The sequence below is a fragment of the Pantherophis guttatus genome, chromosome 17 (assembly GCF_059756535.1).
Source record: "Pantherophis guttatus breed Tessera chromosome 17, ASM5975653v1, whole genome shotgun sequence".
NCBI lineage: Eukaryota > Metazoa > Chordata > Lepidosauria > Squamata > Colubridae > Pantherophis > Pantherophis guttatus.
This window is the reverse complement of record NC_142079.1, coordinates 3377663-3515805: the sequence shown is the minus strand read 5'-3', so window position 1 is coordinate 3515805 and position 138143 is coordinate 3377663. Positions and strand designations below refer to the sequence as shown.

Sequence of the window (138143 nt, the reverse complement as noted above, 5' to 3'; positions counted from 1 at the left end):
CCAATTAAATTTTGCTAATTTGCTAAGGTGGCCCTGGGTGGGTTGGCATGAACCAAGCTTAGCACTTTGGACAAAGACGGCAACTAGGATCATCCGCAGAACCTGGTCAGCCGTTTGTATAAAGATGAACCATGAGAAACAAAAGAGGTTCTCCACCTCATTAGCTTTCCTTCCAAGATCATTAAAAAGGCCCCTCAGCTCTTCTCCATCATGCTCATTTGCTGCACTTCTGATTGCCCCGAGGGAAGGGGGGGGCAACCTTTCCATCACCAAAGTATTTGGAGCTCCTGCAAATTGCAAGGGAAGGGAAGAAGGGAAGGGAAGGGAAGGGAAGAAGGGAAGAAGGGAGGGGAAGGGAAGAAGGGAAGGGAAGAAGAAAAGGGAAGAAGGGAGGGGAAGGGATGGGAAGGGAAGGGAAGAAGGGAAGAAGGGAAGAAGGAAAGAAGGGAAGGGAAGAAGAGAAGGGAAGAAGGGAAGGGAAGAGGGGAAGGGAAGGGAAGAAGGAAAGAAGGGAGGGGAAGGGAAGGGAGGAAAGAAGGGAAGGGAAGAAGAGAAGGGAAGAAGGGAAGGGAAGAGGGGAAGGGAAGGGAAGAAGGAAAGAAGGGAGAGGAAGGGAAGGGGAGAAGGGAGGGGAAGGGAAGGGAAGGGAAGGGAAGGAAGGAAGAGAAGGAAGGGAAGAAGGGAAGGGAAGAAGGAAGGGGAAGAAGGGAGGGGAAGGGAAGGGAGGAAGAGAAGGGAAGAAGGGAAGGGAAGAAAAGAAGGAAAGAATGGAGGGGAAGGGAAGGGAAGGGAGGAAGGGAAGAGAAGGGAAGGGAAGGAAAGAAGGAAAGAATGGAGGGGAAGGGAAGGAAAGGGAGGAAGGGAAGAGAAGGGAAGGGAAGGAAAGAAGGAAAGAATGGAGGGGAAGGGAAGGAAAGGGAGGAAGAGAAGGAAAGGAAAGGAAAGGAAGGAGGAAGGACCCTCCTTTGTCTAGAAATGATTACTGGCTACTCATAGAGAGGAGAGCAGGGGATACAAGGGCCATCTTTCTGAACCTGGATGGACTAAAAGTTCAACCGGAATGGAAGAACCGAGAGACCCATCAGGCAGAAGACCAACTGGTTTAACTCAGGACATTGACTCAGTTGCCTATGAGTCACCGTTGTTTTATGAATTCAGCCTCGAGACCCAGCAGGGGGAAAAGTCAAAGATGTTGATCGTTTAAATCAGGGACTGTATGGATCCCCATGATAGAATTCTCTTGGCGTTTGTTTTCTTCCAATATTTTTTTCTTTTTTTAAACCTTCTATCAATCTCCTCTTTGAATAACTCCTCTTCCTCTTCCTCTTCCTCCTCCTCCTCCTCCTCCTCCTCCTCCTCCTCCTCCTCCTCCTTCTTCCTCCTCTCCTTTGTCCTTTGGTGTCATTTCTTTTAGACTACAGAGCGAAGTTTTCATCCGCATCGACTGTGTTTGAAAGGCTGTGTGTGTGTTTAGCGAAGATAGGAGATAAAAGTGCTTTGACTAAACAAAAGGAGGATAGATTTTTGCCAATGCTGCAAAATTTATCTCTGCGCCCCCATTAAGAGAGATAAGTAGAAAAATAGGGACCACCTTTGATGGGGAGGTAACAGCGTTCTGTGCGCCTTTGGTGTTGAGTCATGGCAGCCACATGATTACAGAGACATCTTCGGACAGCGCTGGCTCTTCGGCTTTGAAATGGAGATGAGCATTGCCCCCTAGAGTTGGGAACGAGTAGCACATATGTGCAAGGGGAATCTTTACCTTTACCTTTTTATTGTATTGTATTGTGTTGTGTTGTGTTGTGTTGTGTTGTGTTGTGTTGTATTGTATTGTATTGTATTTGTATTTGTATTTGTATTTGTATTGTATTGTATTGTATTTGTATTGTATTTGTATTGTATTGTATTGTATTGTATTTGTATTGTATTGTATTGTATTTGTATTGTATTGTATTGTATTTGTATTGTATTGTATTTGTATTGTATTTGTATTTGTATTGTATTGTATTGTATTTGTATTGTATTGTATTATATTGTATTGTATTTGTATTGTATTGTAATGTATTGTATTTGTATTTGTATTTGTATTGTATTGTATTTGTATTTGTATTTGTATTGTATTTGTATTGTATTTGTATTGTATTGTATTGTATTGTATTTGTATTGTATTGTATTGTATTGTATTTGTATTTGTATTGTATTGTATTTGTATTTGTATTTGTATTGTATTGTATTTGTATTTGTATTTGTATTTGTATTTGTATTTGTATTTGTATTGTATTTGTATTGTATTGTATTGTATTGTATTTGTATTTGTATTGTATTGTATTACTGGAAGAGGAAAAATGTGATCTTTGGTGAAATCTTCAATGCAAGTAGTCCTCAATTTACAAACCCAATCAGGACCAGAATTTCCAATGCTAAACAAGGCAGTTACATTTAAATAAGCAAACAATATTTAAAAAGGGGGGAAATGGGAAATGAAACCCCACCATTCTGCAAATTGCCAAGTCCAAGGATTGGGAACACTTTTCCAGAATCCAGTTTGGGACCGAAAAGAGAAATTCCATTATTTAACTTAGCCGGAGGCCTCTAATCATGCAAAGTGCATAACCCTTTTCTAGACCACTCTACTGTATTATGGCATTCTGTTCCATTATCTTAATAGATTTCTTAATTAGATTTATCATAAAGCCCAAAGACCTGGATAGCTTTTAAATGACTGTTATAACTTTTAGTCATTCCCCGTTCTTCCGCCAGTCACTTTTTCCTGTGATTTTTTTAGCTTTAATTCACCTTCCTTCCTTCCTTCCTTCCTTCCTTCCTTCCTTCCTTCCTTCCTTCCTTCCTTCCTTCCTTCCTTTCTCTCTTTCCTTTCTTCCTTCTTTCTTTCTTTCTTTCTTTCTTTCTTTCTTTCTTTCTTTCTTTCTTTCATATTTTTAATTTTTAAATTGCCTTTTCTGGTAAAATCATTTAATTTTCTATTTCCACCGCAGACCCCCTCCCCTCCCCAGGACTTCAACCCCTCCCAGATTTTATGAATGCATATTTAGGCTAAAGCTGCACTTTTTTCTTCTTCTTTTTTTGCTTTTTTCCTATGTTTTTCTCTTTTAAAAAAAAAGGCATCTCGGTTCTCCATATAGTCTTCCTATTTTGCAAGGGCATTTTGGCGTTATCATTAATTTAATCTTCCTCGCCCGGCTTATTAATGAGCTCACTATTTCTCTTAGATATTCCTTCCCCTCTGACAGTAATGCAAAAGCTCCGTTAATTCTCCCAGCGGCTTTCTTTCCTTTAATTATTTTCCTCCGGGGTGGAAAATATGCATTTTATTTCATAGTCTTGCTATTATCTCCTTGTTGTATCGCCTGCACCGGGCTCTGGGTTCCTACGGACCAGGGCCGTTTTTACCATTAAGCAAAATCTTAGCGGTATTTGCCAAGGGTGAGATGTGTTGAGTTCTAGTCTCTCTTAGGCATGAAAGCTAGCTGGGTGACTTTGGGTCAATCACCAGGAGGCTGTGAGTTCTAGTCTCTCCTTAGGCATGAAAGCCAGCTGGATTTCTTTGGGTCAATCACCAGGAGTCTGTGAGTTCTAGTCTCTCCTTAGGCATGAAAGCCAGCTGGGTGACTTTGGGTCAATCACCAGGAGTCTGTGAGTTCTAGTCTCTCCTTAGGCATGAAAGCCAGCTGGATTTCTTTGGGTCAATCACCAGGAGACTGTGAGTTCTAGTCTCTCCTTAGGCATGAAAGCCAGCTGGGTGACTTTGGGTCAATCACCAGGAGTCTGTGAGTTCTAGTCTCTCCTTAGGCATGAAAGCTAGCTGGGTGACTTTGGGTCAATCACCAGGAGTCTGTGAGTTCTAGTCTCTCCTTAGGCATGAAAGCCAGCTGGATTTCTTTGGGTCAATCACCAGGAGACTGTGAGTTCTAATCCCGCCGTAGGCCTAAACGCCAGCTGGGAGATTTAGAGTGAATCACCAGGATTGATTGACTGACTGGTTGATTGATGATGTGCTATCCTCAAGTTATTTTTGACTCCTAGCAACCACGTAGACAGATCTCAGAAATTGCAACGAAACCAGTAAAAACAAAAATAAGGTAAGACAGGTTCTCCAGCTTAAGTAGCGGAGTAGTAGAAGACCTGGACTAGAAGACTCCAAATCTGTTATTCTATGTTCTAGGCTCTTGGTCAGCCGCTAGAACAAATCCAGAGACTTTGGGGGGAAAAAAAACCACGGCCTCCTCTGACCTCTCTAAGCCCTTTGCGTTGTAAGAAAGATCGTGAAAAAAGGACATTTCTATGCGCAGCTTGTCCCATGCCGCTTCCTGGCTTGGCAAGCAGAGTTTCTTTGATCGATGGCGTATTTGTTCCAGAGCTTTTGCCACTGAGATGGAAGAGGGGAAGGCGTGGCTGGCAGCCTTTGCTTCTCCTGTTTGGATCACCAAAACGGGCATCTATTTGTCATCATCCCCGGCTGAGCGAGAAAGCAAAGGATAAAAGTCGCAAGAAGATGGGAAAACGGAAGCGCATTTTTTTGGGACCACGTAACACGCAAAAATGGTCTGGATGATGGACCACAGCAGTACCTAAAGACAGCAGAAGAGAGGAGAAAGAATGGCAGAGGATAAATTTTATTTATTTATTTATTTATTTGATTTGATTTGATTTGATTTGATTTTTATACCGCCCTTCTCCAGCAGGACTCAGGGCGGTGAACAGCCAAGATAAAACAGAACATACAAAATTTTAAAAAAACAGTTTAAAAGGTAATTAAATAATTTCGCGCCACAATTTAAAGCAACCCAATTAAAACCAATTTCAAATTAAAACCGAACGGATTCGGTTTTCACCCCGCCCACCCCGCCCTGCCCCGTACTTCCCAGGAGTCCCCACGTGGCCCGTTTTGGATGCAGGGTGCACACGGAGGTGCGGGGAGGGTGAAAAATGGACCTACTGGAAGTTTGGGAAGAACGGAAACGGGCCTGTTTCTGGCTTCCAGAGGGCCTCTGGAGCCTGGGGAGGCTGTTTTTTGCCCTCCCGGAGGCTCAAAAAAAGCCTCCAGAACCCGGGGAGGGCAAAAGCGTCCCCCCTCGCTGTGATGCAGGAGGCTGATTAGGCCACACCCACCATGGCCACGCCCACCCAGCAACCGGGCAGAGCACCCCTTGCTAAAATTTTTGAAGCCCAGCCCTGATCAATTCCCCTATTTCCAAACCAGCATTTCAGTCAATCCCGTTGCCAGCCTGACCTGGATGTGAGCTTTTGTGCTGAGAACGAAGCTTCTTAATTTACAGTTATAAATGGCAGTTTCTGAAAAGATGACACATTTCCTGCCTTCTCCCTCCTTATAATTTTTCGGCACATGCAACACGGCTCCATTTGTACGGGGCTGTCATTTCCTCCCGATCTCCCTATATTTCACGAGAGATAAATTCATTTTTATGGCTGACCCATAAATCTTGCGAGCGGCTGTCGGGGGGGGGGAAGAGGGCAGGGAAAGGGCACCAGGCCATTTGTCACTTTTCACAAAGGATAAAATGAATGCAAAAATTTGGGGTGCGATACTCCTGGCGTTGTATAGGGGAGGGAGAGGGAAGGGGAAATGCTTGCATTGAATCATCAAATCTTCCGTAAACCTGTCAAGAGAGGGCAAATTAGCAATTTTGGGAACCTGGGTCGTTTAAAATGAAATAGTTTGGGATTTTTTTAACAACTGGCTTTTGCAGAATCCTGTTCTGGTTCCCCATTGAATAACAGAATGAGTTGAAAGGGACCTGGGAGGACTTCTAGTCCAGCCCCCTGCTTAAACAGGAGACCCAATACTGTTTCGGATAATGGTTGTCCAGGTTCTTTTTAAAAGCCTGCAGTGTTGGAAGTGTCAAGTCGCAAAGCATCCCTGGTCTGCTCTCGAGTTTCCATAGGCAAGGGGGATGGGAAAACCGGCGAAGCAGCACGGCAGCCAAAAACAAAAGCACATTCCAGACATATCTCTCTCAAGGCTGTCTCCCAGGGTTACCCACAGCGGCCGGAGGAGAGTGATCTTTACAACCCGTGAAATTGCTCCGTTGGTGAATGTGACTGATGACATACCCTGGGGTGAGGGCGGGAAACAGGGTCATGCCCGGGTCGTAAATTACGTGGGGTCAGAGTTGGCTTCACTTGGAACATGCCGACATGAAGCTCCTAATAAATAACTGGATTTCTTTTGAAGCTTGGCTCGAGGCTCATATATTTAATTAGGGCATCCTTCGACACCCTGACAGCAAGACTGTGTGAGACTTGACAACAGCAGCAACAACAACAATACCGATCCGGTAGCGATGGCGGAGGGTGGTTCGGAGAACTGGTAGCAAAAATCCCTGCCCCCCCCCCCACCACCATGCCCAGAGGATCATCAGAGCCTCTGATGATCACGCAGCTCAGCTGGGATCGTCAGAGCCTTTTAAAAGCATTTTTTCTACAACCACTTCAGCCTACAGAACCGGTAGTAACAAATTTTACATTTCACCACTGTTTCCATCCATTGCTTCTCGTCCTGCCTTCAGGTGCTTTGGAGAATCGGCTGGCCTCCTCTTTTACTGGGTCGAGGAAAATCCTTTCTCCACCCTTCTTCCGTTCAGCCCCTCCAATTGTGTGTGGGGAACAATGTGCAGGGAAGAACAAAGGGGGAAAGTGCAGGAAGGGGTTAGATGAGAAAAAAGGGATCCGTTAGAGCCCTGACAGAAGAAGAGGAGGCCGGCAGATGGAAGCTTTGTCAGAAGTCTTTAAAAAGCGGGAAGGAAGACATCAAGGCCGGGGCGAGCGTGAGAGGAAATGAAATTCCGCCCCTCAACAATGGACGAGGATGAATAGCAAGCACAGATGTGGAAGGGAAAAAGATGGATCGTCAGCTTTCGTGGGAACAGAAGTGACACGACGCTAAAGGTCTTTGGCAGTTCTGCTAGTTCGGATGGGACAGGAGAAAATCGGGGACGTTCGCTTCAGCCGATTTCAAATAGCCGAATTTGGCCAACATTTTTTAGGGGGGGGGAAGTTTGGTGAGGTTGGACAGCAGCTGCCCCGATGTTCTAAATGGAAACTTCAAGCAATATTCGTAGCTCAAGGTTAAACTGTGGAATCCTAGGGCCTAGGCGCTCGGTGAGCTTGGTGGTTTTCTTGCAGACGTTTCATGACCTGACTAAGTCATGACATCAGTATAAGGGAGGGTGGGATTCACTAGTTGGGTAAGGGAATATCTGCAAGAAAAAAAGCCAAGCTCGGGAAGCACCACAAGAACTCCACTTATAGAAGACTCAATCGGTTGATTAAAAAAATGCCAAATCCATTCTAAACATCTGACTTACTACAGAATGGACCCTAATAAGACAAAAAACATCTGGATAGAGGACGTGTCTCAGTAGCTGGAGACAGCAGAACAGAAGAGAAAGAACTGGAGAATACAAAAAAAAAAAAAAACACCCTGCAAATAGAAATAGAACCACTGGGGCAAAAGAAAGCAAAGTTAGCCCCAATAGTGACAGGCCCCCTTGGGTGAAAGCCCAAAAACATCTGGAGCACCATTTGAGCACCATCGGCGTTGACAAAATCCCCATCGGTCAATGGCGGAAGGCAGCTCTACTTGCAACGGCTTACATCCTGCGACGAGATCTTTAACAAACGCCAACCAATAACAACACCTGCCTATCTCGGGAAGGGCTCGACGGCCGGACAAATCCAGCCGAAACATTTGGCTGGCTGCGCAACCAACCGTATTATGATCACGTTGACGCCGTACTTAAAAAAAAAACCAAAAAAAAAAAAAGAGGCAGAGAAAAATCTTTTACGCGAGCAGAAATACAGCCTTGAACTTGCAAATGTGATGGAAGCTGCGTTATCAGTTCGGCATCTTTGCAATTGGGGGACTTAAACTGCCAATTGCGCCTCAATTTAGTCTCCCTTTTAAAACTGTACTGAACAATAGCCCACCTGTCAGAGCTCTTACATCCATTTTTTTCCCGGGCTGCAAAATAGCTAATAGAAAAAAGCTTAAGGTTGCTGGAAAAGCAGGTAGGTGAGTCATAGTTTTGCTTCCATCAGGGACATGTTCACCAGTCTCTCCGTTGCTTTTATTCTCTGATGATTCCCCCCCCCCTGCAAATAAAATGGAATAAAATGAAAGTTTGCAGCTTGCAGTTCAGCACAGACCTCCAGAAACGAAAATCGTACAACAATAGCAATAGCACTTAGATTTATCTACCGCTTCATAGTGCTTTTACAGCCCTCTCTAAGTGGTTTACAGAGTCAGCCTCTTGCCCCCAACAATCTGGATCCCCATTTTACCCACCTCGGCAGGATGGAAGGCTGAGTCAACCTTGAGCCGGTGGGAATCGAACTGCCGGCAGTGGGCAGAGTTTCCTGCAACGCTGCTTTCTAACTACTGCACAGGAAGGAAGGAAGGAAGGAAGGAAGGAAGGAAGGAAGGAAGGAAGGAAGGAAGGAAGGACAATAGCACTTAGACTTATATACCACTTTCACAGTGCTTTCCAGCCCTCTCTAAGCGGTTTACAGAGTCAGCCTCTTGCCCCCCAACAATCTGGGTCCTCATTTTACCCACCTCGGAAGGACGGAAGGCTGAGTCAACCTTGAGCCTGGTGAGAATCGAACTGCCGAACTGCAGCTAGGAGTCAGCTGAAGTAGCCTGCAGTACTGCACTCTAACCACTGAGCCACCTCGGCTCATATGGGTTGTGCTTTCAAGAATAGTTCCTGGGTGCTGGTAAATGCCAGGATAAACATTGGTGTATTATCCAATGTTTGTAGCATGTGGCATGTCAACTTTGTCACGCGTGTCATAGGTTCACCATCAACATCAAGAGCCTTGCCACGCGTGTCATAGGTTCAACATCATTGTCATCATCAAAAGCCGTGGTGGCACAGTAGTTAGAATGCACCTTTGCAGGCAAACTCTACCCACTGCCAGGAGTTCGATCCTGACTGGTTCCAGGTTGACTCAGCCTTCCCTTCTTCCGAGCTCGGTAAAATGAGGACCCAGATTGTTGGGGGGCAAGAGGCTGACTCTGTAAACCGCTTAGAGAGGGCTGGAAAGCACTGTGAAGCGGTATATAAGTGCTATTGCTATCACTATCTAATTAGTCAGTAAGCCAGCAATCTTTTTCGTGCTGTGGATAAGAATCAATAATTTGGGGTGACCACAAAGGGGTGATTAAAATGCCACAATGACAGCCACAATGGTCCACTTGAAGCTTCATCCTCTTGACTTTTCTAATCGCATCCTGGGGATCCCAGTTCTTCTCAATCTTACCGACTTTAAAATGCGTGGGCTTCAACTCCCAGGATTTCCCAGCCAGCAGAAGGGTGGAGTTAAGCAAGTCATCAGCCTAGAGTCATTATGTTGTCATAAACGGTTCTAAGTCCAACCCCTTTTGGAATCTTTGACCCTTCTCTGGCACCAGTTTAATGTTGAACTTTAGTTGACTAGAGTCTTGTGTACGAGCAATAAATCTTCCGGACTGCAATTTAATGGATGGTCCTGATTTTTCACGCCTGACATCCAGCATGGCTGTCTGGGGACTTCTGGGAGTTGAAGTCCTCTTGTTTTAAAGTGGCTAAGATTGAGAAACTCTCTTCTGGACAATCTTCTCAACTCATCACGCTGGTAGAAAAGAATCAACTTGATGTCCACCTTCAGATGGGCTGTAGGAACATAATTAGCAGCGTTGCCAGTCCTTATTAAAAAGTGAAAGATCATTTGTGATTACATTCCTTTACCGTTACTCACCGGAGTAATTCCTGGTTGCATTAACTCACTAGGTAGGAAGAATCCCAGGAAATAAACAAGCCTCCAGTTCCACCACAGCCTCACCAATTAATAGACTCCCCTGCCAATTAATCAACAAAAGCACTCTTTTATTGCGGTAGATTAATCGGCTGATTAATGGGATATTTAAACTTGCAGTGCCCTATGAAAAGATAAGCTGGCCGATTTTGGAAATGATGCTTGCGAAGAGAGAGAAAATGAAACATGGCAAAAAGCCTCAGGAAGCGCAGCATGAAATGCAATGGGAGTTTCTTCTGAATTTGTTTATTTATTTATTAGTTAGTTAGTTTGATTGATTGATTTCTATAACTGCCCATCTCAGCAAATGACTCTGGGTGACTCACAATTCAAAATTTAGTAGGCTGAAAGTCACATCGTCCCGCAAAGCCAAGACATGATATTAAATTTGGGGATCCACCAAAGGTGACTGAGTGAGCAGATTATTATTTATCTCCGTGGTCATGTGGCCGGCATGACTCAACGCCAAAGGCCCACGGAATGCTGTTCCCTTCCCACCAAAGGTGGTCCCTATTTTTCTACTTGCATTTTTTACCTGCTTTCGAACTGCTAGGTTGGCAGAAGCTGGGACAAGTCACGGGAGCTCACCCCGTTATGCGGCACCAGGGATTCGAACCGCTGAACTGCTGACCTTTCGATCGACAAGCTCAGTGTCTTAGCCACTGAGCCACTGTGTCCCTCTAATTTCCCCTTTTATACGACTAATTTGTCCATTCTTTTGGTCAGTAAAATTATTTGTTTCTTTAGCTCTTTTGCAGAACGCTGAAAGACAGAAATTTTTTTGTGCAATTTGTTTGGGTCAATTTTTACGCAAGGATAATTAAAGGATGGTAATTGATTTTGTCCAACTTTGGCACTGGTACCTAGACTGTTTTTTTTTTGGTGAATTTCATGCAAAAAGGACTCTTCCAAATTTCTGGTGCATCTCAGCTTGGCAGTTTGCGACGAGACTGATTAAATATCAGGGTGGAGAACTTCCATTTTAATTTCCTGCAATGGCCTGATGTAACATTCCTCTGCAGAATTGTGAAAAAATTAAAATTAAATTAAATTAAAATTACATCTTGGGACACGAGCGAGACATAATAGTGTCAGGCAGGAGGAAAACTGGAATAGAAGAACGTATCTTTTTGCGCTTTCTAATCAAGAGAAAAAAAAATCGGTTGAGTTGCCAGCCACTAGATAGAAAAGGGGGGAAAAAAAAAAGAGAGAGAGAGAAAGCAAGGAATCAAGAATACGAACCAAATCTCCAAGCATAGGCTGGGTGATTCTCCACCCCACAAATTTTTACTGAATGGCAGCGATGTGATTGCTAAGAATTATGGGCAAAGTTTTCTATCACTTAAGGCAGGAAATATACCAAAACTGTCATGCCAGCAGAATGGAATGATTATCCTGGAATTGAAGCACAGGGTTTCTGAATTGATCCAATTGCCTGCGTTGATGTGACCACCATCAACATGTGTGTTTGTGTGTCTGCGTGTCTGTGTGTTAACATGTAGTCTGGATATCCAGGATCAGTGGTGAAATGCTATCAGTTCGGGCAAACCGGTAGTTTAAAAAAAGCTACTGTTTCCTCCGAACCAGTATTTCCAACAATCAGCTGTGCTAGAAAGCAATTCTGCTTTCTTGTGAATCTAAATCGCGTGGCACAGCTGTCCCCCGCCCCCTCGCTGTTCTACTTACCTTCCCAAGCCTCCTTTTTTCCACGTGAAGCACGCATTTGGCACATACTGCACATGTGTGCATGCGCAGTGCACATCTGGCAAAAACCGCACATGCGCGGCCAGAGAACTGGTGGCAAACCGGTTCAGATTTCACCACTGCGCAAGATAGAAGGGCTGCATTCCAGAGGGCAAAGAGGCAACGAAGCTTAGATAATTTGGATGGGAGGAGGAGAATTAAGACGGGTTCCTCCCTACAACTTCCCAGAATTACATCTGTAGTTATGCAAAGTTAATTTGGCAAGATTCTGTCTGTAGGCGAGCAACAATAAAGGAAGCTACGTTTAAGTAACTTCACTTCAGGAGTGGTATTCAGCTGGTTCAGACCGGTTTGGGCAAATTGGATGTTAATTTTAATCTGGTTCACCGAACCGGTTGTTCCCTGCCCACCCCGCCCCTCTCCTCCCAGGAGTCTCCATGTAGCCCATTTTGGATGCCAGGTAAGTGCAGGGTGCACGCGGAAGCTCTGGGAGGACAAAAAACAGGCCTCTGGAGGGCCTCCAGAGGGCCTCCGGTAGCAGGGGGAAGCCGTTTTCACCTTCCTGGAGGCTCCAGGAAAGCCTCCGGAGCCTGGGGAGGGCAAAAAACGGACCTACAGGAAGTACCGGAAGTCCGGAAATGGGCCCATCTCCGGCCTCCGGAGGGCGTGCAAAGCGAACCGGTTGTTACAACCAGTGAATCCCACCACTGCTTCACTTGTGGTTCTTAGTTCTTGGTGTCTGATAGGGGAGATGTTTTTTAAAAAAAGTGAAGATCCGGTTACAAACATATGTTTTTTAAAAAGGGGTGGGGCTTCCCACTCTTTTAAAGTGGGAAGTTGCCACATAATTATTATATACACAAACATAGGGAAACATACAATCCCATACCTGTACAGGTAGTTCTTATGCCCAAAATTGAGCCCAAAATGTCTGTTTTTAAGTGAGACATTTGTGAAGTGAGTTTTGCCGCATTTTATGATCCATATTTTTTTCTATCTATCTATCTATCTATCTATCTATCTATCTATCTGTCTGTCTGTCTGTCTGTCTGTCTGTCTGTCTGTCTCTCTCTCTCTCTCTCTCTCTCTCTCTCTCTCTCTCTCTCTCTCTTTATCATCTATATCTATATTTATCATCATCTGTCTGTCTGTCTTACATCATCTTATCTACCTTATATCTTATATCATTCATCTATCTTCCTATCTATCTTCCTATCTATATCTATCTATCTATCTATCTATCTATCTATCTATCTATCTATCTATCTATCTATCTTCCTATCTATCTTCCTATCTCTATCTATCTATCTATCTATCTATCTATCTGTCTGTCTGTCTGTCTGTCTGTCTGTCTGTCTCTCTCTCTCTCTCTCTCTCTCTCTCTCTCTCTCTCTCTTTATCATCTATATCTATATTTATCATCATCTGTCTGTCTGTCTTACATCATCTTATCTACCTTATATCTTATATCATTCATCTATCTTCCTATCTATCTTCCTATCTATATCTATCTATCTATCTATCTATCTATCTATCTATCTATCTATCTATCTATCTTCCTATCTATCTTCCTATCTCTATCTATCTATCTATCTATCTATCTATCTATCTATCTATCTATCTATCTATCTATCTATCTTTCTACCTATCTATCTATCTATCTATCTATCTATCTATCTATCTATCTATCTATCTTTCTACCTATCTATCTATCTATCTCTATCTATCTATCTATCTATCTATCTCTATCTATCTATCTATCTATCTATCTATCTATCTATCTATCCATCCATCCATCCATCCATCCATCCATCCATCCATCTATCTACCGTGTTCCCCCCAAAATAAGACCCTGTCTTATATTTTTTTGAACCCTGAAATAAGCACTTGGCCTTATTGCCATGCGCTCAAAAGCTCAACTGGGCTTATTATCAGGGGATGTCTTATTTTGGGGAAAACAGGGTATCTCTCTCTCTCTCTATCTATCTATCTATCTATTTATCTATCTATCTATCTATCTATCTATCTATCTATCTATCTATCATCTATCTATCTATCTATCTATCTATCTATCTATCAATCTATCATATCTATCATCTTATCTATCTATCTTATCTATCCACCCACCCATCCATCCACCCATCCCTCACATTCGATAATCCATCGAAATGCCGTTCAATGTATTTTTATTGCCTTGCTACTTTTTCATCTTTTATTGCCTTTTAAACGCATCGAAATGCATCTTGCACATCTTCTAGAAATGCTTAGCACCAAATGTAACGTTTAAATATTTTAAGGGAAAGCAATACATAAACACACAGTAACATCCCAGGTCACCTCTTGCCAACTTTTCCTGCCATAAACTCGTTCCTTTATCCGGCGATCTCGATTCACCCCGCTCAACACCATCCGACGAGAGTTGGTTTTAGAGTTTGCTAAGTGAATTAAATGGACTCACAGTCCCGTTTTGTTGGTCCCCAAGGAAACGGCCTAGATCAAGAACAGCAGTCATTTGATTCATGGGGAAAAAAGCCGCAGCTAGTCCTCAACGTACGACCGCAATTGAAACCCAAAATTTATGTTGCTAAACGAGACATTTTACAACCTTTCTTGCTAAAATTGTGAAGCGGATATTTTTATATTTTATATTTATATTTTATTTGATTTCTATGCCGCCCTACTCCCGAAGGACTCAGGGCGGTGCACAGCCAAACAATAAAACACATACATACAAAATTTAAAAGTAGAATAAAATCAAATTAAATAATTTAAACGGATCACTGCCGTTGCTACCTTAGTAACACGATTGTTAAGTGAACCTGGCTTCCCCGTTGAATTTGCTCGTCGGAAAGACCCCGAGTTGCTGCAACCGTCATAAATAGGAGTCAGAGTTGTGACCATGGGGATGTTGCAACTCAGAGTTGAGACCATGGGGTCGTAAGTGTGAAACATGATTATTAGTCACTTCTATCAGTGCCATTGTAACTTGAATGGTCACTAAACAAACTGTCGTAACTCGAGAGCTACCTGTACTCTTATCCTGTATATATTTTTTTAGATTGAGGAAAATGAGCATTTTATTGGTCCTTCCCAGTTATTCTCCACTTGTAAACTCTTCTGTTCTACGTTCATAAATCTACAACAGGAATGGACAAAGGTCTGCCTTCACTCTTTTTAGGTTATTTTTCACTTTATTTTTATTTATTTATTTTTGGCCTCTAAGTAACAGCGACATTTAATCACATTTCCAAAATGGCTGGCAACAAGGAATTCAATAAACTTCCCATTATTGTCGTTTGAAATGAATCGGTTCCTGGAGGATTTGGAAAAAGAAGCATTTCTGCTGTTCAAAGCGAGTTTATTGACTCTAAGACGATTATTATTGGCTTCTAACGATGTTTCGGAGTCGCGTTTCTCAATTTCAGCAGCTTTAAGACGGGTGGACTTCAACTCCCAGAATTCCCCAGCCCCCATGGGGAATTCTGGTAGTTGAAGTTCGCCCATCTTAAAGTAGTTCAGGTCAGGGGATGGACTTCAACAATTTTAACAAGGGGTTCACTCTACTGGGTGGGCGTGGCCATGGTGGGCGTGGCCTAGTCAGCCTCCTGCACCACAGTGGGAGGGGGGTTGCCCTCCCCGGGCTCCAGAGGCTTTCCCCGAGCCTCCAGGAGAACGGAGAACATTTGGCATCTCGCCTTGTGCTTTCTTTCAGAAAATCATCTTGCATTCTCTCCTTCAGACACGCGGAGACACTTCCTGCCTCCCTTTGGCTGGGCTGACATGTACAGAACTGGCCGTCCTTTTTTTCCAGATGTCTTTTCTGCATAATGGAAGGGACGTGATCCATCGGAGAGAAGTGACTGTGCCAGGGATGGGGTGAGGGGGAAAATACCCAGCCGTTGGCAAATACTTTGCAACATTTTGTCCCTTCTAAGGTGGGTTTGGACCACGACTGTCCACCTTCTTCAGCGAAGCAGCTTGGGAATACAGGAGCTCGGCTGTGGCAAATTTAAGATCTGTGGAGTTGAAGTCCACAGCAGGGGTGAAATGCTACTGGTTTGGACCAGTTTTAACCAGGAAGTAACCTGATTTTTACCCTCTGATCATGCGCAGAAGGCTTTGCATATGTGCAGAGGGTCCAAAATAAAGGGTAATGCGTGTGCACGAGCGGAGCGAATGCAAGTGTGCGGAGCGTGCACTTCCGAACCGGTAGGGAAGGTAATTAGATTTCACCCCTGGTCCACAGATCTTAAAAGTTGCCAACGTTGAAAAAGGTGCTGTAAGGAATATAGCCGGTTCCTCTTTTCGAAGAAGATTTGTCTCTCAATCCAGACATTTTTCAGGAAGGTACAGAGCAGTTAATCCATAAATCAATTCAAGTGTTTCTTTATCTCTCTCTCTTTTTTTATGGCCAGCAAAGCATTGATTGGAAGAACAAAGAAGCAGGCGATAAAAAGGAAAAAAAGAATAGAAATAAAAACAGCTTCAAAATCAGATGGGAATAAAAGCTGTACGGGAGAGTTCTTGATTTAGGATTGATTGCTTAATGACCGTTGGACTCACGATGACCCATGGGTAAAGAATTTTGGTGTCTAAGCGGGGGGGGATTCTAAAGGGGTCGCATCTGATGGTATGACCATTTTGCCACAGTCATTAAGTGAATCACCGCAGTTCTTAAATGAACCATGGGATGTGAAGTGATGATGTAACTGTAGGCAAGGGTGTCCAACCTTGGCAACTTTAAGACTTGTGGACTTCAACTCCCAGCATTCCCCAGCCTCCAAATCTTGAAGGTGCTAAGGTTAGAATTGCCTATATCAGAGAGAGAGAGAGAGAGAGAGAGAGAGAGAGAGAGAGAGAGAGAGAGAGAGAGAGAGAGAGAGAGAGAGAGAGAGAGAGAGAGAGAAATTAAAATACTGGAAGTCCATTCGTTTTGATCTGTGTTTTTTTGACGATATGACTTTTATTGGTTTTATTTGCTTCATCCGTCTATTCATTCATCCATCTATTCGCCTTCCTTCTTTCCTTATTCCATTCCATTCCATTCCATTCAACTCCTATTCTATTCTATTCTATTCTATTCTATTCTATTCTATTCTATTCTATTCTATTCTATTCTATTCTATTCTATTCTATTCTATTCTACTCTACTCTACTCTACTCTACTCTACTCTACTCTATTCTCCTTCCTTCTTTCCTTATTCCATTCCATTCCATTCTACTCCACTCTAATTCTACTCTACTCTAGTCTACTCTAGTCTACTCTAGTCTACTCTAGTCTACTCTATTCTGTTCTACCTCTACTCTACTCTACTCTATTCTCCTTCCTTCTTTCCTTATTCCATTCCATTCCATTCTACTCCACTCTAATTCTACTCTACTCTACTCTACTCTAGTCTACTCTAGTCTACTCTAGTCTACTCTATTCTGTTCTACCTCTACTCTACTCTACTCTATTCTCCTTCCTTCTTTCCTTATTCCATTCTATTCCATTCCATTCTATCCCACTCTAATTCTATTCTATTCTATTCTATTCTATTCTATTCTATTCTATTCTATTCTATTCTATTCTATTCTACTCTACTCTACTCTACTCTACTCTACTCTACTCTACTCTACTCTATCTATTCTCCTTCCTTCTTTCCTTATTCTATTCTATTCCATTCCATCCCATTCCATTCTATTCTATTCTATGCAGACGCTCTGAGCATCCAAATGTCACTGTATTCTGAAATGGCCTTCTGTATCAGGGGTCTCCAAACTTCCAGTTCTATTCCAATTGACTGATTTCTTTGCCCCTTTGCTGCTGTTCTCATGCTTGGCTAATCTCAAAAGCTAAGCAGGGTCAGCCCTGGCTGGTATTTGGATAGAGAGATCTCCTTCCTGGATATCCCCGGGCTGTTGATTAAACTGGAAAGTTGAACAAACTCCCTGCAAAAAAAAAAGAAAAAGAAAAAGAAATGGGTTTTTTTTTTTTGCAAAGCTGCCAAGAAAACCGCAGGAAAAAAAATAAGAGTTCTTGGAGATGAAACATGAAATAAAGACTCCTTTATCATTTCTTATATAGCCTCGAGGTGGAAGACTGGTGAGAAAAGAAAAGGGGAAAAAACTGCCTTCAGGTAGAATTACAGCCTTATTCTCCGGCTGACAGCTCTTTCCCAGAGATATTTTCAGAAGTATTTAATAGCAGCTTGGTCTGCGTGGCCTAAGAGAAGCTGGATTTCTTGCAACCAAATACCAGGTTCATTTATTTTATTTTTATTTCTTTATTTTATTCGTCAAGCATGTATAAGATAACAGATGTAAGTTAATACAGGAAATAGGGACGAATAAATGGGGACATTAGGACAGGGACGGTAGGCACGCTGGTGCGCTTATGCACACCCCTTACAGACCTCTTAGGAATGGGGTGAGGTCAACAGTAGACAGTCTAAGGTTAAAGTTTTGGGGGTTTAAGGATGTAACCACAGAGTCAGGTAGGGCATTCCAGGCGTTGACCACTCTGTTTTCTGAAGTCGTATTTTCTGCCTGCCTTAAATCTGAAATCATATTTTTCACACGTCGGGAGAATTCAAGCACCAAGATTCAGCTTACGTAATACCATTTGATCGTATGGTTAGATAAACCATGATTTATGGCTTAGCATTATAACTGTGCATTAGAACACTTGGGCTTGTTCCGCTAACCCAGAGAGATGATGTTTGAAATAACCCTAAAGACGGTCGGTCGATGAGTTACCCAAGAGCAAATCATCCTAAGAATTTCAAGTTGTAGCAAGAAAGAGGATCCCGGATCTGCGCACTTTCCGTCGCGCGCTCAAGACTCTCTTATTTCATCAAGCTGGCCTGGCCTAAATCTTCTCCCCTTTTAAATGTAAATTTTAATTTGTTTTTAAATGATTGGGTATTTTAAATTTGTTTCAGCCAAATTATTTAATTCGTTTTTATTCTATTTTAAATTTTTTTGTATTTATGTGTTTTATTCTGTGGCTGTTCACCGCCCTGAGTCCTTCGGGAGTAGGGCGGTATAGAAATCCAATAAAATAAATAAATAAATAAATAAAATTTGGTGGTGAACTGAACCTTGGCCATGGGTGATAAACCCTGGTTTAATCATGATTAAGCAAACCACAGCTTAATTGCTGCATAGACTCTTGGTTAAGAGATAGCTTTAAGTAGATGCAGCTACAATGGATAATTCTATTAAAGGTGCCCTGTTCTCCTTTACAACAGAAGACCTTAGATAGGATTTGCTCTTATTATCTGGTTATTTTACTGATGGCGTGAACATTAACTCTTCCCCAACATCTGATTCGTTGGGGGTTGAAAGGGACTTTGGAGATCTTCTAGTCCAACCCCGCCCCGACCCCTAACAGGAAACCCTGTACCATCCAATATCTATCCAATATCTTCTTGAGCATCTCCAGTGATGGAGCACCCACGACTTCTAGTGGCAATCTGTTCCCCTGACCAATTGTCCTTAATGTCAGGAACTTTCGTCCTCCTAGGTTGGATCTTTTCAATAAGCTTCAATTCATCCCTTCTTGTCCTGCCCTCAGATGCGTTGGCCAACAGGTTGAACCCTCCCCCCCTCCCGTCGTCTCTGTGACAGCCCCTCAAAGGCAGGGGTGAAATCCAACATTTTCCCCTACCGGTTCAGTGGGCGTGGCTTGGTGAGCATGGCAGGGGAAGGATACTGCAAAATCTCCATTCCCGCCCCACTCTGGGGTCAGCCAGAGGTGGTATTTGCCGGTTCTCCGAACTACTCAAAATTTCCGCTACCGGTTCTCCAGAACCTGTTAGAACAGAGTTTCTCAACCTTGGAAGCTTGAAGATGGGTGGACTTCAATTCCCAGAATCCCCCAGCCTGGGGGATTCTGGGAATTGAAGTCCACCCATCTTCAAGCTTCCAAGGTTGAGAAACACTGTGTTAGAACCTGCTGAATTTCACCCCAGCCCTCTTAATCATCACGGTTGCTCTACTCTACACTCTTTCTAGGGTCTCTCCTCATCTTTAACAAAGATTAACAAAGTTGGAAGGGGTCTTGTAGGTCATCTAGTCCACCCCCCCTTGTCCGTATCTTGCTTGTATATCTTAGTGACCACAACTGGATGCCTTTATTCCAGGTGTGGTCTCACTAGAGCCGGTATAGAGCGGCTCCATCTCTTCCCCTGATCAGGGGGCTGGGATAGGAGATTGAGGGGAGGAGGGGGAAAGGGGGAGGAGAAGGGGTGTGTCCTCCCCTATAAAAGCAGAGCCTTTCCAAGTCCTAGAAGAAACGGAAGTGGGGTTGAGTCGCTGCAGCTGTTTGGTAAGTGGGAAAGGAGTGGAGGAGATCTCCGGTAAGCAGACAAAATAGTGAGCAGGCTGGATGAAATGAGTTTGGCCTTTTCATTCCCCGTTTTAACAGAGGTGGAAGGGACCTTGGAGGTCTTCTAGTCCAACCTCCTGCTACACCATTTCAGCAAAGCAGCTGTCCGATCTCTTCTTAAAACTCTCCAGCGTTGGAGCAACCCACCAACTTCTTTCCACCGATGAATTGTTCTCACTTTTGGGGAAATTCGTCCTTAGTTCTAGGTTGCTTCTCTCCTTGGTTAGTTTCCATCCGTTGCTTCTTGTCCTGCCTTCAGGTGCTTTGGAGAATAGCTTGACTCCCTCCTCTTTGGGGCGGCCCCTGAGATATTGGAACCCTGCTATCCTGCGCTCTTCTTTTCACGAAGAAATCCAATTCCTGCAACCGTTCTCCGTACATTTTTGGCTTTAAACCCTCCACACCTCCAAGTCCTCTTTATCTCTCTTCTCCGCCTCTTTCCAGAATCTCACCGTATTTTGCACCATATGCTTGGGCCAGGTTAAGGAAAACTCTGCCAGGAGGGGCATTTGCCCAAATGCCAAGCAGGCAAGGGTTTCCTTCTTTATTTTAGTCATTGGGGATGTATTTTTGCTTTGGCTCCAAAGACTGGGCAGGTTCTGTGCAGCGGTGGTAGCATTCTGACCTCCAGTTTTATTTATTTATTTGTTTGTTTATTGGTTCGATTTATATGCCGCCCTTCTCCGGAGACTCAGGGCGGCTTACAATGCGTTAAGCAATAGCCTTCATACTTTTTGTATATACCTGCTTAGTAGGGCTTTCGGCCCCCTTAAGCAGTGTTATTTATTTATTTATTTATTTATTTATTTATTTATTTATTTATTTATTTATTTATTTATTTGATTTATGTGCCTCCCTTCTCTGGAGACTCAGGGCGGCTTACAATGCATTAAGCAATAGCCTTCATACTTTTTGTATATACCTGCTTAGTAGGGCTTTTGGGGCCCCCCTAAGCAGTGTTTGTTTATTTATTTATTTATTTATTTATTTATTTATTTATTTATTTATTTATTTACTTACTTACTTACTTACTTACTTACTTACTTACTTACTTACTTACTTACTTACTTACTTAGTGGTTCGATTTATATATGCCGCCCTTCTCCGGAGACTCAGGGCCGCTTACAATGCGTTAAGCAATAGCCTTCATACTTTTGTATATACCTGCTTAGTAGGGCTTTTGCACCCCACCCCCCCAGCGGTGTTCTTTTTTTATATATATATGAAGTCAGCTTATTGCCCCCACAATCTGGGTCCTCATTTTACCTACCTCGGAAGGATGGAAGGCTGAGTCAACCTTGAGCCTGGTGAGATTTGAACTTGCAGTAATTGGTGCTACTTAACAGCACTTTAGTCTGCTGCGCCACCATTGCCTGCCATTGCCAGCTAGCCTAGTTGGACGGAGAAATGGGGAGGACCGAGCGACCCAAACTTGCCAAGGAAACGTGCATGAAGTTAGATGGGCTTGGGGATGGGGGTCCCTAACTCCGTGGGGGGGGAGAGGATGGAGAAGTCGCAGTGCATATAAAAATGTAGGATTTTTTTTAATTGAATGGGAATGGGAATTTTGACTTTATTAGAGCCTCCTGCTGCTGCCCTTCCCTGATTTTAAGCTTTAAGTGTTCGTTTTGGGAGGGGGCTGACTGAGTGAATGGTGGCATAAATTCCATTTAACTTAGTTTATGATTCAACTCGATCAGTTAGGTACAATTAACAAGTTACCTGGCTATGAATTAGAAATAGAAATAGAATCTCAGAGTTGGAAGGGACCTTGGAGGTCTTCTAGTCCAACCCCCTGCTTAGGCAGGAAACCCTTACACCCCTTGAGATACAATTTCATTTCATTTATTAAACTTCTATACCGCCCTTCTCCCGAAGGACTCAGGGCGGTGTACAGCCATTTTAAAACAAACATATCCTCACAAAATTTAAAAACAATTTAAAATAAATATATAAATTTGGCCCTTATGTTAAAAGCTACAAACACACAACAATTGACTTTGTATAAAATATACAAAAGAATGAAGGCTATTGCTTAACGCATTGTAAGCCGCCCTGAGTCTCCGGAGAAGGGCGGCATATAAATCAAATTAAAAAAAAATTAAGGCAGTGATGGGATTCAGCCAGTTCGGGAGAACCGGTTGTTAACCTTCTGAGCAGTTTGGTGAACTGGTTGTTGGAAGAAATCATTAGGGCAGAGAACCGGTTGTTAAATTATTTGAATCCCGCCACTGAATTAAGGTATCATCATTTTGGCTTTTGTTGCTAAGTCTAGGATTCTTTGTGGGTCAGCTATTTTCCTTCTACTTGCTACACAAGACCTGGTTCTAACCACGGTTTTGTTCTAACCATGGTTTGTTCCGTGGCTTTAAAACCTGGCTTGTTGCAAAGCCAAACAAAAAAAGGCTGCTTTGGCTTTGCTTTAACATGGTTTGTTGAAGCCAGGTGTTACTTCTAAACTATTTTTTTCTGTGGGTGTTGTGGGAATCTTGCTAGCCGTAGAATATATTGGAATATATCTCCAACTTCCAAGACACATTGGCTTAGCAATATTATGTGAACTCTAACCTGGTTTCTTTATTGTACATAGTATGTTATGTCAAACATTGTTTGTTTGTTTTTTTGGGTCTGTGAATTTAGGGAAAAGCGTGATGTAGAACCTCAACTAATTTTATTAGGAATTTGATTGGTATAGTTTCCCCTCTTCCCCTCAAGTCGCGCTATCATGGCTAATTAAAAACTCTAAATAACCATTGAAACCGGGTGTGAGCTGCATAACTGGTTCCCCATAAGGACCAGAAACTTGCTTTAAATTTATTTAATCAATTTTAGTCCACTGCAGCCAATCCCATCTGGATGGTTTACAATTGCTTTTTTGTTCGTTTTTGGCAATATCGTGCCTGCAGTACTGCTCAGAAATTAAATTTGTCTCCAAAAATTTGTGTTTGAACAAAAGCAAACTGCGGACAAATAAATAAATGATGGCAATTCAATCTCTGAAATAGATTTTTTTTTCCCCCTCCATAAGGGTTTCTTAAAATCTAGCAAGGTAGAGTTAATTCATAAGAGCTGAGATTCAGAATTCCTGCGGTGGCCGCTTCTGTTGCATCAGAGTCTATTAACTGAGAATGCTGGCCTGTGACTTTTGGAGTGACAACGGTTGGCTAAAGGTGAGGAGTCCAGAGTTCATGGCACGCTTGCCAGCAGGAAGGGGGAAAAAAAGCTCACAACATCTTGGACGTTGCTGTGTAACACAATCAAGTTGTCCCTTGTGACATCCGTGATCTTAAATATCAATTGCTGGGTTTGTGTCGGTGTTTTGCAAACGGAGCCTGCAACAGCTACAAAAAAAAATAGAGCATTTTGTGTAAGACTTTCTTCACGGGAAGGTGGAGAGGTGGAAGGCTATGCACAGAAAACTAACTCTTAGGTGGCGGGGAAAAAAATATTTGGTCTAGTGGTTAAGACTCCAGGCCCGAAAGTAGAAGACCGTGAGTTCTAGTCTCAGCTTAGCTATGAAAGCCAGTTGGGTGATTTTAGGTCAATCACCAGGAGATGGTGAGTTCTAGTACAGTACCACCTTAGGCAGGAAAGCCAGCTAGGTGACTTTGAGCCAATCACTAGGAGATGGTGAGTTCTAGACTCCCTTACCATGAAAGCAAGCTGGCTGACTTTGGGCCAATCACCAGGAGATGGTGAGTTCTAGTTTTCCTTAGCCATGAAAGCCAACCAGCTGACTTTAGGTCAATAGGTCAATCACCAGGAGATGGTGAGTTCTATCTCTCTTAGCATGAAAGCCAGCTAGGTGACTCTGAGCCAATCACTAGGAGATGGTGAGTTCTAGTCTCCCCTTAGCCATGAAAGCCAGTTGGGTGACTTTGGACCAATCATCAAGAGATGGTGAGTTCTAGTCTCCCTTAGCCATGAAAGCCAGTTGGGTAACTTTGAGCCAATCACCAGGAGATGGTGAGTTCTAGTTTCTCTTAGCCATGAAAACCAGCTGGGTGACTTTGGACCAATCATCAAGAGATGGTGAGTTCTAGTCTCCCTTAGCCATGAAAGCCAGTTGGGTGACTTTGGACCAATCATCAAGAGATGGTGAGTTCTAGTCTCCCTTAGCCATGAAAGCCAGTTGGGTAACTTTGAGCCAATCACCAGGAGATGGTGAGTTCTAGTTTCTCTTAGCCATGAAAACCAGCTGGGTGACTTTGGGCCAATCATCAAGAGATGGTGAGTTCTAGTCTCCCCTTAGCCATGAAAGCCAGTTGGGTGACTTTGGACCAATCATCAAGAGATGGTGAGTTCTAGTCTCCCTTAGCATGAAAGCCAACTGGGTGACTTTGGACCAATCATCAAGAGATGGTGAGTTCTAGTCTCCCTTAGCATGAAAGCCAACTGGGTGACTTTGGGCCAATCACTAGGAGATGGTGAGTTCTAGTCTCCCCTTAGCCATGAAAGCCAGTTGGGTAACTTTGAGCCAATCACCAGGAGATGGTGAGTTCTAGTCTCCCCTTAGCCATGAAAGCCAGTTGGGTGACTTTGGACCAATCATCAAGAGATGGTGAGTTCTAGTCTCCCTTAGCATGAAAGCCAACTGGGTGACTTTGGGCCAATCACTAGGAGATGGTGAGTTCTAGTCTCCCCTTAGCCATGAAAGCCAGTTGGGTAACTTTGAGCCAATCACCAGGAGATGGTGAGTTCTAGTTTCTCTTAGCCATGAAAACCAGCTGGGTGACTTTGGGCACAATCACCAGGAGATGATGAGTTCTAGTCTCCCCTTAGCCATGAAAGCCAGTTGGGTGACTTTGGGCCAATCACTAGGAGATGGTGAGTTCTAGTTTCTCTTAGCCATGAAAGCCAGTTGGGTGACTTTGGGCACAATCACCAGGAGATGATGAGTTCTAGTCTCCCCTTAGCCATGAAAGCCAGTTGGGTGACTTTGAGCCAATCACCAGGAGATGGTGAGTTCTAGTCTCCCCTTAGCCATGAAAGCCAGCTGGGTGACTTTGAGCCAATCACCAGGAGATGGTGAGTTCTAGTTTCTCTTAGCCATGAAAGCCAGTTGGGTGACTTTGGGCACAATCACCAGGAGATGATGAGTTCTAGTCTCCCCTTAGCCATGAAAGCCAGTTGGGTGACTTTGAGCCAATCACCAGGAGATGGTGAGTTCTAGTTTCTCTTAGCCATGAAAGCCAGTTGGGTGACTTTGGGCACAATCACCAGGAGATGATGAGTTCTAGTCTCCCCTTAGCCATGAAAGCCAGTTGGGTGACTTTGGGCCAATCACCAGGAGATGGTGAGTTCTAGTCTCCCTTAGCCATGAAAGCCAGCTGGGTGACCTAGAGTCCGTCATTTTTAGCCCAACGCTCCTGGCATCCAAACTTTTGGGACAGTCTGAAATCCGGGAATGTTTCTGCCTTGGGCAGTGGTGTCAGCAAATTCTCCTTTGTCCCAATTTCTCAAGAGCCTCTGAGCGTCTGCAGACCTCATCCCGCCTGACGCAACAGCCTGGCAGGGTTGGCACATTGCCTAACCCTTGTGGTTACTGGCTCTCCCTCCCTTCCCTGTCCAAAGGGCGGCCTGAGGACCGGAGCTCCTATAAAACCCGGAGACACGTCAGCTGAGCAGGGAGAGAAATCAAGATTAGCCGATCGGCTGGAAAGGCGAGTCTGGAGTTTCTCTTACAAGGGGGAGGAGGGAAAAGTTTGAGGCCGGGTGTGGGGGAGGAAAGAGGGGTGTGCGGAGAAAGGAAGGGGCTCCTTCAGGCTGGTGGGCAGGTTAAACTCAGCTTGGATTGAAGACAAGGATTAGGGGAGACACCAGAGCTCTGTCTTCGGCGGTTCAAATCCCTAGTATGAGTCTCCTGCGTGAGCAGGGGGTTGGACTAGATGACCTCCAAGGTCCCTTCCGTTATTATTATTCTCATATTTGAGGGGCTCTCACAGAGAAGAGGGGGGTGGGTCTCTTATTCTCCAAAGAGCCTGAGGGCAAAACAAGAAGCCATGGATGGAAGCTTCCTGCCTTCTCTGAGGAGAAATTTCCTGACCCTGAGTACAATTAACCAGTGGAACTGCTCGCCTCCAGATTTTTAAGAAGAGATTGGATAGCCACTTGTCTGGAATGGTATAGGGTTTCCTGCCTGAGCAGGGGGCTGGATTAGAAGACCTCTAGGGTCCCTTCCAACTCTATTATTCTGTTAAAGGTAAAGGTAAAGGTTCCCCTCGCACATATGTGTTAGTCGTTCCCGACTCTACATGGTGGTGCTCATCTCCGTTTCAAAGCCGAAGAGCCAGCAGCTCACCCCTGGGTGCAGGGAAGTATTTGAAAAACTCAAAAAGAAGGAAGAAAGAGAAAGAAAGAAGAAAGAAAGAAAGAAAGAAAGAAAGAAAGAAAGAAAGAAAGAAAGAAAGAAAGAGAAGGAAGGAAGGAAGGAAGGAAGGAAGGAAGGAAGGAAGGAAGGAAGAAGGAAGAAAGGAAGAAAGAAAGGAAGAAAGGAAGCACAAACAGAAGAAAAGAAAGAAAAATAAAAGCGTAAAATCAATCATATCCAGGCCTTCTCTTTTATCTAGCTGCCCCATCCATCAAGATGTCACAATCTTAAAAAAAAAAAGAAAGAAATTTAAGAAAATGGACACGCCTTAACCCCGTTTTCTCTTCCCTTAGAGCCTGGATCATATTCTCTTTGCAGCCTGATGGATTACGCAAAGAAATCTTTGGGTCTTCTCAGCCCCCGATCGCTTTCCAAGTAAGTATCGGTAGATAAGCAGCGATGGTTCCTTCAAAAATTTGTTTTGAAGGGGGCGTTTTTATCCTTCCCCTCCCTCAAATGACGTTTCCCCCTCTTCCAGATGTGTGTCGGCCAGTGCTTCGGTAACCCAGCAGCTGCTGGCTGGCCCTGCTCCCCGTCCGAGGCCGTATCGAGTGAACAACTGTGAGCGTACGCTGCGAAAAGGAATCATGGCTGAGAATTTGAACGACCTGCTTGAGAAAGTAAGTGGGGTGGGGAGGGGCGGACTGGCCAATTTTGGGCACAGTGGGCTTCCCACCGCAGTATAGAATAGAATATAGAATTTTTTATTGGCCAAGTGTGATTGGACACACAAGGAATTTGTCTTTGGTGCATTCGCTCTCAGTGTACATAAAAATACATTCGTCAAGAATCGTAAGGTACAACACTCAATGATAGTCATAGGTTACAAATAAGCTATCAGGAAACAATATCAATATAAATCGTAAGGATACCAGCAACAAGGTTACAGTCATGCAGTCCTAAGTGGGAGGAGATGGGTGGTGGGAACGACGAGAAGATTAATATCTATTTATTTATTTATTAGTTCAATTTATATGCCGCCTTTCTCCGAAGACTCAGGGCGGCTTACAATGCATTTAAAAAACCATTATAAAAACATTTAAAAATTAAAACATGAACACTTTTTAAAATGTTTTTAATTGTCTGTTACTGTTTTTAATCATGGGGCCAAATTTATATATATCTTTTTAATTGTATTTTAATGTTTGTAGTTTATGTTTTTACTTGGCTGTTCACCGCCCTGAGTCCTCAGGGAGAAGGGCGGTATACAAATTTAAAAATAAATAAATAAATAAAACCCATTCACAGTAGTTATGCAGTAGTAGTGCAGACTTAGTGAATAGTTTGACAGTGTTGAGGGAATTATTTGTTTAGCAGAGTGATGGCGTTCGGGGAAAAAACTGTCCTTGTGTCTAGTTGTTCTGGTGTGCGGTGCTCTATAGCGTCGTTTTGAGGGTAGGAGTTGAAACAGTTGATGTCCGGGATGTGAGGGGTCTGTTACTAAATATTAAAAAGTTAAAAGTCTTTCCGAATGGATAGAAGAGAATATTCGTAGCTCAGGGTTGTGAATTGTGGAGTCCTTGGTTCTCTCTGGGCTTGCTGGTTTTTCTTGGAGACGTTTCATGACCTCACTAGGTAGTATCATCAGTGCTAGAAGGAAGTGGGGTTTGCAGAGTGGAGGAGGAGGACTGTGGGGTGCTTGGTTCTCTCTGAGCTTGCTGGGTTTTTTTGGAGACGTTTCATGATCCAACTACGTAGCATCATCAGTGCTAGAAGGGAGTGGGGTTTGCAAAGTGGAGGGGGAGGATGAGAAGGAGAAGCACTGGGGGATCCTTGGTGGTTTTCTTGCAGATGTTTCATGACCCAACTAGGTAACAATATCTGTGCTAGGAGGTGGGAGGAGGAGGGAGGGACGGACTGTGGAATCCTTGGTGCTCTCTGAACTTGGTGGCTTTCTTGTAGACGTTTCATCACCCAACTAGGGAACATCATCAGTGTTAAATATTTCAGAATGCCGTCTCAGTGGTTTTTTTTTTTAAATGGAGACCAATGGGCACTGGGTGAAGTCCTAAGCAATCTTCTCATCACCTCATCCAAAGCAAAACTCTTAGTGTCAAAGCTTCCTTTCTAAGCCAGCTTGGTCAAGAGATGCTCCCTTGTTAACAAACCCTGATTCCTAGGTTGTCTGGAACGCCAAGGTATCCGATCTTTATTTATTACGCAGGTACGAACTGCTCTGGACTTAGTGGGACCCATCACCCTTGTCTTGGATGAAGACGGCACCAGCGTAGAATCGGAGGAATTTTTCCAAATCCTGGAGGAGGGAACGGTATTGCTGGCCTTGACTGAAGGACAGGTGTGGCGTCCAGCCAAGGTGAGCCAGATTTAAGACTTAAACCAGGAAGATTTGATCATCTTCATTTCAGGGACATGCTATCGTCTGGTTAGGTTAGAAGCACGGGCATCTGCATGGAAGGAAGTTCAAAGGAACTTTGATTAAGTTGGAAGCACTTGTCTGTTGGGTTTAACCATGGTTTCTTGAATAAACCACCATTGGTTTGGCTTCTTCCCAAGAATGGTCATTCACATCTAGGTTGGAAGCCCTCAGATGTTGAGTTTAACCATGGCTTCTTGAATAAGCCACCATTGGTTCGGCTTCCTCCCAGGGGTAATCATCCACAGCTAAGTTGGAGTTTAACCATGGCTTCTTGAATAAGCCACCACTGGCTTGACTTCTTCCCAAGATTGGTCATCCACATCTAGGTTGGCAAGCCCTCCGCTGTTGGGTTTAACCATGGCTTCTTGAATAAGCCACTATTGGTTTGGATTCCTTCCAGGGATAGTCATCCACAGCTAAGTTGGAGTTTAACCATGGCTTCTTGAATAAGCCACCACTGGCTTGGCTTCTTCCCAAGAATGGTCATCCATATCTAGGTTGGAAGCCCTCCGCTGTTGGGTTTAACCATGGCTTCTTGAATAAGCCACCATTGGCAAGGTAGAGAAGGACAGCCCCGAGATGGAAGTGGCTCAACTGTCAGTTGGAATGGGTGTTTCCAAAAATCAGAAGGTTTATTTTTTTTAATTTAAGTTATTGATTTGGTTACCGTATATGACCGCCCAACTCATATGCGCGGCAAACGGTTCTGTCTGTTTTGCACACATCGCAAATGAGTTTGAGTAACTAGGTTGTGTGAACGTAGCCAAGGATGCCATTGTTAGGTCGCTCAGGCGAAGGGTGGGCCATCCAGAATTCTGAAAAACGGAAAACTCTTCTTCTCCCGATCGGTTTTATGGAAATGAAACCTTTGAAAGTTGATTTTAAATGCGGGAGCCTTTTATTATTCTGCTTGTAGAGCTCCCTGTGATCAGGGAGTTTAAATAAGTGTCATCACGATAAATGCAATTCCCCGCAAACCGTATTAGAGAAAGGAAATGGAACACGTAGCGCTGAAATTGATAACTCTCAGGGTTAGGTTTGAAAGACTCTTCGGTGAAGAGAAAGGGGGCGAAAAACAGATTTTTCTCTCTTGGCTATAAATGTCGCGAAGTCACGAATTGATTGCTCTTTAATCATGAGGACTAGAATCCTGAAGAGCGGAAACCGACAGCAACATACAACCTTGACTGGCTGTGCAAAGCTGGGATGCAGCAGAGGCTCTGTGTTTGATAGTGATCGTTACAGAAGACAGAATAACAAGAGTTTGGAAGGGACCTTGGAGGTCATCTAATCCAGCCCCCTTCTCAAGCAGGAGACCTTAAACCAGGAGTCAGCAACCTGTGGCTCTGGAGCCGCATGTCGCTCTTTCACCCCTGTGCTGCGGCTCCCTGTCACTCAAAATATGCGTCACAACCGCCAATGTGCGATACCCGCCGGCACGCGATTTATTGAGCTTTTCGACCCCCGGTAGGCCAGCCATGGATAAATCCAATTCAGAATAAATAAATTTAATTCAACTCCATATGCTAGTTTTGTGGCCCACTCAAGAAATCGTCAGGCACGGGACGGGTTTTGTGGCTCCCGGTGTTTTCTTTTCTGTGGGAAACGGGTCCAAATGGCTCTTTGAGTGTTTAAGGTTGCAGACCCCCACCATATACTATTTCAATCATGTGGCTGTCCAGTTTCTTCTTAAAAATCTCCAGTGATGGAGCACCCACAACTTCTGGTGGCCAGCTGTTCCACTGGTTGATTGTCCTCACTGTTAGGAAGTTTCTCCTTCATTCCAGGTTGCTCCTCTCCTTGATTAGCTTCCACCCGTTACTTCTTGTTCTACTCTCTGGTGTTTTGGAGAATAGCTTGACTTCCTCTTCTTTGGGGCTGCCCCTCAAATATTAGAAGACCGCTATCACATGTTCCCCCCTCCCCGATCCTTCTTTTGTTCGACTCTCATTAAAGCGTCTTTTCCCCATTTTTTTTTTTGTCCCCAGAAAGCCGGCTACCAGCTCTCGCTGTCCCACAAGCCTCGACGTCGGATTGACGTGGCCTGCATCACTTTCGACCTCTACAAGACCAACCCCCAGGATTTCCTTGGCTCTTTGAACATCAAAGCTACTCTCTACGGAACCTACAGCATGTCCTACGATATGCAATGCTATGGCGCGAAGAGGATGATGAAGTAAGTTTCTTCGTCTCCCTAGCTTGGCCCTTCCCATCATAAATTTGCCATTAAGAATCCTTTGGGGATTCGCCCACCATTGGCTCACGGGCATACCACATGTTTATGATTATTTATTGTTCTATTCTTTTAATGTGTACTAGTTTATAATGTTGGTCAGCCGCCTGGAGTCTCTGATGAGATGAGTGGCGCATTAAAGAACCAAACAAACAAACAAACAAACAATGTTATTTTTGTGTGGTCAGTCGAGACTTCGAACAGTCTCTGCCCCCCTTCCAGCAGGTGGCACCAGGTTAGCAGTGCCCATCTCATTGCAAAAGCTTATTTTTCCCATGCGGCCCATCGTCACTCTGTGTGTTGTGACCTAGGCTTCCGGAGTCATTAAAACACACGAGTAGTCCCCAAAACCTCTTTTATTGCAACAGCTGTGAATTACGTTCATTCACAGCTGAGTCCCAATTAGTTGCAAAAAGTCGTTCGGGATAATCACCAACCTTTATCTCCCTTGACACGCTGCCAAAGACCTACTTGGCAAAGCCACACGGAGTCCAGAATCAAACAGAGATGCCGGCTGGGAACAGAAGTAACAACGTTGCTTTCCTGCAAAGGGCCCACATGCCTTTGCTTCTCTTTTAAGCCTTATGGGAGGGGCCAATCATCTCCAGGCCTTACTCCTGAGTCGTCCCTTTTGTTTTAACTGTTCTTGCCTTCTGGCAGAGAACCCCTTGCTAAAAATTTTTGAAGCCCACCTCTGGTTCAAAGAGAACCTTATTGTCAACTGTCTAGATTCATGATGGCGAACCTATGGCATGGATGCCACAGGTGGCACCCGGAGCCATATTGGTGGGCACACGAGTGTTGCCCTAGCTCAGCTCCAGCGCGCATGCACGCATCGGCCAACTGATTTTCAGGCCTTCCGGTCCCACCGGAAGTCAGGAAACTGGCTGTTTCCGGCATCCGGAAGGCCTCCGGAGGGATAGGGAAGGCTGTTTTTGCCCTCCCCAGGCTCCTAGAAAGCCTCTGGAACCTGGGGAGGGGGAAAACGGGCCTACTCTACCCACCGTGCCATCATGTGCCAAAAGCAGGGAGAAGTGTGTGTGGGGGTCACGTGCACATGTGTGGGAGGGCGGGGCGCATTGAATTATGGATGTGGGCACCCGCACCCACGACCCTCCATGTTCCCCCCACTTCTGGCACGCGACGGCAAAAGGATTAGCCATCACTGGTCTCGATGGCCTTCTTTGCTCCCTGACCATCTCTCTCTTCCCCCAATTTCTCCCGTTTTCCTCAGGGAAGCTCTCCGCTGGACCCTTTTCACCATGCAAGCGACAGGTCACGTCCTGTTGGGCACTTCCTGTTACATGCAGCATTTGCTGGACGCTCCGGAAGAACCGAAGGAAGAAACGTTGCCATCGTTGTTGCCTCCTTCTATCGCTCTCCCTTCCTCTCTCACCCGGAGAATGTTGCAGTGAATTTGGGATGCGCGTGTCTCCAAGGGACAGAGATATTTTCTGCACCCACCCCCTCTCGCTGCTACGGACTCCGAACGCCGGGAGGGTTGACCTCCTACACGTAAGGCACCCACATGAGATCCCGTAGAGAGGGACGGGCACCCATCTGCACTTGCTGGAGTTAAAAAACAAAACAAAAACACAGCCATCCTCAAGACATTTTGACGTTGTAATAGGATTCTAGGCACTTCACCGTTTCTTCTAAGTTGTAACGTGCTTTCTTATTCTTCTTGTCCAGCTCTGCAGCCAGAATTGATGCCGCAAAAGGCCAAGGTTTCACCTTTCCTTATTTATATATATATATATATGTATGTATGTATGTGTGCGTATGTATGTATTTTTCCAACACGCACAGGTAAACGCACAGCCGGCGTGACGCCACGTTGACTTGTTATTATGACACTGTAAATATGTGAATTAAAAAAAAAAGACACGTTTTCTTAAACCGTGAGATGGGTTCTTTCCAGAGGATGGGCTTCAGATACTGTATGTCGCAAAACACAGCAATTCTCGCGCGCGCGCCATCCACCCACGCGTGCAACATCAAACAACACAGCAAATTGCTTGCGTGCGGCACAGTGATGGGTTTCCAAAAATTTTTATTGCCGGTTCTGTGGGTGTGGCTTGGTGGGCGTGGCTTGGTGGGGGCGTCCATCCATCCATCCATCCATCTATCTGTCCTAGGATTAGTTTAATGCAAAACTGCAGATAATATAGATCGGTGGGATTTGAAAGCTCAGCAGAGGCCAGGATTATCCTCTTTTGGAGAACTGTATCTGGCATTTTCTCGCTGGCTGGAGGGATGCGACATAAGCACTTTTACGGCAGGCTAAATTCTCTGCTGGATGTGTCACTTTTTTTTGCTTAATGAGTTAATAATTCTCTGCCTTGCTTCATTTAAAGAAGATTAACATATTTTTCTTGTAGGCTAAGGTTCCTTGGTCCCCCTTCTTATTTTATTTTATTTTATTTTATTTTATTTTATTTTATTTTATTTTATTTTATTTTATTTTATTTTATTTTATTTTATTTTATTTTATTTTATTTTATTTTATTTTATTTTATTTTATTATTTTATTTTATTTTATTTTTTGCAAAAGAAGTTAAGGGTGTGGAATATCATTAACGAGAGAGATCCCAACCTAGGAGAAATTGCCTGACAGTGAGGACAAATGAACCTAATCCAACCAAACATGAGGACTAGAAACTTGAAAAGGCAACTAGTGTGGCCTTCCTGTGCAACATCCCCACTAAAATTCGCTACACGGCAAATCTGCAACCCTTTTTTTAAAAAAATGTTCTTTTGCAATAGAATCTACTTGTAGACCTCTGACACTCTTGCAATATTAAAAACCCGGGGCCATTACGAGATAGTTGAAGGTTCTCCGGGGGCTACTTAAAGGAGCTTAAATGGCCCGAGCCATATGAAAACCAGGGAAGTTTAATAAGGCCGTTTTCATGCCCAAGTCCTGCGGCTTCAGGAATTCAGGAAGCATCTGAATTTGTGGTGTTTTTTTTAAAGGTGTGTGTCTGTTTAGAATGGAATGGAATGGTCTACCCACTTATTTTTGGAATGTTCCGGTCTACCTATTTGTTTTTGGAGCGCACTGGTCTACCACTACACTGCCTTTTACCTACTGATCCGCCGTAGGGCGTCCCTTTGAAGCGCCACGGCAAGAGTTTAAACAGTTTTTTGCCGCTCTGCAACCACCGAGAGCATCGGAAACCGTTTTCAGGCAGCTTGGCCTCAATTGCCAATCTATCACCACCGAGCGGTTTACAAGGAGCGGATCGGTTCTAGCCGATCAGTTGGGAGGCTTCTTGGCTTCTCAATTTAAAGCGACGGTGTCTTGGGTTTTTTCCCCCCTCTTCTTTGTCAAGTGAGCCCTGATTTTTTTCCTTCTAGCCGATCAGCTGGGACTCGGGAGGCAGCGAATAGATTGGGGACGGGGCCAGGCAGAGGTGGTGTTTATCGGTTCTCCGAACTACTCAAAATTTCCACTACCGGTTCGCAAGAACCAGGGAGAACCGGTAACAACCTACCACTGCTCCCAACTGTGTTATTCTGTATTCTGTACCTTTCCTGCCCTGAGTGCAGCAACTGAGTTTGGTAGCAAAAAATACGATGGCTATATAAATGAGGTAGAAAGCCCTGGAGATGGAATTAAAGGGAAGATTCAGAAGTCTTGGAAAGTCTGCTGCTTGAGCTGGAGGTGGGATGAGGGCTGGACTAGAAGACCTCCAAGGTTCCTTCCAACCCTGTATTCTGTAAGTGGTTTTCCTGCTGCTGAGTGTGTTATACAAGCCAAGCGTACCGGCAGAATGAAAAAGAAAGCAGAAAAAAGCCCAAATAATTGTCGGTTGATTTTTAAAGGCAGAAAAGATCGGAGGCTTTGGCTGAAACCTTAAACTAAATTTTGGGTTGCTTAAGAGAGTTAACAGGTTCACGCTATCATCCCTGATACATTGGTTTATTTAATCATCTATCATAAATAAACGATGGCTTGTGGGTGGACGTCGCCTCAGGGAATAACCGGAGTAGCTCAAATGCATTTGAACTAGAGAGATTGAGATCTATCTGGAAAGATTCCACTGCTTCTTTCTCCAAATACTGTGGAGTGTTAAATAAATATTGTGCTCTGCCATCCATCATTTCCGACTGAGCATTATCGACTCAGATATTCATCGATCGATATAAAATATGTATGCAGGATTGTTCGGTTCGAAATATATCTTCTTGGAGAGCTTGCAAAAAAAAATAAATAAATAGGAAAGCATGAAATAATAACAAGAACGCCATATCCAAATTAACACTACAGACAAATGGAAATGCATTTGCTACGTCAAATACTTCCTGTTTTTTAATATAAATATTGGCGAAAGAGCAATCCCTCGAATGTGTTCAAACTTTAAAACATTGATTAAAAGGGATTCTTTTAAAATATGTATTTTACTGAGTAGATAAATATGTTTCTCTTTTCTTACTTATATTATGTCTCTCTTACTATTTGGTGCAATGTTCTTTTTCTGTATGTTGTAGCATTGGCTTCACTTAACGCAATTTCTTTCTAGATTTGCTTCTACAAAAGCATAGTTTTGAATTGCTCAGCAGTGACTGGACAATTGGACATACGTAGTACAGAACTTTAAAACCGATTAAACAAGCGATGACTATAAAAGTCAATTCAAAAAGCGAATTAACGTTCGAATCCCATCCCAGAACCATGTGCCACTCAGTCAAGATCAAGTTATATAATCACCTGGCCATAGCAGAATCATGAAGTCCTGGTCCCAGATTTTGATAATAATTTTTAAAAAAACTCTTGTGGTTGTGTTGTTTGTTGAGACCTTCTGCACAGGACCTGGCATTGGTTCTTGTGGAAAACTGGCTGCCTGTTCTGCCCCAGCTACGGACCCCAAAGAACGCAGCACACACACAAAGTCTGTACAAACCTTAGTTTACTAAAATAACTCAGTCTTTTTCAAACAAAGGCTGTTAATAAACTTTCTTAACAGCCTACAAGAAACCAAAGAATAAATAATCGTAATCTTACTATGGTTGGCAGAAAGCCCAGAAGCAATTTGCAGAGAACTAAGATCCGGACGCGAAGGAGAGTGAACGAAGTTGTTCCCTGCAAAGTGCTTCAGTCGGCGTTCCTCCTTAAATAGGCTAAGGGAGTGGCCAATTAGCCCCAAGCCTTAGTCTCGAGGAGACCTTCTCCTGAGGAGCCACTCCTGCCTTTTGGCAGCTCTGCACGCCCGTGCATCTGGAAGAGGCTTCTCCTCTTCTTCCTCTTCACTTATGGGAGCTTCTGGAGCTTCTGAAGGCTCTGGCTGAATCCCTGCCTCTGGCACCACATCTTCTCCAGCCTCCTCACTGTCCGACTCGAGTGCCAACTGTACAGGCGGCTGGCGCAGCACCACACCAGCCTCCTCGCTGTCAGAATCAGCTACTAGCTGCACAGGCCGCTGACGGGCCACAACACTGCCCTTGGGATCTCTCTGCTGTTGTTATTAAGGAGGTCCCGACAGCCTGTAAGAGATTTGAGTCTTATCTTGTTTGGTCCGTCTGCTTGGTTTTTTTGTTTTTTTTATGTTATGCTTTTAAATCTGTTTGCTTGAGCTAATCATAAAGCTGAAAATCCTTTTATTCCCCGGAGGGTTCATTGTCTCTGGATCCAAAGGAACCAATGGCTGAGATGCGCTGACTCTCACGGTAAAACATCCCTCGCAGGAATGGATGCGTAAAACAACTCCTTTCCCCCCCACATCAAACGGAATGACCGAGCAAGTATCTTTTTCTAACCTCCAAATATATCTCCGTAACCCGCTGACGGCAATGTCAGCCCAATGCCAGGGACGTCCCTGCAAAGAAGCGCTTTCATCCCTTAACCCCCCCCTCCCCCCCCAAAAAATGCATAACCTGCAAAATAATAATTGGTTGTGGATTTTTAGCCTGGTTGTATGATCGGGTGCTAAACGAATGAGATGCGAATCGAAGGATCGTTGGCTGATTTCCCCCCTATATATCATTCAAGGATAGTTAAAACCAGGAAGTAATGACACCCGGGAGGGTGGGTGGAGCTTTGCTCCGCCATCGCTACCAGATCGCCGAACCACCGACCAAAATCGCTACCGGATCAGGCGATCCGGTCTGATCCGGGAGCATTTCACCCCTGGTTTTCATGCTAGGCTCTATCCAGTGGTGGTATTCCGATTTGGACCGAACCGGCTGAATACCATAGCCTCAGCGCTATGCTGTCCTATTTGGCTACGTTTTCGGGCGCATGTGCAAAAGGCGCACGTGAACCGGCGGTAAAAATATGTGAAACCTACCTCTGGCTCGATCCATAAAGCTTCTCTTCAGCTCATTTTCCCTGACATGACTCATCAAGCTCCATCCGAAAGAAACATGATCGGAGAGGAGCACAGACGTCGTCCCTGCTCATCCATCTCAGCTAGGAGAAACAGACACATTTTAAAGGCAATTAATACCACTTCTGCAAAATTGTCAACTTTGACTATCCAGAAAAAATGAGGAAAGCCCGAGAAGTATTAGGATGCTTTTCCACCTCGGTCTTTCTGTCCCCACCCCCCCTCTTTTTTTTTAACAGCAGGAAGAAGCTGGTATGGAGAATACAGAAAAGGCAGAAGGGAAAGGAAAGGAGGCCGGGAGAAATTACACGGAGCTGTTTAACTCTGTACACAACTCTGTGCGTGCCTTATTTAACCGTTGGTCGAATCTGGAGCTCCTTCTCCTGTCTGCCAAGGTCATTCCGCAATTGATTATAAGATATCGCATATGAGCTGCAAGAATCTAAATGGCCACTAGAGAGCAGCAATGATATCTGAGGGGAGGGGAAGAAACCTTACCTCTTTGTTGCCATCTAGTGATCAACCGCCCCAAAGGCGGTTTTTTAAAAGGCAAGTGGACTTTCTTGTTTTTTCTTGAAGACGTTTCGCTTTTCATCCCAAGAAGCTTCTTCAGTTCTGACTGAACGGTGGAGAATGGAAGGGTTTCAGCAGGTTCAGTGACTCTCAGAAAGAGTACTAATGACCAGAGGACTGCAAGGAATATAAATCCTTCCATTCTCCGGTCAGAACTGAAGAAGCTTCTCAGGTGAGAAGTGAAGCATCTTCAAGGAAAGAAAGGAAGAAAGACATTCCAGTTGCCTTTTGAAAAAGCACCTTTGGGACAATCATGACGTGAAGATTTTTCACAGACATCTAACAATCATCTGGAGTTTTGTCAATATCTACTCGACCGTGCCGTTCTTCATGACGGCTTTTACTTATTTAACAAATAGAATAGAAGAATAAACACAAAAAGAAAACGCAAAAAGAAGAAAAAAAAAGAGAAAGCAATGCAGCTAGAAGTGGAACTGTATATTGTATAATTAAATGTGATTAATAAATAATTATTGTTTTATGATTTGATACGGCTTCTATTGCTTTGCTTTGCTGTTTTTTAACACTGCTTCTTAATTGTTTCTGAGCAACCCAGAATCTTTGGTACAGATGGGCAGTTATATAAGTTCAATTAATAATTGATTAATATATACTCAATGAACGCATAATTGCTAAAATGTATACACTCTTGTTGAAACTTGAAACCGGGGAAGAACAAGTGAAAAAAGATACGATAAAAGATGGACTAAGAACTACGGTTACAACATATGGCTGGGACAGTGGTCGAACACGTGAAGGGATCGAAATCCCCACCAGATTATAATTTTAAAATAACGTTTATAAATTGATGTATTGCTGGTAAATGACTCCAGAAATGACGCTAAATGACTCTAGGTCGTATGAAAGTACTTCAAATTTATGTTGGAAATGTGGACAATGTGAAGGGTCATTTTATCGTGCCTGGTGGAATTGCAAAAACAGGGCAGAAAATTTGGGGTTGCAATACATAAAATGCAAATAATTTTAAAGATTCATATTTGACCTAAAGGCAGAACTTGTTTCACTGAGACCAATGGACAGAAAATGTTAAAAAAGGGGTTTCTACTTGGGTACGTCTAGTCCAAGGGTCTGCAACCTTAAATACTCAAAGAGCCATTTGGACCCATTTCCCACAGAAAAGGAAACACCGGGAGCCACAAAACCTGGGTGGGCGTGGCCAACTCAATGTCACTCACTTCCACCAGTCACATGACTCCCGCCCCTAGCCACGCCTACTCAGCTGGTCATTAGGGCAGAGAACCAGTTGGTAAAAAACACCGGGAACCACAAAATCCTTTTGACATCTCTCTCCCTCCTCCCTTCCTCCCCTCTCCCTCTCTCTCTGTATCTCTCTATGTCTCTCTCTCCCCACCTCTCTCTGTATCTCTCTCCCTCTGCCCTGCTTACTACCAAGAGGTAGCATGTAAGAATATGGTTTCTGTTTTTATTCGCTGCAGGGCAGTGGTGGGTTCCTCCCGGTTCAGTCCGGTTCGGCCGAGCCGGTAGCGGTGATGATATGACGTCACCGAACCGGTTCTCCCCCACCCCCCGCCCTCCCACATTATTCTTACCTTTTATTTGGTCCCACCCCCAATCTATTGCTGTCTCCTGAGTCCCAGCTGATGACTAGAGGGAAAAAAACTGTTTAAACTCTTGCCGCGGGGCTTCAAAGGGCCGCCCTACAGCTGATCAGTGTTAAAAGCAAACAAATGAGTCGGGTCGTAAGTGCGAGGACTGGTTGTAAGTGCGAGGACCTTCCAGAAATGACTCTGACCAGCTAGCCACGCCTACCTAGTCACATGACCTCCAAGCCACACCCACAAAATAAGCCACGCCCACAGAACTGGTAGTAAAAACATTTAGAACCCATCCCTGCTGCGGGGCCATTGGAACAGCTGGCTCCAGCCAACGGATGGACAGCAATAATCTTGAACATAATATGGAGAAAGGTCTTCTTATTGTCTAGTCAAAAAACACATTTTTCTCCATAGGAAAGAGCCTTTATTAGCTATTAACCAAGGTTACTGGCCTTCAAATGAAACCATCTGCTGCTCTGGCCCCATCGCCTTCCTCGGCTTTCGGTAGAAAGGAAGAGCTTTCGAAGACACATTTGGCAGTTTCAGATCTGTCCTTTCCATTTTTCAAAGGCGACAACCACAACACGACACTCAGCCTCCCTTCAGCTCCTAGTGACGGCTGGAAGCTCATTTATCAAACTTCACCCGCCATTATCCGCAAGAAATGGAGCGATCCGTCTTCGGGCTCGCCAGATTAGAAGAAGACCGCCGTCTTCTGATCGGCAGCCGCCTGGAACCGAACTAATAAGGTGGGATGAAAGAGAAAAGGGCCTGTGTGTAAATTTTAAAGAACTGGTTGAACGCCGGGAGCTAGAAGCTAGAAATCTCTTATTTTCGGTCTTGCCTCATTATGAGAACTTAGAAAACGGCGTAGAATCATAGAGTTGGGATCAGGGGTGAAATCCAGCAGGTTCCGGAGAACCGGTAGCGGAACTTTCGAGCCGTTCAGAGAACCGGCAAATGCCATCTCTGGCTGGCACCAAAGTGGGGTGGGAATGGAGATTTTGCAATATCCTTCCCCCAGGAGTGGGGAGGGAATGGGGATTTTGCAGTATCCTTCCCCTGCCACGCCCACCAAGCCACACCCACCAAGCCACACCACGCCCACCAAACCACACCCACAGAACCGGTAGTAAAAAAAAAATTGGATTTCACCACTGCTCCACAGAAAGTCTTACAACTTTCTTTTGGCCACCTTTGTTAAATGAATCACTGCAGTTGATAAAATTAGCAACACGGTGGTTAAGGGAACGTGGCTTCCTCGTTTGACTTTGCTTGTCAGAAGGTCGCAAAAGGGCACTGCAACCGTCATTAATGTGAGACAGTTGCCAAAATTCAGCTGTCTGAATTTTGATCGTGTGATGAGGGGGATGCTGCAATGGTCATAAGCGTGAAAAATGGTCGTAAGTCATTTTTTTCAGTGCCGTTGTAACTTTGAACGTTACTAAGTGAACAGTTGTAAGTTGAAGACTAATTAGGTAATTAACTCACTCACTCTAGAGCTAAGGGGAAATTTCTGACAGCAAGAACAATTAAGCCGTGGGACGGCTTGCCATCAGAAGTTATGGATGCTCTATCACTGGAGGCTTTTAAGAAGAGATTAGACAATCCTTTGTCTGAAATGATAAGACAGTCTCCTGCCTGAGTAGTGGGGTTTGACTAGAAGACCTCCAAGGTCCCTAGAATCAAGCCTGTGATATCTATTTCCCAGGCTGTCTTTTTCTCAAAAAAAAAAAGCAGCTTTCAGTTTGTGACCCCAATTCTTCCAGGCTGTTCTCTTTAGAGAGACTTCTGAAGCCTCTCTAAAAAAAAAAAAAAAAAACATCTGAACTTTTCTTTTTCTTTGATGAGCCTGTAAAGTTTCACGCGGAAGCTTTTTCTCCTTGGCGAGGACTTCCAACTCTGGGAGCCCTGCAGAATTTTATCTCGTGACCTCCATTGTTCAAAGACTTTCCTTCTGCCGTCACTCAAGGGCGAGGAGAAATCGATAGGCAACAATATCCAAAAGGAAACACGTTGGCACAAGGTTTGCGACACGCGACACGATGCGCCTTGAATTTTGTTTTTGTTTTTTTCCGCAAGGAGGGAGAGGGGGCTGCAGATTTTTACGCCCTGCATTAAATCGGTTCCTCTCATCAAGGGGTGGAAAGCAAAAGCGTCAAAAATTTTAGCAAGGGGTTCTCTGCCCGGTTGCTGGGTGGGCGTGGCTATGGTGGGTGTGGCCTAGTCGGCCTCCTGCACCACGATGGGGGGTGGGCTTTTGGCCCTCCCCGGGCTCCAGAGGCTTTCCTCGAGCCTCCAGGAGGACGAAAACGGCCTCCCCAGGCTCTGGAGGCCCTCTGGAGGCTGGAAACGAGAGGAGAGGAGAGGAGAGGAGAGGAGAGGAGAGGAGAGGAGAGGAGAGGAGAGGAGAGGACAGTGGAGTGGAGGAAGGAAACGAAGGGAAGGGGAAGGGATGGGGAAGGAAAGAAAAGGAAAAGAAAGGGAAGGAAAGGAAAGGAAAGGAAAAGAAAAGAAAAGAAGAAGGGAAGGGAAGGGAAGGGAAGGGAAGGGAAGGGAAGGAAAGGAAAGGAAAGGAAAGGAAAGGAAAGGAAAGGAAAGGAAAGGAAAGGAAAGGAAAAGAAAAGAAGAAGGGAAGGGAAGGGAAGGAAAAGAAAGGAAAGGAAAGGAAAGGAAAGGAAAGGAAAGGAAAGGAAAGGAAAGGAAAGGAAAGGAAAGGAAAGGAAAGGAAAGGAAAGGAAAGGAAAGGAAAGGATTCTTGACTATCTAAATTCTGCATGTTTTTCATTCTTTCCGTCCATTGGCTGATGAGTTTATGGAGACAGAATAGCGTATTAAGGTTTGCAAAGATGATGGTCATTTTTGAACAGATGGTCTAATAATGCCTTGACTATAAAGGCATGTCTATGAATGTCACCGGATTCACCCAGAACGCAATTAACCAAGTTAACGGAGCATACTAAATGCTAAACCCTGTTTAGCAAAACACACATCACCCAGAAACGGAACTAACCATTATTTTGGATCTGCATCGTATGGCAGATGTATATAAACGCATCCCCATCAGCACACAACCCAATCAGAAAAATGAAAATCAGAAAAATGAAAATACTTTTCACCTTTTCCAAGGTGAAAAGTATGCAACTTTACCTGTTGTTAAGCCAGCCTCTCCTGGCTAAGGATGATTGGATTTGGAGTCCAAGCATATAGAGAGCAGCAGGATACCAAATAACAAGAGTAACAAAATTGGATGGGACCTTGGAGGTCCTCTAGTCCAACCCCCTCCTGCTCAAGCAGGAGAACCTATATCATATATTTATACACAGGGAGAAAGAGAGAGAGAGAGAGAGAGAGAGATAGGGAGAGAGACATATACACATATACATATTATATGTATTATAAATCACCTTCTTTTAACAACCCCATAATCCAGTGGGGAAATCCAAATTTTTTTACTACCGGTTCTGTGGGCGTGGCTTGGTGGGCGTGGCTTGGTGGGCATAGCAGGGAAGGATACTGCAAAATCCCCATTCCCACCCCACTCTGGGGCCAGCCAGAGGTGGTATTTGCCGGTTCTCCGAACTACTCAAAATTTCCACTACCGGTTCTCCGTTCTCCAGAACCTGTCAGAACCTGCTGGATTTCACCCCTGCCATAATCCCTTGCTGGGTGGAGTCTGGGCAACTGAATGGAGTGTTTACTGGCCAGATGCCCTTCCTGTCACCAGTGCGGAGTTTTGTTCAGCAGAGATATTCTCATTGTGCCCAGAGAGAGAAATATCTGCCTCTACCTAGGATCGAACTGGCAGCTTCCCGATTAGGAGGCTCCACCTCTAGGCCACCGCACCACTCATATTATATGTATTTGATATATTCATATTTTACAATACAGGTAGTCCTCAATTTACAACAGTTTAGTTAGAGCCTGTTCAAAGTTACCACGGCACTAAAAAAAAGTGACTTATAACCATTTTTCACACATACGACTGTTACAGCATCACAGGAGGAAAAATTGATCACACAAAAAGAAAAAAACAGACAGTCCAGTTGCCTCCTGAAGGAAGAAAACCTCAGAGGCTCTTCAGACAAACACAGCCATTATACCAGAATCTGGTTATAATAATAATAATAATTAATAATAATAATAATAATAATAATAATAATAATAATAATAATAATAATAATAATAATAATAATTATAATATAATATAATATAATATAATATAATATAATATAATATAATATAATATAATATAATATAATATAATATAATATAATATAATATAATATAATATAATATAATATAATAATATAACCAGAATCTCTGCAGGGTTGTTTTTTTTTTTTGGTTTTTTTTAAATTTGATTTATATGCCGCCCTTCTCCGGAGACTCAGGGCGGCTTACAATGCGTTAAGCAATAGCCTTCATCCTTTTATATATTTATACAAAGTCAGCTTATTGCCCCCACAAACTGGGTCCTCAATTTACCCACCTTAGAAAGGATGGAAGGCTGAGTCAACCTTGAGCCTTGGCGAGATTCGAACCTGCAGTAATTGCAGGCAGCTGGTCTTAATAACAGGGTGCTTTAGACCACTGTACTACCAAGGTGTCATCTTGTCTCCTTTTCATATTCAACCTAGAAAAATGTTTGTTTTCGCTTTACCCAGAATTCAAACGCTCTTCGTGAAGGGCTCGGCTTAATCCGAGGGTGTAAATTGCTGAGTAAATGAACAGCGCAGTCTCAATTAGGATTAATGTCATTAACAGGCAGAGCTCTAAAGATCCTGTCGGGCTCCTTTGTCACGGCGGACGCGGTCCGTGCAAACGATTGAATAACATATGTGCATGTTTAGCTTCGAAACCCGGTTGCTGGATCTCGGGAACTCAGAAGCAGACTTCAAACATCAGGGAGAAGATGTTCCCAGGGTTTCTCAACTCGCAGGATTCGTTTTTTTTCCCCCGCCATGGATATGTGTACATTTGAACTAGACTGTGATGTTTCTCTGTGTAATGTACTTGTGTGTACGAAAGTTGCCAACTTTCGGTGGGCCCAAAAATCAGATGGCCGGCGTGTGCATGAGCACCGGAGCTGAGCTCGCATGCCCACTGATATGGCTATGCGTTCCACTTGTGGGACTGGAAGTTGGCAAACGGGCTTCTTCTGGCCTCCGGCGGGGGGGGGAGGCCATTTTTGCCCTACCCAGACTCCTAGAGAGGCTCTGGAGGCTGGGGACAGCAAAAAATGGGCCTTCCAGTCCCATCGGAAGTTGGCATATGGGCCGTTTCTGGCCTCCGGGAGGGTGGGGAAGGCTGTTTTCGCCCTCCCCAGACTCCTAGAAAGGGTCTGGAGCCAGGTGAGAGAGAAAAACAGGCCTATGGGCCATTGCGTGCCAGGAGCGTGGGGGCAGGGCACATAGAATTATGGGTGTGGGCATGCACGTGACACACACACACACCCCGCATCCCCAGCACGCGATTGGCAAAAAGGTTAGCCATCATTGCACTAGACCAAACGGCCGTGTGCCACCGCAAAACCTGTGCTATTTTGTTCGCAGGATCCTTCTCTCTTCTCTGGCTGCTTATACATGAAATTAGGTCAGGCTATTCTTCTTCTTTGAATCTTTTTTCTTCTCAGAAACCCACAGACATCGCTCTCGCCTCTCCCCGTTGTTCCCCAGCATCCAAAAGAAAATAAAATAACATCCCCCCCACACACACACACAAGTGAATTTTTGGCTTTGGTTTGCTTGCGTTCAAAATCTTCAATCTCTCCGGCAAAGGAGGGGAAGTCCAGCTGTTCACTTTGGATGAATTGAATTCCCCAGGTGAGCAGATTGTGCATCCGAGATCCCTCTCTCTTTCCCCACCCCCCAAAAAAACAAACCCTAAGTGGAATGGTAAGAGGAGTCAGAAAAGACAGCCGACACACAAGAAGGTAAACACCAGTTATCGGCGGCGCATTCGTTCAATGACCCACATGGAAATCGGGAGTCTGGGATTTGCGTGGTACAGCAGCGCAAACAAGACCGGGAGCTGCTAGTGTTTTTCTGTGTCCGAGGCTTTCATGGCTCATTAAAGTGCAAATATTAGAAGAACCATTTACGACATTTTTGCTGGCTCATGAAAATCTTGCCATCTCCTGCCTTGCCCTGAAGCTTGGAAGGATGAGACAGGAGAAGGGGGGAAAAAATGGAGGAATGGAAGAGGCATTGTGCATTTTCTGGGAAGAAGAATGTCAAGAGTATATTCATTAACTGGAATAGGACATGGTAACAAAGTCAGTCAATTGAGGGCTATTTGGGAGCTGAGAAAGACAGGAGCCAGGGCGTGTCTTAGTCTGCAGCTTCTGAGTCTGTGCAGAGAAAAATGAAACTAGTCTCTCTGTACTGTGTGTGTGTGAACTTGTCTGCTGATCTGAACTGAAACTGTTCTCTGCTGTTGGTATTGTATGTACTGTATATATATATATTGGTATATATGTTTTCGTAGATTTTCACAGGTTGAGGTATGCAAGTTTTGGTGTATTTGGGTCTTTTCCCGTGTAAGATTGAGAGCATCTTGGCGACGTTTTAATGAGGTCCCACTCGTCATCTTCAGGCTGGTGTTTTCAGCTTCGTGCTCTTTTCCTCGCACAAGCACGAAGCCGAAGACACCAGCCTGAAGATGACGAGTGGGACCTCATTAAAACGTCGCCAAGATGCTCTCAATTTTACATGGGAAAAGATCTGAATACACCAAAACTTGCATTGGTATGTATGTGTCTGTGTGTAGAAGCAGACATCCTGCAAGCTCCGGAACTTAAAATTTTTTTAAATTTTAAAATAATTAAAATTTTATTTTACTAAGCTTTCGTCAGCCATCTGTTGACATCATCAGAGTATTAAACTACCATTAACCTCAATGACAGAAATTTAGGGCTCAACTGTGGTCGTACGTCGAGGACTACCTGTAACTTGGAAAATTATATATTTCTCATACAAACATCTCCACGGCAGTATTTTTTTTTTTTTAAATGCTATTCCGAAACCTCCCATGGCTGCCACTGAAGCCTTTTGATAAGAGGCGGGTGGGCGGATGAATGGATGGAGACAAAGAGAGCCGGAGGACACAGGACAGAAAGTAAGGCGGTGTTTGAACTCAGCGGGAGTTTCGAAGAGCCAATGATGAGGACATTACATGATCCGGGTTTAAACGGGGTCACATTGATGTGGCTAAACCTGTCCCTATCATCATCCTTTTCAGCCATCGTTCCTTTCTGCTTCCTCCGTTTATGTGATGCTTTTTCCCCACTGAATAAAAGGCATAAATTTGGTCGATGAATTCCATCAAAATGGGGAAGAGATTTAAAAGGGCAGTAGGAAGAGCAGCCGTGTCAGGGAAGTGGGCCAGGGTGCAATTGAAACAAGACACTGGACCAATCAATCCATCTTCAGAACTGCCAATCTCTTAGATCGGGGTGCCCATCCTTGGCAACGATAAGATCTGTGGACCTCAACTCCCAGAATTCCCCAGCCAGCACAGCTGAGAGTTTGAAACCCAAAAGTCTTATAGTTGCCAAGGATGGACAACCCTGCCTTCGATTATTACAGGTAGTTCTCAACTTACGACCACAATTGTGGCCAAGCATGACACTTGCTAAGTGAGTTTTATGTGACCCCATTTTTATGGCCTTTCTTGCCACTGCAGCATGTTTCATGCGCAATGTGCGTGCACACTCAAAAAGGCAGAAAGAGAGACACAGGAAGAGACCACAAACCATTTTTTTTTCCCCTTAAAAAGAAAAAGATAACCGCCGGGCAGCTTGAAAAATAGCGGAGACTTTAATAAAAAGAGAGAATGTCTCGCAGAAGTATTATACAAACATTACATTTCAAAACGACCGAAGTTCAAAGGGCTGAGAAGCCGAAGAGAAATGGATCGTATGCAAAGATCCTCCCTGTAGTTAGAATGGCATGTATAACCCCGCCTGATAAGATAGATATACTGTATATATATATATATATATATATTTTCAGGCAGTATGAAGCCATTACAGTATTGTGCTCAGTTTACTTTTGAAAAAGCAGGATTTCCAACCGTCGACGTTGAATAGAAAAAAAAATGTATAAAAGACATGCTATCAAAATGTTTTAAAATCCCAGAGGGCAGGAAGACGGCCTCTGAGGGATGGGATTCACTTTAGGGCAGGCGGGCAGGGTGTCCGACTTTTGAAGATCTGTGGATCTTCAAATTCTGGGAATTCAACTCCCAGAATTCCCCAGCCAGCTATGTTGGGAGTTGAAGTCTACCAGTCTTTAAAAGTTGCCAACGTTGGACGTCCCTACATTAGGACTTTAAAACTCCATCCGCCCATTTAAAATTCCCTCGATCCTCATTTACCAATCTCCCGAAATTAAAACGACAGGCCTTAAAATGTGATTCTTTTGGGGAGGGAGGATACGCCAAGCCTGAATTCCCCAACCCAGGGATGAAATTTGACCAGCTCGGACCAGTTCAGGCGAACTGGTAGGGGACAATTTGAATCGGTTCGCCGAACCAGTAAAAACCACTCATGGTTGGCCCCGCTCATGCCCACCTGGTCACCGCTCACTCCTTCCAGTGGCTCGCTCACCCCTTTCAGCCGCTCAACCAGCCCACCCAGTCAGGCCCTATAGGGTGAGATTGTTCTCGCTCCATTCACAGTGGAGGCGCTGCTCCTTTTATGGTCCCCCCAGGCTCCCTCCCTCCCGGGGACTACCTTAAAGGGACAGGCTGCAGCAGCTCCGCTGTGAATGGAGCGAGAGAAGTTCGGCTTCCCTCTGCCACAGCATTCACTATGAGCCCTTCTCGTGCTCATAGACACATTTTTTTCCTACCGGATTCTGTGGGCATTGGTTGGTGGGGGGCGGTCGTGTGACTGAGTGGCCGTAAGTGACATCAAGTTGGCCATGCCCACTCAGTCACAGGACCCACCATCACCAAGCCATGCCCACAGAACCGGTAGGGGGAAAAAATTGCATGTCACCACTGCCCCAACCAATCTCCTGTGCTTGGATTCCAGGATCAAGGAAAACCCCTTCGAAGTCCACTGGAATCCCGCTGAAACTGAGAATCTTTGCAAGCCCTTAAATTCTGCTTTGTGGAAGCAGAGACTTTCCAGGAGAGCTCGCAAACTCCAAACATGTTGTGGGCGGTCAAGAAAGGAACTTTGCTCTGTGCCTCAAACAGAAAAGCCGTATTCTCAGACCCGGAGGAAGAGGTGCCGAGAGAAGGAATTAAAAAAATACGGAATCCGGCCTCCTGCAGGAGGAGCATCATCCGAGTCACAACCCATACAAAACACGGAGCGAAAAAGAGAGAAAAAGGAGGAAGAAAGCTAAAATTATTGACTCTAAAGAGATTATAAAGATCTACAAGGATTCACGCTGAAACTTTTCCAGCAACTGAAGGCCTCGAGTCGCCGCACCCGTCGAGGGAAGCCGCTCTTGCGACTCTTGGCTCGGAAGAAGCAATGCAACTCGGTTTATGGCTGCACCTCCCAATGAAAAAGGCTGTCCCAGGAGCAACGTCTTCTCCTAGAGTTCTTCGAAGAAGGCCACCCGGGACTTGGTGCTCTGTAAGGTGAGCTGAGAAGACAAAAAAGAAAACGTGGTTAGTTAGGAGCCGAAGGTGGCTTGCCTCGGCATCTTTGCCCAAGGACGGCTTCCATTGTGGCTCATTCGGGCTCTCGAGAACGAGAAGAGAAAGTCCAGCTGAAAAGTTCACTCGTAAACTGTGGTTTATGGAGAAATGTGTCCTCAGCCAAAAACAGGCCGTGGATAGAACGTAAGAGGGGTCCTTGGTGCTCTCTGAGCTTGGTTGTTTTCTTCCAGATGTTTCATGACCCAGCTAGGTAACATCATCAGTGCTAGGAGGACTGTGGGGGTCTCTGAGCTTGGTTGTTTTCTTGCAGAAATTTCATGACCCAAACTAGGTAGCCTCATCAGCGCTAGAAGAGAATGGGGTTCAAGGAAAGGAGGAGAAGGAAAGGGAAGGAGGAGGAGGAGGAGATGGTGAGTTCTAGTCCCGCCTTAGACATGAAAGACAGCTGGGGGACTTTGAGCCAATCACCAGGAGACTGTGAATTCTAGTTCTATCGGTACTATAGGCCTGAAAGCTGGCTGGGTGACTTTGGGCCACTCACCAGGAGACTGGGAGTTCTAGTCTCTCCTTAGGCATGAAAGCCAACTGGGTGACTTTGGGCCAATCACCAGGAGATGGCGAATTCTAGTCCTGCCTTAGGCATGAAAACTGGCTGGGTGACTTTGAGCCAGTCGTTCTCTCTCAGCCCAACTCCTCCTCACAGGGTTGTCGTGGTGGGGAAAATAGGAGGAAGGAGACTTATGTAGGTTTCCCGCCTCGAAGTACTCATACAGTAAAGCAAGAAAGGTGGGATAAAAATCAAATCCATAAATAAATAGGTGTCCCTGTCAAGAATGAAGAGCAAGCGGAGAGACCCCTTCCCCAGCATAGACCCAGTGGGGTGTTTCTTTAAAACAAGGCCTCGTTCTCCCACCATACATACATACACACACCCCTCAAAGCTCAAGGGATAGATGGCTGCGCCCCCCCTCAAGCTCACCGAGCGCATTCCAGCCTCTGCAAAGCTATTTGAGATCCTCCAGCCAGCCAGATAACAGCCCACTCAAACCCCCCCCACCCACCCTCCAGTTTTCTTTCTCCTTTTCTGTTGGCCGGGCTCCCCCACCTCCTCTCCCTGTCTAAAAAGACAATGAATCATCCCTGGATGGACAATTCGCTGAAATATTTATGGTTACCGAACCCTGGAGGGACAGGATTGAACGCCAGAGCTCCGAGCTGCAAAAGCTCACCGGGGAGCCAAACCAGACAACTCATTTTCATTCGGTCATCCTTGTGTGGACGGACACACACAGTCCTTGACAGGAGAGGAAAAAGGAAGAGGGGCTTTTGACTGGCCCCTTGAAAAATGAACCGCTGCCAATACTAAGCGGGGGTCTATTTTTCTTGGGAGTTGCATAATACAATGGTCCATAAACTACCCAACCGCTTTGAGGACAGGAGAGGCTAAGCTACCCCCCAAAACAATAAAAAGTCAAAAAGCAATCAAACTGCAAATACAGCTCCTTGGTCTTTTACTGATTAAGGAGCCGCCGGAGGCGAAAACCTGCAAAGAACGTTTGCAGGAAATGAAAAGAAAGACCAGACATGATAGCAGTGTAACATTGTATTGCTAACTAGGGCATACAAAACCTTTGCCAGACCAATTCTCGAATACAGCTTGTCTGCCTGGAATCCACACTGTATATCAGACATTAATACGTTTAACCGGGTACCTCTGGATTAGCACGAGAAGAGTAATTCACTCCTCTATTCACAATAGAATCCCTTATGCCACCAGGCTTGAAATTTTTGGCCTTGGACAATCCGAAACTACGCGCCTGCGGTCTGATCTACGCATAAAGGTAAAGATTCCCCTCGCGCATATGTGCTACTCGTTCCCGACTCTAGGGGACGGTGCTCAACTCCGTTTCAAAGCCGAAGAGCCAGCGCTGTCCGAAGACGTCTCCGTGGTCATGTGGCCGGCATGACTCAACACCAAAGGCGCACGGAACCCTGTTCCCTTCCCAACCAAAGGTGGCCCCTATTTTTTCTGCTTGCATTTTTTAACGTGCTTTCGAACTGCTAGGTTGTCAGAAGCTGGGACACGTAACGGGAGCTCACCCCGTTATGCGGCACTAGGGATTCGAACAGCTGAACTGCCAACCTTTCGATCGACAAGCTCAGCCTCTTAGCCACTGAGCCTCCATGTCCCTTTGATCTAAGCACAGTACACAAAATTGTCTGCTACAACGTCCTACCTGTCAACGACTTCTTCAGCTTCAACCTCAACAATACAGAGGCAAACAATTGAAACAAACTCAAGGTAAACCGCTCGATTGCAGGAAATACGACTTCAGCAACAGAGCGGTCAACGCCTGGAATGCTCTACCCAACTCCATTGTTACATCCTCAAATCCCCACAGCTTCAACCTTAAACTGTCTACCGTGGACCTCATCCCATTCCTAAGAGGTCCGTAAAGGGGGCGTGCATAAGCGCACCAGCGTGCCTTCCGTTCCTGTCCTACTGTCCCCATTTACTGGTACTCATTTCCTATGTTCACGTCCATGTTTCTACTTATACCTGTTTTCTTGTACATGTTTAGCAAACTAAATAAAATGAAATTAAAAAATAGAACTAAGGAGAAATTTCCTGACAGGGAGAATAATTAATAAGTGGAACAACTTGGGTTCCAGAAGTTGTGGATGCTCCAACACTGTTCATCCCTTCTGTCTGCCGCGAGAAAATTCCTACGCTGATCCAAACCCTGCCAGAGAAGCCGAATTCTCCCGTCTCTATAAATTATGGATATAATTATAAATAAATTTGCATGATTTCTCCGGCTTTGCATAATTCAGCCTTGCTTTTAATTTTATCCCAGCAGTTTGTTAAAAAGCAATAAGGTTCCGCAGCGCCAAGGCCCATAAAGCATGTGGCTTTTGCTAGGTGTGAAGTGAGGAAATTACCCAAAACACAGAATATGCCTGTGTCTCCCACCATCACCAATTGGGGAAAAAAAAAAATCTGTTGTGAAGATTTCGGCACACACAACCTGCGCTATGCTATAAATGTGACTTTAGATAAGGGAAAGAAAGAAAGAAAGAAAGAAAGAAAGAAAGAAAGAAAGAAAGAAAGAAAGAAAGAAAGAAAGAAAGAAAGAAAGAAAGAAAGAAAGAAAGAAAGAAAGAAAGAAAGAAAGAAAGAAAGAAAGAAAGAAAGAAAGAAAGAAAGAGAGAGGGAAGGAAGAGAGAGGGAAGGAAGAGAGAGGGAAGGAAGGAAGAAAAAAAGAAAGAAAGAAAGAAAGAAAGAGACAGAGAGAGAGGGAAAGAAGGAAGGAAGGAAGGAAGGAAGGAAGGAAGGAAGGAAGGAAGAAAGAAAGAAAGAAAGAAAGAAAGAAAGAAAGAAAGAAAGAAAGAAAGAAAGAAAGAAAGAAAGAAGGATTGAGAGTGGTTGGCAGTATTCCAGATTTTCCCACAAATTGGAGAAAAGCTTCCCCATATCTTATGATGAATGATTGTAACCAGTGGTGGGTTGCTACCATTTCGCCCCGGATTGGGCAAACTGATGGTGGTGGGAGGCTCCGCCCACCCACCCGGATGCTTCTGCCCACGAGCAAACCGGTAGCTACAGGTTTTGAAACCTGCTCGATTGTAACTATGAATTATGGTCTATGATCTAGCTATCACTTTGTCGTTTGTATGTACAACGGAGAGTTTATGCCCCGGAGACAAATTCCTTGGGTGTCCAATCACACACTTAGTGGCCAATAAAAGGGAAAGAAAGAAAGAAAGAAAGAAAGAAAGAAAGAAAGAAAGAAAGAAAGAAAGAAAGAAAGAAAGAAAGAAAGAAAGAAAGAAAGAAAGAAAGAAAGAAAGAAAGAGACAGAGAGAGAGGGAAAGAAGGAAGGAAGGAAGGAAGGAAGGAAGGAAGGAAGGAAGGAAGGAAGGAAGGAAGGAAGGAAGAAAGAAAGAAAGAAAGAAAGAAAGAAGGAAGGAAGGAAGGAAGGAAGGAAGGAAGGAAGGAAGGAAGGAAGGAAGGAAGAAAGAAAGAAAGAAAGAAAGAAAGAAAGAAAGAAAGAAAGAAAGAAAGAGTTAGGGAGAGAGGGGAGAAGGGAGGAGAGGAGAGGAGAGAAGAAAGAGAGAGAGGAGATAAAGAGTGATGAGAGAGAGAGAGAGAGAACAAGGGAGAAACAGAAACAGAAAGACAGAGGAAGAGAGAGAGGAGATAAAGAGTGATGAGAGGGAGAGACAAAGAGAAAGAGAGACAAAGAGAAAGAGAGAGATGAGAGAGGGAAGAGAAAAAGAAGAAAGAGAAAGAGAGGAGAGAAAGAGATGAAAGAAAGAGAGAAGTGAGAAAGAGAGAAACAGCAAGAGAGAATAAGGGGGGAGAGAGAGAGTAGAGAGAAAGAAGAAAGAGAGAGAGAGGAGATAGAGAGAGACAGAGAGAGACAGAGACAGAGAGAAGGCAGATGGTGATAATTAAACAGTCAGACCACAAAGGAGATCTGGAGGCGAGGAAGACAGACAAGGAAGGATCCTCCTTCTGCCAGATGTTCTGCATTCTTCCCATGAACTAGAAGATGGTTATTAGATATTTTTTTTTCCCCCTTCACTACCTGCAAACTCCATTGCAGCCAAATCAGTTTTGCAGCTGCTAACTCAATAACTAGAAGCGAGGAACTTCTGCCGCCTTCGCAAACTCTTGTAGAATTGAAATGCGACCTGCTAAATGGATTTTTTTTTTCCCCTGTTCCTTTCCCAATAAGGCTGGCGCTGGGTTTAAAAACAGGAGGAGGAAAAGCCCGGATTCTGGGGTTGGAATCCCTGCAGCTGTTTGGCAGCCAGAAATTCCCAAGGGGGTCTTGAACCGCAAAACGGAGTGAAGGGAAGGATGTGCCCGTTGAGGGTGTGTGTTGCGCTTGTGTGTCTGGATTTGGGAGGAGGAAAATGCTTTTGCCGGACAATCAGTAAAAGTGGACTGCACAGCTACTTCTCTGGGATGGTATAGAGCAGAGGTCCCCAACCTTTCGGACCTCAGGGACCACTAAATTCATAATTTTAAATCCCGCGGACCATGGTTAATTGTTCCTGGCAGAATGGCTCGCCTTCCGAAGCTGTGGGTGCTTCTCAGCCTAGACAACCCTCAAGAGTTTGTGGGGGGCAATAAGCTGACTTTGTATAAAATATACAAAAGTATGAAGGCTATTGCTTAACGCATTGTAAACCGCCCTGAGTCTCCGGAGAAGGGCAGCATATAAAAATAAAATAAATAAATTTAAAAAAAATTAAAAAAAAGAGGTGCATGCTGCAATCATGTTTAGGGGGTACCCCGAAATCAGAGGCCAGGAAAAAGGTTCGTGTGCAAAAAAACAACCCCCAAACCCCAGATGAGATTGAAGCCAGAACAATCAGCCTGCTCGGAAAGTTCAGCCGGTTGAAATTAGTGCAGCCGGCAGGGTAGCCGACGAGAGAAATCATTTTTAAGAAGAGATACCTGCGATGAACCCACAGAGCTCATAAAAAGGGATTAGCATGTTAACCACATCATTAAACATGAAGGATTTTCAAAGGAGCCTCCCAAGGCAGAGATGAAAATTCAAAGGACACAATGACACAAGCTGGTCTGTCTTGTGTCTTGCAGGGCTGACGTTTTGGGGTCCAGCGATCTTCAGGACCAGCGGACCGAGAGGGATTCTGCCGTGGGCCTCAAAAAAAAATCCCACAGAGGGAAACCCTTGGAGGGGAGATTAAGCATCAGATCTGATTCTATTTCCCCTTGGCATTTCCCTGGAGGGAGGAAAACAGGATATTGGTGAGATGAGTAAATATATGAGCAGTTTTGAGTCTCACCAGGCTCAAGGTTGACTCAGCCTTCCGTCCTTCCTTCCGAGGTGGGTAAGATGAGGACCCAGATTGTTGGGGGCAGGAGGCTGACTCTGTAAACCGCTTAGAGAGGAGCTGTAAAGTCTAAGGGCTATTGCTATTGCTCCTTCCTTCCTTCCTTCCTTCCTTCCTTCCTTCCTTCCTTTCCTTCCTTCCTTTCCTTCCTTCCTTTCCTTCCTTCCTCCTTCTCTTCCTTCCTCCCCCCCTCCCTATGGTTAAAAGTCAGTATTGCAGACTAACCCTGCCGACTGTCAGGAGTTCAATCCTAACCGGCTCAAGGTTTACTCAGTCTTCCATCCTTCCGAGGTGGGTAAAATGAGGACCCAGATTGTTGGGGGCAAGAGGCTGACTCTGTAAACCGCTTAGAGAGGGCTGTAAAAGCACTGTGAAGCGGCATATAAGTCTAAATGCTATTGCCCTTCCTTCCTTCCTTCCTTCCTTCCCTTCCCTTCCCTTCCCTTCCCTTCCCTTCCCTTCCCTTCCTTCCTTCCCTTCCCTTCCCTTCCCTTCCTTTCCTCCCTGTGTTTAAAAGTCAGTATTGCAGACTTACTCTGCTGACTGTCAGGAGTTCGATCCTGACCGGCTCAAGGTTGACTCAGCCTTCCATCCTTCCGAGGTTGGTAAAATGAGGACCCAGATTGTTGGGGGCAAGAGGCTGACTCTGTAAACCGCTTAGAGAGGACTGGAAAGCACTGTGAAGCGGTCTATAAACTACCTATTGCTATTGCTCTTCCTTTTCTCCTTCCTTCCTTCCTCCTTTCTCATGCTCGTTCCTTCTCATTTTCTTTCTCTTTCCTTCCTTGTTAAACTGCAGTATTGCAGGCTAATTCTGCCCAGTTGCCAGGAGTTCGATCCTAACCGGCTCAATAAATAAATTTCAATAAATCAAATAAATTTCAGGCTCCATTGCGTTAAGTCAAGGGTTACCTGTCCAGATAGAAATCCATCTCACAAAGCCCTATTAACTTCCTTAATCCCTTGCCTGGAAAACGGCAACATTTTAAAGGTTTTACCGAACGCCAGAGACATCAGGGTCAGTCAAATCAGTGTAAGATTGAGAGAGGGGTTTAAAGGGGCCTGCGCTGGAAAAATTCGTAAAACCTTCAAAGCATGACGGTTAAAAACTCCTTCCACTCCAAATACAGTTTTTCAGAGTTTAGATGCGATTCTCTAGGCTCAATGATCTCCCTGGGTTAATTGTTACCTGAGCTGATAGTTAGAAGAGAACTGAAAATGTGAAAATCAAGTCTCGCTGTTTGTTTTTCTGGATCTGGTTTTTTTCCAAACAAGATTAGCATGACAAGTGGGGTGCATTTTCCCCCCCCCTCTTCTATCTCAAAGAACAGAGAGGCTTCAGGCCATCTACAATTTCCACTATTTAATCGTGTAGCTCGGAGGTTACAGCTAAAGGTCCGTGCAGATTTCCATAAAGTACTCCAAACTCATTACCGATGCTGATTTTAGTGTCAAGAGAGAGAGAGAGAGAGAAGAAAATCTTTTACGGCTAATACAATAGGTTCTCTCCCCCCCCCCCGATGGAGAACTTCCGCGGCTTCCACTGAGATGCATATTGAATTTTGTTTTTAAAAAATGGGGTCCTTGGGTCCTGGTAGCTTAATCAGTGCAACGCAGAGCAGAAATTAATATCTAGGAGAAGGGAGGGGGTGGGGGAAGGGATTTGATGCGGTTTTGAGGACGCTGGAATCTAAACCAGCTTTATATGGGTTGCCGAAACCGAAACAAAAGGGTCTCTAAACAAAGCAAAATATTAAAATTAACGCAGGGAAGTTAACTTCTGCAGCCTTTCATCTTTATGAAAGTTTTGCAGAAGCACGGGGTGTGTATGTGTGTGTGTGAGAGAGAAAGAGAGAGAGAGAGAGAGAGAGAGAGAGAGAGAGAAAGAGGAATCGGAAGGAAGGAAGGAAGGAAGGAGGGAGGGAGGGAGGGAGGGAGGGAGGGAGGGAGGAAGGAAGGAAGGAGGAAGGAAGGAGGAAGGAAGGAAGGAAGGAAGAAAAAAGAAAGAAGGAAGAAAGAAAGAAAGAAAGAAAGAGAAAGGAAGGATTCGAACCACCGAATTGCCAGTCTTTCTGATAGACAAGCTCAGCGTTTTAGCCACTGAGCCACCTAGCCAGGAGGGAGGGAGGGAGGGAGGAAGGGAGGGAGGGAGAAAAAAGAAAGAAGGAAGAAGGAAAGAAAGAAAGAGAAAGGAAGGAGGAAGGAAGGAAGGAAGGAAGGAGGAAGGAAGGAAGAAAGGGAGGAAGAAAAAAGAAAGAAGGAAGAAGGAAAGAAAGAAAGAAAGAGAAAGGAAGGATTCGAACCACCGAATTGCCAGTCTTTCTGATAGACAAGCTCAGCGTTTTAGCCACTGAGCCACCTAGCTGGAAGGAAGGAAGGAAGGAAGGAAGGGAGAAAAAAGAAAGAAGGAAGAAGGAAGAAGGAAAGAAAGAAAGAGAAAGGAAGGAAGGAAGGAAGGAAGAAGGAAAGGAGGAAGGAAGGAAGAAAAAAGAAAGAAGGAAAGAAAGAAGGAAAGAAAGAGAAAGGAAGGAAGGATGAAAGGAAGGAAGGAAGGACATTGACTTATATACCGCTTCCCAGTGCTTTACAGCCCTCTTCTTAGCGGTTTACAGAGTCAGCATATCACCCCCAACAATCTGGCTCCTCATTTTACTCGGAAGGATGGAAGGCTGAGTCAACTTTGAGCCGGTCAGGATCGAACTGCTGGCAGTGGGCAGAGTCAGCCCTGCAATACTGCGCCTTCTAACCAACGTGCCACCCACGGTTCTTAACTCCCATCATCCCATCACATCACTTTGAGAACCGGCAAAAAAAAGAAGCGTGTGAGATGTCCATGGTTTTGGGATGACGGGGAGCGTCGTGCGCACACGCACACACAAACACAGTGTGGCCTCTGGAATTGTTGCTTGGCTGCGCTCAGCATCCGGAAGCTGCCTCCATCCTTATTGCCAATGCCCAGGCGCCCTTCAGACAAGACACTGTCGGTGCGGCACCAAAAACCAGGACGGAGAAGTTCTCTCCAGCTTTTGAGATACTGTTCTGCCCCAGCTACGGACCCCAAAGAACGCAGCACACACAAAACTCAATTTACTAAAATAACTCAGTCTTTTTCAGACAAAGGCTGTTAATTAACTTTCTTAACAGCCTACAAGAAACCAAAGAATAAATAATCGTAACCTTACTATGGTTGGCAGAAAGCCCAGAAGCAATTTGCAGAGAACTAAGATCAGGACGCGAAGGAGAGTGAACGAAGTTGTTCCCTGCAAAGTGCTTCAGTTGGCGTTCCTCCTTAAATAGGCTAAGGGAGTGGCCAATTAGCCCCAAGCCTTACTCTTGAGGAAACCGCCTCCTGATGAGCCACTCCTGCCTTTTGGCAGCTCTGTGCGCCCTTGCATCGACAAAAGGCTCCTCCTCTTCATCCTCTTCACTTATGGGAGCTTCTGGAACTTCTGAAGGCCCTGGCTGAATCCCCACCTCGTCTCCAGCCTCCTCACTGTCCGACTCGAGTGCCAGCTGCACAGGCTGCTGGCGCAGCATCACACCAGCCTCCTCGCTGTCGGAATCAGCTACAATCTGCACAGGCCGCTGACGAGCCACAACAGATGCCAAAGAAAGTCCTATGGACCAACTGTCCACCGGAGTGGCTCAGCCTTTACACACACACACACGGACACGCAACCTTGTGTGGAGCAAGACAGAAAGCTGGTGCAGTAGTAGCAAGATCTGTCACAGGCAAGGTCATGCAGACGTTAGTAGTGGGGGAAGAGACACCCATCCCGACACCAAACATAAAGTACCTTGGAATAAGCTACTTGAGAAGTCTCAAATGCAGATAGGTCTTCTGCCTTGCGCTTGAGGCTAAAACCGGCAAACGATAAGAAACAGAAAAGTCCTCCGTGAATTCGAGAGAGCGTCCATGTCCTCGCTACGGTTTTTTTGTGCATAATAATAACAGTAACAAGAGCTGGGAAGGGACCTGGGAGGTCATCTAGTCCAACCCCCATGCTCACGCAGGAGGCCTGTGCTAGGGATTCGAACCGCCGGAACTGCCGACCTTTCTGATCGACAAGCTCAGCGTCTTAGCCACCTGAGCCACCTAATCAGGCAGGACACTGAGAGACGCTGGGGGGGCGGGGTTTCTTTGGATTCAGCGGTGGGTGGGCGGGGCCATAACATTTTATTGACAGGTTCCTCCAGATAAAAGATACGTTTTTAAGCACAGATAGAGGAAAGCAAGCATCTTCGAGAGCCAGTTTATGGACTACATAGCAGCGTCTACACAGAGACGGTTTGGTCTAGTGGTGAAAGCCACCAGGCTAGAAAGAGGAGGTAGTGAGTTCAAGTCCTGCCTCAGGCCTGAAAGCCAGTTGGCTGACTTGGGGGGAAATCACCAGGAGGGAGGGAGTTCCAGTTCTGCCTTAGTCAGCTGGGTCATTTTGGGCCAATCACCAGGAGACAGGGAGTTCTAGTCCTGCGTTAGGCATGACACTCGGCTGGGTCATTTTTGGGCCAATCACCAGGAGATTGGGAGTTCTAGTCCTGCCTTAAGCATGAAAGCCACCTGGGTGACTTTGGGCCAATCACCAGGAGACGGTGAGTTCTAGTCCTGCCTTAAGCATGAAAGCCACCTGGGTGAGTTTGGGCCAATCACCAGGAGACGGTGAGTTCTAGTCCTGCCTTAGGCATGAAAGCCAGCTGGGTGAGTTTGGGCCAATCACCAGGAGAATGGGAGTTCTAGTCCTGCCTTAGGCATGACAGCCGGCTGGGTCATTTTTGGGCCAATCACCAGGAGACAGGGAGTTCTAGTCCTGCCTTAGGCATGAAAGCCGGCTGGGTCATTTTTGGGCCAATCACCAGGAGAATGGGAGTTCTAGTCCTGCCTTAGGCATGAAAGCCGGCTGGGTCATTTTTGGGCCAATCACCAGGAGAATGGGAGTTCTAGTCCTGCCTTAGGCATGAAAGCCGGCTGGGTCATTTTTGGGCCAATCACCAGGAGACAGGGAGTTCTAGTCCTGCCTTAGGCATGAAAGCCAGCTGGGTGAGTTTGGGCTGATCACTAGGCTACCGGGAGTTCTAGTCCCCACCTTAGGCAGGAAAAACAGTTGGGTAACTTTGAACAAGAGACTTTTCCTCGGTCCAACTCACCTCCCAAGGTTGTTATTGTGGGGGGAAAAATCAGAAGAAGAGGAAGGTGTGTTGGATACATTTGCTCCTTGGAGGAGTTTTGTTTTTGTTTTTTTTTGTAAAATTAATAAAGACCGGCTAGAAATAAAAAATAAAATAAAATCTAGCTAACCACTGGGGGGGAAGCCCGGGGCTGAAATCCGCAGTGCAGCCTGGTTTGTGAGAAGGGAAGAACGTGCGACGGAGACCAAGGCTTCTCACAAACTGGGTTTCATTAGGAAAGATGGCGTCGGTCGGTGTGGTTTTTACGAGTGAAATAAGTGCCTTAAGGTCAGCCAGCTTTGCGATGCCCCCCTTGTCACCTACGAGCTGTTGGAGAAGATCCACTTTTGATAAAGGTGGGACGTTACTTGCATTGTTTGAAGCCTCCTCTCTTCCTTCGTCCCTTTGGCCCAAAGTGCATCCTGTGCTTAAGACTCTTAAGCCTGAAGAGCAGGGAAAAGTCTCACTGCTAATATGCTTCCTGAGCTCTTCGGCGCAAACATCGCAGTTTAAAAATACTTCTAATTCCAATAAAGAAATTAACTCCTCGGTCTCCAACAGGAGGATCTTACTGCCCCAACCGAAGGTGACAGCGGGGTGATCTCTGCCTTGGTAACATTATTTTCTTAAAAGAAGAGAAAATCAATATTCTCTTTGTGTGTCTTTTTCTCTCTGTGTCTTTCTCTCCAATCTATCACTTCTTCCCTTCCTCTCTCTCTCACTTTCTTTCTTTCTTTCTCTCCTATCTATCACTCCTTCCTCTCCTCTCTCTTTCTTCCTCGCCTATCTATCACTTCTTCCTCTCCTCTCTTTCTTTCTTTCTCTCCTATCTATCACTTCTTCCTCTCCTCTCTCTTTCTTCCTCGCCTATCTATCACTTCTTCCTCTCCTCTCTTTCTTTCTTTCTCTCCTATCTATCACTTCTTCCTCTCTTCTCTCTTTCTTCCTCGCCTATCTATCTCTTCTGTCTGTCTCATCTCTCTTTCTCTTTCTTTCTCTAATTTTCTTCTATTTGTCTGTCTCATCTCTCTCTGTCTTTCTCTCCTATCTATTTCTTCTATCTCTCTCATCTGTTTTTTTTTCTGTCTCTTTATCTCTTCTATCTGTCTCATCTCTTTCTCTCTTTGTCTCTCTCTCCTATTTCTTCTCTCTCATCTCTGCCTTTTTCTCTGTCTCTCTATCTCTTCAATCTCTGTCTCATCTCTTTCTTTGTCTTTCTCGCCTATCACTTCTTCCTCTCCTATCTCTCTCTGTATTTCTTTTTCTATCTCTTTCTCTCATCTCTCTGTATTTCTCTCCTATCACTTCTTCCTCTTCTATCTCTCTCTCTGTACTTCTCTCTTTCTCTGCCTCAACACTCTCTCTCTGTCTTTCTCTCCTATCTATTTCTTCTATCTGTCTCATCTCTTCTATCTCTGTCTCCTCCTTCTTTCTCTCCCTTTCTTTCTGTCTTTCTCCATCTATCTCTTCTGTTTCATATCTCACACTCACACACACACAAAGCCTACTTATATACGTATACATGCAAATTAAAAGGCAGAAGCAAAATTGGCATATATATCTTCCTTCATATTTGCATGACAACACCGTCTGTTAATATTCCCCACTCTGGCAAATAAAACACCCAGTGCCCTTTCCTTTGCAGGGGTCATCCGGCATTAATTGCAATAAAAATCAGATGAAAATCCTCTGTTCCTGGTTATGAAAAGGCTGAGATGGTGGGCCTGACCTACATCCCTGGCCTCTGGGGACAATACATGAAATATCAATAAGCTACATCATGAGCCCCAAGCTCTTTCGAGAGGAAAGTGGTTTTTCTTAAAAAAAGAAAAGAAAAAAGAAATAAAATGAAATTCTTCTTCTTTTTAATATATAACGATTTTTTTCCGCTGGATTCTTACGGGATTCGTTTCACAGAAGGCGTATTTATCTGCTAAAAATGGAGAAATTCTTCATTTAGGGGCCTCCACGCCTCTGGATTATTGGTGGCTGGGAAAAACACGCAAGAGAAATTTCCTGAGAGTAAGGACAATTAAAAGCAATGGAAGGGCTTGCCTTCAGAGGCTGTGGGGGGCTCCATCACTGGAGGCTTTGAAAGGAGACTGGACAGCAGTTTGTCTGGAATGCTGGGACACCCCCTGATAAGAAGCCCAATCGGGCTTTTGAGCACATGGCAGTAAGGCCAAGCGCTTATTTCAGGGTTCAAAAAAATATAAGACAGTGTCTTATTTTCGGAGAAACACGGTATCACTATCATATATATTTATTATATCTACTTACCATATTTATATATCAATCATATCTCTCACTATCATATCTATTTATCTATCATTCTATCTATCTATCATATGTAACTATATATTATCATATCTATTTATATCTACCTATCATATTTATATATCATATCTATCACTCATATCTATATCTATCATTCTATCTATCATATGTAACTATATACTATCATATCTATTGATCATATCTATCATATTTATCTATCACTATCATATCTATCTATCTATCTATCCATCTATCTATCCATCTATCTATTTATCATCTATGTTCTACCTCTACCATCTCTCTCTCTATCATCTATCATCCTGTCTCTCTTTATTTCTATATCTATTATCTATCTATCTATCTATCTATCTATCTATCTATCTATCTATCTATCTATCATCTATGATCTACCTCTACCATCTCTATCATCTCTCTATCATCCTATCTATCTTTATTTCTATATCTATTATCTATCTATCTATCTATCTATCTATCTATCTATCTATCTATCTATCTATCAATCATCTACCTACCTACCTACCTATCACTATCATAACTATTTATCATATCTTTCATATCTATCTTCATCTTCATCATCTTTTTTTATCTATTTCTTTACCTATCATCATATCTATCTATCGTATCTACCTACCTTTCCATCAAATAGAAAATACAGGAATTCCAAAAGCTAACCTTTGCAAACATTCCCTGCCCTTGTTTAACTAATAATATTTCACAATTCTGGGGCTCTAATCAGCATGCCCGATTTTTTTTGTGTGTGTGTGTGTGTGTGCTTTTGGGAGAGGACGTGCTTGTTGGGCGGCTCACAAAAAGAGAATTTCTGTCTTCCACAAGCTTCGGAGATCACAGGTAACCGACACCCCCTCACCCCACCCCCACCCCGGTCTCTTTAGCTCCATTTCTGTCATTGCCGAGGCGGAAGGAAGGCAGAAGCGGGGATTTGCCGCTAAGCTGCCTGTCTCATCCAAGTATCCGGCCTTCCTGCACACTCCTGGGTGGCCCTAAGACAGGAGCAAAGAGAGGAATAGGGAAGGCAGGCAGGCTCAGGAGGGCGGCCCTAGAGAAGGGATCGGCTAGTCTGCCCCTCCGGTATCCTTAGCAGTCTTACGTTGCTTTTGAATCCTCCGCTCTTCTCTTTTCCTTGGGAAGGGAAACAGATGGACGCATTCATCGTAACGAGTGAAGGGAAAACAAGTGCTGTCTTTCCTTTTCTAGCAAGAGAGGGCTAACCCTAACCCCTGCACACATACACACACACACACACCGGGGGGGGGGGAACCCTCCTGGGAACTGCATCCCTGCTCCTCTTCATCTTTCCAGTTCTCTAGAGCAGGAATTCATGGGATCTGTCTCCGCTGCCCTAGTGAAGCAAGGAAGGAATCAAGGGGGGTGGGGGGGGTTGCCTCGGTAGGCTCGTTTTACAAGAGTTTCCCTTTTATTTCTGCTCTGATCAACAACCTGGAGGGGAGGGGAAGGAGGGAGGGAGGAAGGAAGGAAGGAAGGAAAGGGGAGAGGATGGGATGGGAAGAGGAAGAGAGAAGAGGAAGGAAAGGGGAGGGGAGGGGAGGGGAGGGGAGGAGAGGAGAGGAGAGGAGAGAAGAGAAGAGAAGAGAAGAGAAGAGAAGAGAAGAGAAGAGAAGAGAAGAGAAGAGAAGAGAAGAGAAGAGAAGAGAAGAGCTGAAAGGGACCTCAGAGGTCAGAGGAGAGGAGAGGAGAGGAGAGGAGGGGAGGGGAGGGGAGGGGAGGGGAGAAGAGAAGAGAAGAGAAGAGAAGAGAAGAGAAGAGAAGAGAAGAGAAGAGAAGAGAAGAGAAGAGAAGAGAAGAGAAGAGAAGAGAGGTTTCTACTGATTAGTTGCTAAACCCAGTTTTAGAACCAGGAGCTTGGTTTCTCCTGCTTGAGAGAGGTTCAAAGATAGCTTTCTGAAATGCAGTTTTTTAATCTGTGTAGAGATTGTCCTTCTCACCAAAGGTCATGGCATTCACCAGTCACCCGCAGTCCGAACAGCCATCCCATTTTCTTTCCCCCTGACACGGAAAGGTACTTGGGTTAATTCAAGAAAATCCGGAGCAGGAAGGCAACCAGAAGTTCTTTTAGGAAGGGATTGTGCTGTGATCTTGTAAAGACGTAATTCGGAGGGCAATGCCTGGGCGAGAAAAATCTTTGGGACCACACGACCGACCGGGATGACCATCTCCGTAGACATAAGGCTGGTCGGAATTGCCAAAGGCTGCAGCGGAATGCCTTCCTTCCCGTGGGCAACTCTCAGAATTCCCAGCTAGCATGAAAGAGGATTTCCCACCCAGCGTGTGGGGACCCCACGTCAGAAAAGGCTACGGTTGGCCATTTCAAAAGAGCCAGAAGAGCCATTACCTTCTTAATGGTGTTGTGCTTGCTATTCCCCCGGTCGTGGTTCTCGCTGTGCAGGATGTCCATGGTTGTCTCTCTCTCCTTCAGTTTCAGAGCTTCGATCTCGGTCTTCAGCTCATTCAGCTGCTCCTGGAGATGTTTGCTCTTCTCCATGTATTCGACTCTGGGCAGAGGCAAAGAAACCGCCGTGAGCTGCCACAGAAGTTATTTTTGTATCCATCCATCCAACAATCATCTATCAATATCTATCCTCTTCCAATCATCTAGTCTATCTATCTATCTATCATCTATCTATCTAATCCATCTATCTGTCTGTCTGTCTGTCTGTCTGTCTGTGTCTATCTATCTACCTATTTATCTAATCCATCTTCTGTCTCTTTATATCTACCTACCTACCTACCTACCTACCTATCTACCTACCTCTCTATCTAATCCATCTTCTATCTATATCCACCTACCTATCTACCTACCTATCTCTATCTCTCTATCATCTCTCTATCTAATCCATCCATCCATCCATCCATTTAATCCATCTTCTATCTATCTTTATATCTAATCTATCTGTCTGTCTGTCTGTCTGTCTGTCTGTCTATCTATCTATCTATCTATCTATCTATCTATCTATCTATCTATCTATCTATCTATCTATCTATCCAGCCATCTATTTATCTATCTTTATATCTAATCTATCTACCTATCTGTCTGTCTGTCTGTCTGTGTCTATCTATCTACCTATTTATCTAATCCATCTTCTATCTCTTTATATCTACCTACCTACCTACCTCTCTATCTAATCCATCTTCTATCTATCTATATCCACCTACCTATCTATCTACCTATCTCTATCTCTCTATCATCTATCTAATCCATCCATCCATCCATCCATCCATCCATCCAATCCATCTTCTATCTATCTTTATATCTAATCTATCTGTCTGTCTGTCTATCTATCATCTATCTAATCCATCTATCCATCCATCCATCCATCTATCTTCTATCTATCCATCTATCTATCTATCTATCTATCTATCTATCTATCTATCTATCTATCTACCTACCTACCTACCTACCTACCTATCTTCTATCTTTATATCTAATCCATCCATCCATCCATTCATAATCTATCATCTATGTGTCATTTATCATCCGTCTCTCTGTCTGCCTCATGGTAGCCCCATGTAGAGCGCACTGCAGTAGTCCAAACACAAGATGAGCAGGGCACGAGTGACTGAGCAGAAAGCCAAGACCTTGAAGCTAACATCGAAACCAAGAGGCAGGCTTTGTCAAGCAGCTGCTCTGCCAATCTTTGGCTTTTCAGCTTCCTGCCTATTCTCTCAACATGGTGGAAAACCTTCCCGCAAAAGAGGTGGAAGAAGGCTGAGGCAGAGTGACTGGGATGAAGGAATAAGAGGACTCACTTCTCCTTCTCGATCTCCATGGACAACCTCTTCATGTCGTTATCCTTGAAGTCGAAGGAGAGGCTTTCGCTAATGATGCCAAATGTTGACATGTCAGCGGGCAAGGCGGTCGTACTTGCGTTCATGGGCGGCTGAGGACAAAATAAGAGGTTAATTCACCGTAGGGGCGGATATCTGTAGCTCAGGTAGAGGAGGAGGAGGGTGAAGGTTCATTCTCCGAGCTTGTGGGTTGGAGTGGGTTGGTTTTCGAATGTTTCGTTACCAAGCTAGGTATCAATACCTTCAGTGGAGTTGAATGAACCTCACCTGACATAACGTCCCCATCACAGGACCCTCACTGGTGACTCACACCTGACCCATCACAAGACCCCCAACTGACACACCCACACCTGAGTGATCAGCAAGGATGGCCTTGAATTGGACTTTTTGTAAAGGTGCTCACTATCAGCATTCTGATGCTGCCATAAAAAGACGAGGCTTGACTTTTCACCTACTTATTTTCTCTGTAGATAATATCCCCTAGGAGATGGGATGGTGGGGGGAACATTCCTGTGGGGTGAGGTCAGAAGCTGAGGAGACTGACTTGGAAGATGGCCAATGAGACGATGAGAATTGGGGAAAGGAAAGGGAAGGGTTTGGGGGTCAGAGGGTTAGTATCAGCTACGACTAAGTCGGGGCCAGATCTGTCGTACTCAATAAATGGAATACTTCAGCAAAGATTAATTGTTTGGGAGTGCAATTTATTTGAGATGACATCGAAACCTGACACTCACACTGCTGAACAACAGACAGAATAACAGAGTTGGAAGGGACCTTAGAGGTCTTCTAGTCCAACCCCCTGCCTAGGCAGGAAACCCTACACCACTGCAGACAAATGGTTTATCCAATCTCTTCTTAAAAACTTCCAGTGTTGGAGCATTCACAAGTTCTGGAGGCAAGTCGTTCCACTGGTAAATTGTTCTCACTGTCAGGAAATTCCTTCTTAGTTCTAGGTTGGACCTCTTTTTGACTAGAAGGCGAGGTTTTTAAAAAAATGCAATATGGAAGCATTTCCAACTGGCAAATGAGAAGGACAGGTGTGCTGTCAAACAGACGCTGGCCCCCGATACTTAGAACAAAGGCCAAAATTTTCCCTGACAGCTTGGACAAAAAAAAAAAAAAAAGATCTTGTTAGGCAGACAAAAGCTCTTTTAAGCCAATGCAACCCAGCCAATTTGTCGTACAAGGGGAAAGATCACACGTTAAACTGCTCCCAGGTGTTCCCATGTGGCCTGTTTTGGATGCAGGTTAAGTGCAGAGTGCGTGTGGAGGCTCAAGGAGGGCAAAAAATGGGCCTACCGGAAGTTCAGGAAGGGCCTCCGGAGCCTGGGGAGGACATTTTCGTCCTCATGGAGGCTCCAGGAAAGCCTTCAGCGCCTGGGGAGGGCAAAAATGCCCCCCACCCCCGCCATCGTGCAGAAGGCTGACTAGGCCATGCCCACCCAGAAACAGGACAAAGAACCCCTTGCTAAAATTTTTGAAGCCCACCCCTGAGTGCAACCAACCACAATAAATTAAACTTGTATGTGGCCCCAGTTTCAGTGACTCTGGGCAGCTGAATGAATAAATGAATAAATGAGCCTTTCTTTTTTTAACAGGGTCTTCCAGATTTTTTAACTTTGTTTACAAGTTCTCGGCCCACCTATTCTGGACCAGGAAGCTCCATTTTCCTGCCAGCAGTTACCAAAGAACATTAATTTTATTGCACTCTGCTGCTTTTTTTTTTTTTTTTTTTTTACCTTCCTTACTTTTTGCACTCGTCTTTCCTTTCCTACTCAGCCGAGGTGTCTTTTATGAGAGAATCAGTCTCTGGGCAATTGCACTCTGGCTGTTTAAACCGAGACCCGGAATGATTCATGCTCCCAGCAAAACAGAACAAAACCGAGAGTGAGAATTGCAAAAGGCAACACGAAACTGTTCCACGACGAGGGACTCTTCGGGCTAATACATACAATACTTTTCAAGATGGAAAACCATTTTTTTTTTTTTGTTCCTCTTTAAAGTCCGTTGCCTTGCATTTCAATCAGAGATCTCCTAAATTTGCTACTATTAAGGGGATAAAGAGATTTAAGGGATCATCTGCATGCTGGAACCTCCGAGAACAGATGCCTGGATTTCACTAATTCTGGAAATGTTGATTGCACACAGTAGGCAAAATCTTTTTATGAACACCCCTCCACCCACCCCCCAAGATCACGAAAAGATCATCAGCGCGTCTTTCCGGTTCATATTTCCTTTTCAAGGATGATTTTTTTTTCCTACAGCCGTTGCTATCGGCACCTAGGAATTCAAAAAAAGCCCCAAGAATCCCTGACAATCAAGAATGTCATTTTAAAGAGATTTTTTTCTAGTCCTCGCAGGCTTCACAGGATATCTCTTGCACCCTTAGAAGGAAAGAATTTTCTTCCGAGGTGGGTAAAATGAGGACCCAGATTATTGTGGGCAAGATGCTGACCGCTTAGAAAGGTCTATGAAGCACTGTGAAGCGGTATATAAGTGCTATTGTTTTATTGTTCTTCCTTTCTCCCTCCCTCCTTCCCTCCCTCCCTCCTTTCCTCCCTTATAATCTTTTTCTTTATCTCTTTCAATTCTTCTCCTCCTTCCTTTCTTCCTTCCTTCCTTCCTTCCTTCCCTCCCTCCCTCTCTCCCTCTCTGGAAGTGCAGGGGTTAGAATGCAATATTGCTGGCTAACTCTGCCCACAGCCAGGAGTTCGATCCTGACCGGCTCAAGGTTGACTCAGCCTTCCATCCTTCCGAGGTTGGTAAAATGAGGACCCAGATTGTTGAGGACAAAAGGCCGACTCTGTAAACTGCTTAGAGAAGACTGGGAAGCCCTGGGAAGCGATACATAAGTCTACAGTAAGTGCTATTGTTAGTTAAGATGGGTTAATCTCAGAATCTCAGGATTCCCTAGCCAACATGCTCACAATGGCTAACAATTTTGGGAAATTACAAGTCCGCTCATCTCAAACAGTGTTTCCCCAAGCGTAGCAACTTTAAGATAGCTGGCTGGGGAATCCTGGGAGTTGAAATCCACCCATCTTAAAAGTTGCTGAGACTCACAAACCCTAGTCGAGGTGTCAATTCAAGATGGCTGGGGAATTCTGGGAGTTGAAGTCCACCCATCTTAAAAATTGCCAAAGTTGAGAAATACTGGCCTAGGGTGTCAATTCAAGCAGAGAATTCTGGGAGTTGAAGTCCACCCATCTTAAATTTGCTGAGACTCACAAACACTGGACTAGGGGTGTCCATTCAAGCTGTCTGGGGAATTCTGGGAGTTGACAAGTTCACCCATCTTAAAGTTGTCAAGGTTGGGAAAGGACTGATCCGGAGGGCACCCAGGCATATCCATAAGAATGAAAAGTCTGGAGTCCTCAACAGGGTGGGGAAAAAAATAATTCAGTAATTCAGAATTTTCTTACGGTGTAGGATGACTTGCTGGTGATCTCCAGAAGTTTCTGCTTGGCTCTCCTCTCAGAGTCACGGGATTCTTGCAAATCGTTCTTGAGCTGATCGGCCTCCTTTGCCCTGCGGGCAGTCAAGAAGGGAAGAATCCACAGTCAGACCCAAACCAGCATTTATCCTCCCCCCCAAAAAGAGACAAGAGGAGGCAATGCATCATCTGAGCAAGGTCACGTCCTATCCATATCATAAAGCAGAAACGGTGAAGGTGAGGATTGTTATCTCTGATAGCCGATTCTAACTTGGAAAACTCTCAGAAAAGATTCTGCAGGTGACAATTAAATCAAACAAACGGCAAAAGACATGCTGGTTTACCAGGAACCCCACAACTGATGCCCTTTCTTGCCACTGTCTCTATTCTAAAATGGGGTGAGATAATCTCTTATAAGGCTATGCTATGCTATGGCAAATCTAGATAGTGTACTAAAAAGCAGAGACATCACCTTGCCAACAAAAGTGCGTATAGTCCAGGCGATGGTTTTCCCAGTTGCAATGGATGGCTGGGAAAGTTGGACCACAAGGAAGGCTGAGAAGGCCAAAGAATGGAGGCCTTTGAACTCTGGTGCTGGAGAAGACTCCTGCGAGTCCCTTGGACTGCAAGGTGATCCAACCAGTTAGTCCTAGAGGAGATCAACCCTGACTGCTCTTTAGAAGGCCAGATCCTGAAGAGGAAACTCAAATCCTTTGGCCACCTAATGAGAAGGAAGGACTCCCTGGAGAAGAGCCGAATGCTGGGAACAATTGAGGGCAAAAGAAGAAGAAGGGGACAAGAGAGAACGAGGTGGCTGGATGGAGTCACTGAAGCAGTCGGCGTGAGCTTCAATGGACTCCAGAGGATGGTAGAGGACAGGAAGGCCTGGAGGAACGTTGTCCATGGGGTTGCGATGGGTCGGACACGACTTCGCAACTAACAACAATGAGAAGTGAAACACCTTCAGAGAAAAACAAGAAAGTCCAGTTGCCTCTTGAAAAAGCCACCAATGGGGCAACCAGATGGGAAAGGAGGGAGCTGGATATACAGGATGGGGAAGTGGGATTAAGTTTTTATTAGTCAACCACCTCCAGTAAGAAGCTGTTCAAAAGCATTCCATTAATCTCTATTCAACTCCGGTCTGAGATTTCTAATTCCAGACATCTATAGGACATCTACAGGACATTGGTCTGGCTTAGTTCATTTTAAAGGCAAATGAAAAATTTTTATTGGCCAAGTGTGATTAGACACACAAGGAATTTGTCTCCGGTGCATAAACTCTCAGTGTAGATACAACTATAGTGATAGATCATTCATCATAGTCATTGTAAAAATACATTCATCACAAAACATTAGAAACAACTCTTAAGTGATAGCCATGGACGCTAAATAAGCAATACTATGTAATTGCTACATGCAGGCTGGGGAATTCTGGGAGCTGAAGTCCACGCATCTTCAAGCTTCCACGGTTGAGAAACACTGCTCGAAGGGAACAGGGGTGCCATCCCTGAAGTTTGACAGGCCCAGGAGGTAGGTATCCCCTACATAAGGAGCCCAAGTGGGCATATCAGAGAGGTTAAACCCAGCAAACCCAACCAAGCTCCACCTGTAGTACCACCTTCGTTCAGACTCCTCCGCCATTTTCAGCGCCAGCATCTCCGCCTCCAACACCTTCTGTTCCATCAGCCGCTTCTCTTCCTCGGTCCGTATCGCCGTGGCTTTGATCCGTTGCATTTCCTGCTCCGCCTCGGCTGCCTTTTGAGCCAGGAGCTTGGCTTCCTCTTCGGTGATCTGAGCTTTCTCAGCCAGCAAGTCGGCGGTTTCTTCCGATCTCATCTGGGCGAGAAGGGCGGAGAAATTAAAGACACACGAATGGAAATCTGGATGACTTCCAAAGCTGGGGAAGACGGGGAATGGGTTCCAAAAGGTTTAGAATAGTGATAGCTCTGGACTGACAACAGTTCACTTAGTGACCATTCGAAGTCACAATAGTGACGGGCCTCAGATGAGCCTCCACCAACTATCTTGGATGAAACATCCCTTCCACAGGGACACTCGTGTTCTTTCTAGGTAAGACTCTACCTGTAGAAGCATCTGAGGCAGTAATGGGATTCAGCCGGTTTGGGAGAACCGATAGCTAAATGGCTGGCTGGCTCTGCCTTGCCCTGCCCCTTCCAGGAGTCCCCACACGCACCATTTTGGCTCCCGTGTAAGTGCAGGGAGGAGTCCTAGGCCCAAAATGGGGCACGGGGGAGGGGGGCGCATCCCCCCTGCAGCCCATTTTTGCTCCGGGAGGGGGGGTGCAGGAGGCCGAGTGCTGCCTATCACACCCCATGGCCACGCCCACCCAGCCGGTCATTAGGGCAGAGAACCGGTTGTTAAATTATTTGACTCCCACCACTGAAATTCTGAGGGACCTACCAGAGCTTCGTTCGCCATGGTGGCCTCCTCTTTCAACTGCAGAAGTCTCCTCTCCAACTCATCCCTTGTGCGTTCGGCCTCTTCTCTCATCTGTTTCTCTCGGGCTAAACGTTGGCGCTCCATCTAGGAAGAAGCAAACGATGGGGGGGGGGGAGGGAGAAGAATGAAAAACAGCTACTATATGCAGATCATATGCATTCAGGAAAGAGAGTGGTGCTGTGGCGTAGAGGTGGAGCTCTCGCCTCAGCATCAGGAGGCTGTGAGTTCGATCCTAGGTAGAGGCAGGTATTTCTTTCTCTCTCTCGGGGCACAATGACAATATATCTGCTCAACAAAACTCCGCTCTGGCAACAGGAACGGCATCCGGCCATCTACATCCCACATATTGTCTACATCCCACTCAGCCCTGCTGGAAGGACCTAACACGATGCCAGGTGCCTGTTGAGCTAAGTTCTAAACCCAGATGGTTTAGGGTCCTCGCCCTAAGGAAATCCAGGATCTAAGACTTCTGTAACATTTTGGGGCACCTCTAAAACCCAACACAGAATTCCCCAAAGTTTTTGGCTTCGCAGACCGGCCGGAGGGAGGAGGGATGGTTTGCGTAAGTGGCCGGGAAGCGCGCACAGCTCCGTTTTCGCAAGCGGCATGTACTCATGCCTGCCGCATATACTACGTTGACGATACACATGCACCCTCGCCGGCCCTTTCCAGGGCCCAGTGGCAAACCTCTTCATGGCCCACTCATGGGCCGCGGCCCACAGCTTGGGGGACCCCCTGACTCAAGAGGCTCGGCTGCAGCTTCTCCTGCTCTCTCTCTCTCTCTCTCTAGCAGCTTACCCAGAAGTGGCCATCAATATTCCGCCTGGCCCTCTACAGATTAGCTGTACGGGTTTCAGCAAAGAGGAAAAGGAATCTGTGAGCATGATTCATACAATCCAATTTGCAGCGATGCACTCCCTGCTGCAGACTGCTATGTGCTGCGTCTGCCAGATGGGAGAAAAGGAGGCCAAGCCACGAAAATTAGCATGCAGGCGGCATGCAAGCCGCACGTCGGCACACAGTTCATTATCGTTTAATTAGGAGAGAGGAGGGCAGGGCTCCTCCTCCGCCGCCCAGGTTCCGTTTTCCCGGTAACCGATTCCCTGCCGCCACCACACACACACACAGACACAGACACACACTCCAAAATGTGGAGAAGAGTAACAAAAAGAGGAGACGCATTTAGAAAGCACTCTGTAGCACATGCTTGCGTGGACTCACATGCGCGCGCGCCTACTCAACACCTTTACATCAAAAGCCGACGGAAAGGATGTGTCAGCAAAGGGACAAGACAAAGGGACGAGAAGCAACGGATGGAAACTCATCAAGGAGAGAAGCAACTTAGAACTAAGGAGAAACTTCCTGACAGTGAGAAGGATTAATCAGTGGGATGACTTGCCTCCAGAAGTTGTGAATGCTCCAACACTGGAAGTTTTTAAGAAGAGGTTGGATAACCATTTGTCTGAAGTGGTGTAAGGTATCCTGCCTAAGCAGGGGGTTGGACTAGAAGACCTCCAAGGTCCCTTCCAACACTGTTATTCTATTCTATTCTATTCTATTCTATTCTATTCTATTCTATTCTATTCTATTCTATTCTATTCTATTGTCAGCACTTCAACCTGCATTTACTCTAGTGCTGACAGAAGAAGGAGAAGCGAAGGCGTCTGGAAAGGGACGTTTGATTTTTCACCTACTTATTTTCCCTGGAGTTAATATCCCCTAGGAGATGAGATGGGAGGGAGGAAATTCCTTTGAGCTGGAGTTGATTAGGGGTAGAATGACTTGGAAGATGGCCAATGAGTGCAGGGGAGTGGGGAACGGAAAGGGAGGGTTTTGGGGCTGGAAGTCAGTGTTGGCTTCGATTGCAGTCAGGTTAGAATGTCGTGCTTAATAAATAGGAGTTTTTCTTCAAAGACTGTGTTTGAAATGCAATTTATTTGAGACGACCTCGAAACTTGACATTCTATTATATTCTATTTTCTATTTTCTATTTTCTATTTTCTATTCTATTCTATTCTATTCTATTCTATTCTATATTCTATTCTAAAAAAAAAAAAAGAATTATGGGTGGGGGCACCCACGTGCATGACTTCGCCCCACGCTCCCCACGCTTTTGGCACACGACGGCAAAAAGGTTAGTCATCACCGATCTAGGATGCCTTGTGAATGAATGCACAGCTCCCTTGTTTGAACTAGTAATATTTTCTCACCTGCTTCCTGGCTTTTTCTTCCCTGGCCTGGGCTTTCATTTGCTGGACTTCGAGGGAATCGGCCTTCCGTCTCCTCATGAACAGGTCGTGGTTGCCAATGCAGAGCTGAAGGATCTGTTGCAGCCAACAAGAAAGGAAGCAACACGTTGACACGACACCGTGTGTGAACAATGGCTTTTTAAAAAAATTTTTAATAATTTTTATTATTATTGTTTTCCTTTAAAAACAAGAACAGAAACAAACACAAAAAACATAAATTTCCATTTTACCACAGTTTCATATCGGTCTTCTTTTAAAATTCACGTTTTTTCCCCTCCCCGTCTTTACATATATTTATATCTGTGGTTCCCTTGTTCCTTATTTATGTATATATTTCTTTATCTGTTATACATATTATTGTATCTATATTTTACTTTACATATACCCTGTTTTCCCCAGAATAAGAAATCCCCTCATAAGAAGCCCAATTGGACTTTTTGAGCGCATGGCAATAAGGCCAAGCACTTATTTCAGCATACCAAAAAATATAAGACAGGGTCTTATTTTCGGGGAAACACGGTATTGTCTGTTTAGTGGCATATTAGTAATCCTTCTTCCTTGCTGTTCCTGACCTCTGGCCATTTATACCATTTATTCCATATTAAATAATATTCCGTTTCATCTTTTTCTCTTATCTCTTTCGTCAATTTGTCCATCTCTGCACAATCGTTAGACTTTCCTTATCACCTCTTCCTCTTTTGGTACAGTGTTGCTTTTCCAGTTCTGTGCGTATGTTATCCTGGCTGCCGTTATAATATGTAAAATTAAATATTGTATTTCTTTGGTATAGTTTCTGGAGAGTACCCCCAATAAAAATAGTTCCGGTTTCCAGTCTATTTCCTGACAGTGAGAACAATTAATCAATGGAACGAATTGCCTCCAGAAGTTGTGAATGCTCCAACATTGGAAGTTTTTAAGAAGAGGTTGGATAACCATTTGTCTGAAGTGGTGTAAGGTATCCTGCCTAAGCAGGGGGTTGGACTAGAAGACCTCCAAGGTCCCTTCCAACTCTGTTATTCTATTCTATTCTAACATTCTTTTTCCCGAATTTTCAGCTACCTTCTTTCAGGCTAAATTTAGAAATCACAGACAACCACTGAAATCCCCCAGGTTAGTTGCTAAGCTGGCAAGAGAAGGACAGAAGGAGTGATTTGAGATTGTGTTCTGAATAACCCTCCAGCTCTTGCCAGCGTGATTCAAACTGCAAAATAGACAAAAGAGAGAGAGAGAGAGAGAGAGAGAGAGAGAGAGAGAGAGAGAGAGAGAGAGAGAGAGAGAGAGAGAGAGAATGAATTGGCAACCCGAGATTGGTCAACACCTCCTGTAAAGTCTTCAATCCATCAATAGGGCGAGGTCCTGCAAAAACATTTAGCTGAAAAAGGCACAGGCTTAAAACGGAAGTTTGCCAGTGGGAATCGAAGGACGCTAACTAGATGTAGCTAAAGAGCCAAGAGCGAGCGAAATAAAGCAGCCGCCGTTAGAAATCTTTCATCGAGAAGCCTGTTGTTTTCCCAGCTCTCCAAGAGACCAATTTCGGAGAGGATTCTCAAACAAAGCCCTCCTGCTTGAACCAACAGTGGATTATGCCTTGTCAGGTTGGCCTTTCGCTCAAGATTTAGAGCCACTTACCAAAAATATCAAACAGACCTTGTCCTGTCCTCCCTCTCCCGCTCTCTCTAATCCGCCCGAAAAATAATATCCCTCGCAAGAAAGGTGGGCAACCAGAGGTGGACAAATCACGACATTTGCTCCTGCTTATTAAGATAATTTATTTATTTATTTATTTATTATATTTCTATACCGCCTTTCTCCCGTAGGACTCAAGGCGGTGTACAGTCAAGAAAAATATAGACACACAGACATCATAAAATTGCTAATTAAAATTGTTACTTAGTTTGGTCAATTAAATAAAACCCAGAATTAGATAACATTTAAAAAATCATTCGCATGTTTGTATGTTTAGCCCCGCCTGTTGGAACATCAGGGTCTTGAGGGCACGGCGGAAAGCATGGAGATCAGGGATATTCCGTATCTCCGGGGGCAGTTCATTCCAAAGGGTTGGAGCCCCCACAGAGAAGGCCCTCCCCCTGGGAGTCGCCAGTCGACATAATTTGACTGACGGTACCCTGAGTAGTCCCTCCCTGTGAGAACGAACTGGTCGGTGGGAGGCTATTGGTGGCAAAAGATGGTCTCGTAGGTACCCAGGTCCTAAGCCATGGAGCGCTTTAAAGGTGATAACTAACACCTTGAATCGCACCCGGAAGACCACCGGGAGCCAGTGCAGCTCGCGTAGGAGAGGTGTTACATGCCTTTCAACCTGGCCCTTTATATAAGAACCATGGAAAGCTGAGCATGGAGGATGCGTTATGGTCCGCCGGTGGCCTGCGGAGCTGGCAGCGGAGTCGGACAGTGAGGAGGCTGGGGAGGAACATGGGCCAGTCCTGGAGGCTGGGGAAGGCCTGGACGAGGGCTCTGCGTCAGAGGCAGAGATGGGGCCAGGACCATCTGGGAGCGATGCGCAGACTCCAGAGCCTCCAGAGTCGGACAGCAGAGAGGCAGAGGAATAGGAGGAGCCTGTTCCTAATGCACGCATGCGCAGAGCTGCCAGAAGGCAAGAGCAGCAAAAGCAAAAAGGACGACTTGGGAGTAAGGCCAGGAGATGATTGGCCCCTCCCATAAGGCTTAAAAGAGCAGCAAAGGCTCTTGGGCTCTTTGTAGGAAAGCAACGTTGCTAAATCTGTTTTCCAGTCGGCGCCTCTTGTTTCTGAACTTCGTGGGGCTTTGCCAAGAAAGGCCTTTGGCAGGGTGCCAAAGAAGATAAAGGTTTGTGATAAGCCCGAAGGACTTTTTCTGAAGGACTTTGTTTTGGAATTAATTTGGACTAAGCTGGGAATGAAGTAATTCTCAGCTGTTGTAATAAAATAGTTCGTTCAGGACTAATTGTGTCCTGTAATGACTAAGTGAGACTAGGTCACAGCAGATTGGAGAGCCCTGAGCTGGAATATGATAAATATTCTCATTTTGGGGCCTACATCGCTGAGTCTTGAGCTGTGGCTTGCCAATTCAGCTGCAAACCTCTGGATGCTACCACAGGTTTACCCTGTTTGCATCTGCAGCATGCAAGCATGTCTCGGTGCAGAAAAGGGAAATGGGGTACCTTCCTCTGCTCAGGAGAAATTGCTCCCACGTGACAAGGACGTGGTACCTACCAGTTTATTCACACGCAGCTTTGAGGAGTTGAATTTGAAGACGTCAATCTTCTTGTCCAGGGGCTTTATTGTAAACTGGATGGAAAACAAAAGCAGCTTTGTGTACGTTATTTTTTTAAAGACGCAAGAGAACAAAAGAGCTGATCATTAACCCAGGCATGAGGAATAGATAGAAGATGGGCACCAAGCTTTCTCTCAAGTTAAATCATTGATTCACCTGGCTGAGATATTTCCAACTGGAACTAACTTTCCCGGATCTCAGACAGGAAACATCCCCGTTCCTTCCAAAATATTGGGCACTGGTCCAGAAATATAAAAAAAATCAGCCTGAATTGCCTTTATTTTTTTCTACCTCCTGCTAAAATTGAGCACCGCAAATGCTGAAATGTAGGGAGATGCCAGTTCCTACCACGATGATGCTGGAAACTCAGAAATGGGATCAAAGGCCCAACAAGGGAATTCATTTAGTTGAAGAAATCAACAACAATGGGGGAAAAAATCCTTACTTCATCTTGCTTACTTCTCTCTTTCTCTCTTTCTTTTTTTCTCTTTTTCTCTCTTTCTGTCTTTTTCTCTTTCTCTCTTTTTTCCCTCGCTGTCTTTTTTCTCCTTTTCTTTCTCTCCATCATCTTTTTCTCTCCCTCTTCTTTCTCTCTCCCCCTTTTTCTTTGTCTTTTTATCTCTTTTTCTCTTTCTCTTTCTTTCCCTCGCTCTTTCTCTGTCTTTTCCTTTCTCCTTTTCTTTCTCTCCATCTTTTTCTCTGCCTCTTCTTTCTCGCTCCCTCTCTTTCTTTCTCTCTCTTCTCTCTCTTTCTCTTTCTCTCACACTCACATACACACACAATCCCTGTGCCACTGACAAAGGTTTTGTCGGGAGAAAAGAACATTCTCTAATTGTTAGCGCTTAGAGAAAGGATCAGCAATGGTTCATCTTACAGGTCGGGGAAAAAAAAAGAGTGAGTAATGCCCACTTTGTCATTTAGCTGACAGTTGGAGATGCTGTCTTCGATTCTGGCTCCCTTGAGAGGAAACCCCCCCCCCACCGCACCCCCCCCAAACTAATCCCACCTCTTGAATTTTCTGCCAACAATGGGCAGAGAGAAAGGACATTTCAATTCTGGGCAAACATTCAATAATTCCTATACTAGATTAAACACCTCCTCTGCGTCGAGGGGTTCCGTTCGTAAGGCTGTGCATCCCATCCTGTCCGATCTGCCCATCATCTCGTTGCCAGCCTTCGTTGAAGTGATCAAAGGTGACAGCGGCGTCCCTCGAATGATGGGCCTGTTGACATCTGAGAGAAGAGACTTCCAGCTCTCTCTCCCTGCATTGTTGAGGTTCTGACATTAAGGAGACGCAGGTCCGATCGGCTTCCTTTCAGCCTTTAGAATCATGCATGTATGCTGAACAGGTGTTATACAGGTAGTCCTCGACTTACGACTTACAATTGGAGCCCAACCTTTCTGCTGCTAAGTGAGACATTTGGGAAGTGAATTTTTTTACTTAGCAATGGAAAATTCAGGGCCCAGTTGTGAACGTATTACAATGAGATGCAACGATATCTTTTCAAAAAAGGGGGGAGGGGGAATCCACAAATTCAATGCTTAAGCATTTGGCCGTATAAATGTTCTGAACTGGGACTTTTTTTTTACCCGTTCTAGGTAGCGTTTATCTCTCGCAGTCCTCTTTATCCTTTTCCTATTGTTAAGAAAACAAGTCCTCCTGCAAATTAGTGCTCCTGCCTGTCTTAAAAAGCTCAACCCAACGCATGAAGGCTCCTATTCACATTCCGAACTCGATGCCTCTGGATTGTTAAATGCAGCACTTAGAAATTTCACTTAAGGGCTGCCGGACAAGCCAGGACTCCAATTGTGCCGTTGTACATAAACACAGTAGAAAGGGCAATTAGAAACCCCGAGGAGACGAGACCTGGGAAAGGAAGGTCGACTTAATTTAAGCACAGCCAGGAAACATTCATCAGTTCCAAACGAGAAGCCAAAGGCTTATTTAAATACAGATGGAGGGAGGAAAAAAAAAATCACACTGATCCAAAATCGAGAAGATTCTGAATTTCCTTTATGCTGTTAGGGTTCCGAAGGATGACCTAATTAAATCATGAGCCTTGAGCCAAGCTTCAAAAGAAATCCAGTTATTTATTAGGAGCGTCATGTCGGCAGGCTCCCAAATGAAGCCAATTCTGACCCCACGTAATTTACGCCCCAATCATGACCTTGTTTCCCCCCTTCCCCCCCAGGGTGTGTCATCGATCACATTCGCCAATGGAGCAATTTTGCGGGTTATAGAGATCACTCCCCTCCAGCCGCTGTGGGCAACCCTGGGAGACAGCCTTGAGAGAGATAAGTCTGGAATGTGCATCTGTCTTTGGCTGCTGTGCTGTTTCGTCGGTTTCCCATTCCCCCTTGCCTATGGCAACTCGAAAGCAGGCCAGGGATGCTTTGCGAGTTGACATATGCGCTTTTAAGTTCTGGATTAACTCTTTTCATTCAAAGTGCCCTCCGCCAGTGGGATTTCAACCTAACACTATCACAGATAGTCCTCGACTTACAACAGTCTGCTTAGTGACTGTTCGAAGTGACAACAGCACTGGAAAAAGTGACTTATGACCGCTTTTTCACACTTATGACCATTGTAGCATCCCCGTGGTCACGTGATTTACATTCGGTAACGGGTTCCTATTTATGATGGGGGGCTCACGTGATCCCTTTTTGCGACCTCCTTGACAAGCAAAGGTAACGGGGAAGCCAGGTTCACTTAACAACTGTGTGACTGATTATAACAGCTGCTGTGATTCATTTAACAAACGTGGCAAGAAAAAAGTCGTAAAAACAGGTCAAGACTCACTTAACCAATTTCTCACTTAGCAACAGAGCTTCTGGGCTCAATTGTGGTCGTAAGTTGAAGATTACCTGTATTATTTATCGTCTCAACAGCACCAACCCCAGAGGAGGTTTCCAATAAATTTTAACCAGGCAGGTGTTCAAACCACATCCTCTTTTAAAGGCCCCGTAATCCCTTGCGGGGTGGAGTCTTGGGCAACCGAATGGAGCTGAATGAGTGTTTACTGGCTGGATGCCCTTCCTATTGCCAGTACGGAGTTAGATTCAGCAGATATATCCACATTGTGCCCAGAGAGAGAAATATCTGCCTCTATCTAGGATCGAACTCACAGCCTCCTTGACTGTGAGGCGAGAACTCCACCTCTAGGCCACCACATGGCAAGGTGTTCAAACCACGACCTAAAGTATTGTTTGCCTTTCTCCGTGTTTATACAGTTCGGGCTTACCTCCTTATCACTGTAAGAGACATTGCGAATCTCGTTCCAAGGAAAGGAGATTTTGGGGGTCAGTCTGTTTTCTGGATCGTATATGTGGAGGCCCAACGCATCGACTCCCAGAAGCAGTTCTGTCCCCTTCTTGTTCTAAAAGAAGAAGAAGGAAAAAAAAAGGGGGGGGGTAAAATGGGGAGACTTAATTCCACTTGAAGTGGTACAGCATATCAGCCACACAGATTTGCACTCCCCCCCCCATGTTTTATTTGTTTTATTTATATAACATTCCATTTTCATCAAACAGTGTGTATTCTGGGTACAATTATGTTTAAATAGTCATATTTATACATCTTTATTGTGATAGGTCATCACCATCGTATTAATAATATAATAACATATTATGATAACATTAATACTTAACATTTAACATCATCTTCTTTAACAACTCTCCTTTTTACCATTTCCTTTTTATATCTCCTCTTTTCTAACTTTTCTTTCTGTTTTCTTGCCATTGATAGAATACGTCCCGTATCAAAACATATTCAGTTGCTTCTTTATCCTTAATAGCAAGTGTTAATCTATCCATTTCTGCACAATCTAATATTTTTTTAACTACAGTCCCCTCAGACGGAATCTCATCATTTTTCCATTGTTATGCAAATACAATTCTAGTTGCACCTAGATTTGCACCTCTCTCCCAATTTGGCCCGAGGTTTTGCTGCATTAACCTGGTTAAAAGGAGGAAGGGGAGGAGGCAGAGAGAAAGGGGAGCTTTCCAACTCGGCATGGACCACAGTGCCAAGGACTCATTTTTACTCCTTCAGAAATGTTGGAAATGTCAACAGATACTGGGTTCGTATTATCATATGTGGTGGACATGTGTGGAAGCAAACAGGTATTGGGCAAAAATTCGCATGTGGCTGGAGAAGATGATGCAACAACATATTGACATAAAACCTGAACTATTCCTGTTGGGGATCTTACCGGGAACCTATAGTAAAGAAAGTGTATTTCTGATTATTCATGTAATAACTGCAGCTAGAATTGTATTTGCACAAAACTGGAAAAGCGAAGAGATCCCTACAGATGAGAATGTGATTAAGAAAATATTAAAATGTGCAGGAATGAATAGATTTAACATTTGCAATTCAAGGAAAGGAAGGATCAGATTATTATAATATATGTGAGTTATTTTATCAGTGGTTAGAGAATAAATATGAGAGTAAGGTATTGTAAAATCAGGTAAGTTAAGAAGAGAAAAGTTAGGGTTATGTTATTTTATCATTATTATAATAATTTTATTGTCATTGTACGTGTATACACCGTATACCCATACAACAAAATTCACTTAACACCCAAAGACCTGGTCCAACACACATAACAATCCCCAAACACACTCCCACCCACCACAAATTCTCCACCCCCTAAACCACCCAAACATCCACACAACAGACCAAGTAATGCTGTCCAATAGCTCACCGATGGTGGCCCTTTAGTTCATGGTTGAGTGCAATTATAGTTCTGGGATAAAAACTATTCAGAAAACGTGTGGTCCGAGTTTTAATCATTCTGTATTATTATGATCTAGTATTAATATAAGAATGAATTAAAGTAAGGAACATGGTGGTAGGTTGAATTGTTAAGACACAAAGAATTTTATACTCAAGACGACACACTGTTTAATGAAAGATGGAATGTTCGTATTCAAAGAAAATTAAAAATTTAAAAAAGAAAGGAAATCTCCTTCTGGCCCGCAGGTGAAGAGACAGGGGAAATACTACTCAAAAAGACAGATTACGCTTCTTGGCAAATGGGACCAGGTTCGGCCTGAATGCTTCATCGTCCCCTGTCCATCAACACCCTGAACTGCAGAGCGATTCGCGCTGTGTATTTCTAGACGGACTTACTCGGATGGCAAAGTAATTCACGCCGTACATCTCCAGATCCTGCGCAATTTTCAAGTACTCCATTTCCGCTTCATCCCTGCAAAGCAAAGCAAAGGGAGACGGGATGTGGGAAGGAAATTTAGGGGACGATTTATTTTTTTTTACCCAAAGGAGAGAAAGCAAGCCTCTGGTAGGCACCCAAGAACAGAAATCAAACATGGTGTAGCAGATCCCATCATCTCTCCGAAGATTGAGAATTTTGTTTTGCCAGCCAAGGTGACAAAGCTTTGCGGAAAAAGTCCAAGCAGGTAAAAAATGCAAGTAGAAAAATAGGGACCACCTTTGGTGGGAAGGGAACAGCGTTCCGTGCGCCTTTGGCATTGAGTCATGCAAGCCACACGACCACGGAGACATCTTCGGACAACGCTGGCTCTTCGGCTTTGAAATACAGATGAGCAGTGCCCCCTAGAGTCGGGAACGACTAGCACATACGTGCGAGGGGAACCTTTACCGTTACCTTTTCAGATGCTGCAGAGGTTGTGTTAAAAATGGCACTGAGTCTAAAAAAATATTACTATTATTATTACTGTGTGTAAAATATATCAACCCAGACAATACTTTGTCCGCCAAGTACATATGGATGTTAAAGAAAAAACTATAAATAAAAATATTTTTTAAACATGGCCATGAGTCCCTTTTTTCAGTGACTGTTAACTTCGAACAGTTGCTAAAGGAATGGTTTTTAAGTCAATGACTACCTGTGTTTACCTGTCCCTTTTAAGTCACTCACCTGGCTCTGCCTCGATGTTGGCCGTACCAGGCTGTGATCCTTTCTTCCCACATTTCCGGAGTCATTTGGTAGAGATTGATCACCTAGGATTAAAAAAAAAAAAAAGAACCTTAACTCACAAGCAGGAGGTCCTATATTTATTTCGGACAGGCGGATGTCCAGTCTCTTCTTAAAAACCTCCAGTGATGGGGCACCCACAACTTCTGGTGGCAAGCTGTTCCACCAGTTAATTGTCTTCCCTGTTAGGAAGTTTCTCCTCAATTCCAGGTTGCTTCTCCCCTGGATGAGTTTCCATCCTTTGTTTCTTGTCTGGCCTTTTTGGTGCTTTGGAAAAGAAAGCATCCTGCTTTCCAAATCATGGCAGACTAAGACTCGCACTAAGTCCCAGCTGAGCTGAGCGAGTGTGAAATCCATCATCCTTACCCGTTTCGGAAGCAACTCCTCTTGAGCCAAGAAGCCGCGCTTGTGAACGCTGGGATCGTAATCTCCGTACTGCAAAGACAGAGGGATTTCTGGAGTTAGAGCAGTTGTGAGAATTGAGAGGCTAGATAGGAGGATACCCCTGGCATTAGCCCTTCCTGCAAACTCTGAACAAGGTTGGACACCCCTGGCATAACCCTTCCTGCCAACTCTGGATGGGGCCTTCTTTGTCCTGCTATAAACCCAACAGGACGGACACGGACTTCAGAGGATCATTAGAACTGCAGAAAAAAACAATGGCTACCAACCTGCCTTCCATGGAGGACCTGTCTACTGCAGGAGTCAAAAAGAGGGCTGGGAAAATATTTACAGGCTCCTTGCATCCTGGACATCAACTCTTTCAACTCCTACCCTCAAAACGATGCTATAGAGCACTGCACACCAGAACTACTAGACACAAGGACAGTTTTTTCCCGAACGCCATCACTCTGCTAAACAAATAATTCCCCCAACACTGTCAAACTAGTTACTAAGTCTGCACTACTATTAATCTTCTCATCATTCCTATCACCCATCTCTTGCCACTTATGACTGCATGACTGTAACTTTGCTGCTTGTATCCTTATGATTTATATTGTTTCCTAGTATGATTTGATTGCTTATTTGTACCCTATGACTATCATTAAGTGTTGTACCTTATGATTCTTGACGAATGTATCTTGTCTTTTTATGTACACTGAGAGCATTTGCATCAAAGACAAATTCCTTGTGTGTCCAATCACACTTGGCCAATAAAGAATTCTATTCTATTTTCTATTCTATTCTATTCTATTCCCTATTCTATTCTATTCTATTCTATTCTATTCTATTCTATTCTATTCTATTCTATTCTATTCTATTCCATATACTAGATTCTATTCTATTCTATTCTAATTCTATTCTGATTTCTTATTCTGTTCTATTCTGTTCTGTTCTATTCTTTCATAATTCTATTCTATTCTATTCTATTCTATTCTATTCTATTCTAGTCTAGTCTAGTCTAGTCTAGTCTAGTCTAGTCTAGTCTAGTCTAGTCTAGTCTAGTCCAGTCCAGTCCAGTCCAGTCCAGTCCAGTCCAGTCCAGTCCAGTCCATTCCATTCCATTCCATTCCAAAACTGAATGCACCCCTCCTTCTCACAATTAAAGATTCGATTTTAAGGAAGCCAGTCCTTAAAAAGATCGTGTGCACGGATTCAGTGTTTTTAACAAATGGACAAAAAGCAGAGAGGCTAACGCTGCTTGCATTCGGCTCTTAACCCAGCTAACTAAAATTGAAGAGGAAGGAGGGGTGGAGGAAAAATAGCCGCGTTCAGCGGCTCACGGACGAATTCGGCATGCAAATATCTATTATGTAACTGACTCCACTCGGGAGAGAAAGAAAGAGAGAGAGAGGGAGACAGCAAACCCCATCCTTTGAAATTCCTACAGAGCCTCCGACGGTTCCAGCTCTGAAGCTTTCCTAGGATAACCCTTAGATCTTTGGAAGAAAATTAAAATTAGAAGTAGAACAGTTCACGTCAAAGGCAACATTTATGGCAGGGCTGCAGAACTGGAGCACAAAAGAAAACAGCCCAGTAAATGATTCGACGTCTTCTTTTCTTATGGAAAGGATCAGATTTGGAAAATTAATGGGACCTGCAGAGAAACCAACATCTAAGACCTGACTTAACACAAAAAGAGAACCGTGGCTGCTTTCAGAATGAGGAGGGAAGAGTGGAAAGGAGGACAAAAGGAAGGAATGGCGTTCTCTGCCAAGTACAACCTCACCCCCACCCCTCCCCAGCCTCTCCCCCTCCTTCGGAGAGGCACAAGCTGTACCGGGTAGCACATTAGATCCCATCTCTATATAATTACTCCTTCTGCAAATCTGCTGGTTCCTAAAAAAAAAAATCAATCTGATGAGCTGGTTTGGTGTAGTGGTTAAAGGCTAGAAACCAGGAGACGGTGAGTTCTAGTCTTGCTTTAGGCAAGAAAGCCAGTTGGGTGGCTTTGGGCCAATCACCAGGAGACGGTGAGTTCTAGTCTTGCCTTAGGCATGAAAGCCTGCTGGATGACCTTGAGCCAATCACTAGGTGACTGTGAGTTCTAGTTCCACCTTAGGCACGAAAGTCAGCTGCATGACTTTGGGCCAATCACTAGGAAATGGTGAGTTCTAGTTCTGCCTTAGCCATGGAAGGCAGTGGGGTGATTTTGGGCCAATCACTAGGAGACAGTGAGTTCTGGTTGCACCTTAGGCATGGAAGTCAGCTGTGTGACTTTGGGCCAATCACTAGGAGACGGTGATTTCTAGTTGCACCTTCGCCATGAAAGTCAGCCCCACGCCTTTGGGCCAACCACTAGGAGACGGTGAGTTCTAGTTCTGCCTTAGCCATGGAAGCCAGCTCCATGAATTCGGGCCAATCACCGGGAGATTGGGAGTTCTAGCTCCGCCTTAGCCATGGAAGCCAGCAGGGTGATTTTGGGCCAATCACTAGGAGACTGTGAGTTCCAGTTTTACCTTAGCCATGAAAATCAGATCCATAACTTTGGGCCAATCACTGGGAGATGGTGAGTTCTAGCTCCGCCTTAGCCATGGAGGCCAGCTCCATGACTTCGGGCCAATTGCCAGGAGATTGGGAGTTCTAGTTCCGCCTTAGCCATGGAAGCCAGCAGGGTGATTTTGGGCCTATCACTAGGAAATGGTGAATTCTAGTCCCGCCTTAGGCACGGCAGCCAGCTGGCTGCAATAATTCAGAATCTTACTTATGTAGGATGACTTGCTGGTAATTTCCAAAAGTTTACACTGGCCTCTCCTTTCAGAATCACAAGCTTCTTGCAGCTGAATTCCGAGAGCTGAAGTCTAGGCACCTTAAAGTTGCTAAGGTTGAGAAACGCCATCCTACTCTGCCTCAAAGGTGATTTTTCCAAAAGGCAACTGGAATTGAAGACGTTTCGCTTCTTCATCCAAGGAGCTTCCTCTTCGGTTCTGACTGACCCACCCTCCAGTCAGAACCGAAGAAGAAGCTTCTTGGAATGAGAAGCAAAACGTCTTCCGAGGGGAAAACAAAAATAAAAGAAAGTCCAGCTGCCTTTTTTTGGGGGGGGGGATCACCTTTGAGGCAACTGTGACCTGGATCAGGGGTCTCCAAACCTTGGCAACTTTTAAGACTTGTGGACTTCAACTCCCAGAGTTCCTCAGCCAGTTTTGCTGGTTGAGTCTTAAAAGTTGCCAAGGTTGGAGACCCCTGACCTGGATGGCTCGAGAACCTCCTTAGACACCCTGTTCCACTCTCGTCTTCCATACTCAGACCCGGCAGCCTTCCTCTCCCCTGTCTACTCTGACCACAAAGAAACCCGTTTCTGTCTCCATTCCAACAGAAAGCATTAAGAAATAAGCACCCACCCCCACCCCCACCGGCCTCCCACGGGCCCTTTAAAAGCTTCGGAGGGCAACCCTCCATCCTTTCCTGTGGCGGATTCTGCTTAATGAACTTGACGGCGGTGTGAAGGTCTTTGGCGGAAGGCAAGATTTAAGAGGGGCAGCCGGAAGCATCTCAGACAGCCCACCTGTCTGGCTGCCAAAAGCTCTTTTATCTAAATTGGGTTACGGAGTACTACCGAATCATTATTCCTGTGCGTTCGTACAATCCGTCGTCAAGAGAGCCAATACCCTTCAGAGAGCCAGTGAAACCATTAAGGATTGAGAATTCGGGCCACCAGACACCCCCTCCCACCCACCCCCACCCCGTTCAAATGGAACAGGACGGCCACCCCCACCCACCGCCAAAGAAGTTAATACAAAAGAATGGTGATATCTGGATTTTAGCCCTGCAGTCACCCACGTACCAAAAGCCAAGTTGATGATGATTTATTTATTTATTCCAAACTATTAACGGCGACCTGCTAAACGACGTCTATCCTCTGCCGCAGGGGGTCTGCCGGCAACTTTAAACACTCAAAGAGCCATTTGGACCCGTTTCCCACAGAAAAGAAAACACCGGGAGCCACAAAGATCCTAACCGGAAGCCACACCGTTCAATTCTGGAGCCGACCGGAAGTCGCATGTTTTGTAAAGGATGTAGTTAAAAAGGACAAAGGAAGGGGGAAAAAAAGAGAAAAAGGCCCTTATGTCATGATACACTCAGAAATAATCACTTCTGAGTCCGACAGGTAGTGCCAACGAAAGCCTGCTCCTAAAAGTGGCCTTTTGCCAATTAAAGTTGCATGACACCCCTTCTCGCTCAAGGACACGATGTGCAGGTAGCAAAAAGCACAAGGTAAATGCCCATCCATGTGGATTAATAGCAGGTCATACATTCAGGTGGCAACACAATATCCTCTGTAAACCTTTATTAAGAGATCCACCTGTCCTGGCTAGCCATTTTCACTCAACGCAACCCCGCGAGTTTAAGATGAAAACCAGAGGTGCATTAGCCACCCTGCGCAAACAGCAAAAGAAAAAGAAAAAAAAAGGACACCAGCTCAAGGACAATGATCTTTTATCAATGTCCGCCTAATGTTGGAAATGTAATCAGACTCCAGGTACCTATGATCATATGTGGTGAGCATGTATGAAAGCAAGAAAATATTGGGACGAAAATACACGCACGCTTGGAAAAGACGATTAAGCAGCATATAGATTTCAAGCCAGAAATATTTCTGTTAGGTGTGTAATACCGGAAAGTTATGATAAAGGGACTAGATACTTAATGCTACGTGTATCGACAACAGCGAGAATTGTATCGGCACAATATTGGAAAAAATGAGAACACCCCATCAGATGAAAATATAATTCGGAAAATATTGCCGCCTCCTCCTCCTCTGATTCAGCTGCTGGAGGGGCCGTCAGATGAGAGACACATTTAACACCTGTGGACTTCAACTCGCAGAATTCTGGGAGTTGAAATCCACAGGTCTTTAAGTTACGAAGACTGGACACCCCTATTGTAGAGGTCCTTATTTGATTGTTCTAAAGACGAAACATAAACAAGATCTTCAAAACAAGCCATTTATTTCCTTCAGGGAAATGAAATCCTCACATTTTATCGGTTTTCCAGATTGATGAGCATTGTCAGGATCAGAACCGGGAATGTCCCCCAATTATGAAGCAAGGCTTACCTTGGCTTGTACGGCGTAGGATGCTAGAAGGACGGATGCCTCCGGAGGACAGTAGATCTTCTCATCCAAGATCTGTTTCTTCACCTGAACGAGGCAACAATGAAAACGGTAAGGTAGTGAAGAACCGAGCAGGTGGCCTCCAGGCTGCACCAAAGCAGCTTCCAACCAGCCAGTTAAATACCAATTATAATTCTTGAGCTGCCATCCTGAATGTACCAGAAGGCAAGAGAAGCTCAAGCAAAGAGGACAACTCAGGAGTAAGGCCAAGAGATGATTGGCCCCTCCTATAAGGCTTAAAACAGACCAGCAACGGCGTTTGGGCTTTGCCGGAAAACAACGTTGGTAGCTTCGTCTTCTTCTTCATCTACATCTTGTATTTATTTTTGTATCTGGGACTTCTGAAGGTTTGCCAAGAAACGCCTTTGGCAGTTTGCCTAATTGGACCAAGGTTTGCGATAGGACTGAGGAATTTGTGTTGGGAGGAATTTGCTTTAATTTAGTTGAACGACGCTGGGAATGAAGTCATTCTCAGCTGTTCGAATAAAGTTTGTTTGTTTTTTCACTGACTGATTTTCCTACTACTTACTTGGGCCTGGGTCACAACAATATATTACTAAGCCTCGCTGAACACTGAGGAGTAAACACGCCTCCCTAATATAATTTTTTGTTTTTTGTAAAGAAATGCAGACTGCAGAGATGCGAGGATGCAACAGGTATGTTTTGGGAGAATATTCCAGTTCTCCCAAAAGAGAACTTCCAAAGAGGTTACACAACTGTGTTAAAAGGGCATAAAATATGAGCAGATACGTCGTGCCTAAATTAAAATCAAAATTTCCATCCCGGCACCAATTTTAAAAGCAAGATTTTAAGAGGTGGCTAAGGCAGACCAAGTTCCGTTCGGTGCTCCCCATTCAAATTGATTCTACCTTTATTTCACTAATTCTTTTAGCCACCTCTGCTCAGACACGGCTTAACACAATCATCAATCTCATCTGATTCTCTCCGCCGCGAAGAGAGAGCAGATTTCTTTTTTTTTCTTCCTGCAACAGGGTTTGAAGAGTGATCTTGTTCTACTTTCTAATACATATGTAAATTAGAGATTTAATATATTCTTAAGAGCTCTTTAGAAATGCATAAGCGTACCTCTAGGAAAGGAATAAACCAAGCTTGTTTTGGCTGGGTCTATTCTTTTTTTTAAAAAAACTATTTTAATTGTGTTTTGGTTTTTTTTTATACCAGAGAGAATTTGAAATATCCTGGCAGGAACACATTGACTTAAGGAACCGGGGAGAGGGCCCCCCCGAATGTTAGTGATTTTGTTCTAAACTCCAATTAAACTTGGCTTGTATCTATTTTTTAGACCTCAGATAAAACTGAGGCCGTGTTATGTGCTAGGTGGCCCAGTGGCTAAGATGCCGAGCTTGTCGATCAGAAAGGTTGGCAGTTCCGTGGTTCGAATCCCTAGTATAGGTCTCCTGCATGAGTAGGGGGTTGGACTGGATGATCTCCAAGGTCCCTTCCATCTCTATTGCTGTTGTTATTATTATTATTATTATTATTAACCCAAGATGTTTGTGGATATGTAAGGATTCCACTCCCTTATTTTTCCAGTTGTCGGATTGTGCACTATGTACAAATATGAAAACTGCATATACTTTTCTCCGCGCAGGGATGAAAGCAGCCCTCCCGAGCTCTATTTTCTCTGGCAGAGGGTTGCAGGCGGCCATCGCAGCCAAAAATGGAGCTCGGGAGCCCATTTTCGCTAGCAGAGCGCTCGGGCCGCCACAGCACCCCCAACACAAGTGATTTTGAGCTGGCCACACCCACCCTGGCCACGCCCACCCCAGCCCCCTGAGGTCAAACACAACTCTGATGTGGCCCTCAATGAAATTAAGTTTGACACCCCTGGTTTAGAGGTAATCCCTGATTTACACAACCATAATTGAGAGCAGAATTTCCATCACTAAGCAAGACCAGGGCTGAAATGCTACCGGTTTGGGCTGGTTCGCCCGAACCGGTAGTAATAAAAAATGCTACCAGTTCAGGCAAACTGGTGTTTCCGGTTCTGTTTTCCTGCTTTCTAGCAAATCTAAATCGCGCGGCACAGCTGTTCCCCCCCCCCCCACTTCTTAATAAGGCTTCTTAATCCTCCTTTTTCAGCATTGCGCGGTAGCGCCTGCGGTGTGCATGAAGCGCATTTGGCATGCACTGTGCATGCATGCGTGAAGCAAACCGGTAGCAAAACAAACCGGTAGCAAAGCAAACCAGTAGCAAAGCAAACCGGTAGCAAGGCAAACCGATAGCAAAGCAAAACGGTAGCAAAGCAAACCAGTAGCAAGGCAAACCGGTAGCAAAGCAAACCAGTAGCAAAGCGAACTGGTAGCAGATTTCAGAGCATTTCACCCCTGAGTGAGACAATTGGACTTTCAGATTTTACAATCTGAAAATGCATCTCAGGAGGCTGGGCAGGTATCAGATGTCCCCCTTATAAAAGGCCTCACCTGTAGGAAGAACAGGTGCTGGGTGATTTCCTGGACCAGTTCTTCTTCTGCATTCTCTGGGTAAAACTTGGCCAGGAAGTGAAAAGTGACCGGTTCTTCCTTTGGGACATCGTGGTCCAACACCTGCAGAAGGATGAAACACTCCAATGAAATTCTTCAAATCTTTGCAGAATTTCTCTTTTATTACAGTCGCCTCTCTTTGGCCAGGTTGGTTTAAAGCAGGGGTGGGCAATTGTGGCTCTTTTACAACCTGTGGACTTCAACTCCCAGAATTCCTGAGACGGGTGAAAACTGCGGGAACCTTTAGAGTTGGTTTTCACCAGCCTGTGCCAATAAGATATAGCCAGATAAACTTGTTCTTGCCTCGGAGTTCTGCTTGCTATGGGTGGATTACTTGGCTATGAGTGGATTACCTGACACATATGGTCTCAGTTCTGGTTATGAAGCCCAGCTGGAGGTCCAGACACCCTGAATCCTCTTGTTTTTTTACCACCTGATTCAAACCTCCCTCCACTTTACACCTCTACAGCAAAGTAATTCATGTACCCTGGAAAATCAACTCCTTATCTGTCTGCTACCCAGGAGTGGAAAGTCATCAAAGCGGAGTCAAGAATTTGGAAGTCATGTTCTACCTCTCTCTATGGATCAATACCCATCAGGAAAAAAAAAAAGCCCAATAAAAGCTCAGCAATCAACACAAGATTCAGGTGTACAAGAACAGGCCTGCTCGCTTACAAGCAATCTGGCATTTTCGAAATGTTTAAAACCGAGTCAACGTTGTGTTATTTTCTGTACATCAACATCACACCCATCAACAAAATGTAATTTTAACGCTCTTCCAGAAGGAAGAGAAAATAGGCTCTCTGGGGAAATGGCTTAAAAAAGAAAAAGTTAAGAGGCACTGAAGTCTATGCACAGGTGCCATGAAGGTTTTTATACAGGCAGTCCTTGACTTACGACAGTCTATTTAGTGACCGTTCAAAATCACAGCGGCACTGTAAAAAGTGACTCACGACCGTTTTTTCACGCTGCAGCATTCCTCACAATCACGTGATCAAAACAGAGAGGCTTGGCAGCTGACTCGTATTTATGACGGTCACAGGGATCCCCGGGGATCATGTGATCCCCTTTTATGTGAACTTTGTCAGCACTTCAAACTACATTCGTTCCAGTGCTGACATAAGGAGGAGAAGAGGGGGCAGCTGGCAAGAGGATGCTTGACTTTTCACCTACTTATTTTCCCTGAAGATAATATCCCCTAGGAGATGGGTTGGGAGGGGAGACATTCCTGGGAGCTGAAGTAGTAGATATGGGGAGAGTGATTTGGAAGATGGCCAATGAGACGCAGAGAATTGGGGAATGGAAAGGGGAGGTTTGGGGTCAGGAAGTCAGTGTTGGCTTCGATATAATTGGGGAGAGATTGTCGTGCTTAATAAATGAAAGATTTCATCAAAGACTATTTTGTTTGGAAAATGCAATTTATTTGAGCCGACATCGAAACCTGACAAACTTCTGATGAGCAAAGTAAACGGAGAAGCCATGATTCACTTAACACCTGCGGCAAAGACAGTCATAAAATGGAGCAAAACCAGGGGTGAAATCCAGCAGGTTCTGACAGGTTCTGGAGAACCGGTAGCGGAAATTCTGAATAGTTCGGAGAACCAGCAAATACCACTTCTGGCTGGCCCCAGAGTGGGGTGGGAATGGAGATTTTGCTGTATTCTTCCCCTGCCATGCCCACCAAGCCAAGCCCTAAGACCCGGTGTATATATATATATGGGTTTTCTATCAAAGCAACCTGGTCTACCCAAATATGGGAAGGAGCATACCGCTTCCTTTCGCCTTTCAGCCTCAATCCAGGAGCCCTCAGGCAGTCGCTTTCACAACTAACTATTTTGTGTTAAATTTATATTATGGCCCAGATTCGAATCCCAGAAGGGTATGGCTAGCTGATGAGAACTAAATAGCTTGAAATAGATCTATACTTGTCTCCCTTTATTTCTTTGTAAATAAAATTCATCCGACCCACCTCAATCAAAAACAGTCTAAGCAACCATTGCCATGTTTTCTTTGCATAAGAGTTAAAGCTGGTTATTTTCAGATGCTCCCAAAAACACTGACTAATTAGGGAACGGCAGCTGGACAAGAAAGCCACAAGATGCTCGCGGTGACCACGGAAGCCCATTGTCATCGTCGGCAGATGTTTCCAGCAGTACGCTGGGGAGTCTCATTAGTCTGTGCAGACGTGTCCAATTAGAGGAAGTGACATTGAGGGCATTATCCTAATAGGTAATGCCTCGGGGATCAAAGGTCACCCAATTTCGGCTGCTCGAAAACAGACTAAGGTGCGAACCACGCATTCGCTTGTCCTCCAGGTAAGATGCCCAAACCAACCCTTGGAGAAGACTTTTGTGATTAGGGTAAACTGACGGTACAATTCTCGGTAAAAGTTATGAGGTGGGGAAATTGGTAAATTCTTAAATTAGGTAGGCTGTATTTTTTAAAAAAAAGAGAGAGAGAGAGAGAGAATGTCTATGGAGATTCTCAGTCCTCCAAGTCGTGGTTGTTTCAAAGGTATTTTATATTCAAGAGGCCACTGGACTTTCTGGTTTTTCTTTGAAGATGTTTCGCTTCTCATCCGAGAAGCTTCTTCAGCTCTGACGGGATGGTAGGGAATGGAAGGATTTATTCTCCTTGCAGATAGAACTGGTCATTTGCATCCTTTTTAGAGGGTCATTGAGGCCACTTGGAGAGGTTTATCTGTGTCCTCAGGGTGACCTGAGTAGTGCAAATAGTTCCTGTAGTCTGCTATTTTTTTCTCTAGAAATCCATTACTACTCCCATACCATTCAAAAGGTCTGCTGGTTTGAAAGAGGGGTCAAAGAAGCCATCTATGCCCTCTCTGAACGGGGGGGGGGGGGGGAAGGATACGGCATCATCCATCTCCAGTCTACAACACAGTCCTTTCAGCCGTTCCAAGAAGGCTCCCCAACCTTTTGCGCCACTATTACTATTATTACTATTAATCTTCTCATCGTTCCTATCACCCATCTCCTCCCACTTACGACTGTATGACTATTAACTTGTTGCTGTATCCTTATGATTTACATTGATTGTTTCCTAGTAGAATTCGATTGCTTATTTGTACCCTATGACTATCATTTTTTTTTTTTTTAATTTGATTTATATGCCGCCCTTCTCCGAAGACTCAGGGCGGCTTACAATGTGCTCAGCAATAGCCTTCATCCTTTTGTATATTTATACAAAGTCAGCTTATTGCCCCCACAAACTGGGTCCTCATTTCACCTACCTTAGAAAGGATGGAAGGCTGAGTCAACCTTGAGCCTTGGCGAGATTCGAACCCTGCAGTAATTGCAGGCAGCTGGTCTTAAGCAGCTTAATAACAGGGTGCCTTAAACCCTAGTACTACCAAGTGTTGTACCTTATGATTCTTGACGAATGTATCTTGTCTTTTTATGTACACTGAGAGCCTATGCACCAAAGACAAATTCCTTGTGTGTCCAATCACACTTGGCCAATTAAGAATTCTTTCTTCTTTCTTTCTCTTTCTTTCTTTCTTTCTTTCTTTCTTTCTTTCTTTCTTTTTCTATCTATCATCTATCATCTATCTATCTATCTATCTATCTATCTATCTATCTATCTATCTATCTATCATCTATCTACCGGTATCTATCTATATTATCAATCTATCATCTATCTATCTATCCATCTATCTATCACCTATCTATCTATCTATCTATCTATCTATCTATCTATCTATCTATCTATCTACCAGTATCTATCTATATTATCAATCTATCATCTATCTATCCATCATCTATCTATCTATCTATCTATCTATCTATCTATCTATCTATCTATCTACCTATCTACCAGTATCTATCTATATTATCAATCTATCATCTAATATCCATCTATTGTCCATTCTATCTTATCTATCTATCTATCCCCTGTGCTGGCTGTGTAATCCTGGGAGTTGAAGTCCATAAGTCTTCCCAAGGTTGGAAACCCATTCTAGACATTCGTGCATTTGAAATCCCTTACCTTCTTGTCGGTTTTAAGCCAGGCTATCGTGTCTTTAATCATATACTGCAGCCCGAAAAACCACGTTTCACGGAGTCCCAATGTCCGACACACCAGGTCGAAGAGGTCCTTTCCTTTCCATTTCACCTGCACCAGGAAAAACAACTTTAGAAAGTTAGAAGATCCTCTTCTCAAACCAACGTTGCCTTCAGTTTGTCCTCAATTCCAGGTTGCTCCTCTCCTTCATTAGTTTCCATCCATTTGTCTCTTTGTCCTGCCTTCTGGTGCTTTTTTTTTTTGTCTTCTGCACGACAAGCAAGCACCAGAACATAAGACAAGAGCAAAAACATCTAAGGACAAGAAGCAACGGGTAGAAACTCATCAAGGAGAGAAGCAACTCAGAACTAAGGAGAAATTTCCTGACAGTGAGAACAATTAATCAGTGGAACTGCTTGCCTCCAGAAGTTGTGAATGCTCCAACACTGGAAGTTTTTAAGAAGAGGTTGGATCACCATTTGTCTGAAGTGGTGTAGGGTTTCCTGCCTAAGCAGGGGGTTGGACTAGAAGACCTCCAAGGTCCCTTCCAACTCTGTTATCCTGTTAAGGCATGTCGAGGTAGAGAAGTAATTTACAGATATATGTCCTTAGGTATGGTGGTACCCAATGTTTCCAAACGCTTAACAGGAATTTGTTTCGTTCTAAAGGATTAACAAAGCCATTAACTAAAACCAGAGTCATCCAGAGGGATGCAAGACAAGAAACATTGCTTGGGGAAGGGTGAGGTTGGGGGGGTACAATTGCATGGAAACAGAGAAGAAAATGCAAGAGTCCAAGAGCTTGGAAACCAGGTGAGATTCCTCAGCTTTGGCATCACAGTTCCCCCCACCCCACCACCTCTTCAACAGGATCACCTGCAGAGCATCAATATTCATCCCTAAAGGTGATTTAAAAACCTGTTGTGCTTCGGTGTTATTCAATGCCGGGCAGTTGTGATCACACACCGCCCCCTTGCGATGACTTCTGGCTCCACAACGGCAAAGAGAGCGTTCCCGTCTCAGGTCTCCTGCCCACCCACCCCCCAAACACACACTCTCTTTGTTTTTCCTCAGGCCCACCCCCGTGCAAAAAGAAGACACAAGGCTAAAGAGTACAGGTTGGCCAGAGTCGAGATGGACAGCAAACGAATCCAATCGGATCCATAAAAATAAAAAAAAGTCTTTGGAAAAGGAGGAGGAGGAGGAGGAGAAGAGGAAGGGGAAAGTGAAAGAGAAAGAGAAAGAGAAAGAGAAAGAGAAAGAGAAAAAGAAAAAGAGGAAGGGGAAGGGGAAAGAAAAGGGGAAAGAGAAGGGGAAGGAGGAGGAGGAGGAGGAGGAGGAGGAGGAGGAGGAGGAGGAGGAGGAGGAGGAGAAGAAGAAAAGGGAGAAGGAGGAAGGAGGAAGGAGGAAGGAGGAAGAAGAAGGAGGAAGGAAGGAAGGAAGGAAGGAAGGAAGGAAGGAAGGAGAAGAAGAAGAAGAAGAAGAAGAAGAAGAAGAAGAAGAAGAAGAAGAAGAGGAAGAGGAAGAGGAAGAGGAAGAGGAAGAGGAAGAGGAAGAGGAAGAAGAAGAAGAAGAAGAAGAAGAAGAAGAAGAAGAAGAAGAAGAAGAAGAAGAAGAAGAAGAAGAAGAAGAACTAAGACCAGGAATCTTGGCCCGAAATTCCAACTCTGCAGTAATTTAAGGAGCAATAAAGTCACGGGTTAAATCCTGATCCGAAACCTTCCTAATGGGTTAGAAGAGGGACAGAACTGTAAGGTTCAAGAGCATTCTCACATGCAAAGATGAACCTGCAGGAAAGATGTGGAGACTCTAGAAAGAGTGCAGAGAACAGCAACGAAGAGGATTAGGGGACTGGAAGCCAAAACATATGAAGAACAGTTGCAGGAACTGGGTATGTCTTAGTTTGATCAAGAGAAGGATTAGGAGTGACATGATAGCAGTCTTCCAATATCTCAGGGGCTGCCCCAAAGAAGAGGCAGTCAAGCTATTTTCCAAAGCACCTGAAGGCAAGACAAGAAGCAACGGATGGAAACTAATTAAGGAGAAAAGCAATTTAGAACTAAGAAGAAATTTCCTGACAGTGAGGACAATTAATCGGTGAAACAACTTGCCTCCAGAAGTTGTGAATGCTCCAACACTGGAAGTTTTTAAGAAGAGTTTGGACGTTTGAATAGCAATAGCCCTTAGACTTATATCCCGCTTCACAGCCCTCTCTAAGCGGTTTACAGAGTCAGCCTCTTGCCCCCCCCCCAACAATCTGGGTCCTCATTTGACCCACCTCGGAAGGACGGAAGGCTGAGTCAACCTTGAGCCTGGTGGGATTCGTACTGCCAAGTTACAGGCAGCCGGCAGTCAGCAGAAGCAGCCTGCAGCACTGCACTCTAACCACTGCGCCACCGCGGCTCTTGAACGGCATAGGGTCTCCCGTGCTTGAGCAAGGGGTTGGGCTAGATGACCTCCAAGGTCCCCTTCCAAACTCTTATCCGCCAGACCATCCCATCCTCATAAACATCAATCCGGGGACCACCGCAAATGCCAAATTCTCTGCAGCTCTCCTCTAATCAGATTGAAGAATTGTGCACAAGTGACTCTTGCGTTTGTACAGAACCTGCCTGTTGTTTTGCAGCACCGGAGGCTGAGTTCAACACTTCGCGCGGTTAAACGGGGGATAAAATCAGTCCGGGGGGAGGGAGGGAAGGAGGAAGGAGGGAGGGTGGACTTAATGTGACACGGCAACCCTGCCGGGGGCGGCTTAATAAACCGCGGCTAAATAAACCACAATTAAGGCCACTTGGTGGTGAACCTCGTCAGCGTGGCGAATGCAAACACCTTCTGTTTTTTGTTTTTTTGCAAACGGCTTCGTTCCGGTTAAGAAGATGGCGAGAAAGCATGAGGATATTTGGATTCATAATTCATCAAAAGAGGCTTGGTTTCTGTTAAGGTAACTCCTCACACCTCTGTAGGGTTTTGGCGATGGCTTCTCCCCCCCAAAAATCTCTCGACTGTCACTGCTCTAAAGATTGACAAAACGAAGAGGCAGGGAAAGATAAGAGGCAGACCACGGAATATTTCATCCTTTGCTAAAGGGATGCTCGCAGGAAACGCAGGCAGAGGAAAAATTGCCTTTGCGTCCACGGATGCGGACCCCGATGCCCAGAGGAATTGGGTGTTTTCAAACGCCAGCTGTGTCCTTTTGCTAGGAAGGAGGACAGGGAGGGGAAGAGACCCCCCTCCCTTCCTTCCTTCCCTCCCTCCCTTGCCGGAATTCAAGCCCAGACTGCAAATGAAGTGCAGCCTTATGTAACCTGGTGCAAAGTCTCTAATGAAGTTCGGGGGAAAAAAACATTAAAATGCTGCAGTTCTCGGGAACGGAGAGAGAGGGGAGGAGGAAGAAAGAAAAATAAAATAAAAAATATCAGGGAAAGCCGTTTGGGTGTTTGCTTCCAACGGCAAGAGCGTTTTCTAAAGACGGCTTTCAAAGGCAGCCGTCGATCAGCATAGAGCCGGAAGGGACCTTGGCGGTCTTCTAGTCCAACCCCCAGATCAAGCAGGAGACTCTATACCCGTGGTGGGGAACCTATCGCATGTGTGCCGGAAGTGGCAGGCAGAGCCATCTCTCCGGATACGCCAGCCGTCGCCCGTTGCTGTTCCGGGTTCTGGCGCGTATTCCACGTTCCGGCCAGCTGGTTTTCGCGCACCTGGAAACCAGCAATTTATATTCTAGCGAATATAAATTGTGCGACACAGCTGATCGTCGGAAATACCAACGTCGGACGAACTGGTAGCATTTCTTTTACTAATGGTTCACCCAAACCAGTATCTTTTATTACTATCGGTTCGCTTGAACCGGTGCGAACCGGTAGCATTTTTCCAGCCCCAAGAAAGAAATTTAACCTTTAATATACTGTATTTTTCAGAGTATAAAACGCACCTTTTTCCCCCCTAAAAGGAGGTGAAAATTTAGGTGCGTCTTATACACCGAATGTAGCCCCGCCCACTCACCGGCCCCCACCCTTTGGCCTCTGCCTCGCAACGGTTTACCTCCTTGCAAGCAAACAGCAAGAAGAAACAGCTCCTTTCAGCTTCAGTACAACCTAATTAGCACAAGTTGATTGGATCGGCCTCCCGACTCAGCTGTTTTGCGCAGGGCTCTGCTGCTTGCTGCAAAGAGGTAAATTGCTGGAGAAGATTTTTTTTTTCCTTGTGATAATCAAGCTATGCTGAAAACGAAAATGAAAGTAAAGCAGGCTGGTTGTTTGCTGCAACCAGGCAAAATTGCTCAGAGACAGAGGGAGATTTCTTTTTCTTCTTTTCCTCACCGAAAAAGGTAGGTGCGTCTTATACTCTGAAAAATACGGTCGTTCCAGGCAACTGACTATCTGTGGGTCTATCGAGGGATTAGACTTTCCTTCTCCCTCTGGACTTTTTAAAGTGGGATAAATGACTTTAGTCCTTCTTTAATTGCTGGGGGGGGGGGTTGTTTATTTTTTCCCGTTGGGACCTGCCCAGAAAAATCCAAGCCACTGATACGATAAAAGTACAAATTGACATCGACAATAACAAAAACGGTTAAGGTCCCTTTCTCAATGTAAGGTACGAGCGGTGATTGTAAATCACATTGAGGTCCACGTATTGATTTTGTGTCTTGCTGCTACCACCCTGAACGGATTGAGGACGGGATAACGGAGGCGAGGGACTTAATGAAGACGGGCTGAGCTTCCTGCATTTGATGGGCTCAGCGACCAGCGAAAACCCCTGACCCATGGTCAATGATAGAATCGGTCCATTGTTTTTTTATTATTATTATTATTTTTTATTTGATTTATATGCCGCCCTTCTCCGGAGAATCAGAGCGGCTTACAATGCGTTAAGCAATAGCCTTCATCCTTTTGTATATTTATACAAAGTCAGCTTATTGCCCCCACAATCTGGGTCCTCAATTTACCTACCTTAGAAAGGATGGAAGGCTGAGTTGACCTTGAGCCTTGGCGAGATTCGAACCCTGCAGTAATTGCAGGCAGCTGGTCTTAATAACCAGCTTAATAACAGGGTGCCTTAAACCCCTGTACTACCAAGGCTCTTGGTAAGCCCGCCTGCTTACCGTCATTCTTGGTAGAGGGAGAAAACTTGCCAGTGAAGGAAAAAAAAATTTACGGTAGGAAACGGGAATTAAAATGCAAGGCTCCAGATCTAATACAGAAAAATGGATCGGGGGAAGGTCACACCTTCTTGATGCTCAAATCCCCAACCAAAATATACTGCCTTAGAGGAGGACCCATCATGGAGTGACGCGGTGGCCTAGAGGTGGAGCTCTCGCCTCACAATCAGGAGGCTGTGAGTTCAATCCTAGGTAGAGGCAGATATTTCTCTCTCTCTGGGCACAATGAGAATATATCTGCTGAACAAAACTCCGCTCTGGCAACAAGAAGGGCATCTGGCCATTAAAAAGACTCTGTTAGCTCCATTCAGTTGTCTAGACTCCAACCGGAAGGGATTATGGGGTCGTTAAAAGAAAAAAGAAAAGAAGACGACCCATAATTGAACAGCAAGACTATAAGATGTTCTAGATCAGGGGTCCCCAACCCTTGGGCGGTATACCGGCACTGGGCCGCGGCATGCCAGAAACCGGGCCGCACAAACAAACAAAGCCCCATCCGCGGGATGCAGGCAGCACGCAAAACCGCACCCCTTCCTTCCAGTCTGCGGAAAATCCACTCTTCACGAAACCGGTCCCTGGTGCCCCAAAGGTTGGGGGTCGTCGCTATTCTAGGGGGCACAAGGCGAGTTCCCCCCGCCCCCCCCGGTGGCTCCTCTTTAACTGGACGGTCCCCCGAGAACTCCTGGCAGGAATACAAATGTTCTCTTAACAGGTAGCCTTGTCATATTCCATTAGCCTTATCTTAACATGGCTTGTTAGCTATATTTGCAAGTCCCGGAAGGATACGTGAACAAATTCCCTGATTAGAGGGAGGCTAAGTGATGCAGCGGCTAACATTTTTGCAGGTATTGCGGGATTTACGATCTTGGCTAAATGCAACCGGCTCTCTCGTAATTTATCAGCGCGTAAATGTTTTTAAGTAAACGGGAACAGGTACTTAAAAGCCGGGGTGGAAAGAAATTTGTGGGGGGGGGAGAAGGAGGAGGGAAGCTTTGACTCGGGTTGTTGGCAGATCCGTGATTGGAAGGGTGGGGGGAAGGGGGGGAACTCTATTAAGAGGGTGTACATTATTTATTAACCTGCGACAGGCGTCATTTGCCATTGGCAGGCGCGGGAACATGACAATCTATATGGGCGCAGTGTCCTTCCTGCAAGCGACGTCTTAATTGCTCCTCTGGCAATTACAATGATGAAGCCCTGGAAAATTATCACAGGGAGGAAGACCAGGAGATCAAACGCAAAAGCAGAGGAAAAACTCACCCGAAAGAGCAGCCTGTACCAAACCGTGTTCTAATTGGTGGGGTTTTTGCTTTTTTTTTTTGGGGAAGAGCCGAGACAGTGCGTTTAGGGTTCAAAGTTACAACGGCCGCTGAGAAATGTGACTTAACGACCGTTTTTCACAGTTCGTTACAACTTTTGCAGGTCGTTGTCAGGCCTGGGAGCCATCTTTGGCCTTGGGCCTTCAGGCTTGCCGCATTTCTTACGGTGGGAAATTGGGAGGGGGCAGGGGTGGGCTGCTGGGGGTTCGTAGGGGTTCGGGAGAACCTCTAGCTAAGATTCTGTGCAGTTTGGAGAACCCCCCCCCAAAAAAATCCCACTCCTGGCTGGCCCCACCCACCCTGCCCTGCCCGTCCCATGCGGCCCATTTTGGATGCAGGTAAGTGCAGGGCGCGCAGAGGCTCAGGGAGGGTGAAAAAGGGCCTAACAGAAGTTCAGGAAGGCCAGGCCCATTTCCGGCCTCCAGAGGGCCTCCAGAGCTTGGGGAGGCTGTTTTAGCCCTCCCGGACGCTCAAGGAAAGCCTTCAGAGCCCGGGGAGGCCATTTTCGCCATCCTGGAGGCTCGAGGAAAGCCACCAGAGCCCAAGGAGGGCAAAAAGCCCACCCCTCACCGTGGTGCAGGAGGCCAACTAGGCCATGCCTACTATGCCCACCATGGCCACGGCTACCCAGCAAGCAGGCAGTGAACCCCTTGCTAAAATTTTTGAAGCTCATCCCTGGGAAGGGGGATTGTATGGAGCGTGGATGATATATAGTCATAATCTTGGACCGCTGCTTGGAAAGCCTATGCTCCTAGTCCTCAGTGAGGTGCTTCTGATGAGCCTCCTTCTCGGTCAGATCCAATTTGAGCTGAGCTGTTTTGCCAACTTTCTCATGGTGGCTGCTTAGCTCCAACCACTGCTTCCTGTTGGGGCCCTAAGGAGCCCGGACGGGTGGGCGGGCGAAGAGTGGCTGGGAGGGGAGGGGCGAGTAGAGGCCGGCAAGGCACCCCTCAATGTGAATGACATCGAGTTGGCCACGCCTACCCAGTCACATGACCACCTAGCCACCCCCACCCAGCCGGTCATTAGGTATTTCATATAAGTCGTCCGCGGGATTTAAAATTATGAATTTAGTGGTCCCTGAGGCCCGAAAGGTTGGGGACCCCTGGACTCCAAACTCCCTTCCAAACTCTGTTATTCTGTTAAATCTGATTCACTCCGAAATAATTTATTAAAGTTAGACGTCACACAATTCTCCGCGACTCCGGGCAGCTCAGAACCGTCAAAGAAAGGACAATTAAAAACACAAGGAAATCAGCAAGGATGAATGAATATTTCATCTTTCTGCTTGCTGATAGCCAAGTGGGCTGTTAAATATTACAAAGGAGCTTTCCTTCTCCTGCCGATTCATTTCCTGAGAATCTACACTTCTTAATCTCATCCTCTTCGTTCATCTAGCGGGATAATATGATTAGTTTTGAAAGCCCTCGCAAAGGATTAAAGACTAACACTTGTGAATTCTTATAAAAGGTGATAAATAATCATTAGGAAGCACGCCCAAAGTTAAGAAGAGCGGTTAGGGGTGGATATACATCTCCAAAGTGAAGATCTTAAGAGTCCCTACTTTCTGGAGGAAATAGCATCAAGGCAATTAAAATCTGAGCAAGTCCGGTTGTTAAGACTCACTGCTAGAATAGTGGACTGGATGCAAGGCAGATCTGAAAACTTTGCATTATAGAAAAAATCAGAAAAATAATAACCATGAATCATGCCATTCATCCAGGCGGAGATGTTGACAGACCGTATTTACCAAGGAAAATGGGTGGGCGAGGAATATTGCCAATAGAACAGGGAGAAGGAGAAGGAGAAGGAGAAGGAGAAGAAGGACAAGAGGAGGAGGAGGAGGAGGAGGAGAAGGAGGAGGAGAAGGAGGAGAAGGAGGAGGAGGAGGAAGAAGAAGGAGGAGAAGGAGAAGGAGGAGAAGGAGAAGGAGAAGAGGAGGAGGAAGAAGGAGGAGGAGAAGGACAAGGACAAGAGGAGAAGGAGAAGGAGGAGGAGGAAGAAGGAGGAGGAGCAAAGGAGGAGGAGGAGGAGGAGGAGGCGGAAGAAGAAGAAGGAGGAGAAGGAGAAGGAGGAGGAGGAGGAGGAGGAAGGAGGAGGAGGAGAAGAAGGAGAAGGAGCAGAGAAGGAGGAGGAGGAGAAGGAGGAGAGAAGGAGGAGAAAGGAGGAGGAGGAGAAGGAGGAGGAGGAGGAGGAAGAAGGAGAAGGAGGAGGAGGAGGAGAAGGAGGAGGAGGAGAAGGAGGAGGAAGAAGGAGGAGGAGAAGGAGAAGAAGGAGAAGGAGCAGAGAAGGAGGAGGAGGAGAAGGAGGAGGAGAAGGAGAAGAAGGAGAAGGAGCAGAGAAGGAGGAGGAGAAGGAGGAGGAGGAGGAGGAGGAGGAGGAGGAGGAGGAGGAGGAGGGAGGAGGAGAAGGAGAAGAAGGAGAAGGAGCAGAGAAGGAGGAGGAGGAGGAAGAAGGAGGAGAAGGAGAAGGAGAAGGAGGAGGAGGAGGAGGAGGAAGGAGGAGGAGAAGAAGGAGAAGGAGCAGAGGAGGAGGAGGAGAAGGAGGAGAAGGAGGAGGAGGAAGAAGAAGGAGGAGAAGGAGGAGGAGAAGGAGGAGGAGGAAGAAGAAGGAGGAGAAGGAGAAGGAGGAGGAGGAGGAGGAGAAGGCGGCAGCACTGGAAGAATATCTGAAGGACAGCGAAGACGCACTAAAACTGAATTCCTCGAGTAATGACTACAACTGAGTCCAAAAATTGATGTCGCCAAGCGAAATGTTTCTTAAGCGAGCTTGCCCCCGTTTTACAACTTTTCTTACCACCGTTGTTAAGCGAATCATCGCATTAATTAAATTAGTAACCCAGTGGTTGTGAATTTGGATTTCCGCATCAATTCCCAGAATTCCCCAGCCAGTGTAAAGTTGGGAATTCTGGGAATTGAAATCCACAAGTCTTTAAAAGTGGTCCAAGTTGGACATCCTTATTTTACAATTTAAGGAAAAGCAACTCCTAAACAACTATTATTATTATTATTATTTGTCTTTTAATGACCCCGTAATCCCGTAATCACCCCCCATCCGGGGGGGGGGGGTATCAACTGAATGGAGCTGAGTATTTACTGGCCGGATGCCTTTCCAGTCGCCAATGCAGAGTTGGCAGCAGATAATTACATACCCTGATCCCCTTCCCTCTGCCAGGAGGCCGCGGAGAAGCAAGCAAATAAAACATTTATATTACTCCCTCCCATTTCAATCTGCCACAAAGAGATGTCAAAATAGACAGATAAAGAGCGACTTATCTGGGCCGCGGATGGAAGGCGTGAAAAACTATTTTTATTTTCTTATGCTGCATGACAACCCGATAATGACTTTTTAATTAAAAGCCATTTCTGCTAATCCACCAAGGAGATACTGTAAACAGCGTTTAAGGCACCAGAACAAAACCACTTGGCTTGTTCCGTGGAGATACGCAATGTGGCTAAAACACATGTAAAATCATGTTAGAGCTTATTTTCCGTTTAGGTCTTATTTTTGGGGAAATACAGTACTAAATGCCTCCGTTTGGCTGACAATCTTAACTGGGGCTTATTTTGGGGGGTAGGGCTTATATTACGAGCATCCTGAAAAATCATGGTAGGGCTTATTTTCCGCTTGGGTCTTATTTTCGGGGAAATACGGTACTAAATGCCTCCGTTTGGCTGACAATCTTAACTGGGGCTTATTTTGGGTGATAGGGCTTATATTACGAGCATCCTGAAAAATCATGCTAGGGCTTATTTTCCGGTTGGGTCTTATTTTCGGGGAAATACGGTACTAAATGCCTCTGTTTGGCTGACAATCTTAACTGGGGCTTATTTTGAGGGGTAGGGCTTATATTACGAGCATCCTGAAAAATCATGCTAGGGCTTATTTTCCGGTTGGGTCTTATTTTCGGGTAAGTGGAGGACTCCCTTGTATCGCACTAAATCCATCCCATTTGTTGTGTGTGTCCCACCACTTTTCAAACCACAACCAAGGTATTTACCTCGCAGTTGAATTCCATTTCGGCATCCATGGTAATAATCCGAACGGTGAAGGTTTTGGGCTGTTTCCTTTTCAGAGAACTGAAACTCATGCGGGAGGCGATGGCCCCAGCCATGGCGAATCCCCTAAGGCGTCACCCTATGCCAAGGGGGTAGGTACCCTGTCCCTTCTCTGGGGGAAGGTCCAAAGGGGGGGGGGAAGCGGGAAAGAGGAACTAGGAGCCACACAACCCACTATTTAGATGCCACGCAGGTGGATCAAACACAAGCAACTCCAAAATACCAGCCAGCTTGTCCGGAGTTTTTCTATGAGAAAAAGATGAGGGGTCAAACTCGCCCCCTTTAACATGTTTCCAAGATGTGATTCTTTATCCGCCTCTGGTTCTCCTCGCCGATGGGAGTCGGGGAAAAAAAAGGAGGAAGAAAAAAGGAAACGCGCACCCCCGTTCAAAGCGGGGTGGCACCCTAAATTGCAAAAACCTTAGAAGGGCTCTTTGGGGTTTTGATAGGAACCTTCCTGCATTCTTTTCTGCTCAGCAAACTTGCAAACTTCTAAAGGAAAAAAAATATATACCGGAAAGCAAATTGGGATTAACTTGGGGGGGGGGGTGTTACAGGACTGGCATAATTCAGATGCCTGCCGATGGGCGAGTTTGGCACAGGAGGAAAAGGGAACAGCCCCCCCCCCCCCCCCCAAATTTATTTGGGAAAGAAAGCGTCTAAAAATCTGAAAACCAGTCCGATTTTGAGCTGGGCGAGGAAATGGGCTCCTTTTCAAAGGCTTTCTATCCTCTATATTTTGGGTGGGAGGGCAAAAAGCTGCCCCTCCAAGACAGATTCCTGGAAAGCGGGGAGGGAAATCCAGAGCCGAAGGGACCTGGTGAAAAAGAGAAGTCGGGTTAATAAGAGTGAAAGAACATGGATTGATTGATTTACAGGACCTGGGAAGCTTTCAAGCCACCTCCAGGAGAAACAAGCCTAGATTAACAAGCATCGCTTCCCAAGCCATCATCCCGTTCGGACATCCCACCCACCCACGAAACCAAGAAGGAGAACAAAATGGGGGGAAAAGAGATATTATCAATTTTGCAATTTCGTTTTTTTTTTCTCTAGATGAGGGAGAAATAAGAGGATTGGGGGGGGGAGAAAGACCCAAACAAAAGACACTGTTTAAAAGGGGTGGGAGGTGGAGGGGCTTATTGAATTTAATTCTGGAGGGGGAGGAGGAAATAAAGGGCCTGGGGGCTTCCAGAGACCCCAAATCCAGTCTTCCCAAGACTTATTGGGAGGGGGGAGGGAGCTCTCAATGCCAATATATAAATAGGTGGGGTGGGGGCTTCAGGAAGGCAAGAGGGAGGAGGAGAAGCTCTCAATGCCAATATACAAATATATGGGGTAGGGGCTTCAAGGTGGCAAGGGGGGAAAGCTTTCAATGCCAATATATAAAGATACATGGGGTGGGGGCTTCAGCAAGGGAGGGGGGAGCTCTCAATGCCAATATATAAATAGGCGGGGTGGGGGCTTCAGGAAGGCAAGGGGGGAAAGCTCTCAATGCCAATATATATAGATATATGGGGTGGGGGGCTTCAGGAAGGCAAGGGAGGGGGAGAGCTCTTAATGCCAACATAAAATATATGGGGTGGGGGCTTCAAAGTGGCAAGGGGGGAAAGCTCTCAATGTCAATATATATAGATATATGGGGTGGGGGGCTTCAGGAAGCTCTCAATGCCAATATATATAGATATATGGGGTGGGGGGCTTCAGGAAGGCAAGGGAGGGGGGGAGCTCTCAATGCCAACATAAAATATATGGGGTGGGGGCTTCAAGGTGGCAAGAGGGAGGAGGGGGGAAAGTTCTCAATGCCAATATATACAGATATATGGGGTGGGGGCTTCAGGAAGGCAAGGGGGGAGGGGGGGAGCTCTCAATATCAATATATGGGGTGGGGGCTTCAAGGTGGGGGGGGCTCCTTGCAATTGGGGGAGGGGGCTTCCTATTGTCAATGTGTGTCCCTTTATAAGGGGGAGGCAGCCATAAAATAGAGGGGGGGAGGGTCTCCAAGGGGCCTGGGGGGGGGCTTTTATGGAGCCTATGAGGGGGAGGGGCTTCTATGGGGGGGAGGCAGGGTTTGAGGGGGGGTCGCGCCCAGGGGGGGGTCCAGGGACCTTCCCGCGTGGAAAGGGGGTAGGGAGGACGCCCCCCCGCCCCAATAATGAGGGGGGGCTCTAAGGGACGGAGGGGGGGTCTCTCCTCGGGGTGCCTCGCCGCCCCCCCACCCCCCCCCCCGCGCTGAAACGCTGCCCTCACCTCGGCCACCACAGCCTAACCTGCCACTCCTCGCCCCTCTCTTCTCATTGGCGGAGAAAGGGACATAGGCCCGCCTCCGGAGGCGGGGCGCCGCGGTTCCGACCGCCCCACTCGGTCCTTAGGGACGTCGAGAGGGGAGGACAACGCAGCATTTCCGGTTGCCGAGCGACGGTCGCCATTTGCGGGGCGACAAGGCGCGGCCCCCGCAGGACTCACCCCTTTTCCTCTGAAATTTTTGCCGTGGCCAGTTTCGGCTTTTTAAGGGCGCCGTTGATGCGGCGGCTTTTTTTACGGCGGGTCTCTCTCCCGCGACCCACTACCCTCAGCGCGTTCCTAAAAGAACCGGAAGGGTGGAGGCGAGTGGAAGGTCGCCGCAGCCCTTCATCGAAATGACGTAGAGAGGGACGGATTGGTAGGTACGCTTGTCTATCCGCATGGAAGGCCCTCCCTCTTGCAATGAGCATAGACGCGAGGGAGGCAGACCGCCCCCTTGCCTTTCCTTAAAGGAAAGAAGAGAGGCTAGAGATGGCGCGGCCTTGAGCGCCCTCTAGTGCAAGAAATGGAGAAGGGAGGAAAAAAAGTGCAGGGGGAAGTTATGAGAATGAACTCGTGTTATATGCATTCACACAACACACCGAACCGTAAAAACTAAATGAATGGGCTGAGTTAAATTAAGCCAAAGGACCCACTGAATCAAACGAGGACTGCAAAAAAAAAAAAATGCAATTAACCAATAGGGGACACCAGAGTCCATGTTTTCTCCATCTCTGCCTTTTCCCCTTAGTGGTGATTGGGAAATCTTCAAGCCAGGTTCTCTAAACTTGGTTAAAGTGAGTTGTGCAAAACTAACCTGGATAGTGTGTGTTGTGTGAAGGAAGCTCGCAGGGTTGTTGTTTTTAATCGTTTTATTTATTTTCAGTTTCGACTTACTAAAAGCAAAGGCACGTCGGAACGATTAAAAACCACAGACGGATAATCGATTGTGAAGTATAAATACACATCCCCCTTTGCTCCAGGTTTAATCTGGAATTCACATGTTTAAACCATAGTTGAATAAATGAACCGTAATTAGCTGGCTTCAGAACGCTGCATCCTTGCAACGCTACAATGTCCAGACTGCGGTTTGCCTGGTTCACAATGCCAAACTTAAAACTGCCCCCATTCCATGGCTTAATCTGCTCTTTGAAGCCAGCGCCATCTGGAAAGAGCTTTGCCAGTTAGTTTTGGACTCCGAAAATGCAAAATACTGGCTTTTAAATAACGTAGGAAACGATAAGCAAAAGAAATCTCATTATGGCTCGAAGTGCAAATCTGGTCAGTGGTCTTAATGCACCACAAAAAAATAATTAAAAAAAAATAGAACAGATGTTCCCAGCTAAGAGCACTTAATCTGCAGCATTTTTAAGCCATTACGTCTCTTCCCTCATTAACTTGGAGGGGGAAATAAATCTATGAAGGAGCCCTAAATAATATTGAGAACTTTTTTTTTTTTTAATTAAATTTGATTTATATGCCGCCCTTCTCCGGAGACTCAGGGCGGCTTACAATGCGCTAAGCAATAGCCTTCATCCTTTTGTATATTTATACAAAGTCAGCTTATTGCCCCCACAACTGGGTCCTCAATTTACCTACCTTAGAAAGGATGGAAGGCTGAGTCAACCTTGAGCCTTGGCGAGATTCGAACCTGCAGTAATTGCAGGCAGCTGGTCTTAATAACCAGCTTAATAACAGGGTGCCTTAGACCACTGTACTACCAAGGCTCTTCAGATAAACTTTGCTTATCCCAATCAATCAAAGCTTTGGCAACCACGATCACGCAGCAAAGCTTGGGGAGAATTAACCTTTTCTTTGCGACAATGTGTGTGGGGTCAAACTAGCACAGGGGTCGGCAACCTTAAACACTCAAAGAGCCACAAAGGTCCTAACCGGAAGCCCCCGTTCAATTCTGGAGCCAACCCGAAGTCCGGTTCCCCCATCATAGTCTCCTTCTAGCGCTGCATCCTTTTTCCTCTACCTGTCCTAACCGAAAGCCCTATCAATGGTGGAGCCGACCAGCAACAGGGAGCCACAGCAGAGGGATGAAAGAGCCACATGCGGCTCCAGAGCCGCAGGTTGCTGACTCCTGAACTAGCCTGTTTATTTCCCGACGTTGAAATCTACGGTGGTGGATTAATCAATAACTACAAAGGTAAAATTCAACAGGTTAAGTTAAGCATATTGTAGACATCGTGAACGGATCCTCTTTAGGCTGCCCGAGCCTCGGTGGCTGAAGTTTTACGCAACGTGTGAATCCGGCATCCTGGGTTAAATAGCAAGCTAAGATTATGCAAACCTAACCCCCCAAAAAAGTTTCACTGCCAAGAACTGACTCCTAAACTAACTACCGTGTTTCCCCAATAATAAGACCCTGTCTTATATTTTTTTGAACCCCGAAATAAGCGCTTGGCCTTATTTTCAGGGAGGTCTTATTATTTTGGGGCGCATGGAGGAAACCAGAGGAAATGGCAGGGACCAGCTGCACATGTGTTTAAATATTTTCGGGGAGGGTTTATTTTCGGGGGGGTCTTATTTTATTATTATTATTATTATTATTATTATTATTATTATTATTATTATTATTATTTATTTGATTTGTATGCCGCCCTATCTCCATAGGACTCAGGGCAGCTCACAACAATTAAAATCAAACCAGATAAAACATGTTAAAACCTGAAGACTTAGCTGTTCAAACAAATACCAAGAGCCTTGGTAGTACAGGGGTTTAAGGCACCCTGTTATTAAGCTGGTTATTAAGACCAGCTGCCTGCAATTACTGCAGGGTTCGAATCTCGCCAAGGCTCACGGTTGACTCAGCCTTCCATCCTTTCTAAGGTAGGTAAATTGAGGACCCAGTTTGTGGGGGCAATAAGCTGACTTTGTATAAAATATACAAAAGGATGAAGGCTATTGCTGAGCACATTGTAAGCCGCCCTGAGTCTCCGGAGAAGGGCGGCATATTAATGGATTTTAAAATATGGGTATTTTAAATTATGGGTATTAATTCAGCCAAATTTATTTAATTCATTTTATTCGATTTTAAATTTTGTATATCTATGTGTTTTATTTCATGGCTGTGCACCGCCCTGAGTCCTTCGGGAGTAGGGCGGTATAGAAATTCAATAATAAATAAATAAATAAAATATAAATCAAATTAAAAAAAATAAAAAATAAAAAAATAGGCTGACTCTGATTCCGGGGTTTTATTATTTCCTATTAATTAGTTATTTGGTTTAAAATGGGATTTTATTGTACTTGTTTCTTAACTGTGTTCGCCGCCCTGAGTCCTTCGGGAGAATGGCGGCATATAAATACATGTAATAAATAAATAAATAATAAATAAATAAATACATAAAATACATAAACATATTCAAATAATCCAAACCCCATCAGTCCAGGCTGGGCAATTTGTACAGCCATGTTTTTAATTCGCGGCGGAAGGTGCGAAGGTCAGGGGATTTTGCTGAGCACATTGTAAGCTGCCCTGAGTCTTCGGAGAAGGGCGGCATATAAATCAAATTAAAAATTAAAAATTTTATAAATCAAATCAAATTAATTTGATCAAATCAAATTTTAAAAAAAATTTTTTTTTCCGGGGAAACGGGGTAGCCGTTCTCCAGGTCAAGGGGAAAGATCCAATTATTTCCCCAGCTGGTGGACAACTCTGCCATCCATCATTTTGCAAAATGTTCATTGAACGCCAGCAAGCGTGCCCGTTCCAGAGACAGCTGCTCCCGTGCCCCTCAGATACCCTTGCTAAGCGCCAGCCGATTATCATCCTGGATCATTCAGACATTCAGAGACCGGAACCTGATCTGCATTTCCTGCACTGCCTGGCTAAAGACCTAAACCAGCTTTCCTTGGCTGGCTGGCTGGCTGGCTGTAGCCACCCTGGAGTGGTGTAGCCAGCATAATTTATGGAAGTTGTTGCGAACTCCGGTCGGGTTTTAAAATCGCGCTCCTCTCTCTTGCTTTTGTTTTTAATTTAAAGACTTCAAACATCGACACTGTTCGATGGCCTCTGGGGTCAGGTCAACCCTGCGAGGTGGGCCAGTTCAGAAAACAACAGCGTGGCATGAATTTCAGGAATGCGACTTGCTTACAGCATTGCATTTAGCGAAGCAATGAAGATGGGAAGGAAGCGTAGAGGTCTTCTAGTCCAACCCCGTGCTTAAGCAGGGGACTCTATAGTAATAGTAGTAGTAGTAGTAGTAGTAGTAGTAGTTCTTCTTCTTCTTCTTCTTCTTCTTCTTCTTCTTCTTCTTCTTCTTCTTCTTCTTCTTCTTCTTCTTCTTCTTCCTCCTCCTCCTCCTCCTCTTCTTCTTCTTCTTCTTCTTCTCCTCCTTTCTCCCTTCTCCCTCTCCTTCTCCTTCTTCCTCCTCTCCTTCTTCTTCTTCTCCTTCTCCTCCTCCTCCTCCTCCCTCCTCCTTCTTCTTCCTCCTCCTCTTCTCCTTCTTCTTCTTCTTCTCCTTCTTCCTCCTCTTCTCCTTCTTCTTCTCCTTTTCCTTCTCCTCCTCCTCCTCCTCCCTTCTCCTCCTCATTCTTCTTCTTCCTCCTCCTTTTCTCCTTCTTCTTCTTCTTCTCCTTCTACTCCTTCTCCTTCTTCCTCCTCCTCCCTTCTCCTTCTTCCTCCTCCTCTTCTCCTTCTTCTTCTCCTTTTCCTTCTCCTCTTCCTCCTTTCTTCTTCTTCCTCCTCCTCCTCCTCCTCCTCCTTCTCCTCCTCTTCTCCTCCTCTTCTCCTTCTCCTTCTTCCTCCTCCTCTTCTCCTCCTCCTCCTCCTCCTCTTCTTGCACTGATAACTATTTTGGGTCCTGAAGCATCTGCCAGAAATTCAGCCAGCTCAGAGATCACCAAGGACCCCCCAGTCCTCCTCCTCCTCCTCCTCCCTGCAAACCCTTCTCCCCCTCGCCCTGATGCCGGTCCCTAGCTGGGCAAGGCAACGTCTGCCAGCAAAGCCTCCCAGCTGCAAACCTCAGCCCTGAGCAAGCCCAGCCCAGGGGAGGAGGGGAGGGGAGGGGAGGAGGGTGGGCGGCGCAGAGCCCCTCCCTCCCTCCCTCCCTCGGCCGCCCGGGGTTGGCTGCTGCAGCCCGGCCGCCTCGCTCGGTCCGCCCCGGGCAGGAGGCGCAGGCGAGGGAAGATGGCGACGCGGGCAGGCAGCCTCCCGGCCCGACACTGGCTGCGGGCGCTGCGCTGGGGAGACCCTCGGCCCGGAGCCCGGTGAGATTCCCTCCCCTCCCCCTTCCTCCTCCTCCTTTTTCTCCTTTTTTTCCTTCTCTTCTTTCTTTCTTTCTTTCTTTCCTTCCTCCTCCTCCTCCTTTTTCTCCTTCTCTCCTTTCTTTCTTTCCCTCCTCCTCCTCTTCCTCTTCCTCCTCGTGACTCCAACCGGCCCTGCACTCCCCTCCTCCTCTTTCTTTTTCTCCTTCTGTTCTTTCTCCTCCTCCCCGTGATTCCAGCAGCCCCTGCGCTCTCCTCCTCCTCTTCCTCTTTCTCCTTCTCCTTTTCTTTCTTTCTTCTCTTCTTCTTCCTCCTTCTCCCCTTCCTCCTTTCCCTCCTCCTCCTCCCCGTGATTCCAGCAGCCCCTGCGCTCTTCTCCTCCTCCTCCTCCTTTTTCTCCTTCTTTCTTCCTCCTCCTCCTTTTTTCTGCTTCTTCTCTTCTTTCTTTCCCTCCTCCTCTCCTTCCTCGTCTTTCTCTTCCTCTTCCTCTCCTTCTTCCTTTTCCTCCTCCTCGTGACTCCAGCCGGCTCTGCGCTCTCCTCCTCCTTTTCCTTTTTCTCCTTCTCTCCTTCTTTCTTCCTCCTCCCCCCCCGCCCCCACCTCCAGCAGCCCAGCTCCGCACTCTCCTCCTCCCCTTTCTTTTCCTCCTTCTCTTCTGCTTTCCTTCTTTCCCTCCTCCTCTTCCTTTCCCTCCTGTTCCTCCTCTCCTTCTCCTATTCTTCCTCCTTTTCGTCTTCCTCCTCCCCCCTCCTCTTTCTCTCTCTTTCTCTCTCCCGTCTTCCTCCTCCTTTCTCCTTTCTCTTCTTCCCTTTTCTCCTTCTCCCACTCTTCCTAGTCTTCCTCCTCCTCTTTCTCCTTCTCTTCCCTTTTCTCCTTCTCCCTCTCTTCCTCTCCCTAGTCTTCCTCCTCTTCCTCCTCCTCCTTTTTCTCTTCCCGTCTTCCTTCTCCTCTTTCTCCTTTCTCCTCTTCCCTTTTCTCCTTCTCCCTCTCCTCCTCTTCCCCTCTCTAGTCTTCCTCCTCCTCCTCCTCCTCTTCCTCTCCAGGCCCAATCCCTGTGCGGAGAGGCAGCCTCGGGGACTCTGCGGAGAGGAGGGGTCGGAGGGGTGGTGCTGCCCGACGGGGCTGGGGGCGACCAAGGGCGGCTGGCTGCCCCGAGGGTCCCCCCTCCTCTCCGCTTGTCCCACCCCACTGGGGACCCCCAGCTGCCTTTGGAGTAGAGCGGGGGGGGCAACCAGCCCGTCTCTGCCCCTCTTTGCTCTCTCAAACTCTCTTGCCAAGACCCAAAGCAAGCCCACATGGGGGTCACTCCCCCTTTTGCTGGAAAGTCGCCCCAGGGGGTGGACTAGAGGATCTTTAAGGTCCCCTCTGGCCCTAGGATTCCCCCCCTCCTCCCATTCTCAGAGGGTCCTGCAAGGATGCTTTGGGTTGCTGGGGAAAGGAATGTCAAACCTTCCTCTTGTTGTCCCTGGAGGCACAAAATAACATTTTAAGTCCTTCCTTTCCCCCCCCCCCATGATAAATTTAAAAGATGGGGGTACCTGGCTGCTCCCGCCTCCCGTTTTTCTCCCCAAATAACCTGCGAACGGGTCGTGGGTTTGCAGAACTGAAGGTCAAGGTCTCACCGGCCAGGCCAGCGTCGTAAAACAGGTCAAACGGTGATGTTTGAACCCTTACCAATCTTCACCATCCACATTGTAAGTAAAGAGAAAAGTTCCCCTTGCACATCTGTACTAGCCGTTCCCGACTCTAGGGGGCGCTGCTCATCTCCGTTTCAAAGCCGAAGAGCCAGCGCTGTCCGAAGATGGTCTCCGTGGTCATGTGGCTGGCATGACTCAACGCCAAAGGTGCACAGAACGTGGTTCCCTTCCCACCAAAAGTGGTCCCTATTTTTCTCCTTGCATTTTTTACCTGCTTTCGAACTGCTAGGTTGGCAGAAGCTGGGACAAGTCACCGGAGCTCACCCCGTTACGCAGCACCAGGGATTCGAACCGCCGAACTGCCGACCTTTCGATCAACAAGCTCAGCGTCTTAGCCACTGAGCCACCGCGTCCCCATTAGCCATTAAATTAAAATTAGCCATTGTTTAATCCACTACAGAACGAAGACCTTTGGCCGACTGGGCCCATCGTACTTGATGATGTCGTCGATCAAATCTTGTTGGGGGTCTTTTTCGTGGATGCTTTTTTTTTAATCAAGGGGGATCCATTTTTGGGGGGGTCCACCTGCCCTCCGTCCTTCTTGCTATGCAACCGGCCCCTTTCCATTTCCATCCTTTGACTCTCTCGCGGGCATCGTATTACTTTTGTTTGTCCTCTGATCCACGCGCGGCTCTTTCTATCTTGTCTCGTGATGCCCACCGGGACTCTTTCCGTGGCTCTTTGCGCAGGGCCTCGTCCGCTTCGGTATCGATGGTGAGGTCGGTGGCTGGGTTTTACCACCGGCATTTGCAAGAGCCGTGGTGGCGCAGAGGTTAGAAGGCGGCATTGCAGGCAAACTCTGCCCACAGCCAGGAAGTTCGATCCTGACCGGCTCAAGGTTGACTCAGCCTTCCGTCCTTCCGAGGTCGGTAAAGGAGGACCCAGATTGTTGGGGGGCAAGAGGCTGACTCTGTAAACGGCTTAGAGAGGACTAAAAGCAATATGAAGTGGTATATAAGTCTAAATGTGATTGCTATTGCTTGCTTTGCTCTTCCTTTTCTTTCTTTTTCTTTTTTTCTTTCCTTCCCTCCCTCCCTCCCTCCCTCTTTCTTTCTTTTTTTCTTTCCTTCCTTTTCCTTCCCTCCCTCTTTCTTTCCTTCCTTCCTTCCTTCCCTCCCTCCCTCTTTCTTTCCTTCCTTCCTTCCCTCCCTCCATCTTTGTTTCTTTTACTTTCCTTTTTTCTTTCCTTCCTTCCTTCTTTTCCTCCCTTTCTTTTACTTTCTTTTTTCTTTCCTTCCTTCCTACCCTCTTTCTTTTTCTTTCTTTTTCCTTTCTTTCCTTCCTTCCCCTTTCTTTCCTTCCTTTCTCTCTTTCTTTTTTCCTTTTTTCTTTTTTCTTTCTTTCCTTCCTTCCTTTTTTCCTTCCCTCCCTCCCTCCTTCTTTCTTTCTTTCTTTCTTTCTTTTTTCTTTCTTTCTTTCTTTCTTTCTTTCTGGTTCTTTTTTTCTGGTTTGTTCTTTCTAGTTCTTTCTTTCTTTCTGGTTCTTTTTTTCCTCTTTCTTTCTTTCTTTCTTTCTTTCTTTCTTGTTCTTTCTTTTTTTCTGATTCTTTCTTTCTTTCTTTCTTTCTTTTTTTCTTTCTTTCTTTCTTTCCTGGAGGAAAGGTTGGTGAAAACAACAGAATTTCCTGAGATGGCAAAACCGACTTGTTTGATTAGGGGAAAAACAACACAAACTACATTTGTCAGCAGCTAGAGAGCTCGTATGGGCTTTTTGCTGAAAAAGGAGAAAAAAAATTTGAACGTGATTTATTTTGCTTTGGTGATTACAAAATGAGAGAGAGAAAGGGCCCCCGATATACCTCCACAGTGATATAATATAAATGCATTTCTCATTCCTTTTTAACTTTACGGTTCACTTCCTTTCCTTTTTTTTTTTCCTTTCAGTTTCTTTGTTTTGCCTGTTTTTTTTAAAAGAAACCTTCAATAAAAGTAAACTAAAAAGGGAAAGAAAGAAAAAAAACCTGCTTGAACTACAGCTCCCATCCTTCACCCAGGCAGCATGGTTGGGGGGGGGTCCGGCTGTGGATGATGGGTATTATTATCAAACCCGATAGGGAAAAACCGTTTTTTGGGGGGCGGGGGATTGCTCTTGAAGGATAAGGAGAGGGTTGCTAACCAAGGATTTCAGATTAGCCCATTGAAAAGATTGTTTTCCAGCTATTTTCTGAAGTTAATGAGTGACCAGGATTAGAGCAAAGGTTTTGGTCAAATAAAACGGGGGAAATATTATTAGTAAAAGTTGATTGGTATATACTGGATCACCTCTCTGGAAAGCTTTCTTGGTCGTGGGGTTTTTTGTTTTTTTAAGTCAGCTCGTTTTATGTAAAGAGAGCTAATAAGGAAAGGTTTGATTGCATTTGGTTTTCAAGAAAGTTTATATCTCATTACGGGAGGACTACAAAGAATAAGAGTAAGGAGAGAAGAGAGAATAGAATAGAATAGAATAGAATAGAATAGAATAGAATAGAATAGAATAGAATAGAATAGAATAGAATAGAATAGGAGAAAGAAGGAACGAGAGAAGAGAAGAGAAAAAAGAAGAAGAGAAAAGGCAGAATAGAATAGAATGGAATAGCATAGAATAGAGAAAGAAGGAACGGGAGAAGAGAAGAGAAAAAAGAGAAGATAAGATAAGAGAAAAGGCAGAATAGAATAGAATAATAGAATAGAATAGAATAGAATAGAATAGAATAGAATAGAGAAAAAAGGAATGAGAGAAGAGAAGAGAAAAAAGAAAAGGCAGAATAGAATAGAATAGAATAGAGAAAGAAGGAACGAAAGGAGAAGAGAAAAAAGAAGATAAGAGAAAAGGCAGAATAGAATAGAATAGAGAAAAAAGGAATGAGAGAAGAGAAGAGAAAAAAGAGAAGAGAAAAGGCAGAATAGAATAGAATAGAATAGAATAGAATAGAATAGAATAGAATAGAATAGAATAGAATAGAATAACAGAGTTGGAAGGGACCTTGGAGGTCTTCTAGTCCAACCCCCTACTTAGGCAGGAAACCCTACACCACTTCAGACAAATGGTTATCCAACCTCTTCTTAAAAACTTCCAGTGATGGAGCATCCACAACTTCTGGTGGCAAGGAGTTCCACCCATCAAAATAAGACGTCTCGATTTTTGTTTTTCAGGGGTTATTCCAAAGACGGCGAAAGCAGCTGGTTCCGCTCGCTCTTCGTCCATAAGGTGGATCCCCGAAAAGATGCCCATTCCAACCTCCTGTCCAAGAAAGAGACTAACCACCTCTACAAGATCCAATGTGAGTCCCTCCTGCCCGATTCCTAGATATTTTTTGTTCTTTTTCTTGTTTCTTGGAGCAGTTACAACCGCCTCCTGATTTCATGGACGTCTCTCATTTGGGGGCCACTGAAAGAAGTTTGGACTTCAACTCCCAGAATCCCCCAGCCAGCTGGCTGGGGAATTCTGGGAATTGAAGCAGTGGGGAAATCCATTTTTTTTTTTTTTTACTACCAGTTCTGTGAGTGTGGCTTGCTGGGCGTGGCGTGGTGTGGTTTGGTGGGCGTGGCTTGGTGGGCATGGCAGGGGAAGGATACTGCAAAATCTCCATTCCCTCCGCACTCCAGGGGGAAGGATATTGCAAAATCTCCATTCCCTCCCCACTCCTGGGGGAAGGATATTGCAAAATCCCCATTCCCTCTCCACTCCTGGGAGAAGGATATTGCAAAATCCCCATTCCACTCCAGGAGAAGGATATTGTAAAATCCTCATTCCCACCTCACTCCTGGGAGAAGGATATTGCAAAATCCCCATTCCACTCCAGGGGAAGGATATTGCAAAATCCTCATTCCCATCTCACTCTTGGGGGAAGGATATTGCAAAATCCCCATTCCCACCCCACTCCAGGGGAAGGATATTGCAAAATCCCCATTCCCACTCCACTCCAGGGGAAGGATATTGCAAAATCTCCATTCCCTCCCCACTCCGGGGCCAGCCAGAAGTGGTATTTGCCGGTTCTCCGAACTGCTCAAAATTTCCGCTTTTGTTTGAAATTAGCCAGTTAATTTGCTGTGATTGACTTTCCTCTCCATTTCTTTCGGGCTGTTCCCTCCTGCTTTCCTTCAACCGCTGTTTCTTTCTCTCGTTTCCAGTCCACAATGTGAAGCCCGAGTGCTTGGATGCCTACAACACACTTGCGTAAGAATCAACCTACCTTGTTTTTTCATGGTTTAGTAACCCCCAAAATGTATTTTCTTTTAATGGTCCTGTTTGGGTAGCCCCACAATATTGCGCTGTATGTTTGATAAATAAAGGTGCAGCGCTTAGAATGCAGAATTGCAGGCTGACTCTGCCCACAGGTAGGAAGTTCGATCCTGACCAGCTCAAGGTTGACTCAGCCTTCCTTCCTTCCTTCCTTCCTTCCTGCCTTCCTTCCTGCCTTCCTTCCTTCCTTCCTTCCTTCCTTCTTTCCTTCCTGTGCAGTAGTTAGAAAGGAGTACTGCATGCTAATTATGCTCACTGCCAGCAGTTCGATCCTGACTGGCTCAAGGTTGACTCAGCCTTCCTTCCTTCCTTCCTTCCTTCCTTCCTTCCTTCCTTCCTTCCTTCCTTCCTGTGCAGTAGTTAGAAATGAGTATTGCATGCTAATTATGCTCACTGCCAACAGTTCGATCCTGACGGGCTCAAGGTTGACTCAGCCTGCCTTCCTTCCCTCCCTCCCTCCCTCCCTCCTTCCTTCCTTCCTTCCTTCCTTCCTTCCTTCCTTCCTTCCTTCTTTCCTTCCTGTGCAGTAGTTAGAAAGGAGTACTGCATGCTAATTATGCTCACTGCCAGCAGTTCGATCCTGACTGGCTCAAGGTTGACTCAGCCTTCCTTCCTTCCTTCCTTCCTTCCTTCCTTCCTTCCTTCCTTCCTTCCTTCCTTCCTGTGCAGTAGCTAGAAAGGAGTATTGCAGGCTAATTCTGCCCACTGCCAGCAGTTCGATCCTGACCGGCTCAAGGTTGACTCAGCCTGCCTTCCTTCCGTCCTTCCTTCCTTCCTTCCTTCCTTCCTTCCTTCCTTCCTTCCTTCCTTCCTTCCTTCCTGTGCAGTAGCTAGAAAGGAGTATTGCAGGCTAATTCTGCCCACTGCCAGCAGTTTGATCCTGACCGGCTCAAGGTTGACTCAGCCTTCCTTCCTTCCTTCCTTCCTTCCTTCCTTCCTTCCTTCCTTCCTTCCTTCCTTCCTTCCTTCCTGTGCAGTAGCTAGAAAGGAGTATTGCAGGCTAATTCTGCCCACTGCCAGCAGTTCGATCCTGACCAGCTCAAGGTTGACTCAGCCTTCCATCCTTCCTTCCTTCCCTCCCTCCCTCCCTCCCTCCCTCCCTCCCTCCCTCCCTCCTTCCTTCCTTCCTTCCTTCCTTCCTTCCTTCCTTCCTTCCTTCCTGTGCAGTAGTTAGAAATGAGTACTGCATGCTAATTATGCTCACTGCCAGCAGTTCGATCCTGACTGGCTCAAGGTTGACTCAGCCTTCCTTCCTTCCTTCCTTCCTTCCTTCCTTCCTTCCTTCCTTCCTTCCTTCCTTCCTTCCTTCCTGTGCAGTAGCTAGAAAGGAGTATTGCAGGCTAATTCTGCCCACTGCCAGCAATTCGATCCTGACCGGCTCAAGGCTGACTCAGCCTTCCATCCTTCCGAGGTGGGTAAAATGATAAGGCCCAGATTGTTGGGGGCAAATAGGCTGACTTTGTAAACTGCTTAGAGGGGGCTGGAAAGCACGGTGAAGCAGCATATAAGTCTAAGTGCTTATCGCTGTTGTATTTATTCCTGAGCAGCTAAGAATAACAGCAAAAGATTGTGTTGGTTTGTCCAAGGGAAATATTGTGGATTATTTATTTATTATTTATTTATTACATGGATTTATATGCCGCCATTCTCCCGAAGGACTCCAGGCGGCGAACACAAATTAAGAAACAAGTACAATAAAAACATAATTTAATCCAAATAATTAAATAATTATTCAAATAATTGCATTCAGATGACTCAAGTCCCACAAACAAATGCATCCTTTGCTGTTCGTTGGGCTCCATCGTGCACTCAGTAACGTGCAAAAGCGAGGAGAGGGAAGGCTCAACTTTTAGCAGCCCCCCAATCCTAAAATTCTCCATTATTTTACCAATATTTGCTTTGCTGCCCTTCTGTTAATTTTGTGCCTTGCTTTGCAGGGAGGAAGTCCTTCCCAAGCTGCATTCAGACACCGGGTATCCGTGTGAGCTGGTTGGCAACTGGAATACCTGGTACGGCGATCAGGACCAGGCAGGTGAGAAGGTGGGGCAGGCAGGTGATTTGAGCTGCGTGAAGGGCACTGTACAGGACCCGGTCCTCACCTAACGACCTTGTGTTTAGTGACTGTTCAAGCTTACGAACGGGGCTGCGACAGGTGATTTAAGGCCTGTCCTCACACTTACAACACGGTGACAGCCATCCCTGTGGTCATGGGGTTGCAATCCAGGCACCTGGCAACCGTCCTGCGTTTACGACGGTCGCAGTATGTGTCGTTCCCCCCCGGTCGCCATTTGCGGCTTTCCCAACCAGGTTCCCATGAGCAAAATCAGCGGGGAAGCCGATAGAGAAGATGGCCAGTCACAGTGATGTGATGTGTCGCTTAATGACCTTGGGGGGGTTCGCTTAACGACCACAGCAGAGGCAAAGGTTGTAACATGGGGTGCAGTCACCGGATGCCTCACGAAATCGCCATGTCACTTAACAACAGGATTTCCCATCCCTCTTACGGTTATAAGTCAAGAACTGCTTGTACTGTTTTCTATTGATTTTTCTACTGATTTTCTACTGATTCTTCTACTGATTTTTTACTGATTCTTCTATTTTATTTTTCTACTGATTCTTCTACTGATTTTCTGCTGATTCTTCTATTGATTTTTCTACTGATTTTTCTATTGATTTTTCTACTGATTATTAACTGATTCTTCTATTTTTTCTATTGATTCTTCTACTGATTTTTCTATTGATTTTTCTACTGATTATTAACTGATTTTTCTACTGATTCTTCTATTGATTTTCTACTGATTTTCCTACTGATTCTTCTACTGATTTTTCTATTGATTTTCTACTGATTTTCCTACTGATTCTTCTACTGATTTTTCTATTGATTCTTCTACTGATTTTTCTACTGATTATTAACTGATTTTTCTACTGATTCTTCTATTGATTTTCTACTGATTTTCCTACTGATTCTTCTGTTGATTTTTCTATTGATTCTTCTACTGATTTTTCTGATTCTTCTATTGACCTTCACCGAGTTTTCACCATAAACAATGGTCATAAACCTACTCTTTTCAGTGCCGTTGTAAATTCAAATGGTCACTAAGCCAACTGTTGTAAGCCGAGGATCACCTGTACCGTAGGACAACGCAGCTCAAGGCTCGCTGACATTTTATGTCGACTCCTTCTCTTTGGGGTTCTGTAAGACACCGAATCTTTTGTCTCCCTGCAGTTCACATCTGGAGATTCGTCGGCGGTTATTCAGCCCTCATGGAGTCCATGAACAAGCTGAGGGAGAACCAGGTATTTGGGGTGCCCCCCTCACACCCCTGTCTTTGCTGGTGCAACAGGTTGCCGTGCTGTTCGAATACCTGTTATTTATTTGCTTGTTAAAGTTATACGTGTCAAACACAGGGCACACCAGGAGATTCAGGCAGTTCAAATAAGATATCAAGATTTATTGCAATCTTAAGCTCGCAACAAGAATCTGAACTACTAACAGTCAAGGGAAATGAGCGGGAGATAAGACTAGAAAGGAATTCAGGATCTCTGATGAGCACGCAGGGATTCATGACTGATGACATGTTTGACTCTCCCTCCCTCCCTCGGCTTCAGCCTGTCTTGTCTCCTACGATATGCTGCCTATCTCACTGTGGGGCTACAGATAGTCTTCGACTTACGACCGCAATTGAGCCCAAAGTTTAGGTTGCTAAGTGAAACATTTGTGACGTGAGTTTGCTCCATTTTACGAACTTTTCCTGCCACAATTGTCAAGTGAACCATTGCCTTTGTTCGGTTAGTAACACACGGTTGTTAAATGAATCTGCCTTCCCCACTGACTTTGCTTGTCAGAAGGTGGCAAAAGCAGATCACGTGACCCGAGCACACGGCAACCGTCGTAAATACGAACCCGTTGCCAAGCACCTGACTTTTGATCCTGTGACCTTGGGGATGCTGCAATGGTCGTAAGTGTGAAAAACGGTCGTAAGGCACTTTTTAAAGTGCCGTCGCAACTTCAAACGGTCACTCAATGAACTGTTGTAAGTCGAGGACTGCAACGGATTTTAATTTGTTAAACTTATACGTGTCAAGTGCCGGGGACATCAGGAGATTCCAGCAGTTCAAATAAGTATAAAGTTTTATTGCAAACTTAAGCTCGCTACAAGAATCTGAACTACTAACAGTTCAAGGGAAATGAGCGGGAGATAAGAATAGAAAGGTAATGCAAGAGGGGCTGGCCTGGTGAGCAGGCAGGGATTCATGGCTGATGACATGTTTGACCCCACCTCCCTCGGGCTCAGCCTTCTCATCTCCTACAAGATGCTGCCTGTCTCCCTGGGGGGGGGGTGTATTCTAGGTGGCTTATCATTGGCCAGTTGATGCCACACAACCCAACGTTCACTTCCAGAAGAGGCCAGAGAGCTGAGTGGCTAGAGCAGGGGTCTCCAAACTCGGCAACTTTTAAGACCTGTGGACTTCAGTGCCCAGAATTCCTCAGCCAGTCCACTATCCCCGTCTCCTAGCTGAGTTCCTGGAAACATTTTTTTTTATTATTTAAAAAGTTTTACAAATACATTTTCTCCCCAATTTCCCACCCCCCATACCCTCCCTAACCCTCCCCTTTCCCCCCCAGGACTTCCACAATATAAAATCCTAATTGAAAAATACATATTATAAAACTTATAAAACTTAAACCCCTCCACCCCCTATATACTGTTAGTCCCTTCATAAAACTCAGTTAATTTGACCCTACATAATCACATTCGTTCAGCTAAAAGCTATCTGATATTTCTTAGTTTGGTATTTCTTCTGCACATAATCTATCCACTTTTTCCACTCCCATACATAAGTCTCTTGAGTTCGGTCTTTTAAGTATGCTGAAATCTTCGCCATCTCTGCAAAACTGGCCATCTTCAAGGTCCATTCTTCAATGGTGGGCATAGCTTCATTTTTCCAATATTGGCCTATCAGTAATCTCGCTGCTGTCACCGTATGCAGTATCAATTTTGTTTCACCCAGTGTAAAAACCCTTAACTATACCCAATAAAAACAATTTTTTTTTTTTAATTTGATTTATATGCCGCCCTTCTCCGAAGACTCAGGGCGGCTTACAATGTGCTCAGCAATAGCCTTCATCCTTTTGTATATTTATACAAAGTCAGCTTATTGCCCCCACAAACTGGGTCCTCAATTTACCTACCTTAGAAAGGATGGAAGGCTGAGTCAACCTTGAGCCTTGGCGAGATTCGAACCCTGCAGTAATTGCAGGCAGCTGGTCTTAATAAGCTTAATAACAGGGTGCCTTAAACCCCTGTACCACCAAGGCTCTTTTTGTGGAGAAAACTGAAGTTTTTTCTTCAAAACGTTTTGCATAACCCACCAAACCTGGAAACATTTTTTGACCTCGAGGGAAAAAAATAAACAAAAAAAACCCGACAGCCCTTCGGCTGCCTCCTTCCTGCCCTGTTGACTCTTCGCTTCTTCTGTTCCGGCAGGAATATTTACAGTTCCGTAAAGAGAGGAGTCACATGCTCCATTCCCGAAGGAACCAGCTGCTCCTGGAGTTCAGTTTTTGGAATGAGCCTCTGCCCCGCGCCGGGCCCAACATCTACGAGCTGCGAAGCTACAAGTTGAAGGTGAAGCCGCTTTGCACGGTATCCTCAAGAAAGTGACTAACTCCACGGGCTCTTCGCAGTTTTAAAAACCCTTCCCCCATAACTCCGCTTCTAACGACAGGGAGAGCCAATAAGTCAGCGTTTCTCAACCGGAAGGTAGGTGGACTTCAACTCCCAGGATTCCTCTTGCTGGCTGGGGAATTCTGGGAGTTGAAGTCCACCTAACTTCAAATGGCCAACGTTGAGGAAGACTGCAATAAGGAATATCGTCTCCAATCCATTTCCCATTTCCAGGTACATCCCAAAATGGGCTCAGCTGCTTTGGCTCCCTCCCCACCTCCATTTGGTCCCAGTTGAGAAATGGAGGTCCGAGATAAACATGACTTTGGGCCAATCACTAGGAGGCAGTGAGTTCTAGTCCCGCCTTAGGCATGAAAGCCAGCTGGGTGACTTTGGGCCAATCACCAGGGGACTGTGAGTTCTAGTCCCGCCTTTGGCATGAAAGCCAGCTGGGTGACTTTGGGCCAATCACCAGGGGACTGTGAGTTCTAGTCCCGCCTTTGGCATGAAAGCCAGCTGGGTGACTTTGGGCCAATCACCAGGGGACTGTGAGTTCTAGTCCCGCCTTAGGCATGAAAGCCAGCTGGGTGACTTTGGGCCAATCACCAGGGGACTGTGAGTTCTAGTCCCGCCTTAGGCATGAAAGCCAGCTGGGTGACTTTGGGCCAATCACCAGGGGACTGTGAGTTCTAGTCCCGCCTTAGGCATGAAAGCCAGCTGGGTGACTTTGGGCCAATCACCAGGGGACTGTGAGTTCTAGTCCCGCCTTTGGCATGAAAGCCAGCTGGGTGACTTTGGGCCAATCACCAGGGGACTGTGAGTTCTAGTCCCGCCTTAGGCATGAAAGCCAGCTGGGTGACTTTGGGCCAATCACCAGGGGACTGTGAGTTCTAGTCCCGCCTTTGGCATGAAAGCCAGCTGGGTGACTTTGGGCCAATCACCAGGGGACTGTGAGTTCTAGTCCCGCCTTAGGCATGAAAGCCAGCTGGGTGACTTTGGGCCAATCACCAGGGGACTGTGAGTTCTAGTCCCGCCTTTGGCATGAAAGCCAGCTGGGTGACTTTGGGCCAATCACCAGGGGACTGTGAGTTCTAGTCCCGCCTTAGGCATGAAAGCCAGCTGGGTGACTTTGGGCCAATCACCAGGGGACTGTGAGTTCTAGTCCCGCCTTAGGCATGAAAGCCAGCTGGGTGACTTTGGGCCAATCACCAGGGGACTGTGAGTTCTAGTCCCGCCTTAGGCATGAAAGCCAGCTGGGTGACTTTGGGCCAATCACCAGGGGACTGTGAGTTCTAGTCCCGCCTTAGGCATGAAAGCCAGCTGGGTGACTTTGGGCCAATCACCAGGGGACTGTGAGTTCTAGTCCCGCCTTAGGCATGAAAGCCAGCTGAGTGACTTTGGGACAATCACTAGGAGGCAGTGAGTTCTAGTCCCGCCTTAGGCATGAAAGCCAGCTGGGTGACTGGGCCAATCACCAGGGGACTGTGAGTTCTAGTCCCGCCTTAGGCATGAAAGCCAGCTGGGTGACTTTGGGCCAATCACCAGGGGACTGTGAGTTCTAGTCCCGCCTTAGGCATGAAAGCCAGCTGAGTGACTTTGGGACAATCACTAGGAGGCAGTGAGTTCTAGTCCCGCCTTAGGCATGAAAGCCAGCTGGGTGACTGGGCCAATCACCAGGGGACTGTGAGTTCTAGTTCCGCCTTAGGCATAAAAACAGGCTGGGTGTATTTGGGCCAGTCCCTCTCTTTTTAGCTCATCCCATCTCTCAGGGTTATCGTGGTGAGGACAGATAGGAGGAGGAAAGCATATTCTATATGTTCCCTGCCTTGAGTTATTTATAAAGAAACGGAGGAGGGATAGCAATGTAATGAATTAATTTCCTGACCCACCCGTAAAGACTTTAGATTTGCCAATTCGGTGCCATCAATCTTTGAAACCATTTTGTACAATTTCTTGTCTTTTCTTGTTGACTTTCAGCCTGGGACCATGATCGAATGGGGAAACAACTGGTAAGCCAGAAAGCCATTCAGATATTTTTAAAGTCCAATTTCTCCAAAAGTCAGTATGAAAGAGAAATGAATGAATGAAATTCCCCAAAGGAAAAAAAAGTAAAATTTGCAATTTGCAGCTTGCAGCTTGCACAGAGCAAAATGAGACACACCGTATTTTTCGGAGTATAAGACGCGCCTTTTTCCCCCAAAAAAGAGGGTGAAAATCTGGGTGCTTCTTATACTCCAAATGTAGCCCCACCCAGCCTCTCAAATGGAGGTTTCAGAGGCTGAAAGAAGCTTCAGAAAAAAAGCCTCAGAAACGAAGCTTCGGGAAAAAAAGCCTCCAAACAGCTTCAGAAAAAAAAGCCTCTGAAAGGCTTTTATCTAAAATAACATGGCAAGCAACAAAAGAAGAATCAGTAAAGGTTCTAACCAAGCTATTCTAACAAATCTGGAGAATGACACAATAACCAACAGATCGGAAGAGGTTAATCTACATACATACATACATACATACATACATACATAATCTACATACCTACATACATGGAGGTCGGCTCATGGCTGCATCCTTTCGGCTAAGGGGGCTGGACACCAGTTGGCCACCGTGAGAGGGTGGCCTGGTGTTGAGGCCTCCTGAGGGCTGAATCGGGATGTGTTCACACATAAGCACTTTACCAGCGGTGGGGACCCGACCATCGGACCAACCGCCGTGAGAGGGCGGTTTTTTGGACCTGATCCCTGTTGTTATACAAATGGGGTCAAAGCTGTTTGCTTTTCACCCGTGTAAGAATGCCTCAACATTGTGGGAACAGGCAATATTAATTATTAGCGCCCGTGTTTCTTCATCTCTCTCTTTTTCTCTGTCGGCGCAGGGCTCGGGCAATTAAACATCGTCAAGATAACCAGGAAGCGGTGGGCGGCTTTTTCTCCCAAATTGGAGAGTTGTACATCGTGCATCACTTGTGGGGTAAGTACACTTAAAACCCATTGTCCTTTAGAGCAGAGGTCTCCAACCTTGGCAACTTTAAGCCTGGCGGACTTCGACTCCCAGAATTCCCCTTGCTGGCTGGGGAATTCTGGGAGTTGAAGTCCACCTAACTTCAAGTGGCCAATGTTGAGGAAGACTGCAATAAGGAATATCGTCTCCAATCCATTTCCCATTTCCAGATACCCCCAAAATGGGGCCAGCTGCTTTGCCCCCCTCCACCCCCAACCTCCATTTGGCGCCCTCTGAGGAGGGTCCCAGTTGAGAAAGGGGAGGTCCGAGATAAACATGACTTTAGGCCAATCACTAGGAGGCAGTGAGTTCTAGTTCCGCCTTAGGCATGAAAGCCAGCTGGGTGACTTTGGGCCAGTCACCAGGAGGCAGTGAGTTCTAGTACTGCCTTAGGCACGAAAGCCAGCTGGGTGACTTTGGGACAATCACTAGGAGACTGAGTTCTAGTTCCGCCTCAGGCACGAAAGACAGCTGGGTGACTTTGGGACAATCACCAGGAGACTGTGAGTTCTAGTACTGCCTTAGGCATGAAAGCCAGCTGGGTGACTTTGGGCCAATCACCCGAGGTAGTGAGTTCTAGTCCCGCCTTAGGCACAAAAGCCAACTGGGTGATTTTGGGCCAGTCCCTCTCTTTTTTAGCTCAACCCACCTCACAGGATTCTGGGAGTTGAAGTCCGCCAGGCTTAAAGTTGCTTTAGAGCCCGTCCATTTCTGTTCCTTTGTCCTGTTGGCTGATTGCCCCCATCCCACTACAAACCGATTTGCTGAACAAGCCATAGTTAATACCTAATCATCATTGCCTATGGTTTGTAAGATATAATGCTTGGGTGTACTTAGCGCTTCTCGTACGAAGCCAACACCAGGCAGGTGGCTGAGTTTCCCACAACAAACATGCAGGTAGACCTCAACTTACGACCACAATTCAGTCCAGAATTTCTGTTGCTAAGTGAGACAATTGTTAAGAGAATGTGTAACCTGGGGAGGTTACATGTTTTATTAATCTAGGTTTAGGATTTGATTGAGCCTTACTCAACGTGGCTCCCGCAAGAGGTTGTTTGGGAGTCTTTGCAAGACGATGTTTTTGGTTGCTTTGCAGCCTACAGAGATCTGCAATCTCGAGAGGAGATACGGAACGCTGCCTGGAGGAAGCGAGGATGGGATGAAAATGTTTACTACACAGGTCAGGGCCTTTTGAGGAGGGTCTGCTGGACATCTTATCCAAAGTTGTGGCAGCTTCGGTGCCCCAATCATTGCTGGGCTGGTGCTGCAATCACATGACCTTCGTTTCCAGGGTTCTGTGACAGTTTCCCAGCCAATCTTGCAATCCCTTGCTGTCTTCCCCATTCAGCTGCAGCCACTTAACCTGCCTAAGAGGGAAGGAGGGAGGGGAAAGGAAGAAAGGAAAGGAGAGAAGAAAAAAAGATGAGGAGGGAGGGAGGGGGGAGAGAAGAACAAAAGATGAGAAGGGAGGGAGGGGGAAGGAAGGAAGGAGAAAAAAAGATGGAGGGAGGGAGGAAGAAAATGAGAAGAAAAAAGATGAGAAGAGGGAGGAAGGAAGGAAGGAGAGAAGAAGGATGAGGGAGGGAGGGAGGAAAGGAGAGAAGAAAGATAGGGAGGGAGAAAGGAAGGGAGAGAGGAAGGAAGGAGAGAAGGATGAGGAAGGAAGGAAGGAAGGAGAGAAGAAAAAGGGAGGGAGGGAGGAAAGGAGGGAAGAAAAAAAGGTGAGAAGGGAGGAAGGAAGCAAGGAAGAATAGAAGAAGGGAAGGAAGGAAGGAAGGAAGGAAGGAAGGAAGGAAGGAAGGAAGGAATTTCCCAAGATACTGTCTCACTCTGTGACGCTTTGAATGTCCTCTGTTTGCAGTTCCTCTCGTTCGGAGCATGGAATCCAGAATCATGATCCCTTTGAAGATTTCCCCGTTGCAGTGACCAGCCTTCCCTGGGCTGAACCGTCACCCAGGAGAAGAAGAAGAAACCCCCAACTTTGTTACATTTCCTCCCCGGCCTTTTCCCCTCTAATAATCTTCGTTACATCCCAATTTTCTAACTTTTTCTGCTTTGTACAGAGCTGTGTTGCTCCACTTAGGGCGCTTGTGCGGACTTCAACTCCCAGAATTCCCCAGCCAGCACGCTTTTAAGAAAGCAGGGACTTGAACTCCCACCATTCCTGAGTCGGCGCGTGGCCGGCTGGGGAATTCTGGGAGTCGATGTCCACACATCTTAAAGCGTCACGACTCCCCGGGGCACGGGCCGGCATGCACACAGCTCAACTCGTGTGTGCGGTGGGCCGATGTGGGCACACACACACAGTTGAGTTGCCTGTGTATGCTCGTGCACGCCGCCACACCACTCACGTGGCCTGGTTCCAGGAGTGAAATGCTACCAGTTCGGACCGGTTCTCCTGAACCGGTAGTAAAAAAAATGCTATCAGTTTGGGCAAACCGGTATTTCTGATGATCAACTGTTCCATGCGATTTATATTCCCTAGAAAGCAGGAAATCCTGCTTTCGAGCGAATCTAAATCGTGCGGCGCAGCTGTTCCCCCCACCCCCCCGATGTTCTACTTACTTTAGAAAAGGCTTCTTAATCCTCCTTTTTCAGTGCTTTGTGGTTGCACCTGCGGTTCGGCGCGGACCACGCATGCACGCACAAAGCGAACTGGAAACGAAGCGAACCAGTAGCAGACTTCATAGCATTTCCCCACACACACACACAAGCTGGGCCGCCAAGTCGCAAAAACCGGGGACCGCTGCCCTAGGTTGAGAAACACTTTATCTAGAGAGCTTCTCTCTCTCTTTTTTTTTTTTTATCATTCCATTCTACTTTTTTCCTTCCTCCCAACCTGTTAATTTCCAACTGGAGCTGTGCGTCCCGGATGGGTGAACGCTTTGCTTGTTTCTTCAGAGGAAGAGGAAAATCAAATATTTCATCAATGGCTATTGTTTGATGGAGATGGAGCCACGTAAAGAGAATGGATGATAGTCGCAAGAATAATAATAATAAAAGTCTGCTTTTCAAGGGCCGTGCGACCTGCCTTATTGCACACGTAAATTAAATACCGTATTTTTCGGAGTAGAAGACGCAGCTTAGTTTTTGGGGAGGAAAATGGGGGAGGGGGGGAATCTGCCTACCAGGTATTCATCCGGCTAGCGTTCTTAGTCTGATCAGCTTCAGCACATTAGTTTGTTGGGGTTTTTTATCCTCTGCTTGGGGATAAAAAACAGCTTCTAAGGCACAGCTGAGAGGAAGCAGCCATGAGAAATGAAGGAGAAACTTCCTGACAGAACAATTAACCTGTGGAACAGCTTGCCACCAGAAGTTGTGGATGCTTCATCACTGGAGGTTTTCAAGAAGAGCCATTTGTCCAGAACGGTAAAAGAGTCTCTTGCTTAACCCGGTGAAGGTTGGATTAAAAAAAAAAAACCAAGGTGCAGAAGTTATGGGTGCTCTTATCACTGAAGGTTTTCAAGAAAAGTTCGACCGGGATGGTATAATAAAAGACTCCTGCCTAGGACAAGGGGTTGGACTAGAAGACCTCCAAGGTCCCTTCCGGTCCTTATGATAATATGACTCTACTTGGCAACAGGTTGTTTTTTTCGCGATGTGTGATTCTCGGGATGGTAATCTTTTAGATAGGGAAGCTGCTGCCAGGTGTAAGAGATTAACGAATGTCAAGAAGACGAGAGGCATCTGTGGGGTGCACGCTGACCTGTCAAAGTGATCCTTGTTCTCTGTGCTTGTGTCAGAGTTAAGTGTTTGGTCAGCAGAAGGGCCAAAGTCTTAACCGCAAAGGTTTGCATGCTGCACTTTGCCTGACCTCGTCCTCCTTCGAAGCCTTGATTTCTTTTTTTTTTTTTTTAACAATTACTCATATTTTTCGGAGTATAAGACGCTCTGGACTATAAGACGCACCTACCTTTTTTGGGAAGGAAAACAAGAAAAAGAAATCTGCCTCTGCCTCCCAGCAATGTTCCCTCATTGCAGCAAACAGCCTGTTTTACTTTCAGTTTCGTTTTCAGCATAGCTTGTTTAGCACAAGAAAAAAAAAATCTGCTCCCTGTAATTTACCTCCTTGCAGCAAGCAGCAGAGGCCCGCGCAGCAATAGGCAATGGCAATCCCTACAGCTGAGAGTCGGGAGGCCAATCCAAGGGACAATCAACTTGTGCGAATTAGGCTGTGCTGAAGCTGAAATGGGCTGTTTCTGCTTGCTGCAAGGAGGTAAATCGCTGGGAGGCAGAGGCCAAAGGGTGGGGGCCAGTGGGTGGGTGGGCGGGGCTACATTCGGTGTATAAGACGCACCTAAATTTTCACCCCCTTTTAGGGGGTGAAAATTTATATTTTATACTCCGAAAAATACGGTAATCGAGGGAATTTTTAATTCATTCGAAGTTCAAACCGTTTGAAATTATGACAGACCTACCTGGGGGAGGTACTCATTTCCCACAGAATTATTTTTTATTGTTTTACCCATAAAACGATGATAAAATGCAAAGAAAAAAATAAACGTAGGAAATGAAGGGAAGGGAAACAAAAGGGGGAAAGAAAAAAAAAATGAAGTCCAAGACGAAGAAAGGAATAAAAAGAATTGATGTTTGACTCATTCTGAACTTTTTACTTTTTACACATTAGTATAGAACTAATCAAGCTTTTAAAAGCCTCCGATGATCCCAGCTGAGCCGCGCGATCATCAGAGCCTTTTTTTTTTTTGAGCATTTTTTTGGGTGAAGAGGTTGTAGAAAAAATGCTTTTAAAAGTAAAAAAAAAAAGCCTCTAATGAGGTGGACGGAGTAAGCGAGCGGTGACTGGGCTGGGGACCAGTTGAGGGGCGTGGCCAGCCAATGTTATTACCGGTTCTCTGAACTACTACAAACTTTTATTACCGGTTCTTGCGAACCGGGTGCGAACCTGGACCAAACCACCACTGGTGCAAGGCGCATACACAGAAGGTGTGCCTGCTCTCACATTTTCATTGCTGGGCGAACCAGTTGTTAAATTATGCGAAGCCCACTTCTGATCACCTTCCCTGGACTACAGATGTTCAAACAGGCTGGATGTCCAAACCTGGCATGCTCGAATCCTGATTCCTGCCCAGACCAGGGGGTGAGATTAGATGACCTCGAGGCTCCTCTCCAGCTCTCTTGATTCTAAACATGGCAACAGGTGGAAAATACAAATAGGGACCATTTCTAGACTCTTATTTATTTCTAGACTTCAAGCAAGGAAAGCTGCCCTTCTCGGTAAAAACGGAGAAGGTGTTTTAACACCTGCTGACTTTTGAGTTCTGGATCGTGGCCAGATGGGAGAAAGAAAGAAAGAAAGAAAGCAGAACTTTGAAATCGTCCTCTCTATCTAATCCAGAAATCACAGCAAAAGGACAAAGATGACAAGGAGTTTTATGCAATCTCTCAAGCTTGATTGCGCTGCAAACCTCGGCAGTTTGATCACCCCATTTTCCGTGGAAGTAAAAAAATGTGTTTTTTTTTCCCAATTTCCTTCCCACACACCCCCTCCCACATGGATTTCCTTCTTGGTTCATTGCAGCCAGCCAATTTCTCCCAAGTGCACAATTTTTTCCAAATTTTCCAGGCTTGCAGAATTTAATAATAATAAATAAAACTGCTGCCGAAGAGGCAAAGATCTAGCTAGGGACAGAAACCTCGCTACGCTGGAGAGAATCTTGTTTTCTCCTTTTTTTATTTTTGCCTTTTGCTCCTTTCGTCTGCTGTGAAAACTTGTGAGGTTCTTGCAGAGTGCTAAAAAAAAAATCTTGCAGAACGCAGTTAGGAACTTCAAACAGGATAACCCTGTTTCTCCGGTCAGATTTCCTACAGCTTGGTGGGCATGGTGTGGCTTGGTGGGCGTGGCTTGGTGGGCATGGCAGGGGAAGGATACTACAAAATCTCCATTCCCACTCCACTCCTGGAGGAAGGATATTGCAAAATCCCCATTGCCTCCCCTCTCCAGGGGAAGGATACTGCAAAATCCTCATTCCCACCTCACTCCAGAAGAAGGATACTGCAAAATCCCCATTCCCACCACACTCCAGGAGAAGGATATTGCAAAATCCCCATTCCCATCCCACCTGGGGGCCAGCCAGAGGTGGTATTTGCCGGTTCTCCAAACTACTTAAAATTTCCACTACCGGTCAGTGGTGAAATGTAAAATTTGTTACTACCGGTTCTGTGGGCATGGCTTGGTGTGTGTGTGTGGTGGGGGGGTAATGTGACTGGGTGGGCATGGCCAACTTTTTTTTTTTACTTTTCAAAGCATTTTTTCTACAACCTTAAGAGAGAGGTTGCAGGAAAAAATGCTTTTAAAAGCCTCTGACGATCCCAGCTGAGCCGCGCGATCATCAGAGGCTTTTTTCTTTTTACTTTTAAAAGCATTTTTCCAGCCGAAGAGGTTGTAGAAAAAATGCTTTTAAAAGTAAAAAAAAAAAAAAAAGCCTCTGATGATTGTGCGGCTCAGCTGGGCATGTTGGGGGGGGGTGCAGGGATTTTTGCTACCGGTTCTCCAAACCACCCGCCACCATCGCTACCGGATCGGGCGATCTGGTCCGAACCAGAAGCATTTCACCCCTGCTACCGGTTCTCCAGAACTTGTCAGAACCTGCTGGATTTCACCCCTGACTCATTTCCTACGTTCATGTCCATGTTTATACTTATACCTGTTATCTCGTACATGTTTGACAAAATAAATAATAATAATAATAATAAGTTCCGTCCCTGCAAAAACAGAACATCTGATCCACCTCTGGGAGTTAAAACTGGCACATTTGCAAGCAAACAGCTCTGGATTATCTTCTGCCTGGAAGACGAATGCTGCTATCCGACAAATAAAATCCATCCATGCATCTTATCTCATCGCATCTTGCAGCTGGGGCCAAGGTTACGACAAGGCTATAAAAGGTTGAACTCATTGGGTTCTTCGAAAGTTATCTTCCTGCAGCCTGACAGAGGACAAAATGAATCTTGCTCACTTTCTGGTCCCGGCGGCAGGTAAGTGGAGATTTTCCAGAGCCAGTAGATCCAAAGGATCCATTCGGGGATTAGGGCAGGCTTTCCCTTCACTGAGTGGTTTCCAGAGGTTTGGGGTTGCGTGAAATACCTGCGTGAATTGTGTTCTTTTGTTTTTTTACTGTTGGAAGGATGGAGGAGTTAGTAGAATAGGGCTGAACAGGAGGGCTAAGGAGCAAGCTGATATATCACCAGTTCAATTTGGATCTGTGTCTCTGTGTGGGGGGGTGAGAGAGATAAAGAGTGATAAGAGAGAGACAGACAGAAGAGAAAGAGAGAGAGGAGATGAAGAGTGATGAGAGAAAGAGAGAGGAGAGAAAGAGAGAGAAAAAGAGAAGAGAAAGAGTGAGGAGAGAAAGAAAGAGATACAGAAAGAAAGATAAAGAGTGATAAGAGAGAGACAGACAGAGGAGAGAGAGAGAGAGAAGAGAAAGAATGATGAGAGAAAGAAAGGAAAGAAAGAGTGATGAGAGAGAGAGAGAAAGAGAAAGAGGAGAGAAAGAGGGATGAGAGAAAGAGGGAGAGAAAGACAGACAGACAGACAGAAACAGAGAGGAGAGAAAGAGTGATGAGAGAAAGAGAGGAGATGAGTGATGAGAGAGAGAGAGAGGAGAGAAAGCGATGAGAGAGAGAAAGAGAAGAGAAAGTGAGAGAGAAAGATACAGAAAGAAAGACAGAGATAAAGAGTGATAAGAGAGAGACAGAGACAGAGAGAGGAGAGAGAGAGAAGAGAAAATGATGAGAGAAAGAGGAAAGAAAGTGATGAAAGAGACAGAGAGAAAGAGAAAGAGGAGGGAAAGAGTGATGAGAAAGAGGGAGAGAAAGAGAGACAGACAGACAGAAACAGAGAGGAGAGAAAGAGTGATGAGAGAAAGAGAGAGAGAGGAGAGAAAGTGATGAGAGAAAGAGATACAGAAAGAAAGAAAGACAGATAAAGAGTGATAAGGTCCCCAACCTTCTCTCTTTCCGTCGTGGGCTGAAAACTTGGCTATTTCACCTAGCCGCCTTGGACTGATGTGGGTTTTAATCTGGGTTTTATGGAATTTCTTAATTTTAACTTGGACTTCTGTTTTAACGGTTTGTTTGTTCTGTTTTAATCGTTGTTAGCCGCACTGAGTCCTGGGGAGATAGGGCGGCATACAAGCCCCGTTAAATAAATAAATAAGACTCCACACCAATGCAAGGGATTATGGGGTCTTGAAAAGAGCCTTGGTAGTACAGTGGTTTAAGGCACCCTGTTATTAAGCTGGTTATTAAGACTAGCTGCCTGCAATTACTGCAGGGTTCGAATCTCGCCAAGGCTCAAGGTTGACTCAGCCTTCCATCCTTTCTAAGGTAGGTGAAATGAGGACCCGGTTTATGGGGGGCAATAAGCTGACTTTGTATAAATATATAAAAAGTATGAAGGCTATTGCTTAACGCATTGTAAGCCGCCCTGAGTCTTCGGAGAAGGGCGGCATATACATCAAATTAAAAAAAAAAAAAAAAAGAAGAGGATGATTCACCTAACCGTCACTTAGCAGGGAACTGGATCTGGCCGCTGGATATTTGGGAAACGTTAACGCTGGTCTTCTTGTGGTGTAGTTTGTGTCTCCCTTTTAGCAGCTTCGGCTATTCCTCCCCTGCCTCGCAACCTCATACAATTCGGCAACATGATTAAATGCACCATCCCCGGCAGTCGACCGCTGTTGGATTACGCGGATTACGGTTGCTACTGCGGCTACGGAGGCAGCGGGACACCGGTAGACCAGTTGGACAGGTAAGCCCCTCACCTGCGGGAATCTTCAGATCACGTTTAGGACTCAGAGCTTAGACTCCTAGGGGTTGGAAGGGACCTTGGAGGTCTTCTAGTCCAACCCCCTCCTCCCCCGTAGCAGGAGATCCTCTACCGTGTTAGGCTTCCTTTGGGCTTGAAGGGATCGTAGACAGAATAACGGGATAACAAAACAGAATAATAAAAGTTGGAAGGGACCCCGGAAATCCTGCAATCCAATCCTCCCCCCCAAGCGGGAGAGACCCTATACCCGTGATGGCGAACCTATGGCACACGTGCCACAGGTGGCACACGGGGCCATGTCACCTGGCACGCCAGCTGAGCCTCTCTAGGAGTCTCCGGAGGCTGGGGGCAACAAAAAATGTCACTTCCTGTCCAACCGGAAGTTGAGAAACGGGTCATTTCGGGCCTCCGAGGGGGTGGGGAAGGCTGTTTTTGTCCTCCCCAGATGCATAGAGAGGATCTGGAGCCAGGTGAGAAAGAAAAACAGGCCTACCGGGCCATGAGCGGGGTGGGCTGGGGAGGGGGGGTTCATGCATGCATGTGCAGGGCAGGGCGCATAGAATTATGGGTGTGGGCACGTGCATGCTTGCGAACCTTCCCCGCCCCCCCCCCTTCCTGGCACGCAATGGCAAAAAGGTTAGCCATCACTGCTCTATACCACTTCAGCCAAATGGCTGTCCAATCTTTTCTTGAAAACCTCCAGGGATGGAGCATTCACAACTTCTGGTGGCAAGCTGTTCCACTGGTGAATTGTCCTCACTGTCAGGAAATTCCCCCTTAGTTCCAGGTTGCTTCTCTCCTTGATGAGTTTCCACCCGTTGCTTCTTGTCCAGGTGCTTTGGAGAAGAGCTTGACCCCCTCTTCTTTGGGGCAGCCCCTCGAATATCGGACGACTGTTACCCTGTCACCTGTAGCATAACGGGTCCTCTCTCGTCCTTTGACTTCGCAAGTCAAAGAGAATCGCTTGGATGAAATGGTAGACGGGAAAGACCTTGGGTGACGTGGCGGAGAGATGCTATCGAGGGAACAGTCAGATAAGAGAGGGCAGAGGTCACAGCTATATAAGGGGTGGAGAACGAGGCTCCGAAGGGACCCTCCCTACTTTCTCCGAAAAGGGAATGGCAGGAGAATTGGA

At 45.5% G+C, this 138143-nt stretch overlaps 4 protein-coding genes across 7 annotated transcripts in view; 3 read left to right on the top strand and 1 right to left on the bottom strand.

Annotated features, from left to right (window-relative positions):
* Window positions 1-19822: 19822 nt before the first annotated feature.
* CIDEC (cell death inducing DFFA like effector c) lies at window positions 19823-32791 on the top strand. Its single transcript, XM_087880153.1, has 6 exons — window positions 19823-19852; window positions 26576-26657; window positions 26761-26902; window positions 28447-28596; window positions 30648-30835; window positions 32127-32791. Exons 2-6 carry the CDS (start codon window positions 26605-26607, stop codon window positions 32305-32307), a joined length of 714 nt encoding a protein of 237 aa, XP_087736279.1. The 5' UTR covers window positions 19823-19852; window positions 26576-26604; the 3' UTR covers window positions 32308-32791.
* Window positions 32792-47172: 14381 nt separating this feature from the next.
* NF2 (NF2, moesin-ezrin-radixin like (MERLIN) tumor suppressor) lies at window positions 47173-108729 on the bottom strand. Of its 4 annotated transcripts, none has more exons than XM_087880467.1 (18): window positions 108390-108725; window positions 106085-106959; window positions 95594-95719; window positions 91529-91651; window positions 89028-89111; window positions 83894-83962; window positions 83471-83553; window positions 82702-82777; window positions 80810-80944; window positions 77507-77581; window positions 74259-74372; window positions 72010-72132; window positions 71207-71424; window positions 69578-69683; window positions 66117-66247; window positions 64702-64861; window positions 58664-58724; window positions 47173-48976 (listed from the first exon to the last, which is right to left on the bottom strand). In XM_087880467.1, exons 2-17 carry the CDS (start codon window positions 106196-106198, stop codon window positions 58689-58691), a joined length of 1773 nt encoding a protein of 590 aa, XP_087736593.1. In that variant the 5' UTR covers window positions 106199-106959; window positions 108390-108725; the 3' UTR covers window positions 47173-48976; window positions 58664-58688. The 4 variants fall into 4 exon arrangements, with proteins under 4 accessions (XP_087736593.1, XP_060541117.1, XP_087736592.1 ...); XM_060685134.2 differs by having other exon boundaries at window positions 71195-71424; window positions 108390-108521; XM_087880466.1 differs by lacking the exon at window positions 58664-58724 and having other exon boundaries at window positions 108390-108729.
* Window positions 108730-113359: 4630 nt separating this feature from the next.
* On the top strand, window positions 113360-131236 carry NIPSNAP1 (nipsnap homolog 1). The gene is made up of 10 exons (XM_060685139.2): window positions 113360-113642; window positions 118468-118595; window positions 119446-119491; window positions 121495-121589; window positions 122784-122854; window positions 125047-125187; window positions 127204-127235; window positions 128093-128187; window positions 129314-129397; window positions 130079-131236. The coding sequence occupies exons 1-10, from the start codon at window positions 113563-113565 to the stop codon at window positions 130141-130143; spliced, it is 837 nt and encodes a 278-aa protein (XP_060541122.2). The 5' UTR covers window positions 113360-113562; the 3' UTR covers window positions 130144-131236.
* A 3469-nt stretch (window positions 131237-134705) lies between these two features.
* The window catches only part of PLA2G1B (phospholipase A2 group IB), a 4645-nt gene continuing 1207 nt past the window's right edge, over window positions 134706-138143 (top strand). Inside the window, exons 1-2 of the mRNA XM_034426161.3 lie at window positions 134706-135213; window positions 136816-136990. Coding sequence (XP_034282052.2) covers window positions 135180-135213; window positions 136816-136990 — 209 coding nt within the window. The 5' untranslated portion in view covers window positions 134706-135179. The remainder of the gene's footprint in view (window positions 135214-136815; window positions 136991-138143) is intronic.

What these genes read in the sequence shown, in the direction of transcription:
- NIPSNAP1 (XM_060685139.2), top strand. Translation starts at nt 113,563, where the DNA reads ATGGCGACGCGGGCAGGCAGCCTCCCGGCCCGACACTGGCTGCGGGCG. An exon ending in GACCCTCGGCCCGGAGCCCG is followed by an intron (nt 113,643 to 118,467) that starts GTGAGATTCCCT and finishes TTTGTTTTTCAG; the next exon opens with GGGTTATTCCAAAGACGGCG. An exon ending in CGGCGATCAGGACCAGGCAG is followed by an intron (nt 121,590 to 122,783) that starts GTGAGAAGGTGG and finishes GTCTCCCTGCAG; the next exon opens with TTCACATCTGGAGATTCGTC.
- NF2 (XM_087880465.1), bottom strand. Translation starts at nt 106,198, where the DNA reads ATGGCTGGGGCCATCGCCTCCCGCATGAGTTTCAGTTCTCTGAAAAGG. An exon ending in GGCTTAAAACCGACAAGAAG is followed by an intron (nt 91,652 to 95,593) that starts GTAAGGGATTTC and finishes ATCCTTCTGCAG; the next exon opens with GTGTTGGACCACGATGTCCC. An exon ending in CAACATCGAGGCAGAGCCAG is followed by an intron (nt 82,778 to 83,470) that starts GTGAGTGACTTA and finishes TTTGCTTTGCAG; the next exon opens with GGATGAAGCGGAAATGGAGT.
- CIDEC (XM_087880153.1), top strand. Translation starts at nt 26,605, where the DNA reads ATGGATTACGCAAAGAAATCTTTGGGTCTTCTCAGCCCCCGATCGCTT. An exon ending in AGCCCCCGATCGCTTTCCAA is followed by an intron (nt 26,658 to 26,760) that starts GTAAGTATCGGT and finishes CCCCTCTTCCAG; the next exon opens with ATGTGTGTCGGCCAGTGCTT. An exon ending in TGAACGACCTGCTTGAGAAA is followed by an intron (nt 26,903 to 28,446) that starts GTAAGTGGGGTG and finishes TTTATTACGCAG; the next exon opens with GTACGAACTGCTCTGGACTT.